At 42.9% G+C, this 144,179-nt stretch overlaps 1 protein-coding gene, 1 long non-coding RNA gene and 3 pseudogenes across 2 annotated transcripts; all 5 read left to right on the top strand.

Annotated features, from left to right (window-relative positions):
* The first annotated feature begins 24,243 nt into the window (after window positions 1-24,243).
* LOC123946492 lies at window positions 24,244-44,148 on the top strand. Its single transcript, XM_046011859.1, is given in 5 exon segments — window positions 24,244-24,339; window positions 25,135-25,275; window positions 42,664-43,381; window positions 43,384-43,600; window positions 43,602-44,148. Coding segments are annotated over 5 exon segments (1,719 nt in total).
* Window positions 44,149-48,149: 4,001 nt separating this feature from the next.
* Window positions 48,150-73,225, top strand: LOC123946491 (annotated as a pseudogene).
* A 2,454-nt stretch (window positions 73,226-75,679) lies between these two features.
* LOC123947638 lies at window positions 75,680-96,702 on the top strand (annotated as a pseudogene).
* Window positions 96,703-109,928: 13,226 nt separating this feature from the next.
* Window positions 109,929-123,278, top strand: LOC123946490 (annotated as a pseudogene).
* A 109-nt stretch (window positions 123,279-123,387) lies between these two features.
* LOC123945786 lies at window positions 123,388-126,701 on the top strand. Its single transcript, XR_006819500.1, has 2 exons — window positions 123,388-123,579; window positions 126,609-126,701. It is a non-coding gene; the product is annotated as an uncharacterized LOC123945786 (long non-coding RNA).
* Window positions 126,702-144,179: the final 17,478 nt, after the last annotated feature.

Genomic DNA, 144,179 nt, shown 5'->3' with positions numbered 1-144,179 from the left:
TCTAAAACGAGGAATTTGGTTGGTGGGGGCCATTAAAACTACAGGTGTAGGTAGTCTCATCTCACTGTCTTTCCCATTGGTCAGGGAAGTCACTAACTTTCAGGGCCTGTGTGGGTAAATGCCTTGACCTTTAAATAATCTGGGTTGGCCTGAATCTAATTTACATTTGCAGTGCCCACTTTCCACCAGGCGAGGGCGGTAAGGACTCACAGATTCACCCATGCGAGGTCCAGGAGCCCTTTTCCTCAGAAGCAGAAAGATGGAGAATCCCTTTCCTTTACTTACCAAAGGCCAGATACTTCACTTTAATGAACTATGATAAACATAAGCGCCTCTCCTGAAGACCCCTGGCAATCCAGTCAACGAGTTCAGGATCAGGTTCCAGCTCTGGGATGATCAATTTGTGGGCGATGAGGTGAAGCACTAATGAGGGAAGGCCCAGGACATTTCTGTCAACCTAAACAAATCTGAGAGTCTGGGTGGGGAGGAATCATGGAAAAAGGAGAGAGAACCCAAAGATGAAGGCCAAAGGGCTAGTCTTGCTCTGGGGTTGACGATTGTCCACCCTGCCTCAGAGCAAATAGGCAGCAGCTAAGAAACTCTCTTCTGAGTCCTGGCCTGCTTTTCTCTGTGAGTATGGCAGTTTCACCACATTCCATAAAGACATGCCTTAAGAAACTCTAACATGTTTAGGGGCATCCAGGTGGCTCAATGTGTGAACTGGCTGGCTCTTGACTTCAGCTCAGGTGGTGGTCTTAGGGTCTTGAGATTGAGCCTGGCCTCTGGCTCAGCACTCAGCATGGAGTCTGCCAGTTCCTTTACCTCTGCTCCTCCCCCTGCTTTCTCTCTCTCTCAAATGAATAAATAAATATATAAAATCTTTTAAAAAAAGAAATAACATGTTTATAAAGTAAGACATTCTGGAAGTTACTCTTTAAGACGAAGAAATAATGAGAAAAATGAGGGAGAGCAAAGAAACAGTGACATGCCGTGTCAGTCATCTGCAGAGACTGGGTGGGAAAGATATTGCAGAAAGAATTTCTAGTTCTTATAGCTTTTAGGGACAACAGTATGGAAGGTCCCCAAAAAGTTAACAATAGATCTATCATATGATCCAGGAATCCCACTGGATTCCAGTTCCAAAGGAACTGAAATTAGATTTCAAAGAGATATCTGCACTCCTATGTTCATTGCAACACTTTTCACAAGAGCCAAGATATGGCAACAACCTCAGTGTCTGTCATCAAGTGAAAGGATAAAGAAAATACGGTAGGCACACACAATGGAATGTGATCCAACCCTAATTAAGGAAGAGACCCTGCAGTTTGTGACTACAAATGACATTGTGACAACATGGATTTAGCTTGAGGGCACAATGCTAAGCAAAATAAGCCAATCACAGGATTAGTACTACCTGCTACCACTTATAGGAGGACTTTAAGAGCCAAACTCCTAGAAGCAGAGAAAATGGTGGTTACTAGAGGTGAAGGGAGGGGAGAATGGAGAGGGGATGGTTTTAGGCTACCAAGTTTCAGGTATGCTAGGTACATAGTTCTGGAGATGTACAATACAGTATAGTGTCCCTAGCTCGCAATGTTTCTTTATCTACTGAAATTTGCTAGGGGGGTAGATCTTATGGTTGTGTCCTTACCACATACACACAAAATAATGAGGGCAAGAGTGTGGGAGGGAGCTTTGAGAGGTGATGGATGTGTATGACCTTGATGATGGTGGCCGGAATCCTGGTTACTTGTCCCTGAAGTATTTAAACTGTTGGAAAAAGAAGAAAAAGAGACAGAGAAAGAAAGAAAGAAGAGAAAAGAAAAAGAGGGACAAGAGAAAAAATGAGAGAAAGAAGGAAGAAGGGGTAGGGAAAGGAGGGAAGATGGAGGAAAGGTGGAAAGCAGCAAGAGAGGGGGAGAAAGAGAAAGGAAGGGAGGGAGAAAGGAAGGGAAGAAGGAAGGAGTTTCTGGCCGGCTTGCTTGGTGGAACGGGTACCTCCTCACGCTAGGATCATGAATTCCAACACCAAGTTGGGTTATAGAGATTATTCAAATAAACGTAGAAAAAAAAGAAAGAAAGAAAAAGAACTTGTAGTTTTTTTTATTCCCCCGTTTTTAAAAGATTTTATTTATTTGAGAGACAGAGGTCACAAGTAGGCAGAGAGACAGGCAGAGAGAGAGAGAGGAAGCAGGCTCCCTGCACAGCAGAGAGCCTGATGCAGGGCTCTATCCCAGGACCCTGGGATCATGACCAAGCCAAAGGCAGAGGCTTTAACCCACTGAGCCACCCAGGCACCCCTAGAACTTGTAATTCTCAAGGAAATTTAAAATAATACTAGACTATGTGGATCAGACTCATTTCACAAAGTCATTTATTTCATGTACCTTTTTTCCTTTTTCAATGAAAGCCAATGTGTTTCTAATATTTCACACTGGATTCCCAACAAATTAAAAGACTTTTTTTTTTTTGAACAGCACCTTACAGGTTTCTAATATTTCACACTGGATTCCCAGTACATTAAACGCATTTTCTGAACAGCACATTACTTATAGGGCTGAACATCTGAATTGCTACTTCAGCAGCAGAGAGACAGACACGTGGGGTAAACTAGACCGAAGAGTTTGGAAATGTGGGTCATGTTTTGGCTCGTTTCTCATTGGGCGGCCTTAACCCTGTTGCTAAACCCTCCAAAATCAGTTTCCCTTCTTTGTGCGGCAGGATCTCTGTGATCGCGGAGGAGCTGGACACGCGGGCACGAAGTCTGCTCTGGACGGTGGCCCAGTGCGTGGACCGTGGTCGCCCCATGCGACCCCCTGCAAGGCGGAATCCCCGGAGTTCCGAGCGCTGAGCTGGGCCCCTTTGGCTGGTCACCCAGCCTGCCGGTCCCAGTGAAGACTGAGGCCAGGCTGACTTGTCTCCTCGCGGGAGCCATGAACCAGTCCCACGCAGGCACCCGCCTTTGCATGGTGCTGGGATAGGCCGGCCTTGGCTATCCGTTGGGCTACGCGGGTCTCGGGCTACAAGTGTGGTGGCCTCCAGGGCTCATGGCACAGCCGCCCAGCGACTCTTCCACCTTCCTCCAGGCCCGTGTTGGGTATTGCTGTCAGCACTTCTGGGCGCCCGGGGTCCGGGAGGCAGGGGAGCCTGTTCTAGAGTGTTCGCAACTCGGGTAGCCCCAAGTTCCCAGCGGGGGACCCGCCGTGCCCACTGTGCTGCCCCGTGACAATGCTGGCCTCAGGGGCTGATGTGGCGCTGCCCCAGGCTTCTTGGCCTACCTAGGGCCTGTTTCCCTGCCTTGCCCAGGGAGAATGGAAGTTCTTCCTGAGGGCTTGCTCTCAGCTAGTGTGGCGTTTTCTGCACTTGGCCGTCATGATCCGACCGTCCAGAGCCCGAGGCACGCGAAGCACAGTCACAGCTGCTTGGTTTGTAAACAGGAGCGGGGGGCTGCCTGGAGCGCCCTGGGCGGGCGGGCCTGCAGGAGGACACTCTGGCAGCAGCACACTCTGGCGGGGGTTGGGAAGGAGGCGAGGGCTGACACCCTCTGGTCTTCCTTGAGGAGAGCTGTGCGTGCTGCTCCGCTGGGTGTTCGTGAACCCCACAGAAATGGATACAATCTCTCCCGGTTGGTCTCGGAGTTACTCTCGGAGGCGATGTGTGCGCCATCCGTGTCTGATCCCGGAAAATGTCACTAGGGGACACGGATGTCAGATGCTTTATGAATTGTTTATTCTGCTCCGATTAAGTGTTCTCTTTCAGGGGGTACTTTGGGGGCGAGGAGGACACTGCGTGGGATTTCCCCGTAAGTGATGGGATTAGTCTCTATGTTGCTGTGTGCAGGATCCTGACGTCCTTCCTAAAAATGATTCTACGAATGTCTCTTGTTACTTTTATTTCACTTTTACTACCAGCCACGATGTAGCAGAACCACTGGCAACCTGGAATCTGTCGCGGATCAAGGTGATTATGTAATCTCATTTGACCAGTGGAAACGCAGAAACCCAGGCCAGGAGACATTAAAACTTTGGACCAAATACATTTAATTAACGGAACCAGTGGTTGACAAAGTGTGTTCCTAGGACCCACAACAATAACATCCCCCAGAAACTGGTTAGACATGCGGATTCCCAGGCTCATGTGGACTCCACATACCCCGGAGTGGGGCCCCGCAATCTGTTCTCACTTGTTTCTGATACATGCCCACCGTTGAGAACCACCAACGTATGGGGACTGGGGGTATCTGGAACTAGAATGAAGATTTTCAGGTCCAGTCTGGGACTACTATGAAAATTCTGGGGTGCCTGGGTTGCTCAGTCCCAGAGACCTCTCTTGATTCTGGCTCAGCTATTGATCTCAGGGTTGTGACTGCAAGCCGGGCTTTGGGCTCCATGCTGGGCAGTGAGCCTACTTAAAAAATAATAATAATTAAAAAAATATTCGGATCCTGCTGGTGCTTCTCTAATAGTATTATGTTAGAGCTTCTTTGTCATCTGTGTTTCCTAGAAGAGCACTATCCTATCAACCTTCTGCCATGGTGGAGATGTTCTGCACCAGCACTATCCAGATCCATTGCTATGAGCCCCATGTGGCCATTGAGGACTTGAAATATGCCTAGGGCCATTTTCCTTTTCATTCTCCTTTTTTTTTTTTTTTTGGTAGATTTCATTTAATTATTTGGGAGAGATCACAAGTAGGCTGGGAGGCAGGCAGAGAGATAGGAGGAGTCAGGCTCCCTGCTGAGTAGAGAACCCAATGCAGGTCTTGATCCCAGGACCCCAGGATCATGACCTGAGCCAAAGGCAGGGGCTTTAACCCACTGAGCCACCCAGGTGCTCCTTCATTCTCTTCAATTTAAAGAGACAGATGAGGCCAGGGACTCTGGTATTGGACAACTCTGCTGAAACAGTTAGTGAACGTGCGTATGGTTGGGGCTTAAAAACAATCCTGGGGTCACCTGGGTGGCTCAGTGGGTTAAAGCTTCTGTCTTAGGCTCAGGTCATGATCCCAGGGTCCTGGGATTGAGCCCCACATCGGGCTCTCTGCTCAGCAAGCAGCCTGCTTTCCTCTCTCTCTGCCTGCCTCTCTGCCTACTTGTACTCTCTTTCTGTAGAATAAACATCTAAAATAAATAAATATATATAAAAAAATCCTGGAAATCATGTGGCCTTCTCTTCCCAGCCTTACCTGGTTCTAAAGAGATGTGGGTTCTGGCACAAACCAGTGGTCTTAATGCATAAAACACAATGAATTTTTTAAATGCAGAGATGCATCGAGAAGAAACCAAATATGGCCTATATTTCCATCTCTCACGGACCATTATCAGTCAACGTTTTAGTGTGTTTCTTTTCTGTGCATTTACATAATTACAGCCATCCTGTAGAGATAGCTTTTTGCACCCATTTTTTCATGTTTACTAATATTATGTAGTTAGGACGTGAAGCATTTCCACATCATTAAACAAACTCTCCGAGGAAAGCAGTCACCACTACCAGAACCCACAATGGTAAGGAGAAGAATTGTGGACTGAAATATTTCCTACTGACCACCACATCTTAGTAGTAGCTGACAAAGGTCATTAACTCTTTGCCTAGGAAAATAGGATTATACTGTCCCCAGTTACATAAAGACATGACAAAAACATGAAAAAATGAATTATGACATTCTTACGCTCTCTCCTAAGCTAAAGAAACAATGAAAACAAATGAGAAGAAGCTAAGTAAATTTTCTGTCATTCTCTGGATAGAAAACTAGAAAGAATTTCTAGCTCTTTAAGATAGTTAAAATTATACTAAACTATGTGGATCATATTTTCATAGAGCCTAGCCACTATTTAATAGACTTTTTTTTTTTTTTAAAGAGTAACAAGCCTAATGGTTTCTTGTATTTCAGAATGGATTCCCACTAAATTCAATTTCTCTTTGGAAGATCACATTTCTTCTTACTGTTAGATTTGAACCTTACAATTTTTATTTGTTCGGCAGTTTAGTGGAAGGAATAGTATGTGGAAGAAACTGGTGAAAGCTATGAAGTAAAGAGTATGGGTCCAGTCTGGCCTGAGGCATTTTCTGCTGGATGATCGTGGATCCAGTTACTGAGCCCTGTGAGTCTCATTCTCCTGCTCTGGGCAGCAGGAAAGGTGATGAAGGTCTTGGGACTTCCCAGCCCCTGCTCTGGGCTCTGTGAAATGAGATGATGTAAGCAACCATGCATACCTGTCCGCAGCTATGTTTGTAACCCAGTCTTCCCTGATGAGAGCTAATTCAGGGCAGACTGTTATTTTCTAGAAAAGGTTGACTCGTAAATTTCATTTTATTTACCTTAATTCACTGCCTAGGTAGCCCACTCCTCTTCAGGGGCTGTTTCTCCTAACAGTTTCAATCCTCCACAATTCCAGTAAGTAGATCGAATTGTCATTCTTAACCATACAATGTGTATAAAGCATTTCCTAGTGGCAATTAAGATATAAAATACAACATCTTATGTTGTCTGATGAAAATTCATTACACAGGGGCACCTGGGTGGCTACTGGGTTAAGCATCCAACTCTTGATTTTGGCTTAGGTCATGAATCTCATGGGCTGTGGGATCCATCATGGGTCAGGCTCTGTGCTCAAGCAGGAAATCTGCTTCACCCTCTCCTTCTGCTCCTGCCCCTGCCCCTGCCCTCTCTCTCTCTCCCTATCTTTAGAGAGAATAAATAAGTTCTTACCAAAAATTCATTACACAAATCATGTGTTGCCAGGAAAAATTCTAATTAGAAGTAGGAAAAAATTTGAAGACGACTTTAATTTTATATGTATTTTAAAGTTCAGAAAGAGGAATAATATCAGAGGTGTATAATCTGATTTCGTTCAAATTCAGACATGTTATACCTCATTCAAGTTAGCCTATGGCTTGTGGTTCTATTGCTATATTAGCTAGTGTCTTTGGTTTATCTTAAATTACCTTTGTGAGGGAAGACATCAATCTCCATGGAGTATTCTCATAGAGCCACATTTCCAATCGAGAAGAATGGACTGGGTGATCTGAGTTTTTGCATATTCTATGTACTTACTTGGATTTTGTCCCTTTGATTTCTTCTGAGAGCATATGATCTAGACAATTTAAAGTATAAAATCTATTGAATTTGTCTCCTATCCGAACAACCATACATAGTCATTATCCAACAAATTTGAAAGAGAAGAAAAGGAATTAAGAAAAATCATTCACAATTCCATTACATAAAAGTAATCACTTAAAAATATGGTTTTAAAATTTATTTGCATTTTTTCAAGTACTTTTTTTTCCATTTTATTTATTTTTTCAGCGTAACAGTATTCATTGTTTTCGCACAACACCCAGTGCTCCATGCAAAACGTGCCCTCCCTATTACCCACCACCTGTTCCCCCAACCTCCCACCCCTGACCCTTCAAAACCCTCAGGTTGTTTTTCAGAGTCCATAGTCTCTTATGGTTCGCCTCCCCTTCCAAATTTTTTTTTTAATAAACATATAATGTATTTTTATCCCCAGGGGTACAGGTCTGTGAATCACCGGGTTTACACACTTCACAGCACTCATAATAGCACATACCCTCCCCAATGTCCATAGCCCCCTCCCCCTCTCCCAATGCCACCTCCCCCCAGGACCCCCAGTTTGTTTTGTGAGATTAAGAGTCATTTATGCTTTGTCTCCCTCCCAATCCCACCTTGTTTCATTTATTCTTCTCCTATTCCCCTAACCCCCCATGTTGCTTCTCCATGTCCTCATATCAGGGAGATCATATGATAGTTGTCTTTCTCCGATTGACTTATTTCACTAAGCATGATACGCTCTAGTTCCATCCACGTCATTGGAAATGGCAAGATTTCATTTCTTTTGATGGCTGCATAGTATTCCATTGTGTATATATACCACATCTTCTTTATCCATTCATCTGTTGATGGACATCTAGGTTCTTTCCATAGTTTGACTATTGTAGACATTGCTGCTATAAACATTCGGGTACACGTGCCCCTTCATCACTACTTCTGTATCTTTAGGGTAAATACCCAGTAGTGCAATTGCTGGGTCATAGGGTAGTTCTATTTTCAACATTTTGAGGAACCTCCATGCTGTTTTCCAGAGTGGTTGCACCAGCTTGCATTCCCACCAACAGTGGAGGAGGGTTCCCCTTTCGCCAGCATCTGTCATTTCCTGACTTGTTAATTTTAGCCATTCTGACTGGTGTGAGGTGATATCTCATTGTGGTTTTGATCTGTATTTCCCTGATGCCGAGTGACATGGAGCACTTTTTCATGTGTCTGTTGGCCATCTGGATGTCTTCTTTGCAGAAATGTCTGTTCATGTCCTCTGCCCATTTCTTGATTGGATTGTTTGTTCTTTGGGTGTTGAGTTTGCTAAGCTCCTTATAGATTTTGGATACTAGCCCTTTATCTGATATGTCATTTGCAAATATCTTCTCCCATTCTGTCAGTTGTCTTTTGGTTTTGTTAACTGTTTCCTTGGCTGTGCAAAAGCTTTTGATCTTGATGAAATCCCAAGAGTTCATTTTTGCCCTTGCTTCCCTTGCCTTTGCCGTTGTTCCTAGGAAGATGTTGCTACGGCTGAGGTTGAAGAGGTTGCTGCCTGCATTCTCCTCAAGGATTTTGATGGATTCCTTTCTCACATTGAGGTCCTTCATCCATTTGGAGTCTATTTTCGTGTGTGGTGTAAGGAAGTGGTCCAATTTCATTTTTCTGCATGTGGCTGTCCAATTTTCCCAGCACCATTTATTGAAGAGGCTGTCTTTTTTCCATTGGACATTCTTTCCTGCTTTGTCAAAGATTAGTTGACCATAGAGTTGAGGGTCGATTTCTGGGCTCTCTATTCTTTTTTTTTTTTTAATTTAAAGATTTTATTTATATATTTGACAGATAGATATTTCAAGCAGGCAGAGAGGCAGGCAGAGAGAGAGAGGAGGAAGCAGGCTCCCCACAGAGCAGATGGGCTCTCTATTCTGTTCCACTGATCTATGTGTCTGTTTTTGTGCCAGTACCATGCTGTCTTGATGACAGCTTGTAATAGAGCTTGAAGTCCGGAATTGTGATGCCACCAACTTTGGCTTTCTTTTTCAATATTCCTTTCGCTATTCGAGGTCTTTTCTGGTTCCATATAAATTTTAGGATTATTTGTTCCATTTCTTTGAGAAAAAATGGATGGTATTTTGATAGGGATTGCATTAAATGTGTAGATTGCTTTAGGTAGCATAGACATTTTCACAATATTTATTCTTCCAATCCAGGAGCATGGAACATTTTTCCATTTTTTTGTGTCTTCCTCAATTTCTTTAATGAGTACTTTATAATTTTCTGTGTATAGATTCTTAGCCTCTTTGGTTAGGTTTATTCCTAGGTTTCTTATAGTTTTGGGTACAATTGTAAATGGGATTGACTCCTGAATTTCTCTTTCTTCTGTCTTGTTGTTGGTGTACAGAAATGCAACTGATTTCTGTGCATTGATTTTATATCCTGACACTTTATTGAATTCCTGTACATGTTCTAGCAGTTTTGGAGTGGAGTCTTTTGGGTTTTCCACATATAGTATCCTATCATCTGTGAAGAGTGATAGTTTGACTTCTTCTTTACCAATTTGGATGCCTTTAATTTCTTTTTATTGTCTGATTGCTGAGGCTAGGACTTCTAGTACTATGTTGAATAGCAGTGGTGATAATGGACATCCCTGCCGAGTTCCTGACCTTAGCGGAAAAGCTTTCAGTTTTTCTCCATTGAGAATGATATTTGCGGTGGGTTTTTCCTAGATGGCTTTGATAATATTGAGGTATGTGTCCTCTATCCCTAAACCTTGAAGAGTTTTGATCAGGAAGGGATGCTGTACTTTTGTCAAATGCTTTTTCAGCATCTATTGAGAGTATCATATGGTTCTTGTTCTTTCTTTTATTAATGTGTTGTATCACATTGATTGATTTGCAGATGTTGAACAAACCCTGCAGCCCTGGAATAAATCCCACTTGATCGTGGTGAATAATCCTTTTAATGTACTGTTGAATCCTATTGGCTAGTATTTTGGCGAGAATTTTTGCGTCTGTGTTCATCAAGCATATTGGTCTGTAGTTCTCTTTTTTGGTGGGATCCTTGCTTAGTTTTAGGATCAAGGTGATGCTGGCCTCATAAAATGAGTTTGGAAGTTTTCCTTCCATTTCTATTTTTTGGAACATTTTCAGGAGAATAGGAATTAGTTCTTCTTTAAATGTTTGGTAGAATTCCCCTGGGAGCCCGTCTGGCCCTGGGGTTTTGTTTGTTTGGAGATTTTGATGACTATTTCAATCTCCTTACTGGTTATGGGCCTGTTCAGGTTTTCTATTTCTTCCTGGTTCAGTTGTGGTAGTTTATATGTGTCTAGGAATGTATCCATTTCTTCCAGATTGTCAAATTTGTTGGTGTAGAGTTGCTCATAGTATGTTCTTATAATTGTCTGTATTTCTTTGGTGTTAGTTGTGATCTCTCCTCTTTCATTCATGATTTTATTTATTTGGGTCCTTTCTCTTTTCTTTTTGATGAGTCTGGCCAGGGGTTTATCAATCTTATTGATTCTTTCAAAGAACCAGCTCCTAGTTTCATTGATTTTTCTATTGTTTTTTTTTTTTTTGGTTTCTATTTCATTGATTTCTGCTCTGATCTTTATGATTTCTCTTCTCCTGCTGGGTTTAGGGTTTCTTTCTTGTTCTTTCTCCAGCTCCTTTACGTGTAGGGTTAGGTTGTGTACTTGAGACCTTTCTTGTTTCTTGAGAAAGGCTTGTACCGCTTTATATTTTCCTCTCAGGACTGCCTTTGCTGTGTCCCACAGATTTTGAACTGTTGTGTTTTCATTATCATTTATTTCCATGAATTTTTTCAATTCTTCTGTAATTTCCTGGTTGACCCATTCATTCTTTTTTTTTTATTTTTATTTGTTTATTTACAGCATAACAGTGTTCATTGTTTTGGCATCACACCCAGTGCTCCATGCAGTACGTGCCCTCCTCATTACCCACCACCTGGTCCCTCAACCTCAAAACCCCCCCGCCCCCCCGCCGCCCCTTCATAATCCTCTAGTTGTTTTTCAGAGTCCATAGTCTCTCATGGTTCATCTCCCCTTCCAGTTTCCCTCAACTCCCTCTCCTCTCCATCTCCCCATGTCCTCCATGTTATTTGTTATGCTCCACAAATAAGTGAGACCATATGATACTTGACTCTCTCTGCTTGACTTATTTCGCTCAGCATAATTTCTTCAGTCCTGTCCATGTTGCTACAAAAGTTGGGTATTCGTCCTTTCTGATGGAGGCATAATACTCCATTGTGTATATGGACCATATCTTCCTTATCCATTCATCCGTTGAAGGGCATCTTGGTTCTTTCCACATTTTGGCGACCGTAGCCATTGCTGCAATAAACATTGGGGTACAAATGGCCCTTCTTTTCACTACATCTGTATCTTTGGGGTAAATACCCAGCAGTGCAATTGCAGGGTCACAGGGAAGCTCTATTTTTAATTTCTTCAGGAATCTCCACACTGTTCTCCAAAGTGGCTGCACTAACTTGCATTCCCACCAACAGTGTAAGAGGGTTCCTCTTTCTCCACATCCTCTCCAACACACGTTGTTTCCTGTCTTGCTAATTTTGGCCATTCTAACTGGTGTCAGGTGGTATCTCAATGTGGTTTTCATTTGAATCTCCCTGATGGCTAGTGATGATGAACATTTTTTCATGTGTCTGATAGCCATTTGTATGTCTTCGTTGGAGAAGTGTCTGTTCATATCTTCTGCCCATTTTTTGATATGATTTTCTGTTTTGTGTGTGTTGAGTTTGAGAAGTTCTTTATAGATCCTGGATATCAACCTTTTGTCTGTACTGTCATTTGCAAATATCTTCTCCCATTCCGTGGGTTGCCTCTTTGTTTTGTTGACTGTTTCCTTTGCTGTGCAGAAGCTTTTGACCTTGATGAAGTCCCAAAAGTTCATTTTTGCTTTTGTTTCCTTGGCCTTTGGAGACATATCTTGAAAAAAGTTGCTGTGGCTGATATCGAAGAGGTTACTGCCTATGTTCTCCTCTAGGATTCTGATAGATTCCTGTCTCACGTTGAGGTCTTTTATCCATTTCGAGTTTATCTTTGTGTACGGTGTAAGAGAATGGTCGAGTTTCATTCTTCTACATATCGCTGTCCAGTTTTCCCAGCACCATTTATTGAAGAGACTGTCTTTTTTCCATTGAATATTTTTTCCTGTTTTGTCGAAGATTATTTGACCATAGAATTGAGGGTCCATATCTGGGCTCTCCACTCTGTTCCAATGGTCTATGTGTCTGTTTTTATGCCAGTACCACGCTGTCTTGGTGATCACAGCTTTGTAGTAAAGCTTGAAATCGGGTAACGTAATGCCGCCAGTTTTGTTTTTGTTTTTCAACATTTCCTTAGCAATTCGGGGTCTCTTCTGGCTCCATACAAATTTTTGGATTATTTGCTCCAGCTCTTTGAAAAATATCGGTGGAATTCATTCTTTAGAAGGATGCTGTTTAGTCTCCATGTATTTGGGTTCTTTCCAGCTTTCCTCTTGTGATTGAGTTCTAGCTTCAGAGCATTGTGGTCTGAAAATATGCAGGGAATGATCCTAATCTTTTGATAACGGTTGAGACCTGATTTGTGACCCAGGATGTGATCTATTCTGGAGAAGGTTCCATGTGCACTAGAGAAGAATGTGTATTCTGTTGTTTTGGGATGAAATGTTCTGAATATATCTGTGATGTCCATCTGGTGCAGTGTGTCATTTAAGGCCTTTATTTCCTTGTTGATCTTTTGCTTGGATAATCTGTCCATTTCAGTGAGGGGAGTGTTTAAGTCCCCTACTATTATTGTATTATTATTGATGTGTTTCTTTGATTTTGTTATTAATTGGTTGATATAGTTGGCTGCTCCCACATTAGGGCCATAGATATTTAAAATTGTTAGATCTTCTTGTTGGACAGACCCTTGGAGTAGGATATAGTGTCCTTCCTCATCTCTTATGATAGTCTTTGGCTTAAAATCTAATTGATCTGATTTAAGGATTGCCACCCCAGCTTTCTTCTGATGCCCATTAGCATGGTAAATTGTTTTCCACCCCCTCACTTTAAATCTGGAGGTGTCTTTGCGTCTAAAATGAGTTTCTTGTAGGCAACATACTGATGGGTTTTGTTTTTTTATCCATTCTGTTACCCTGTGTCTTTTGATTGGGGCATTTAGCCCATTAACATTCAGGGTAACTATTGAGAGATATGAATTTAGTGCCATTATTAGTCTGTAAGGTGACTGTTACTGTATATTGTCTTTGTACCTTTCTGATCCACTACTTTTAGGCTCTCTCTTTGCTTAGAGGACCCCTTTCAATATTTCCTGTAGAGCTGGTTTGGTTTAAATGTTTAAATGTTTCTACCAAACATTTAAAGAAGAACTAATTCCTGTTCTCCTGAAACTGTTCCAAAAAACAGAAATGGAAGGAAAACTTCCAAACCCATTTTATGAGGTGAGCATCACCTTCATCCTAAAACTAAACAAGGATCCCACCAAAAAAGAGAACTACAGACCAATATCCTTGATGAACACAGATGCAAAAATTCTCACCAAAATACTAGCCAATAGGATTCAACAGTACATTAAAAGGATTATACAGCATGACCAAGTGGGATTTATTCTAGGGCTGCAGGGTTGGTTCAACATCTGCAAATCAATCAATGTGATACAACACATTAATAAAAGAAAGAACAAGAACCATATGATACTCTCAATAGATGCTGAAAAAGCATTTGACAAAGTACAGCATTCTTTCTTGATCAAAACTCTTCAAAGTGTAGGGATAGAGAGCACATACCTCAATATTATCAAAGCCATCTAGGAAAAACCCACCGCAAATATCATTATCAATGGAGAAAAACTGAAAGCTTTTCCGTTAAGGTCAGGAACACGGCAGGGATGTGCATTATCACCACTGCTATTCAACACAGTACTAGAAGTCTTAGCCTCAGCAATCAGACAACAAAAAGAAAGTAAAGGCATCCAAATTGGCAAAGAAGAAGTCAAGCTATCACTCTTCGCAGATGATATGATAGTATATGTGGAAAACCCAAAGGACTCCACCCCAAAACTGCTAGAACTTGTACAGGAATTCAGTAATGTGTCAGGATATAAAATCAATGCACAGAAATCAGTTGCATTTCTGTACACCAACAACAAGACAGAAGAAAGAGAAATTCAGGAGTCAATCCCATTTACAATTGTACCCAAAACTATAAGATAACTAGGAATAAACCTAACCAAAGAGGCTAAGAATCTATATGCAGAAAATTATAAAGTACTCATGAAAGAAATTGAGGAAGACACAAAGAAATGGAAAAAAGTTCCACGCTCCTGGATTGGAAGAATAACTATTGTGAAAATGTCTATGCTACCTAAAGCAATCTACACATTTAATACAAACCCTATCAAAATACCATCCATTTTTTTCAAAGAAATGGAACAAATAATCCTAAAATTTATATGGAAATAGAAAAGACCTCGAATACCCCAAGGAATATTGAAAAACAAAGCCAAAGTTGGTGGCATCACAATTCCGGACTTCAAGCTCTATTACAAAGCTGTCATCATGAAGATAGCATGGTACTGGCACAGAAACAGACACATAGATCAATGGAACAGAATAGAGAGCCCAGAAATAGACCCTCCACTCTATGGTCAACTAATCTTCGACAAAGCAGGAAAGAATGTCCAATGGAAAAAAGACAGCCTCTTCAATAAATGGTGCTGGGAAAATTGGACAACCACATGCAGAGAAATCCAATTGGACCATTTCCTTACACCACACATGAAAATAGACTCCAAATGGATGAAGGACCTCAATGTGAGAAAGGAATCCATCAAAATCCTTGAGGAGAACACAGGCAGCAACTTTTTCGACCTCAGCTGCAGCAACATCTTCCTAGGAACATCGGCAATGGCAAGGGAAGCAAGGGCAAAAATGAACTCTTGGGATTTCATCAAGATCAAAACTTTTGCACAGCAAAGGAAACAGGTAACAAAACCAAAAACAACTGACATAATGGGAGAAGATATTTGTAAATGACATATCAGATAAAGGGCCAGTATCCAAAATCTATAAGGAGCTTAGCAAACTCAACACCCAAAGAACAAACAATCCAATCAAGAAATGGGCAGAGGACATGAACAGACATTTCTGCAAAGAAGACATCCAGATGGCCAACAGATACATGAAAAAGTGCTCCACGTCACTCGGCATCAGGGAAATACAAATCAAAGCCACAATGAGATATCACCTCACACCAGTCAGAATGGCTAAAATTAAGAAGTCAGGAAATGAGAGATGCTGGCGAGGATGCGGAGAAAGGGGAACCCTCCTCCACTGTTGGTGGGAATGCAAGCTGGTGCAACCACTCTGGAAAACAGCATGGAGGTTCCTCAAAATGTTGAGCCAGCAATTGCACTACTGGGTATTTACCCTAAAGATACAAACGTAGTGGTCCGAAGGGGCACTTGTACCCGAATGTTTATAGCAGCAATGTCTACAATAGCCAAACTATGGAAAGAACCTAGATGTGCATCAACAGATGAATGGATAAAGAAGAGTGGTATATATACACAATGGAATACTATGCAGCCATCAAAAGAAATGAAATCTTGCCATTTGCGACGACGTGGATGGAACTATAGGATATCAGGCTTAGTGAAATAAGTCAATCGGAGAAAGACAACTATCATATGATCTCCCTGATATGAGGACGTGGAGATGCAACATGGGGGGTTAGGGGGATAGGAAAAGAATAAATGAAACAAGATGGGATTGGGAGAGAGACAAAGCATAAATGACTCTTAATCTCACAAAACAAACTGGGGGTTGCTGGGAGGAGGTGGGGTTGGGAGAGGGGGAGGGGGTTATGGACATTGGGGAGGGTATGTGCTATCGTGAGTGCTGTGAAGTGTGTAAACCTGGCGATTCACAGACCTGTACCCCTGGGGATAAAAATACATTATATGTTTATTAAAAAAAAAGAAAGAAATGATGAATACCCAACTTTTGTAGCAACATGGATGGGACTGGAAGTGATTATGCTGAGTGAAATAAGTCAAGCAGAGAGAGTCAAGTATCATATGGTTTCACTTATTTGTGGAGCATAAAAAATGACATGGAGGAAAGTGGGAGATGGAGAGGAGAAGGAAGTTGAGGGAAATTTGAAGGGGAGGCGAACCATAAGAGACTATGGACTCTGAAAAACAACCTGAGGGTTTTGAAGGGGCGGGGGTGGGAGGTTGGGGGAACAAGGTGGTGGGTAGTAGGGAGGGCACGTATTGCATGGAGCACTGGGTGTTGTGCAAAAACAATGAATACTGTTTTGCTGAAAATAAATAAATTAATTAAAATTTTTAAAAAAGTTAAAGTCCTCTTACTCATGTCATTATGCTCCCTGCCCCTTTTACAAACAAGTATCGCAGGGAGCTAAAAACCTCTTGTATTTCTCAGTCAGATTTAAACTGTACCTGGGGAAAAAAAGATACTGAACCCTGAAGAGACTAATACAGTACAACATGGAACATACTGGAAATCAAACGCCGAGTGAAATAGCTGACTTTCTAAAAGAAGTCTCACTGTTCGGTTGCTGGAGATAATGGAATGGGTTTTTTCCAGTATTAACCCTGTCACTCTACACAGGCAATTTCCTGCCATTACGCCGGTGCGGACTGCTACTACATTGATGTGAAAGGCACTAGTCAAGAAGTCATTGAGAGGGATATTTCAGAGATGGCAAAAGCATTATATGGAATTCCAGATGACACCAGGCTGCAGGTATGTTTTCTGAGATGATAGGTTAAGACTTTTTGGTCTTCTTGTCTTCAGATGCTTAACAACTCTCATACCTGTTGTAATTTAGAAAGATAATGTGCTTTGTTTAGGGTGCCTTGCAGAAGCATTACTGAGACCCAATAAGAATGACAGTGAATTTCATCTTGCACGCACTTTCCCAGCTGGGGCATCTGAGCACCCCATGCTTTTTTATGTCTTTGGCCACCCTGCGGTATGCAGACTGTTCTGTTCCAGGATGGACAGGTGGAAACAGAAAAAAGATCTGGAGGAGAGCAAGTGAAGGACAAAGGCTACCTTCTGAACGCACAGAAGGAAAGTTACAGTCTTGGGCTCTCACCCATAGGCCTCCTTTATTTGTATAGAGCAGAGTATTTACATATCTACAAATCCAAGGAGACTCCCAGAAAGCCATTCCTAAGCAGGTTTTGTTTGGGTCAGTTGGCATCTGGAGTTTCACGGAGCAGACTTCAGAAGCCTCTGATGCTTATCAATGGGGATAGAGGCATAATTTCATACCCCTTTCTACTTAATATACATCACTTGTAAATTCTGTGTAACTAGAACATTCAATGCTGATGATGATGGTCACCAGACAACAGTAGTCAAAAGAAAAATAAGCATTTGACTTCGTAAATGAGTCCATTTTAGCTGCTGAACCAAGAACCTGGTCCTATGATTTAATTTGCATTAGTCATAAATGCATGCATTTCCTATGGGGGAGACCCCCAAGGAGATTGAGTGTCATGATAACTTCAGAGCCTTCCAGTACTCTGAAGAGTACCATACACCAGCACTAAGCTACTGTGCCATGAGGAGTCATCTTCTGAAACTCCTTCCCAGCTTAAGAATCTGACTTCTCCATTGCCCCTTCTCTCTTTAGCATCTATGACTCTATCCCATATCTGCAAAGGCTCTCATTTCACACTGTAGTTGGTAGACCATCTTGTCCTTCTCCCTTGGTCCAGTGCTTAAAATGCATCATATTTTGTCAAGTGAGGCTTCCGTGCAACACTATGAATTTTAAAGCAGGAAAAAAATGCATATATTATGTTTGTGGTTTGTCAGGTTGTGGTAAGTGATTGCCTTCTGTATTTATTTAATTTATTTGAGAGAGAGAGAGAGAGAGAGAGAGGGAACAAGAGGGCGAGCAGGAAGGGCGGCAGGCAAAGGGAGAGGGAGAAGCAGACTCCCTGCTGAGTGGGGAATGTAATGAGTGGCTGGATCCCAGAACCCTGAGATCATGACATGAGCCAAAAAACGATGTTTAATGGACTGAGCCACTCTACTGCCCCGCCTGTATTTATTTGAAAATGTCAGTCTTGCAGATATAGTTTCTCAGCTTTACTTAGAATAATACTAATTTCTGCTACATAGTTCTTTGTGAGTAATGAGAGCTCTTCATATCTCTCGTCTTACTTTCTTCACCAAATCCCAGCACATCAGTCATTCTCACTTTTTTTTAATGTTCAACCATAATAGAAATTTATTGTTTGCTCAAAGTCCTAAAAAAGTATTTTTTAAACATATATCACTTTATTTTATTTCTTTTCAGCATAACAGTGTTCATTGTTTTTGCACCACACCCAGTACTCCATGCAACATGTGCCCTCACTAATACCCACCACCTTGTTCCCCCAACCTCCCACACCCCCATCCCCTTCTAGACCCTCAGGTTGTTTTTCAGAGTCCATAGTCTCTCATGGTTCACCTCCCCTTCCAATTTCCCTCAACTCCCATCTCCTCTCCATCTCCCCATGTCTTCCGTGTTCTTTGTTATGCTCCACAAATAAGTGAAACCATAGGATACTTGACTCTCTCGGTTTGACTTATTTCACTAAGCATAATCTCTTCCAGTCCCGTCCATGTTGCTACAAAAGTTGGTTATTCATCTTTTCTGATGGAGGCATAATACACCATCATGTATATGGACCACCTCTTCCTTAGGCATTCGTCTGTCGAAGGGCATCTTGATTCTTTCCACAGTTTGGTGACCATGGCCATTGCTGATATAAACATTGGGGTACAGATGGCCCTTCTTTTCACTCCATCTGTATCTTTGGGGTAAATACCCATTAGTGCAATTGCAGGGTCATAGGGAAGCTCTATTTTGAATTTCTTGAGGAATCTCCACACTGTTCTCCAAAGCGGCTGCATCAACTTGCATTCCCACCAACAGTGTAAGGGGGTTCCCTTTTCTCCACATCCTCTCCAACACATGTTGTTTCCTGTCTTGCTAATTTTGGCCATTCTAGGTGGTGTGAGGTGGTATCTCAATGTGGTTTTAATTTGAATCTCCCTGACGGCTAGTGATGATGAACATTTTTTCATGTGTCTGATAGCCATTTGTATGTCTTCATTGGAGAAGTGTCTGTTCATATCTTCTGCCCATTTTTTGATATGATTATCTGTTTTGTGTGTGTTGAGTTTGAGGAGTTCTTTATAGATCCAGGATATCAACCTTTTGTCTGTACCTTCACTTGCAAATATCTTCAACCATTCCGTGGGATTTTGTTGACTGTTTCCTTTGCTATGCAGAAGCTTTTGATCTTGATGAAGTCCCAAAAGTTTATTTTCACTTTTGTTTCCTTTGCTTTTGGAGACATAACTTGGAAGTAGTTGCTGTGGTTGATATCGAAGAGGTTACTGCCTATATTCTCCTCTAGGATTCTGATGGATTCCACTCTCACATTTTTTTTAAAAGATCTCTTTATTTATTTGAGAGAGAGAGAGAGAGAGTGCACCCAAGTGGGGACAGAAAGGAAGGAAAGAGAGGGAATCTCCAGCAGACTCCTCACGGAGGGAGGAGCCCAAGACAGGCCTCATACCCAGCACCCTGAGATCATGACCTGAGTCGGACACTTAACTGACTGAGCCACCCAGGAACCCCTCACTCCGTGCTCTTAGGGAGAACGTGAAAAGTCCAAGAGGCTGGCCTGAGTGATGTAAGTGACAGAGCTACATTTTGGAGTCAGGTCCAATTCCAAAACCGTTTTTTCCACCTTCTCTAGCTATTGGCTCAAAAATAAACAAGAAAAAAAAAAAAGGTCTGAATTGTTTTATTAAGAACAAAGGGAGGGGCGCCTGGGTGGCTCGGTGGTTTAAGCTGCTGCCTTCGGCTCAGGTCATGATCTCAGGGTCCTGGGATCGAATCCCACATCAGGCTCTCTGCTCAGCAGGGAGCCTGCTTCCCTCTCACTCTCTCTGTCTGCCTCTCTGCCTGCTTATGATCGCTCTCTGTCAAATAAATGAATAAAATCTTAAAAAAAAGAACAAAGGGGGAAAAAAAAAACAAATCAAGCCATAACTCATGCCATCATTTGCACTTAGGAGCAGATCACTGTAAACGGGGCAGTGTCTAAAGGAATGCAGGACAAGGGGCAGTGTGGACTGTTGTGACCAATCACTGTGCTCAGCCGGTTAGAGACACCTGTGGGCAACAGCAGCGCCAAATAACACAGGCTGACTTTCTGGGGACTTGCTCTCTTAGTTTGGTCAACACTGTTCTAGATGTGGGCAAGTACATTATTTGGAGTCTTAGGATATCGTTGATTTACCCGTTGATAGGACTACTTACTGTGCAGAGTTTTTCCATTTAACTGTTGGTAGATGCTAGAAATCTAATTTGCCATGTGCTGAACAGATCCCTGTGTTCCATCAACTGACTGTGCTTGGTTTTATTTCCAGGATGTGCTTAGATTTAGAGTGCGGCTGGTGAAAGGAAAGAGGATCAGCCTATGAGGTAACCGTCAGCTGAGCTCTTTGAGAGAAAACCAGAACAAATCAAGGTGCCTGGGGAAAATGTTTTCTTAACAAGCTATCCTAATCTTTTCTATCGTTGTTCTCCAAATCATGACACAAGGATGAGGTACTTGCTGGTATGTGGCTAGTTCTGCGTGCAGAGCTGTTCCTTCCATGGAGGAAGATATGTAACAGTGGCTGATTACTGTTTTCCGGAAACCTAAGGGTTGCAGCTAATAAATGTGTTTCATGTCTAATTTAAGTGTGTTCCATCAGTTTCTTTCATTCGGTTAGCTCTTTGCCCAAGCAGAAAGGTATCCTTTGAAACTCAGGGTACATGGACTCTTGCATCCCTCTTCTGGAAAACGCACCACCCCCTGACTTCATGGCATGAGAGACTTCTCAGATCTAGAACACCATCTAACACGGGCACGTGTAATGAAGGGTATTGTGGAGTCGAAATAAGGGGGATGCTTGTGCTCTGACACAGGATTCCTTGCATGACTTCTCCAACCCAGACAGCCTCCTTAAAAAAAAAAAAAAAAAAAAGACTGGATCTTTCCAAGTTGTTTTTCTCTGTTCCTGAAGAAGGAAGTCTAAGGTGGCTTCATCTGATATTTTTTATTGGGTAAGGCAGCTGAAAACCCTCAGCATTTATAAACGAAACCTAAACTCTTTCGAACTACAGGGACAATTTTAGATCGTTTAGCATTCTAATGGGCATGAACTGGGAGAATTTATTTTATTTTGAAGATTTTATTTATTTATTCATTTATTTTTGAGAGAGACCTACACACAGACACACACACACACAGAGGCTTGAGCAGTGGGGAGGGGTGGAGGCAGAGGCAGACAGCCTGATTTGCAGGGAGCCCCACAAGGGGCTCAATCCCAGGACACTGTCATCAAAACCTGAGCCTAAGGCACAGGCTTCATCCACTGAGCCACCTTGGGGCCTCATGGAGGGGGGTTTTATTTTATTCAGTGCCAGATTTGTACACAAGTTGGGGCAGCAAAGAGACATAGTCTTGATTTTTAAAAATAACAATTTGCTAAGAAATAACAAGAGTCCCTTTCTTGTTAATGTGCTAAGGACAGGTTTTCCTGAATCGAATTTCACTGTTTTTGTCCGTTTCTTTGTGAGGGCAGCCTGTTTAAGCTCAGGTCCAGCTGGAAACTGAAGAAGGCCAGACTATCCCTGACAGGGCTTAAGGAAATGTATTACGGAATAATTGGACATAAAATGTATGTGAGGAAAGCCTGTGTAAACAGCATGTATGGAGCCCTGTTCCACCAAAAACCCCTTAAAACTAGTTTCAAATGTAAAATAAATTAGAAAAAATAAACTTCAATAGGAAAACCAGATAGCACAATTTGTTACTTCCCTCATGCATTTTTGAGCGCATGTCAATGAGTCAATCAGGAAACAATTCATCGCCCATTTTATCTGTGTCCCTCTTGTGCATTCATTCATATCACAAACACCCAACCATCCGTTCTGTGTAATAGGACTAGATGTGGCACAAAGACAGCACCGGGATGAGTTAGGATGGATCGTTTTGGCTGTGTGGACCCACCTGGAAATGGTGGGAGCGAAGGTCAGCAGCAAAATAAAGAGCTGGAAGGGGACTATCAGGTCATCTCGGCAGAATGAGGAACAGCTGGTTTCACAGTGGGTGTAAAGGCGATTTACCCTGGCGGAATGTTTTATTTGCCTGGAGAGGAACCTCAAAGGACTATAGGAGGTACTCAAAGTGCACACTGAAGCGAAAAGAAAGGATCCCCTTCTACCAAAGCAAATAGGAAAGATCCTCTTCTATTTGTGAACACACAAATTAATGGAATGAAACTTTGTGCTCATGGATGAGAAGACTTAATATTGTTAAAATGTCCACACTGCCCAAAGGAATCTACTGATTCAGTGCAATACTTGCCAAAATTCCATTGGCATATTTCACAGAGTAGAAGAAATAATTCTAAAATTTGCATGAAATCAGAAAAGATCCCCAAACTACCAGAGGAATCTTAAGAATAAAAAGGAAAGGTATCACCCTCCCTGATTTCAAACTACATCACAAAGCTATAGTCAAAGTATATGTTACTGGTACTAACATGAACACAGATGAATGGAACAGACTGAGAGTCTAGAAAAGACCCACACATATATGAACAATGCATGTATGATGACAAAGGAACCAAGAACATAGAATGGAAAAAAGAGAGTTTCTTCAACAACTGGTATAGGGAAAACTGGAGAGCCGCATGCAAAAGAATGAAACTGGAACACTGTCTTACACCACACACAAAAAGTAACTCAAAATGAATCAAGACTTGAATGTAAGTCCTGAAACCATAAAATTCCTAGGAGAAAACCAAGGCAATAAACCCCTCGACATGTGCTTTAGTCACATCTTTGTGGGTATGACTCCAAAGGCAAGGACAAGAAAAGCAAAAATAAACAAATGGTTCTCCATCAAACCAAAAAGCTCTGCCCAGCAAAGAAAACCATCATCGAAATGAAAAGGCAACCTACCAAATGGGAGGCGACATTTACAAACCGTATATCTGATGATGGGTTAATATCCAGAATACATAAGGCACTCATACAACTCAACTACAAAAAGACAAACAACCTGATTTAAAAATGTGTAGGAAACCCAACAGACATTTCTCCAAAGGAGACAGGTGGCCAAAGGCACTTGAAAAGATGCTTGACATCACTAAGACATCTCCCTGTTCACATATATACATATATACATATGTATATAGATATCTATGTGTGTGTAAGGTCCAGATGTACAGCTCTGGAATTCGACATCCGTATACACTACAGTGTGATCACCATTACACGTCTAGTTACCAAGCATCTTGGTAACAAGATGCCTCCCTCATACCATTTGCCCCCTTCTCCTCTGGTAACCACTAATGTATTCTCTGTATCTTTGAGATTAATTTCGTTGGTTTGGGTTTCATGGGTTTTTATTTTGTTTTATTTATTTTTTTTAGATTTCAGGTTATTAATATAGTATTTGTGAAATATAGTATTATGAAATATAGTATCTGTCTTTTTCCAACGTATTTTACTTAACGTAATACTCACACATTCCACCCATGTTGTAGCAAAGGGTAAGATTTCATTCTTTTCTGTGGCTGTGTAATATTCCACGAAGCATCTGCCTTCAGCTTAGGTCATGATCTCAGGATCCTGGGATCAAGTCCCCACCTCATACTCCATGCTCAGTGGAAAGTCTGCTTCTCCCTCTCTCTCTGCCCCTCCTCCAGCTTGTGCTCTCTCTCTCTCAAATCAATAAAAAAAATCTTAACAACAACAAAAAAAGAACAAGAAGAAACTGTGAACAACCTAGAATCTGGACACTCAGAAATACAACCATTCTCTTGGTTATTTTAGGGATTTCTGCCCTTGCTTGGGAGCTGGTGATCCCTTTCTGTGAAGGATCTGGCTCTTTACTATTAAGAGCCAGATAGTAAATATTTTCTGCTTCACAAGCTATACTCTCTGTGTCGCCTGGACTCAGCTCTGCTTGTACAGCAGGAGGGCAGTCAAGGACAACAGCTAAGTAAAGAGGTGTGGCTAGGATCCAATAAAACTCTATTCACAGAAACAGGACATCTGCCAGATGTGACCATGGTGTTCTTCTTTGCCTACCCCGCACTGGATGAGTCTGTGTATTTTGGAAAGCAAACAATTGTCATGGCCCTTGACAAAAAGCTCTACCTGGCAGTGAGGGAACAATGCTTCAGAGCACTTCCCTGTGTCTTTGAGATGAACAGGAAGGTGTTGGGAGCCTGGCCCTGCCCCATGCAAGGCACAGCTTGCTTCCTTATGTGATGCACAACTGTTTGTTTTTTCTTCCCTGATGTGGCCAATTGTTAATGTAGATTAACTTTAGGGACACCCTGTGTAGAATTATCCCAAGTTCTCTGGTGTAACATATAGCCCAGAAGGAGGATGCTCTGAGATGGGGTGGGTGATACAGTACTCCAGGACACTGCTTACATATGCACATTGGTATCCACCAGAAATCTTGGTGCAAACAACAGAAGCTGACCCTTAGCGTGGGAAACAGAAACCAGACCGTGTTAGCAGGCTCTCTAGGACTTAGGGAAATGCTATGTGGCCAGGTGTGTCATGGACAGGAGCAAGGCACAGTGGCTACGGTGATGGATGTCCTCCCCCACCATCCACCTCCCTGTCCTTGGGGCCCCTGCTTTGGAGGCAAAGCCCTGGGGATAGAGTCTGAGCCACATGCCTGGCTGCCACAGAGGTAGAATCAGAACATGGGCCTTCCTGGTTCTGTTTGCCATCTGCCTTAAGACCACACTATATGGTGGGGTGGGATTGCCTCAAAGCAAGATCAGGTATCAAAAAGAAAGAAGATGGACAAAATGTTTTCATCTGCTACAACAGCCACACATCTGGATTTCATAGTCTGCCTGCCAGGGAAGAGTAAAACCCACTGTGAACTTGATGAAGGGAAGGGCTGTGTCTCTACTGGCTCTCTCGGGCCTGTCCTAGGTCCCTGTCTCAGTCCTCAAGCGATACAGGCTGATCGCTGATCATCTGGGAAGCACACCATGGCCCCTGGGAGCTCTGGCCTGCTGCAGCATTCTTAGGGCTGCGGTGATGAATCAGTATGGAGTCACTACCAATACTGCAGTAGGTCACACCCCCGATTTTTTTTCCTTTGAGAGGGAAAGAAAGCATAGGGAAGAGAGGGAGAAGGAGAGAGACTCAAGCAGGTTCCATGCCCAGTGCAGAGCCCAATGCTGGCTGGATCTCACAACTCTGAGACTGAGATCTGAGCTGAAATCAACAGTCAGACGCTCAACTGACTCCACCATTCGGGTGCCCCATAACCTCAATTTTAAAATAACTTTATAAAATAAAATAGAATGAGGGGCACCTGCGTGGCTCAGTGGATTAATGCCTCTGCCTTTGGCTCAGGTCATGATCCCAGGGTTCTGGGATTGAGCCCCACATCAGGCTCTCTGCTCAGCAGAGAGCCTGCTTTCCCTGCTTCTCTCTCTGCCTGCTTGTGATCTCTGTCTGTCAAATGAAAACAATCTGTAAAATAAAACAGAATGAAAAAGAAAAACAGAGAAGAAATCAGAGAGCACCACTAAGGTAAGGAAAGCAATGTTTTCTGTTTTATTTTCTTTTAAAGATTTTATTTATTTGTCAAAGAGAGAGGCGCAGAGAGAGCACAAGCAGGGGAGCAGCAGGCAGAGGGAGAAGCAGGCTCCCAGCTGAGCAGGGACCGGATGCGGACTTGATCCCTCGACCCTAGCATAATGACCTGAAAGAAAGTTGGAGGATAACCTACTAAGCCACTCAAGCGTCCCTTTACAGATGCTCTTTACTCACAATTCCAACGAAAACCATTGGCTGTGGTTTATTTTCCTTGGTGAAGCTTGGAGAATATGCAATGGGAAATGTCTCTCTTAGTCACAATTCCTTAAACATCAGGGCTGCAGGCAGAAGTGGATATCCAACTCTTGTTAAAGATTTTATTTATTTACTTGACAGAGAGTGCACAAGCAGAGGGAACATCAGGCAGAGGGAGGAGGGAGAAGCAGGCTCTCCACTGAGCAGAGAGTCCCGCGCCGGGGTCTTGATACCAGGACCCTGGGATCATGACCTGAGCCAAAGGCAGACACTTAGCCCACTGAGCCCTCCAGGCACGTACAGATGTCCCAACACTTAAGTGGGGAATGCTGCCCCAGGAGACCAGAAAGAGGGACAGGGACACCAGGCAGGAAAGGGCAGGGAGTGCATGGCAAATGGCCAGTGTGTCACCACAAACAGCCTGCTCCTTTATCCTAGGGCATTTACACAGAGGCTTCCTGGAGTCACTACTGTGGGAGGAAGAGTGAGGAGGCAGTTTAGCAATTGAAATGCTGAGTCTTCCCCTTCTATCAGAGTACGGACGCCCTGTGCTCTTGGGTTGTGTTTCTGGCCCTCCAAGCACTGCTAAGGAAGTTAACTGCTGAGGTTCCTCTGAGGCCAGTCTGTACCATGTATGGGGTGCCTTGGCAGTTGATTATGTTTGAATAATTTCAACTTCTCCTTTAACTAAAAGCAGCAGCAGCTAACACCTGTATTATGCCTTACTATGCACCAAGCACTGTTGTAAGCCCTGAACTTGTATTGATGCTTAAAACTATATACATGTATTTATTAATATGTATACATATCATATATATATATAAGAGAAAACAGAAGGAGGGGCTGAGGAAGGAGAGAGAGAATCTTAAACAAGCTCCATGCTCAGTGCACAGCCTGATGCAGGGCTTGATTTCGTGACCTTGAAATCATAACTTGACCCAAAGTCAAGATTTGGGCACTGAACTAATTGAGCCACCTATGTTTCCCATATTGATGCTTTTAATTCCTGACACAACTCTACAGTTGAAACACAATCATTGTCCCTATTTTACAAAGGAGACAACTCAGCACAGAAAGGTTAAGGAACATGCCTAAGGTCACATAGCTAGCAAGTGGTGGGGCCAGGATTGGAACCCCAACAATTGGGCTGCAGAGTTCTTGCCACTTGGTCATTGGAATAATGCATTCAATGATCATTTATACAATTTCAGTGAATGATTTTACTCCATATAATGTTGAGAACCTCAAATTTTTCCAAAATTTCAGCTATTCTACAATTCAACTTGTATTTCTTGAAATGCAACAGTGGCAAACAGTAAGAGTAATCTTTAATATAGATATTGATCATGTTTATGGTAGTCAGCAATGTAAAGGGATTCTATTGAATGCACAGAAACCGTGTCAAGCAATCCATTGATAAATAGTGGGGAATGAAGAGTTTATAGAATCAGAATACATAAGACATAACAGATAAGGTCTTAAGGATCATGTAGTCCAATCTCCTGATTTCATTCATTCATTCAGTTATCCACACTCTGTGTGCAGGCATACACTGCACGTGAATCACATAAAGATGATTAGGACATGCTTTCTGACTTCAAGGAACTCACCTCTGGGCTATGAGAGTCCTCAGCTCAAAGGGTGGTGGGGGGGGTGTCTCTGGGCTCATACATGTGTCTGCAATGTACTGATTGTTAACTAAGAAAGGAGAATTAAAAACCCCTAATGGTACTTTACTGTTATATATAAACCGTTCTATAGAAACATCTATAATAATTTAATTTCTATAAAGAGAATGTGTTCATATATTCCAGTAGTTAAAAATGTAATTTTTAAAGTTCATGCAAATGGACTCTTGGTGGTAAAACCACAATGTGTTTTATTTCACTAGGCTAATAAGCAAGGGGGTTGAGGAAATTTTTTTTGTTTTGTTTTATTTTGTTTTGTCCTACAAAAATTAGCAGATACCAATACAGAAGCAAGTCATTAAGTCTGAATCTGGTTGAGTTGGGCAAGTTCAAACCTTGGTTGCAGAACCAGTAAGAGCACAGGGGAACCTTTATGATGAGGATCCTGGGTCACTCCATGACATGGAGAGAGTTGGACCGCAGGCCCCCTGGCCAGGGACATAGTGCTTCAGGCAATCCAAGTCTCCCCTTCTCCAGCAACTGCTTCAAGCTCTCTCCCCCAAACTAGCTTCTCCTGGGTCCCAGCTGATGCTAGAAATGGGCTTTCAACACAGTGCTGAGTTGTTGTCTCTCCAGTCCAACAGAGTAGCCAGAGAGTAAAAACCTCTGTTTAAATTTCAGATTCCTTGCCATCCCTATCAAAATACCAACAGCATTTTTTTTCTTTTTTTTTTCATTTTATTTATTTTTTTAGCGTAACAGTATTCATTCTTTTTGCACTACACCCAGTGCTCCATGCAAAACGTGCCCTCCCCATTACCCACCACCTGTTCCCCCAACCTCCCACCCCTGACCCTTCAAAACCCTCAGGTTGTTTTTCAGAGTCCATAGTCTCTTTTTTGTGTGTGTGTGTGTACTTTTTTTTTCCATTTTATTTATTTTTTCAGCGTAACAGTATTCATTCTTTTTGCACAAAACCCAGTGCTCCATGCAAAACGTGCCCTCCCCATTACCCACCACCTGTTCCCCCAACCTCCCACCCCTGACCCTTCAAAACCCTCAGGTTGCCCCAACCTCCCACCCCTGACCCTTCAAATCCCTCAGGTTGTTTTTCAGAGTCCATAGTCTCTTATGGTTCACCTCGCCTCCCCAATGTCCATAGCCCACTCCCCCTCTCCCAATCCCACCTCCCCCCAGCAACCCCCAGTTTGTTTTGTGAGATTAAGAGTCATTTATGGTTTGTCTCCCTCCCAATCCCATCTTGTTTCATTTATTCTTCTCCTATCCCCCTATCCCCCCATGTTGCTTCTCCACGTCCTCATATCAGGGAGATCATATGATAGTTGTCTTTCTCTGATTGACTTATTTCACTAAGCATGATACGCTCTAGTTCCATCCACGTCGTCGCAAATGGCAAGATTTCATTTCTTTTGATGGCTGCATAGTGTTCCATTGTGTATGGAGAGGATGTGGAGAAAGGGGAACCCTCCTCCACTGTTGGTGGGAATGCAAGCTGGTGCAACCACTCTGGAAAACAGCATGGAGGTTCCTCAAAATGTTGAAAATAGAACTACCCTATGACCCAGCAATTGCACTACTGGGTATTTACCCTAAAGATACAAACATAGTGATCCGAAGGGGCACGTGTACCCGAATGTTTATACCAACAGCATTTTTGACCAAACTTAAACCATCCTAAAATTTATATGGAATCACAAAAGACCACAAGTAGCCCAAACAATTTTGAAAAAGAAAAACAAAACTGGACGTATCACAATTCCAGGCTTTACATTGTATGACAAAGCTGTAGTCAAAACAGTATAGTACTGCACAAAAAAAGACACACAGATCAATGGAACAGAATAAAGACCCCAGAAATCACCCCACAATTACATGGTCAATTAATCTTGGATAAGGCACGAACAAATATCCAATGGGAAAAGTCTCTTCAACAAATGGTGCTGTGAAAACTGAGCAGCTATACGCAAAAGAATGAAACTGGACCACTTTCTTACATCATTTATAAAAGTAAATTTGAAATGGATTAAAGACCTAAATGTGAGACAGGAACCCATTAAAATTCTCGCAGAGTGCACAGGCAGTAACTTCTCTGAAATCAGCCATAGCAACATTTTTCTACACACGTCTCCTGAGGCGAGGGAAATAAAAGCAAAAATAAAGTATTGTGACTACATCAAAATAAAAAGCTCCTGCATTGCAAAGGAAACACAACAAAACTAAAAGGCAACATATGGTATGGGAGAAGGTATTTGCAAGTGACATATCCGACTAAGGTTTAGTATCCTAAATCTATGAAGAACTTCTGCAAGTCGATAGCCCCAAAACAAATGATCCAATTAAAAAAATGGGGAGAAGAAATGAACAGACAACTCTCCAAGGACATACAGATGGCCAATAAGACGAATGAAAAGACACTCGACAGGGTGCCTTGCTGGCTCAATGGGTTAAAGCCTCTGCTTTTGGCTCAGGTCATCATCCCAGGGTCCTGGGATCCAGCCCCACATGGGGTTCTCTGCTCAGCAGGGAGCCTGTTTCTCCCCGCCCCGCCCCCATGCCTGCCTCTCTGCCTACTTGTGATCTCTGTCTGTCAAATAAATGAAAATAAAATCTTTTTTTAATTTTTTATTTCTTATTTTTTATAAATCTTGTTTAAAAAAAGATGCTCGACATCACTATTCATCAGGGATATGCAAAGCAAAACGGAAATGAGACATTACCTCACACCTTTCAGAATGGCTAACATAAAAAAACGCATGGAAAAACAAGTATTGGTGAGAATGAAAACTGGTACAGCCACTCTGGAAAACAGTATGGAAGTTTCTCAAAACGTTGAAAATAGAACTACCCTAAGATCCAGCAAACACACGACTGGGGCATTTACCCCCCAAATACAGAAACACGAATTCAAAAGGGTTATGTGCACCCCTGCTTATAGCAGCATTATTTACAGCAGCCAAATGACGGAAAGAGCCCAAGTGTCCATCAATTGATCAAGGGATAAAGAAGAGGCGAATGTATACACAATGGAATATTAACCAACTATAAAAAAGAATGAAATCTTGCCATTTGCAATGACATGGATGGAGCTAGGGAGTATAATGCTAAGAAAGTCAGTCCATCAGGGAAAAACAAATATGATAGGATCTCACTCAAATGTGGAATTTAAGAAATGAAACTAACGCTGAAAGGAAAAAAAAGAGAGACGAACCAAGACACAGATTCTTAGCTATAGAAAACAAACTGCTGCTTACTGCGGGGTGGGGTGGGGGTGGGTAAAATAGGTGAAGGGCTTAAGTAATGCACTTGTGATCATCACGAGTGACGTACAGATAGCTGAATCACTGTATTGTGCACCTGAAACTCCAGATTCGTAGGAAAGAAGCTCACTGGCTCATTTTAGATCAGGTGCCCTGCCCTGATCCAATGATTTCTCAGCATGATCAGCATCTCCCTTAAATAATGTTAGCAGTAGATAGTCGTCCAAATCAAGCATGTCAGGGTGTGGGGGATGAAGGTTGAGGAACAGGAGATATGGGTTAGGTGAAGCAAAGGCAGGGAGAAAAGCTGACCAGATGATGTAGCTGTGGCTAGGACAGTCTGTACACTAGGAAACACATCTCTATTAAAAATGCACTGATCCAGGTGTACCTGGCTGGCTCAATCGGAAGAGCATTCAACTCTTGATCTTGGGGTTGGGATTTTGAGCCCTACATTGGGTTTAGAGGCTACTAAAAGCAAACGAACTAACTAACGGAATTTTTTAAAAAAGGAAAGAAAGAAAGAAACTTGCATTAAAAACTAATGCGGGGTGCCTGGGAGTCTCAGTGGGTTAAGCCTCTGTCTTTGGCCCAGGTCATGATCTCAGGGTCTGGGGATCGAGCTACGCACTGGACTCTCTGCTCAGCGGGAAGGTTGTTTCCCCCCACTCTCTGCCTGTCTCTCTGCCTACTTGTGATCTCTCAAGTAAATAAAATCTTAAAAAAATAAATCTTAAAAAATAATGCACTGGAAGTGCCTATTGTCTCAGTCAGATGTTTCTGCCTTCGGCTAAGGTCATGATCCTGGTGTCTTGGGATCGAGTCCCACGACACACTCCCTGGTCAGCGGGTAGCCTGCATCTCCCTCTGCCTCTGCCCCTCCCTCCACTCATGCTTGCATTTGTGTTCTCTCTCTCATGTTCAAATCAATAAATAAAATCTTAAAAAAAAAGGCATTGATCTGATCTAGCAGCTCCATTTTTCAGTGGATATCTAAAGGAACTGAAAACAAAGTCTCCAAGTGATGTCTGTATTCCTGTGTTCACAGCAGCATTACTTAGAGTAGCCAAAAGGCAGAAGCAACTGTATATCAAGAGGTGAGTGGATAAACCAATGGGTACACACACAGTGGAATATTATTCAGCCTTAAAAAGGGAGGAAATTCTGACTCATGCGACCACATCGATGCACCAAGAGGACGTTATGCCAAAGAAAAAAACGCCATTCACAAGCAAAAACAGTGCATGAGTCCATCTCTATGAGGTAGCTAGAGCAGTCACGCTCATAGAGACAGCAGAATGGCCAGGGGCTGGAGGCAGGGAGGATGGGGAGTTAGTGTTTCATAGGGACAGAGTTTCAGTTTGGGAAAATGGAGAGAGGCCTACGTGAATGGGGTGATAGGTGTAGAAAGGGCTAAGTCTAACGGTTGAGGCGTTCATAGTAACCTTTCCTTAATGGTAATGTAATGGTAACTCCTCCGTTATGTGCATTTTACCAAAATCTTAAAAAACAAAATAAAAAAATTTTAATACAGAAAAAAGAAAACACTCAAATGTCCTAAGATACTAGAAAGGAGTATACACTCTGCCACTTCCTGACGGTGCACGGGAGAAGAATGAGGCACAAACAAGTCAGCCACAAAGAAAGGGAGCAGGGGACAGCAGTAGAAAAGACTTGTCCTGAACAACTCCTCAGTCCCTCTTTTATTAGGTAGAAACAGTAACCCACAGAAGAGCCGAAGAAGGCCAAACATTAGCCTTGTAGATAAACAAGAAGGAAGGCAAAATATGTCTGGTCAAGCAGTAGAAAGTTTATAGTTGAACAAGCACATTCAAAGGACTTATCTAAGTAGCCACAGGTGCTCTCCGGGGGAGAAAGGGGAGATAACGGGAAAATGAAGCTTCCCCCGCTGCTCAGCTTCAAGGCCCTATATCATCGTCTCCCCCAAAGGCCTGTTGCCAGTATGTGTTTTTCTTCTTTTTTTAAAAGAAAGATGTTATTTATTTAGTTGACAGAGATCACAAGCAGGCAGAGGCAGGCAGAGAGAGAGAGAAAGAGAGAGGAGGAAGCAGCCCCCCACTGAGCAGAGAGCCCAATATTGGACTCGATCCCAGTACTCTGGGATAATGCCCTGAGTGGAAGGCAGAGGCTTTAACCCACTGCACCACCCAGGTGCCCCAGTATGTGTTTTTCTTAAGACTATATCTAATCATACTTGTTAACGAGTAAAATTTCCCATGGGTTCTATTTTAAGTAATACGTTGTTCTGAGGGACCGTTGCAACACCCCACCCTAATCTGATGGCAAAGGCTTCTCCCCACTTGCAAAGATTTTGAAAGGGGCCACGTAGGAATTCGGCCCACAGCTGGGTGCTCCTGCCTTCAGGGCCATGTGGTGCCAGTCAGTCCTGAGAAGAGGCAGAACAGTCCGTTCTGCACACAGTTCAGCACAGACTCCGGGTGCTTTGTGATTCAGTCCCGCAGGGGTGGCTCACCCTCTGAAGAAACACTTTTCTCCTCACCAGGTGCCATGGAGTCTCTCCTCATGGTCTAAAACCTGCGTTTCCTGGCAATGTCCCAGACCAGCGACAGCACCAAAGAAGCCAAAGCAAAACCAGAACAGTCCTCAGCTTTCCTTGGAGATTCCCTTAGGAATCCTCCTCAGACAGGCCAGAGGTGATACCCCAGCTGTATTATTTGCTCGCTGTGCCTGTCCCTCCACAGCTTAGACCTCAGTTCCTTCATTTACAAGACGGAACTTCATGGGGGTAGTTAGGGAATGAAATAAGAGCGTTGGCTACATTTTTTCCTGTTCTTATTGTTTGTTGAGACATCTACTCAGACTTCACTTTAGCAAAGAAGATCTTAAAAAATGAGGTCCAAGGGCTCCTGGGTGGCACAGTGGGTTAAGCCTCTGCCTTCAGCTCAGGTCATGGTGTCGGGGTCCTGGGATCCAGCCCTGAGTCAGGCTCTCAGCCCAGCAGGGAGCCTGCTTCCTCCCCTCTGTCTGCATTGCTGCCTACTTGTGATCTGTCTGTCAAATAAATAAATAAAATCTAAAACACACACACACACACACAAATCAAATATATCTAAAGAATTTCTCAAGTATTAATATGAGACTGTTAACCAGGACATTAGAAAGTTATCAATAAAGGGGCACCCTGGTGGCTCTGTTGGTTGGGCATCTGACTCTTGGTTTCCATTTAGGTTGTGACCTCAGGGTCATGGGTTCAAGTCCCACATTGGGCTCAGAACTTAGCGGGAAGTCTATTTGGATTCTCTCCTTCTCCCCCTCCCCTACTCCCCTGCACAGGTGCATGAGAGTCTCTCTCTAAGAAATGAAGATATCTTTAAAAATTTTAAAATTAAATTAAATAGCCATCATCTACCTCAGAGAGTCAAATCAGTCTAGTAAATCCCCTTCCAGTAAGTTTGTGGGGTGCTTAAAATCCAGATGACATTTCTTTCTGTTTCCCAACTTTTTATTTTGAGCAAGTTTAAGCAAGAACTAACACAATAGTAGAACAGATACCTCTAGAAATGTTAAGTTGCTGATATCCTACCACACCTGCGTATGTAGAACATATGCACACAGACACGCACACATATGGACATAGACGTAAACATTCCTTTGTTGTTTTGGTAGGGTCACTGTCATAAGTAAACTGCAGACATAGTGACACTGTCAAGTGGCGGGTGGGGACATTCCCAGACGATCAGATGATATCAGGTGATCAGAGTGCCATGAATCCAGCCACAGCATTACCATGGCAGATTCTATAGTATGCGAGAACTTCCGGCTATAAAATCACGGAGGTAAGGAGCGCCTGGGGGGGTCAGTGGGTTAAAGCCTCTGCCTTCGGCTCAGGTCATGATCCCAGGGTCCTAGGATCAAGCGCCCTGTCAGGCTCTCTGCTTGATGGCGCGCCTACTTCCTCCTCTCTCTCTGCCTGCTTCTCTGCCTACTTTGATCTCTGTCGGTCAAATAAATAAATAAAATCTTTAAAAAAAATCACTGAGGTGAGCTAAACTAAGAGAAATACCAAATGAGAGGTGCAGCTTTCAAGAAATTGGCATAGGAACCCCTGGTTGGCTCATTCGGTTGGGCATCTAAGAGTTCAGCTCAGCTCCTGATCTCAGGGTCCTGAGATGGAGCCCTGAGTCTTGTCTGTGCTCAGCAGGAGGTCTGCTTTTCTCCTCCCTCTCTCTCTTCCCCTCCCCCACTCGTGTTATCTGTCTTTCTAAAATAATCTTTTTTAAAAATTGGCATATAATTATGTATATATATAGGCACATATATAATTAGTTTTACATAATATATACATATATATAGTTGTGCAAAGTGTTTCTTCTCAGTTACTATATCCTAGACATAACTTCCTATCATTTTCTATCACAATTCCCAATCATAGATCACAGCAATATTCACTTTCATGTTAACACTAATGTAGTGTGTTTTTTTTTATGATTTTATTCATTTACTTATTTGACAGACAGATCTCACAGGTAGTCAGAGAGGCAGGCAGAGAGAGAGGAAGGAAAGCAGGCTCCAGGCTGAGCAGAGAGTCCGATGCGGGGCTCAATCCCAGGACCCTGAGATTGTGACCTGAGCTGAAGGCAGAGGCTTTAACCCACTCAGCCACCCCGATGCCCCTATGGTTTTCCGTTGTATGGCTACAGGATACTCAGTTGTTGAAATATAGTTAAATACTGAAGATATTCCCAAATGTCTCCAGTCCATTCACCTTAAGTTTTTTTCAGTACTAATCCTTGGAATGTTGAAAACCTCAATATTGTACATCCATACCCTAGCTAGTAAGATTTGAGGATTTTTTTTTGAAGTTTATGTAATTAATCTCTACACCCCACGTGGGCTTGAACTCATGAGCCTGAGACAAAGAGTCACATGCTCCTTAGACTGAGCCAGGCAGGTGCCCCAAGATCTGAGGATTTTAAAAGTAGCTATTTAGGATTCCTGGGTGTCTCAGGCAGTTAAGCATCTACCTTCAGCTCAGGGCTTGATCCCAGTGTCTTGGGATCCAGTCCCTCATCAGGCTCCTTGTTCCAACTATACATGAATGGAGAAAAATACACGGGATTTTAACAAAAGTTTTCTCCCGGAGAGCAGGATCATGAGTGAATATTAGTTTAGAAAAATTCTTTCTCTAGTTTCCATTTTTCTACAATGCATATGTTCTACATTTGATCACAAAACATCAGACCTTAAATATATATATATATGTATATACACACATATATACATTTAAATATATATTTTAAAGTTTTATTTGTTCATTTGAGAGTGAGTGAGAGAAAATACAAGCGGGTGGAGGGGAAGAGGCAGAGGGAGAAGCCAACTCCCCACTGGGACCCCAGGATCCCGACCTGAGCCCAAGGCAGATGCTTAACTGACTGAGCCACCCAGATGCCCCCGAACATGTGTACATTCATGAAAATTATAAATGCTGTGCTGGAATATACACAAGGGGCCATGGAAGGCTGAATGTTCCAGCGGGACTGACAGGTCTCTTCATTCTTGGGCAATTTGTCATCAGGACCATTTACCCTGCTTCCCCCAGCAGAGTCTTCTGGTGCCTGTCTCCCTCTCCTCTGCCGCACACATGCCCGTGGAAGAAGTTCCACCTACAGCATGCCTGCCCTTGCCAGAGTCTTACTGTCTTTCTCCCCAGCTAGGGCGTGAATGCTCTGCTCACAGGAAGGGTGGCTGTCCACTCTTTTCATCTTCTTTGCAGACAGCCCTGCACAAGTGAGGTGCTCAAGGAGTGTGCGAAGACCACAATCTTTATGGGACAGATTCTAAAAGTGTAATTCGAGTCCAAAGGAATGGAAATGAGTGGAGTGTTTGCTTGGGTAAGTGTGTGTGTTTCTTCCTTTCCTCCAAGTTTTTTGCTTCTTTCCTCCCTCTCTGTTTCATCACAAAATACGAGAGACCAGCAGTGCTCAGCAGAAAGGGAGTGGGGATGGTCAGATGTCCTTACCTGGAGAGATTTTTCCCTTGGGATTGAGGGCTCACCCAAATAATCCAGGATGATTTCATCTTGAGATCCTTAATCATATCCACAAAGACACTTTTTCCAAACAAGGTCACTTTCACCCTTTTTGGGGGTTAGGACATAAACATACTTTTTAATTTTTTGTGTGGGTGAGCATGACTGTTGAGGGGAGAAGTTCGGGAATTCTGTTTTGAGATGTCTGTTAGACGATGTGGAAGCAGGGTCTGGAATCCTCTGGAGAGTTCAGGCCAAAGATATAACTTTGGGGATCATCAGGTTACAGAAGGAAATTAAAGTCACAAGAAGGAGATTACTGGGAAAGTGGTGTGTATACAAAAGAATTGTCAAAGGAGCCTGGGCGTGAGGGAGACCCAGTGAAGGAGGCTGAGAAGGAACAGGGAGGGAAGTTGCATGTGTGTTTTGCTGGGTCCTGTGATGCTTGGGGACTAATAAGCTCCAAAATGAGAATCCACCTTTGGGTGCACCGCAGGGTAATCGCTGGTCCACTTTGACTAGCACTTTAGGCAGAATGGAAGATGGACAGGCTTCCAAAGAAAAGGAGAGGACAAAAACTGGCGATAGGGAATGTACACAATTTTTTCAAGCTTTGCTGCAGAAAGAATGGAGAAATGTGTGAGTAAGAGATGGAGGAAATGGTATCTTGAAGGCAGGGAGCCTCGAAGAGATGGGAAGCTGACAGCAAGCTTCTATGCTAATGGTGGAAGAGGGGATCCAACAGGGTGCAAAAGAAAAGGAGAATCGCTTGCACAAGGTTCTGGAATAGTCAAGACTGGAGATAGGTGTCACTGCCCAAGGGGAGGGCTGGCCTTCGCTGGGAGCGCTGAACTGCCCCAAAGCTGAGACAGTCCAGGATGGGGAGAGCTGCAGGTAATGGCCAAGATGCTGGCTTCTGTTTGATGCATGAATGAATCTGACCAACTTTAAACCTTGGTCCTGAATTACTGGAATACGATCATCTCTTCTTCTCAGGGAAGAATGGCATATTGGAATCTGGGATTGATTGCAATTTCTCCTTCATATAATGAAAGAGTTTGGGGGCACCTGGCTGGCTCAGTTGGTGGGGCATGAAATGCTTGGTCTCAGGATGTGAGCTTTGGCCTGAGCTGGGTACAGAGATTACTTAAAAATAAAATCTTTAAAAAATGGTCATAAGTGTGCACAACTCTTAAACAACTTAATTCAAGTTTCTTTGGTTTTGCTAATTTTTTTAACTGCTCAAATAATCTATTCTTTAAAAATCATTTTCTTTAACTTCTTACACATGTGGGGAGAATTACTCCTCATATGGTTTTGAAAGCCGTTGTGTTTCAATATTTGTCTTCAAGGATACTTTCGGTGCTTGGGGAAACGTAGCACATTGTTTGAAGAGGATGGGAAAAGGTGATTTTGAAGTGATCTTCAAAATTCCAACTTTAATAATATTAAATACCCAATGCTGAAAGAGAAAGAAATGATCATTCTTGTGATAATGTTGGTTTTATTAGTGTTTCCATTTCAAATGTTCTCAGATATTTTTATCTTAATAGCACAATGATTAAAGATGTGAACTTAAGGAATTTCCACATAATCCAAATCACTGTTTTTAAAACTGGGAACATTCATCAAATTACCTACAGAGAAATTATTGTTTTAATTCTCCATGGGATCTTCAATGAGACATTTTAAACCCATCATCCTTGGGATCTTCAAGGAGACATTTTAAACCCATCATCCTTTAATTTAAAAGAGGCAGACAACAATTGGAAGCATTCGATTTCCTTCATCTCTCTTAAAAACCATCCACTTAAACCAGCTCACAGTAGAGCTGCAGGGATATTCACACATTTGTAAAACGAAGTATTTAGTGGTGGGGGGACATTAAAACTACAGGTGTAGGTAGTCTCATCTCACTGTCTTTCCCATTGGTCAGGGAAGTCAATAACTTTCAGGGCCTGTGTGGCTAAATGCCTTGACCTTTAAATAATCTGGGTTGGCCTGAATTTAATTTACATTTGCAGTGCCCACTTTCCACCAGGCGAGGGCGGTAAGGACTCACAGATTCACCCATGCCAGGTCCAGGAGCCCTTTTTCTCAGAAGCAAAAAGATGGAGAATCCCTTTCCTTTACCTGCCAAAGGCAAGATACTTCACTTTAAACTATGATAAACATAAGCGCCTCTCCTGAAGACCCCTGGCAATAGCGCCTCTCCTGAAGACCCCTGGCAATCTAGCCAACGAGTTCAGGATCATGTTCCACCCTGGGATGATCAATTTGTGGGCGATGAGGTGAAGCACTAATGAGGGAAGGCCCAGGACATTTCTGTCAACCTAAACAAATCTGAGAGTCTGGGTGGGGAGGAATCATGGAAAAAGGAGAGAGAACCCAAAGATGAAGGCCAAAGGGCTAGTCTTGCTCTGGGGTTGACGATTGTCCACCCTGCCTCAGAGCAAATAGGCAGCAGCTAAGAAACTCTCTTCTGAGTCCTGGCCTGCTTTTCTCCGTGAGTATGGCAGTTTCACCACATTCCATAAAGACATGCCTTAAGAAACTCTAACATGTTTAGGGACATCCAGGTGGCTCAATGCGTGAACTGGCTGGCTCTTGACTTCATCTCAGGTGGTGTTCTTAGGGTCTTGAGATCGAGCCTGGCCTCTGGCTCAGCACTCAGCACTGAGTCTGCCAGTTCCTCTCCCTCTGCTCTTCCCCCTGCTTTCTCTCTCTCTCAAATGAATAAATAAATATACAAAATCTTAAAAAAGAAGAAAAAACATGTTTATAAGGTGAGACATTCTGGAAGTTACTCTTTAAGATGAAGAAATAATGAGAAAAATGAGGGAGAGCAAAGAAACAGTGGCATGCCGTGTCAGTCATCTGCAGAGACTGGGTGGGAAAGATATTGCAGAAAGAATTTCTAGTTCTTACAGCCATTATGGTCAACAATATGGAAGGTCCTCAAAAAGTTAAAAATAGATCTATCATATGATCCAGGAATCCCACTGGATTCCAGTTCCAAAGGAACAGAAGTTAGATTTCAAAGAGATATCTGCACTCCTATGTTCATTGCAACACTTTTCACAAGAGCCAAGATATGGCAACAACCTCAGCGTCTGTCATCAAGTGAAAGGATAAAGAAAATACGGTAGGCACACACAATGGAATGTTATCCAACCCTAATTAGGGAAGAGACCCTGCAGTTTGTGACAACAAATGACATTGTGACAACATGGATTTAGCTTGAGGGCACAATGCTAAGCAAAATAAGCCAATCACAGGATTAGTACTACCTGCTACCACTTACAGGAGGAATTTAAGAGCCAAACTCCTAGAAGCAGAGAAAAAGGTGGTTACTAGAGGTGAAGGGAGGGGAGAATAGAGAGGGGGTGGTTTAAGGCTACCAAGTTTCAGGTATGCTAGGTACATAGTTCTGGAGATCTACAATACAATATAGTGTCTGTAGCTCGCAATGCTGCATTATATACTGAAAATCTGCTAATGGAGTAGATCTTATGGTTGTGTCCTTACCACATACACACAAAATAATGAGGGCAAGAGTGTGGGAGGGAACTTTGAGAGGTGATGGATGTGTATGACCTTGATGATGGTGGCCGGAATCCTGGTTACTTGTCCTTGAAGTATTTAAACTGTTGGAAAAAGAAGAAAAAGAGACAGAGAAAGAAAGAAGAGAAAAGAAAAAGAGGGACAAGAGAACAAATGAGAGAAAGAAGGAAGAAGGGGTAGGGAAAGGAGGGAAGATGGAGGAAAGAAAGGAAAGCAGCGAGGGAGGGGGAGAAAGAGAAAGGAATGGAGGGAGAAAGGAAGGGAAGAAGGAAGGATTTTCTGGCTGGCTTGTTTGGTGGAAGGGGTACCTCCTCACGCTGGGATCATGAATTCCAACACCAAGTTGTGTGTAGAGATTATTCAAATAAACTTAGAAAAAAAGAAAGAAAGAAAAAAGAACTTGTAGTTCTTTTTTATTCCCCCGTTTTTAAAAGATTTTATTTATTTGAGAGACAGAGGTCACAAGTAGGCAGAGAGGCAGGCAGAGAGAGAGGAAGCAGGCTCCCTGCAGAGCAGAGAGCCTGATGCAGGGCTCTATCCCAGGACCCTGGGATCACGACCAAGCCAAAGGCTTAGACTTTAACCCACTGAGCCACCCAGTAGTCCCTAGAACTTGTAATTCTTAAGGAAATTTAAAATAATACTAGACTATGTGGATCAGACGCGTTTCACAAAGTCATTTATTTCATGTACCTTTTTTCCTTTTTTAATGAAAGCCAATGTGTTTCTAATATTTCACACTGGATTCCCAACAAATTAAACGCCTTTTTTGAACAGCACCTTACAGGTTTCTAATATTTCACACTGGATTCCCAATACATTAAACGCATTTTCTGAACAGCACATTACTTATAGGGCTGAACATCTGAATTGCTACTTCAGCAGCAGAGAGACACGTGTGGTAAACTAGACTGAAGAGTTTGGAAATGTGGGTCATGTTTTGGCTTGTTTCTCATTGGGTGACCTTAACCCTGTTGCTAAACCCTCCAAAATCAGTTTCCCTGCTTTGGCTGGCAGGATCTCTGATACTGAAAGACCCCCTTCCTCCTTGCTGAGGGCTTTTTCCAGAGTGCTGAAACAAGGCCGCCATGCCAGAACAAACAGCTATGTCTTTGTCTTGAACCCAACGCCTGACTATGCTTAATTTAAATAGACCAATCAGGTTCCTGTAACTAAGCATCTGCTTCTGTAAGTCTGCTTCCCGCTCCCCCGCTATACCCCCCCTTCCCGCCTTCGTCTTCGCGCGCGTGGGTCCTCCAAAGCCAATCCGCTAACGCCAAGTATGCCTTTTTCAAATGTTCAAACTGTCAGCCAATCAGCTCCGCCCCACCCAAAACTTGTTTGTACCTGTCTATAAAAACCCTGCACCACCCCAGCCTGGTGTGCTCAGCTAGCAGGAGCTGCTGACCACCCGCAGGCGCCCACGTTGCAATAAAGATCCTCTTGCTATTTGCATCCTGTGGCAGTGTTGAATTCTTGGGTACGGGATCCGCGGGTCTTTCATTTGGAGGTCCCACCGAGATCATCGGACTCCTGCCCAAGGATCCAACCAACTCCCACCAGGAGGTAAGCTGGCCAGCATTTAAGCCTTAATAACTGTGTTCTCATTTTCTGTCTCGTGCTCGTGTTCTCGTCTCACGTTTGTTCTGCCTATACGCCTGTATAGGACTGTACTACTACGCGTAGTAGATCTGTATTCTGGGCAGCTTGAGAAGGAGTTGACGAACTCGGACTTCTCCCCTGCCACCCTGGGGGACGCCCCAGGGATCAGAGGGGCCCGTTTTTTCGGGGCCCCACACGTATCCGAGGGATACGTCCGTCTGTGGGCCACAGAGGAAACTCATATTTCCTCACGGCCGTCTGAATCTGTACTTTCGGTTTTGCACCGAAATCGCGCAGCGTTTCTTTTTGCCGGCTCGTTAAGTGTCTTGTGTGCGTTAAGTGTCTGTGTGTTTTGTGTGTCTTTCTCGTTGCCCTTTGGGTTTCCCTTGATTCCAAAATTGGACAGACACTTATGAGTCTCACTTTAGGACATTGGAGAGACGTCCAAATCCGAGCCAATTACCTGTCGGTGGAAGTCAGAAGAAGGAAATGGCAGACCCTTTGTACTTCAGAATGGCCTACCTTTAACGTTGGGTGGCCCAAAGATGGAATCTTTAACATCCATGTTATTTTGCAGGTCAAAGAACGAGTCTTCGACCAGGGACCCCAAGGCCATCCGGACCAAGTACCCTATGTTGTAGTGTGGGAAAGCCTGGTTGATGATCCTCCTCCTTGGGTCTCTCCCTTCGTTCACCCAAAGCCCAAACCCCTTCCATACACCACTTCTCCCCTAGGACCCTCCACTCCCCCCGTCCCTCACCCCATCCCAGATCCCACCGACCCTCCCAAACCTTCTTCTTCCTCTAACCTATATCCTATAGTCAGCGATCCCTCTTCTCCACGGCGTCCTAAACCACAGAAGATCCTTCCAACAGAGGACTCCCCCTTAATAGACCTTCTATCTGAAGAACCTCCCCCTTATCCTCCTCCCCCTCCTGCGCAGGCACTAAATTCCACAAGGGAGCCAGAGCACCCACTTGAAGAACGCGACCCCTTGCCATCCCCAATGGTGGGAAGACTTAGGGGTCGCAGGGAGCCAACACAAGAAGGAACTTCCAAACTCTTTACCCTGCGCCAAGGAGGAGGGCCAGGCAATCAACTCCAATATTGGCCCTTTTCGGCCTCCTACCTATATAATTGGAAGTCCCATAACCCTTCCTTTTCACAGGACCCCGTAGCCCTAACCGCCTTAATTGAATCCATTCTAATCACACACCAACCCACCTGGGATGATTGTCAACAACTCTTGCAGACTCTCCTCACCACTGAGGAGAGACAAAAGGTTTTCCTGGAGGCCAGAAAAACGTTTTAGGAGAAGGCGGAAGGCCCACACAACTCCCTAATGTGATAGATGCCGCCTTCCCTTTGACTCGTCCCGTCTGGGATTTCAACACAGCTGAAGGTAGGACCCACCTAAATCTTTACCGCCAGTTACTCATAGCAGGTCTCCATAATGCGGGGCACCGCCCCACCAATTTGGCTCAGGTAAAACAGGTCACTCAGGGGTCAGAGGAATCCAACCGCTTTCCTAGAAAGGCTTAAGGAGGCTTATCGCAGGTATACGCCCTTTGACCCAGATAGCAATGAGCAGAGAGGAAACGTTTCCATGGCATTTATTTGGCAGTCAGCACCAGATATAAGGAATAAACTACAGCGTTTAGAGAATCTACAAGATTTCTCTTTGCAAGATTTATTAAAGGAGGCAGAAAAGATTTTTAATAAAAGAGAGACTCAGGAAGAAGAGGAGGAACGACTTAGGAAGTTGCAGGAAGAGAAAGAGGAGAAACTAAAGAAGGAAGCTGAAGAAAGGGAAGAGAAACGAGAACGTAAACGAAGTAAGGAACTTAGCAAAATCTTGGCCGCCGTAGTGCAAGGCAGCCAAGGACCAGAGGCAGGAAAGGCAGACAGGGAGGGAGACATAAGGAGGCCCCGAGTAGACTGAAACCAATGTGCCTACTGTAAAGAAAGGGGACATTGGGCCAAAGAATGCCCAAAGAAATTCCGACACCCTAAGGAAAATGCTAAGCAAGTCACAAGACTTATGGCTTTAGACGAAGACTAGGGCCGTCAGGGTCAGGAGCCCCCCCTGAACCCCGGGTAACCCTAACCGTTGGGGGGCAACCAGTCACCTTCTTAATAGATACAGAGGCTCAACACTCCGTTTTAACCAAGAGCCCTGGACCATTAAGTGACCGGATGGCATGGGTTCAAGGAGCAACAGGAGGAAAACAATATAAATGGACTACGGAGAGAAAAGTACATCTGGCTTCAGGTAAAGTTTCTCACTCATTCCTTCATGTGCCTGACTGCCCCTACCCACTCCTGGGGAGAGATTTATTAACCAAGCTCAAGGCTCAAATCCATTTTGAGCCACAGGGGGCCACTGTGACCGGCCCCAACGGGACTCCTTTACACATCCTTACCCTACAGTTAGAAGAAGAATATAGACTACATGAAAAGCCTCCCCAACCTCAGAGAAACATAGAATCCTGGCTCGCGTCTTACCCGAATGCCTGGGCGGAAACAGGGGGAATGGGACTAGCTATCCAGCAGCCCCCCATACACATACTATTAAAGACGACAGCCGTTCCTGTTAATGTTAAGCAATATCCTATGTCCAATGAGGCCTACCAAGGCATCAAACCGCACATAAGGCGGTTACTAGACCAGGGCATTTTGGCCCCATGCCGGTCCTCCTGGAACACTCCTCTGTTACCTGTCAAGAAACCTGGCACCAATGATTACCGGCCGGTCCAAGACCTAAGAGAGGTCAATAAGAGGGTAGAAGACATCCACCCTACGGTGCCCAACCCTTACAACTTACTTAGTACCCTGCCTCCAACCCACTTCTGGTATACAGTCCTAGATCTCAAAGATGCTTTCTTCTGTTTGAGACTAAGTCCTCAGAGTCAGCCCCTCTTCGCCTTTGAATGGAGGGATCCAGACTTGGGAATATCAGGTCAGTTAACCTGGACACGGCTACCACAAGGGTTTAAGAATAGCCCAACGCTGTTCGACGAAGCCCTTCACCAGGACCTGGCCGACTTCCGGGTAAGACATCCCTCTCTGATCCTGCTCCAATATGTCGATGACATTCTATTAGCGGCTACCAATGAAGAGGACTGCCGAACAGGTACTGGGAACCTCCTATTAACCCTAGGCCAACTGGGATATAGGGCATCCGCAAAGAAGGCCCAGATCTGCCAGACTAAAGTCACTTACCTGGGTTATGAGCTATATAATGGCCAACGATGGCTAACAGCCGGGAGAAGAGAGACTATCTCTGGCATTCCCGCACCTCAAAACCACAGGCAATTGCGGGAATTCTTAGGGACCGCAGGCTTCTGTAGACTATGGATTCCGGGGTTTGCGGAGATAGCGGCTCCTCTGTACCCCTTAACAAAACAAGATACTCCTTTTGTTTGGACTGAGCAACAACAGCAGGCATTTGACCATATCAAACAAGCACTCCTTACATCTCCGGCGTTAAGACATAACAAATGTTATGTTATGTTAAGACATAACAAAACCCTTCGACCTCTTTGTTGATGAAAAACAAGGATTTGCTAAGGGGGTCCTAACTCAAAGGCTCGGGCCTTGGAGACGCCCTATTGCCTACCTGTCCAAAAAGTTAGACCCCGTGGCGGCAGGCTGGCCACCATGTCTAAAAATGATAGCAGCAATCACGGTCCTCATCAAGGACGCAACCAAACTAACTTTGGGACAGCCCCTAACCATCCTGGCTCCACATACAGTGGAGTCTTTAATCCGTCAACCACCAGACCGCTGGCTGTCTAATGCCCGCCTGACTCATTATCAGTCCCTCCTCCTGGACTCAGACAGGATCCAGTTCGGACCTATAGTGACTCTTAACCCCGCAACCTTATTGCCCACTCCTAGGGAGGCACCATTGCATGACTGTCACCAGATCCTTGCTGAAACACATGGGACACGGCCCGACCTAACTGACCAGCCCATGAAGGATGCAGACCTGACCTGGTATACTGATGGCAGTAGCTACCTGCAGGATGGAAAACGACGAGCAGGAGCGGCCATCACGACTGACTCTCAAATTGTATGGGCAAGCGCGCTACCAGAAGGCACCTCGGCGCAGCGGGCAGAATTGATCACCTTAACCCAGGCCCTCCAACTGGCAGAAGGCCCATCTGCAAGCCTTGCAGCTGGTGCAACAAGAGGTCTGGAAACCCCTGGCAGCCGCCTACGAGGAAAAACTTAACACCTCATTGCGGCCTCATCCCTACAAAATCGGAGACATCGTTTGGGTCCGCAGACATCGAGCCACAAACCTTGAACCCCGTTGGAAAGGACCCCACACGGTACTCCTGACAATGCCCACGGCGCTAAAAGTTGACGGGATTGCAGCCTGGATCCACGCCTCCCATGTGAAAGCGGCACACCTGGAAGAACAAAGAGGACACCCTCAGAACTCGGAATGGACCGTCCAGTGCTCCCCAAACCCACTAAAGATAAGACTCATTCGCCGTTGATCTTACTCTTTTGCTTATTCTCTTTCCTTTCCCCTATAAATGGCACCAGCCCACATCTCCCCAAGCAATTAACCTGGCAGGTTCTCTCTCAAACAGGGGAAGTTATCTGGTCCAGTATGGCCCAACACACCCCTAATACATGGTGGCCTACCCTGTATCCAGATCTCTGTAAACTAGCTATGGGATCTTGGGACATAGGTCAACACGATGATCCCCATAAGCCACCAACATCCCCTACAAGCAAGGGAATGTCGCCCCCTAACCGGGGTTGCGGAGATGGACCATGACGTTACAAACTTAGTGTATTCCCCTTTTATGTCTGCCCCGCGCCAAAGAATAGTAATGCCAGAGGACGGGCCTATAAATGTGGAGGCCCTAGTGACTTCTACTGTGCGGCCTGGGGATGCGAAACTACAGGTGATGTCTATTGGAAACCCACCTCAAATTGGGATTTTATCACTGTAATAGCTAATTATTCTCATCAGCTGGGAACATTTTGGGAAAGGGAAAATGATGGAAAACATTGTAAAAATGCATGGTGTCACGCCCTTAAGATTACCTTCACAGAGTCTGGAAAGAAAGCAGTCCACTGGACAAAAGGATATAGCTGGGGCCTTAGACTCTATAAAGAACATTATGATGAGGGACTCATATTTACTATAAAACTCACAATAAAATCCCCCTCTGCAGCCATAGGACCTAATCCAGTCCTGCCAGATCAGAGAGCCCCTACTGATTTTATCAATTGGCCCTTACATCCTAAATAAGCTTGTTCAGTTCATCAAAGACCGCTTGTCAGTAATCCAGACAATGGTACTGACACAGCAATATCAACTCCTCAAACAAGCCGAATCCCAAACTGACATAGTATAAGAACAGGACAAATGGATATAAGATTCTATCCATGATAAAGGAAAAGGGGGGAATGAAAGACCCCCTTCCTCCTTGCTGAGGGCTTTTTCCAGAGTGCTGAAACAAGGCCGCCACACCAGAACAAACAGCTATGTCTTTGTCTTGAACCCAACGCCTGACTATGCTTAATTTAAATAGACCAATCAGGTTCCTGTAACTAAGCATCTGCTTCTGTAAGTCTGCTTCCCGCTCCCCCGCTCTACCCCCCCCTTCCCGCCTTCGTCTTCGCGCGGGCGGGTCCTCCAAAGCCAATCCGCTAACGCCAAGTATGCCTTTTTCAAATGTTCAAACTGTCAGCCAATCAGCTCCGCCCCACCCAAAACTTGTTTGTACCTGTCTATAAAAACCCTGCACCACCCCAGCCTGGTGTGCTCAGCTAGCAGGAGCTGCTGACCACCCGCAGGCGCTCGCGTTGCAATAAAGATCCTCTTGCTATTTGCATCCTGTGGCAGTGTTGAATTCTTGGGTACGGGATCCACGGGTCTTTCAATATCAGGGAGGAGCTGGACGGGCGGTCACGAAGTCCGCTCTGGACGGTGGCCCAGTGCTTGGACCTTGGAGGCCCCTTTCATCCCCATACAAGGCAGAACCCCCAGAGTTCCGAGCGCTGGGCCAGGCCCCTTAGGTTCGATGCCCTGCCCTCCATTCCGAGTGAAGACTGAGGCCAGGCTGACTCCTATCCTCGTGGGAGCCATGAACCAGTCCCACATAGGCGCCCGCCTTCGCATGGTGCTAGGACACCTGGGCCGGCGCTTGGCCTGTGTCGGGGTATCCTTTGGGCTGGGTGGGTCTTGGGCTGCAAGTGTGGTGGCTTCCAGGGTTCATGCACAGCCGCCAGAGGACTCTTCCCCCTTCGTTGGCGCCGGGGTCCTGTATTGGTGTCAGCAGTTCCGGGCGCCAGGGGGCGGGAGGCAGGGGAGCCTGGGCTAGAGGGTTCCCAGGGCGGGGAGCCCCAAGTTCCCAGCAGGGGACCCGGCCTGCCCCCGGGGGCAGGCCGGCCTCAGGGACTGACGTGGCGCTGCCCCAGGCTTGCCGGCCCTCCTAGGGCCTGTTTCCCTGCCTTGCCCAGGGAGAGTGGAAGTTTTTCCTGAGGGCCTGCTCTCAGCTAGTGTGGCATTTTCTGCACTTGGCCGCGCATGATCTGACCGCCCAGAGCCCGAGGAACGCGAAGCACAGTCACATCCGCTAGGTTTGTAAACCTGAGCGCTGGGCTGCCTGGAGCGCTGCGGGCAGACGGGGGTGGGGGTGGGGGGACACTCAGGCAGCAGCGCACTCCCGCGGGGGTTGGGAGGAGGCGCGGGCAGGCATCCTCTGGCTGTTCCTTGAGGAGAGCTGTGCGTGCTGCTCCGCCAGGGTGTCCCTGAACCCCCCAGGAGTGGATAGATCTCTCCCCGTTGGTCTCGGAGTTACTCTGGGAGGCGATGTGTGTGCCATCCGTGTCGGATCCCGGAAAATGTCACTAGGGGACACGGATGTCAGATGATTTATGAATTGTTTCTCCTTCTCCGATTAAGTGTTCTCATTCAAGGGGTACTTTGGGGACGAGGAGGACACTGCATGGGATTTCCCCGTAAGTGATGGGATTAGGCTCTATGATGCTGTGTGCAGGATCCTGACGTCCTTCCTAAAAATGATTCTACGAATGTCTCTTGTTACTTTTATTTCACGTTTACTACCAGCCATGATGTAGCAGAACCACTGTCAACCTGGAATCTGTCCCAGATCAAGGTGAATATGTAATCTCATTTGACCAGTGGAAACACAGAAACCCAGGCCAGGAGACATTAAAACTTTGGACCAAAGACATTTAATTAACGAAACCAGTGATTGACAAAGTGTGCTCCTAGGAGCAGCAACAATAACATCCCCTGGAAACTGGTTAGACATGCAGATTCCCAGGCTCATATGGACTCTACATACCCCGGAGTGGGGCCCAGCAATCTGTTCTCACTTGTTTCTGATACATGCCCACCCTTGAGAACCACCAACGCATGGGGACTGTGGGTATCTGGAACGAGAATGAAGATTTCCAGGTCCAGTCTGGGACTACTATGAAAATTCTGGGGTGCCTGGGTGGCTCAGTCCCAGAGACCTCTCTTGATTCTGGCTCAGCTATTGATCTCAGAGTTGTGACTTCAAGCCTGGCATTGGACTCCATGCTGGGCAGTGAGCCTACTTAAAAAATAATAATAATTAAAAAAAAATTCAGATCCTGCTGGTGCTTCTCTATTAGTGTTGAGGTTAGAGCTTCTTTTTCATCTGTGTTTCCTAGAAGAGCACTATCCTATCAACCTTCTGCCATGGTGGAGATGTTCTACACCAGCACTATCCAGATCCATTGCTGCGAGCCCCATGTGGCCATTGAGCACTTGAAATATGGGTTGGGGCATTTTCCTTTTCATTCTTTTTTTTTTTTTTTTAGATTTCATTTAATTATTTGGGAGAGATCACAAGTATGCCGGGAGGCAGGCAGAGAGAGAGGAGGATTCAGGCTCCCTGCTGAGTAGAGAACCCAATGCAGGTCTTGATCCCAGGACCCCAGGATCATGACCTGAGCCAAAGCAGAGGCTTTAACCCACTGAGCCACCCAGGCGCTCCTTCATTCTCTTCAATTTAAAGAGACAGATGAGGCCAGGGACCCTGGTATTGGACAATCTGCTGAAACAGTCAGTGAACGTCCAGATGGTTGGGGCTTAAAAACAATCCTGGGGGCACCTGGGTGGCTCAGTGGGTTAAAGCCTCTGTCTTCGGCTCAGGTCATGATCCCAGGGTCCTGGGATCGAGCCCCACATCGGGCTCTCTGCTCAGCAAGCAGCCTGCTTTCTTCTCTCTCTGCCTGCCCTCTGCCTACTTGTGCTCTCTCTCTGTGGAATAAACATCTAAATAAATAAATAAATAAATAAAAATCCTGGAAATCATATGGCCTTCTCTTCCCAGCCTTACCTGGTTCTAAAGAGATGTGGGTTCTGGCATAAACCAGTGGTCTTAATGCATAAAACACAATGCATTTTTTAAATGCAGAGATGCATTGAGAAGAAAACAAATATGACCTGTAATTCAAACTCTCACGGACCATTATCAGTCAATGTTTTGGTGTGTTTCTTTTCTGTGCATTTACATAGTTAGAGCCATCCTGTAGAGATAATTTTTGCCCCCATTTTTTCATGTTTACTAATATTATGTAGTTAGGACGTGAAGCATTTCCACATCATTAAACAAACTCTCTGAGGAAAGCAGTCACCACCACCAGAACACACAATGGTAAGGAGAAGAATTGTGGACTGAAATATTGCCTTCTGACCACCACATCTTGCTAGTAGCTGACAAAGGTCATTAACTCTTTGCCGAGGAAAACAGGATTATACTGTCCCCAGTTACATAAAGACATGACAAAAACATGAAAAAAATGAGTTATGACATTCTTATGCTCACTCCTAAGCTAAAGAAACAATGAAAACAATTGAGAAGAAGCTAAGTAAATTTTCTGTCATTCTCTGGATAGAAAACTAGAAAGAATTCCTAGCTCTTTAAGATAGTTAAAATTATACTAAACTATGTGGATCATAGTTTTCATAGAGCCTAGCCACTATTTAATAGACTTTTTTTTTTTTTTTAAGAGTAACAAGCCTAATGGTTTCTTGTATTTCAGAATAGATTCCCACTAAATTCAATTTCTCTTTGGAAGATCACATTTCTTCTTACTGTTAGATTTGAACCTTACAATTTTTATTTGTTTGGCAGTTTAGTGGAAGGAATAGTATGTGGAAGAAACTGGTGAAAGCTATGAAGTAAAGAGTATGGGTCCAGTCTGGCCTGAGGCATTTTCTGCTGGATGATCTTGGACCCAGTTACTGAGCCATGTGAGTCTCATTCTCCTGCTCTGGGCAGCAGGAAAGGTGATGAAGGTCTTGGGACTTCCAGCCCCTGCTCTGGGCTCTGTGAAATGAGATGATGTAAGCAACTGTGCGTACCTGTCCGCAGCTGTGTGTGTAACCCAGTCTTCCCTGATGAGAGCTAATTCAGGGAAGACTGTTGTTTCTAGAAAAGGTTGACTCATAAATTTCATTTTATTTGCCTTAATTCACTACCTAGGTATCCCACTCCTCTTCAGGGGCTGTTTCTCCTAACAGTTTCCATCCTCCACAATTCCAGTAAGTAGATCGAATTGTCATTCTTAACCATACAATGTGTATAAAGCATTTCCTAGTGGTAATTAAGATATGAAATACAACATCTTATGTTGTGTGATGAAAATTCATTATGCAGGGGCACCTGGGTGGCCACTGGGTTAAGCATCCAACTCTTGATTTTGGCTTAGGTCATGAATCTCATGGGCTGTGGGATCCATTATGGGTCAGGCTCTGTGCTCAGCATGAAATCTGCTTCACCCTCTCCTTCTGCTCCTGCCCCTTAACCTGCCCTCTATCTCTCTCCCTATCTCTACAGAGAATAAATAAATTCTTACCAAAAATTCATTACACAAATCATGTGTTGCCAGGACAAATTCTAATTAGAAGTAGCAAAAAATGGGGCGCCTGGGTGGCTCGGTGGTTTAAGTCGCTGCCTTAGGCTCAGGTCATGATCTCAGGGTACGGGATGGACCTGCTCGGCAGGGAGCCTGCTTCCCTCTCACTCTCTCTGCCTGCCTCTTTGCCTACTTATGACCCCTCTCTCTGTCAAATAAATAAATAAAATCTTAAAAAAAAGAAGTTGCAAAAATTTGAAGATGAGTTTAACTCTATATGTATTTTAAAGTTCAGAAAGAGGAATAATATCAGAGGTGTATAATCTGATTTTGTTCAAATTCAGACATGTTATACCTCATTCAAGTTAGCCTATGGCTTGTGGTCCTATTGCTATCTTAGCTAGTGACTTTGGTTTATCTTAAATTACCTTTGTGAGGAAAGACATCAATCTCCATGGAGTATTCTCATAGAGCCACATTTCCAATTGAGAAGAATGGACTGGGTGATCTGAGTTTGTGCATATACTATGTACTTACTTGGATTGTGTCTCTTTGATTTCTTCTGAGGGCATATGATCTAGACAATTTAAAGTATAAAATCTATTGAATTTGTCTCCTACCTGAACTACCATACATAGTCATTAGCCAACAAATTTGAAAGAGAAGAAAAGGAATTAAAAAAATCATTCACAATTCCATTACATAAAAGTAATCACTTAAAAATGTGGTTTTTAAATTTATTTGCATTTTTTTCAAGTACCCTTTTTAAGATCTTATTTATTTATTTGAGAGAGAGAGAGAGACCGCGTGCCTGTGAGAGATCTGGAACAGGGGGGAGGGGCAGAGGGAAAAGCAGATTCCCTGCTGATCAAGGAGTCCGATGTGAGATCCCATGAACCTGGGATAATGACGTAACCCAAGGCAGATGCTCGACCCACTGAGCTACCCAGGTACCCTGTGTCTTGGTTTTACACAAATCTAGGTATATTTTAGTATAATAAGTACTATACATGCTATTATATGTGCTCCATTTTCTTAAAAGACTCATTTATTTAAGAGAGAAAGTGCACACATTGCAAGTTGGGGGAGAGGCTGAGGGAGAGAATCTCAAGCAGTCTCCCCGCTGAGCCCACAGACCATCTGGGGGCTCGATCTCAGACCTATGAGGTTATGACCTGAGCTGAAATAACCATCCCATGCTTAACTGAGTGAGCCACCCAGGGGCCCCAACCTCTTCATTTCTAAGGCCCGAGTCATATCCCATTGAGTGGATACAATTAATGATTCTTCTATTTTTTGGTAACAGTACTAGTTAACATTTTAGTTTTAAACTTTTTAAAAAATGTTCAGATTAGGGGCATGGCTGGCTCAATGGGAATAGTATGTGACTCTTGATCTCTGGTTTGTGAGTTCGAGCCCCACATTGGGAATAGAGAGTACTTAAAAAAAAAAAAATAGATAAACCCTCACCCCTAGACTTGTTTAAAGAAAAAAGTTCACACTATTTGCTGAGAGTAAATAAAAAATAGAAATGCTGGGTGGAAGAGTATGAACATTTCTCAGGCTCTTGATACATGTTGTTGGGTTATGATTTTTCAGTTACACTTATTTGTAATTCCTTTTTCTCCTTTAGGTATACTCGGGATAATAATGTTCTAAGCCTAGAACAGAGAAAATTTTATGAAGAAAATGGGTTTCTTGTCATTAAGAATTTGGTGTCTGATGCTGATATTGAACGCTTTCGGTACAGTAACCCTTGTTTGTTTTACAAAAAAATGCTGTGTCTACAGTGGGAATGTGAGTAAGATTAGCGTGTGTGTTCAGATATTTTTCGGTGATTGGTTCATTGGGAAGCAGTTAGGAACATGAGCTCTGGAGCCAGACTGGCTGCTTTAATGTTAGCCAGACTTCTTCTGTTGTGTGTCCTGGAGCAACGTACTTTTTATACTTCTGTTTTCATACCTGTAAAATGGGGATGATAAACGTATTTATGCCCTAGTGTTGTTGTGAGGACTGGATGAGGTGAAGAACACACAGATGCCTTTGAACCCCGGGCCTTGGCCCATGGTAAGTGTGAGAGAAGTTATTTGCCATTATTACTCAGGTACACCACATCACAGATGGTCCCTTACTGTTCTGCTAGGCTAAGGAATAGGTGAGTCCCCGCAGTGAGCTCCGGCCTCACAGTGAGGAGACTAGGGCTGCTGCGCTGGTCATTTTCTCGTCTCCATCCTCAGAACTACTCAGCCTGACCTGGAGGTCAGTCTGGTGTAGAGACACCACCCTCCTCAATCTCTGAGACTCTTTGCCCAGAACTGGCCAGACAGGTGCCTGGAGCCTGCAGTAATGACATCATCTGCCAATTTAATTCTCTAGGAACGAGTTTGAAAGGATCTGCAAAGGGGAGGTGAAACCAGAGGGAATGATGATAATGAGAGATGTAACCATTGCCAAATTAGAATTTACTCCAACTGAAAAGACGGTTTCAAAGATCCAAGATTTCCAAGAAAATAAGGAACTCTTCAGATACTGCACTCTCCCTGAGGTTGGAGAACTTTCCTGCGTTTTCTTTTTAAGTGAATAATGCACCTGCATGCTTGCCTCTGGAATTGCTTACAGTTTATCTGGCCCCTCTGTTTTGTGGCTGGTGAGCCGTCAGTCTCAAATGGAAGTGGACATTTGGCAGTGCCTGGACCCGTGTTGGGTTGGCGCACAGTGGGGACCATGTGCTTCTCTCGGGGTAGAGGTGGGCATGGTGGGTGGGTGACCTGCTCATGGAGCCCAGGGATTCTATAGTGTGCAGAATAGTCCCCTCCCCCAAATGATGACTTATCCAGCTCCAAATACAGTAGTGGGCAGATGGAGAAGCCTCCTCTGGAGTCTGGTCCTTATTCTTGTTTGCGAAGGGTAGGAATTCTGCCTTAGAGACAGAGCCTCTCTCACTGTGGCTATGGGCAAATCAACAGCAGGGACATTGCAGATCCTATTCACTGGACATTCATTTTTTGTTTCTTTTTGTCTTTTGAACTGGTCCGTAGGGGTTAAGGTTTGTGTTCAGATTTTAACTCATTTTTTAAAAAATCAATATTCTTTAAGAGTAGTTCAATTTACAAAGACATCCAACTGTCCAGAAGGGCATGAGATGAAAAGGAAAGTCTCACACTCTAGCCCCACTCACCACAGAGCTTTCTGGTGTATTCAACTAGAAGTCTTTCGTGGCTATGCAGGTGCATGTGTCTACCCCAACCTTTTGCGTCACGTGAGACCATACTTGTCCACTTTACAAGTGTAGTTTCTACACTTATAGTAGATCTTACACACCTTTCTATATTACATATACATTAATCTATATCATACTTATACACTATTATATAACATCGTGTTGCATCAATGTATCACAGTTTATGAACAACTTATTTAGAATGGTTTTAAAGGACACATTGCATATAGTACATGCTAGAAATTATATCCCCAAGTGGTATTAGAGAATTTGCCCATGGGGGGCACCTGGCTGACTCCATTGGTAGAGCATGCTACCTTTTTTTTCTTTAAGATTTATGTGTTTATTTTAGAGAGAGAGAGGGTGGGGGGAGGGGGAGGGTCAGAGGGAGAGGGAGAGAGAAAGTCTCAAGCAGACTCCCTGCTGAGCACAAACCTGACATAGGGATGGATCTCTGGACCTGAAATCATGGCCTGAGCTGAAACCAAGACTCAGTTGCTTAGCCGACTGAGCCACCCAAGTGGCCCAAGCATGTGGCTCTTGATCTCTGGGTTGTGAGTTTGAACCCCAGGCTGGTTATGGAGGTTACTTACAACTTAAAAAAAAATTTTTTTTAGGGGCCCCTGGGTGGCTCAGAAGGTTAGGCCTCTGCCTTCACTTCAGGTCATGATCTCAGGGTCCTGGGATGGAGCCCCGCATTGAGCTCTCTGCTCAGCAGGGAGCCTGCTTCCTCTTTCTCCCTGCCTCCCTCTCTGCCTGCTTGTGATCGCTGTCTGTCAAATAAATAAATAAATAAATTTAAAAACAAAATTTTTTTAAATGGGACACGTGGGTGGCTTGGTTGGTTAAGCATCTGCATTGGGCTCAGGTCAGGATCCCTGGGTCCTGGGATGGAGTCCTACATCAGGCTCCTTGATCAGCACAGAGCCTGCTTCTCCCTCTACCTATTGTTTTCTTTCATCCTCTCTCTAACAAATAAATAAAATCTTAAAAATAAAACACATTTAAAATAATTTAAAAAAAAGAAAGAAAATTTGCCAGAAAAAAGACTGTGTACAGGTAAGCCAACTATGATGTCCAGCCCATTGGGCTGGGGACAGGATTGGATATGACTTCCCAAACTCTAGTCCTGCTCTGGAAATGGAAGTTGTGTGCATCCATCAAGGAGGAAAATCTTGAAGTTGGAGGCAGCACAGGGTAGATTAAGCACGACTGGGACATCCAGGTTTCCCACCCCTCTAAAATCTGAACCATGCACTTGCTGGTTCATGCAATGATTTTTAGGCAGTAGGTCATGCTTTTAGTAGTTAGGTATATATTTTCATGTGTATTGGAAAAAGTGACCAGCACATCCAACCTATGACCTCAGGAATATTATTAATCAGGATAAGACGTAAGTTATTTTGGAAAAATTATTGACTAACTCTACTGGGCACCTCTGTAAAGTAGGATAGAAATGGTAAAATGGCTCAAGAGTGTCACTGAGGTTGAGAAAATACTGGTCAGAGGCACCTGGCTGGCTTAGCTGTGGGACCATGAGACCCTTGATCTCAAGGTCCTGAGTTTGAGCCCCATGGTGGGATTAGGGATTTAAAAAAGAAAGAAAGAAAATACTGCCAAAGAAAACTGCAAAAGTTAACATGCTTTATAAACAAATAAATAGGAGACCTGCCTTCTAGGATTTTGGTTTCATTTCAAGCATTTCCTGCTCAAGTTGCCAATATTCCTTCTACAGAGGATCAAACAATGAGAAAGCAGTAGAATATGCTTCATTTTTGGAGTCAGATAGAATTGGAGATTCAATACCATCTATTTCATTGAATTGGCTAGGATTCCAAAGAGGCTTGGAAAAGCCTGTTTATTTCAGACATCAAGCCTGCAGACTTGCTGTTACAACTTTTTCCTGCTTTCAAGCTTTGTTTGCAATGTTGTGAAATACTAAGTGGTTTTATATATATTATAAATATATATATTTATATATATATAATATATATTATACATATATTATAATTATATATTATAAATATATAAATATATATATAATATATACGTATGTGATTATATATATATAATATATATATATATTATATATATATTTGTTTGGAGGGGAGGGGCAGAGGGAGAGAATCTCAGGTCGACTCCCCACTGAACAAAGGGCCCAGTGCAGGGCTTGATCCTGTGACTGTTCGACCATAACCTGAGCAGAAATCAAGTGTTGGAAGCTTCACTGACTGAGCGACCCAGGCACTCCTACCAGGTGTTGAATGAAGGCATCTTGGCTCTTGTACAGATAATTGTACTTTGTGCCACTTTTGTGCATTGGATTTCTCATCAAACATTTTTTCTTCTTTTCCCTTAGATTCTGAAATATGTGGAGTGCATCACTGGACCTGATATTGTGGCCCTGCATACAATGCTGATAAACAAACCTCCAGATTCTGGTAAGGGCTCTTATTTGTTACAAAAAAGCCCCCCCACCACCACAAAAAAAAAAAGAGGAAATGAGAGAGTTTAAGGTGTTCTAACTCTAGCTGTGTGTGTAACAGCTCAATTTGGATAACTAAATATATATGTCCTTTTATTTGTCTCGAAATAGCATACATCATAACAATAGTGAGGAAGAATAGCGATTTCAGATGTTAAATGGAGGGTTATTGTTGGATTTCTGGACAACTGACTGGCTTGCTGCTCAAAAATTTGGTTTTATAAACATGACTGCTCATATACCCTAGGCTCCTATTATTATAATTATCATCCTGAAGCTTTGTTAAGTATTCTCACCAATGATGGTGTGAATTCTGTTTTCCTGACTGAAGATATTATTATTATCAAAATTAAAGCTTTCTTATAAATCACATACATCACTTGACTTAAAATGTCTCGTGCTTGCTAAAATGTATCTCCTAAGATTTCACTCCCAGAGAAAATGATTTGGAAGCTAAAACCCAGATATGTGCACTAAAAAAATTTTTTTTTATTGGCTACATGCCAGTGTGGAGCCCAACACGGGACTTGAACTCATAACCTAGAGATCAAGACCTGAGCTGAAATCAAGAGATGCTTAACTGACTGAGCTACCCAGGCACCCCCAAGAATAAGCAATTTTAAAGCCAACAGCTCTTGGTCCATGCTGAGAAATTCTAATCTACTAGCAGTAATAAATCGGTCCTTCAGAATTCTTTATTGTTTTCCACTTTTTCTGGAGAAAAAGAGGCCAGGAGAGCTTTATGTGACTAGGCCATAGTGTAGCACCACGAAATCTCCCTACCCTGGATGTCTTGCTTAGAGAGGTTGGGGTTGGGCATAGGGGAACAGTACCAAGTTCAGAGTGCAAAACAGGGAACCACGTAAATGTGGTTCTATGATCTCTGATTCTACATAGTGACTGTCCGCCAAGTGCTCTTAGTTCCGGGAAGAATTTCTTGGAAGCCTTTTATTAATTTAGTTACTTGATAGTGTTTGGGTCAGCCACTTAGAGGGCTAATGGGGAACTTCAAATTTGGTGATTCTCTTCAGTTGACCAAACTTTTCTGGGAACATACTGGTTTTCCACCTACCTGAGTTACAAAGGAATAAAGCACAATAGAGATTGTAACATGTTATGAGTTGTCAGAGAATGGTGTGAATCCCTGGCTGTGAGAGACCCAGAAAAAAAGTGTAGGATCTGGAGTCACCCTGTCGATTTGATATTCCAGTTTGGTGCTTATCTCTCCAGGCTGATTGTCTGTAGTATGGTTTCACGTTTTTGAGTTTTGGAGGGATAGTCACTGATCTGGTTATCAGGCAGAGGAGATGAATTCTGAGGTTCAAGAGTGGTTTAACAGCAGGTTCTGTTTCAGGCAAGAAGACATCCCGCCACCCCTTGCATCAGGATCTGCACTATTTCCCCGTCAGGCCCAGCAATAACATAGTTGGTGTTTGGACAGCCATGGAGCAAATCAACCAGAACAATGGATGCCTGTGTGTGCTCCCGGGCAGTCACAAAGGCGACCTGAAGCCACATGCTTATCCCAAGTGGGAGGTATAAATCCCTTCCTTCCTTCCTTCATTCCTTATCTTTTTCTTTCCTTCCTTCCTTTCTTCCGTCCTCCCTTCCTTCCTCCCTCCTTTTCTTTTTTTAGGATTTTATTTATTTATTTATTTGAGTCAAACACAGAGAGAGACAGGGATAAAGGGAGACAGCTCATGATATTTGGTCGTGATACTTGTGAGAGGTGGCGTGGGCGGAGAGAGGCAGACGGGGAGAAACACGGACATGGAGACTCTGGTGAGCACTAACTCAACATGCTGCTTGATTTTGTGACCCTGAGATCATAACCTGATCCCCAAATCCAGAGTCTGATATCTGACTCCCTGAGCCAACGAGGTGCCCCTAGAAGATAAATCTTTACCAGAATATTTATTGATTTGTTTTGATTTTTATTTATTTATTTTTAAAGATTTTATTTATTTATTTATTTATTTTACAGAAAGAGAGAGGTAACAAGTAGGCAGAGAGGCAAGCAGAGAGAGAGAGAGGGAAGCAGGCTCCCCACTGAGCAGAGAGTCTAATGCAGGGCTTGATCCCAGGACCCTGAGATCATGACCTGAGCCGAAGGCAGAGGCTTAAGCCACTGAGCCACCCAGGTGCCCTTTTGTTTTAATTTTAGATTGGATTCAATACAGAACTTTAAAAATGAGATGGCATTTCCTTTCTTAGCAAAACATTGTTTTAGGTTTTGCAACCAGGATCAGGGAAAATTCAAAGATGTCAGGTAGAATAATCATTTTTCTTTCAACAAGTTTTGGAAAGCTGACCAGTGTGGGGATCTCACACACTAAGATCCTAAAATCATCACGCCTCATTGCAGAGGTCAGACATAAACACCCACAACACCAGATGCATGTATCAGCTGCCAAGTAATTCTTACCCACTGATTGCTAGATGTCAGGATAAAGATGACGGAGGGAATATCTCCTCCCCTGTAGAGAGACCAGCGAAGGCTCTGGGGAAGGATGAGTAGTATGTTGCATGGTTTATTGATTGAATTATTGAATGCATTTGAACCCATGAATGGTGAGATCAAATCGGCTCTTCTAGAATGATAATCTTGAGATCTAGAGCAGGAGGTACTGGAAGTGAGGTGTCCAGAGGCAGAGAAACCAGAGAGGAGATGATGAGTGTTTTAGGCCTCAGACAATAAAGTCTGAAACCCCCAGAAGAGCACGTGTTGTTCAGGTGGGAAGAATGCATCTGGGTTTTTTGTTAGGAAGTAAAGAATATGGCTTTCAGGACTTCTGTATCAATTAGTTAGAATTCGTACTCTGAGGAATGGTGCCAACTGAAATTCTTTGAGTCTGGATTCTGATACAAAATCGGAAATTGTGAGATTCATAAACTGTTGAGGTTTATGGAAAAACTGAGTTGAGGTTTAGGGAAAGTTTGTTGCAGGCAACAGAAGTGGGCTGTGGCTGACTTAAGCCAAAGAGAGTGTCTTGGAGGGGCGCAGGCACATGCTGAGTCCATGGAAAGGCTGGCTGACTCTGGTAAGCAGTAAAGTGGGAGTGTGACAATGGGAAGTCCAGATGGGGCACCTGGTGGGGGCAGTTGAACCTGGACCATGACCAATGCCTTTGATCGATCCTCTGTTCAGATACAAAGTGATGACAGTGGGACGTCAGATTGACTTAGCAGAGGTTACATATCCACCTAGCCAGGAGAGAAGTACAATGGATGAAGTCCCAACTCAGTCGAGCAGGAAAGAATCCTTCCCCCAGAAGAATGTGGGACAGTCTTATGAAGGGGACTGGGATACTGTGGTCCCCACATAACCATTATTTAAAGCAATAACTAACATTGGAAGTAGTTCTAAAAAAGCACAGTGTTGTAATGTACTATTATTTCTTTACTCTGGTTGTGACATGAGTGCTTTATGAGGTGAGGAAACTTGAACATTTTCTCTCTTCTGGCTTGAGAAAACAGTTTGCTTCCCAGAGGTACTCCTGAATAATAGAAGAATGATTTCGGCAAAGTTATGGGGGAGAAGAATATCATGTTGGGAAAGTGTGATTATAGATTCATGCTGGAAAGGGGATCTCCCATGTTAACTGCAAAATGCAAAGTTGGTCTAGATCTTTGTTTATGATTCAGTAATGATGGATAAGTAGAAATTTGAGATTCTTCATTTGGTCCCCCAAATCCATGATTTTTACAACCAGATGTCTGAGAAGTTTTTGTATATATATATTTTTTAAGATTTTATTTATTTATTTGACAGACAGAGATCACAAGCAGGCAGAGAGGCATTAGAGGGAGAGGGAGAAGCAGGCTCGCTGCTGAGCAGAGAGCCAAACCTGAGGTTTGAACCCAGGATCCCGGGATCATGACCTGAGAGGAAGGCAGAGGGTTTAACCCACTAAGCCACCCAGGTGCCCCAATGGTTTGTATATTTACAGTTGCTTTTAAGAATCTTTTTATTAAAAAAATAATAATTTTTTATTTTGGGGCACCTGGGTAGCTCAGTGGGTTAAGCCTCTGTCTTCGGCTAATGTCAAGATCTCAGGGTCCTGGGATCAAGCCCCACATTGGGCTCTCTGCTCAGTAGGAAGCTTGCTCCCCTACCACCCACACCTACATCTCTGCCTACTTGTGATCTCTCTCTCTTTCAAATAAAAAAAATAAAATCTTTTTTAAAAAAAAGAGTCTTTTTATATCTTTCCCTTGGCAGAACTTAGGAAACCTTTGCTTTTCCTAATGAGTCATTGATAAAATTCTTAATCATTGGGTTCCTCAAATATAGTTTTGGTTCTCTTATGTGATCTAGGGAGGAGTTAACATGATGTTCTACGGGATTCAGGACTATGATGAAAACTGCCCCCGAGTGCATCTTGTGATGGAGAAGGGAGACACTGTTTTCTTTCATCCTTTGCTCATTTGGATCTGGTTGGAACAGAACACAAGGATACCGGAAGGTATGCATTCACATCACTATAGTTTCCAATGATGAATACATTAGAACGAAAAATGTCAAGATATGTGAAACTTCATGAGATTTGTGACATTGAACGAAACTGGCGTTTAGTCTGGTTTATTAACCAGGAAATCTATTTGCTACCTCATGCTTTTTTGCTCATATCAGTAAGAAGCCAGGTGAGCTCAGGATCCTCATCCTGCTGATAATGAATTATGAACATTCATAGAATTGCTTCAGAAGAAGAACATACTTGGGAGCCCATAGCCTGTGCTTTTGGAGGCAGAAACAAAGGCTGACATATAAAAATCATAAAATTTGGAATGTATATAGCTCATAGTAACCACTAAGAGGAAGGTTTATAATAGCTTTATTTGGAAAACCATGATCAATTCTAAGCAAACGTTTTAAATTGATTGCCCAGACGTCAAATTTCACAGGCAGCCATATTTTTCATCCCTGAGTCCCAGAAGTTGTTTTTAGCTTCAGAATGTTTTAAACACCTAATGATTTAAAACTGACAAAATTTCTCATAGTCCCAGACTTCTCGCTTCTCAAAAATTCAACAGATCTGACAGTACTGGGGACTTACATTTCCCCATATAACATGGCTCTCCATACTACATATTGGGGAGTGTTGGGGGGCTGAATGAAACCTTCCTGTTTTTACACCAACTACCACTGTCTCCCTGAGGTCAAGGGTTAGTTTCCAGTTTTCATCTTCTATTTATTCATATTTCCATCAGGATGATGGGCCATGATGAAGATGAGGAAGGAAGACACTCATCTGGATCAAAATTAAATGAGGGTGGGGAACGGTGCCAAAAAGCAAAAGAAAAAAAAAATAACCACCTCTCAGCATTCAAGTTCAATGAAATATAAGGGCAGTATTTAGAAAATCAAAACTAATTGTAAAAATATCCATGATGTGAGGTGGTATCTCCGAATCCTCCAGAAGATCGCCAGTTAGAATGGCAAAAATCGACAAGGCAAGAAACAACAAATGTTGGAGAAGTTGTAGAGAAAGGGGAACACTCGTACACTGTTAGTGGGAATGCAGATGAGTGCAACCACTTAGGAAAACAGTGTGGAGTTTCCTCAAAAAATTAAAAATAGAGCTGCCCTATGACTCAGCAATTACACTACTAGGTATTTACCCCAAAGATACAGATGTAGTGAAAAGAAGGGCCATATGCACCCCAATGTTCATAGCAGTAATGTCCACAATTGACAAAATGTGGAAAGGGCCAAGATGGCCTCCAACAGACGAATGGATAAAGAAGATATGGTCCACATACACAATGGAATATTACTCCACCATCAGAAAGGATTTGCATCAACATGGATGGGACTGGAAGAGATTATGCTGAGTGAAATAAGTCAAACAGAGAAAGTCAATTATCATACGGTTTCACTTATTTATGGAACATAAGGAATAGCATGGAGACATTAGGAGAAGGAAGGGGAAAATGAAGGGAGAGACATCAGAGAGAGAGATGAACCATGAGAGTTTAGGGACTCCTGGAAACAAACTGAGGGTTTTAGAAGGGCAGAGGGTGGGGTGGGTGGACGGGTGTGCCTTTTGATGGGTATTAAGGAGGGCACAGACTGCCTTGAGCACTGCGTGTTATACGCAAACAATGAATCATGGAACATTACATCAAAAACTAATGATATACTCGATGGTGACCAACATAACAATAAAAAAAAAGAAAAGAAAGAAATATGCATGATGGGCACAATGCCAGCATTTTAAAGAAAGACTAGAATGGACTCTCTACCAACATGGCCCTCAGAAGTGTGCAAGCAGGAGGTATAGCCACAGTGACATAAATAATTTGAGTTTTCCTGAGTTTCACTAATTTGGGCCTTTTTAAAAAAAGATGTTATTTATTTATGACAAAGAGAGATAGTGAGAGAGGGAACACAAACAAGGGGAGAGATGGAGAGGGAGAAGCGGCTCCCCACCTAGCAGGGAGCCTGGTAAAGGGCTCACTCCCAGGACACTGGGATCACGACCCGAGCTGAGGGCAGACACTTAACCAACTGAGCCACCCAGGTGCCCCTTATTTGGGCCCTTTATCATGTATCCTTAGCTCCAAAATTCAACTTGGAATGAAAAATGGAAATTTATGTTTATGTGTGTGTATAAAAAACAGAAGCCGAGGCAGAATTATCCACAGAGACCTGGCAGGCCAGAAAGAGCTGGCATGATATATTCAGAGCACTCAACGAGAAAAACATGCAGCCAAGAATACTCTATCCAGCTAGGCTATCATTGAAAATAGAAGGAGAGATCAAAAGCTTCCAGGACAAACAAAAACTGAAAGAATTTGCAAACACCAAACCAGCTCTCCAGGAAATATTGAAAGGGGTCCTCTAAGCAAAGAGAGAGCCTAAAAGGAGTAGATCAGAAAGGTACAGAGACAATACAGTCACCTTACAGGCTAATAATGGCACTAAATTCATATCTCTCAATAGTTACCCTGAATGTTAATGGGCTAAATGCCCCAATCAAAAGACACAGGGTATCAGAATGGATAAAAAAACAAGACCCATCAGTATGTTGCCTACAAGAAACTCATTTTAGACGCGAAGACACCTCCAGATTTAAAGTGAGGGGGTGAAAACAATTTACCATGCTAATGGGCATCAGAAGAAAGCTGGGGTGGCAATCCTTCTATCAGATCAATTAGATTTTAAGCCAAAGACTATAATAAGAGATGAGGAAGGACACTATATCCTACTCAAAGGGTCTGTCCAACAAGAAGAACTAACAATTTTAAATATCTATGCCCCTAACGTGGGAGCAGCCAACTATATCAACCAATTAATAACAAAATCAAAGAAACACATCAATAATAATACAATAATAGTAGGGGACTTTAACACTCCCCTCACTGAAATGGACAGATCATCCAAGCCAAAGATCAACAAGGAAATAAAGGCCTTAAATGACACACTGGACCAGATGGACATCACAGATATATTCAGAACATTTCATCCCAAAGCAACAGAATACACATTCTTCTCTAGTGCACATGGAACCTTCTCCAGAATAGATCACATCCTGGGTCACAAATCATGTCTCAACCGGTATCAAAAGATTAGGATCATTCCCTGCATATTTTCAGACCACAATGCTCTGAAGCTAGAACTCAATCACAAGAGGAAAGCTGGAAAGAACCTAAATACATGGAGACTAAACAGCATCCTTCTAAAGAATGAATGGGTTAACCAGGAAATTAAAGAAGAATTGAAAAAATTCATGGAAACAAATGATAATGAAAACACAACAGTTCAAAATCTGTGGGACACAGCAAAGGCAGTCCTGAGAGGAAAATATATAGCAGTACAAGCCTTTCTCAAGAAACAAGAAAGGTCTCAAGTACACAACCTAACCCTACACGTAAAGGAGCTGGAGAAAGAACAAGAAAGAAACCCTAAACCCAGCAGGAGAAGAGAAATCATAAAGATCAGAGCAGAAATCAATGAAATAGAAACCAAAAAAAAAAAAAAACAAGAGAAAAAATCAATGAAACTAGGAGTGGTTCTTTGAAAGAATCAATAAGATTGATAAACCCCTGGCCAGACTCAACAAAAAGAAAAGAGAAAGGACCCAAATCAATAAAATCATGAATGAAAGAGGAGAGATCACAACTAACACCAAAGAAATACAGACAATTATAAGAACATACTATGAGCAACTCTACGCCAACAAATTGGACAATCTGGAAGAAATGGATGCATTCCTAGAGACATATAAACTACCACAACTGAACCAGGAAGAAATAGAAAACCTGAACAGGCCCATAACCAGTAAGGAGATTGAAACAGTCATCAAAAATCTCCAAACAAACAAAAGCCCAGGGCCAGACGGCTTCCCCGGGGAATTCTACCAAACATTTAAAGAAGAACTAATTCCTATTCTCTTGAAACTGTTCCAAAAAATAGAAACGGAAGGAAAACTTCCAAACTCATTTTATAAGGCCAGCATCACCTTGATCCCAAAACCAGACAAGGATCCCACCAAAAAAGAGAACTACAGACCAATATCCTTGATGAACACAGATGCAAAAATTCTCGCCAAAATACTAGCCAATAGGATTCAACAGTACATTAAAAGGATTATTCACCACGATCAAGTGGGATTTATTCCAGGGCTGCAGGGTTGGTTCAACATCCGCAAATCAATCAATGTGATAGAACACATTAATAAAAGAAAGAACAAGAACCATATGATACTCTCAATAGATGCTTAGAAAGCATTTGACAAAGTACAGCATCCCTTCCTGATCAAAACTCTTCAAAGTGTGGGGATAGAGGGTACATACCTCAATATTATCAAAGCCATCTATGAAAAACCCACCGCAAATATCATTATCAATGGAGAAAAACTGAAAGCTTTTCCGTTAAGGTCAGGAACACGGCAGGGATGTCCATTATCACCACTGCTATTCAACATAGTACTAGAAGTCCTAGCCTCAGCAATCAGACAACAAAAAGAAATTAAAGGCATCCAAATTGGTAAAGAAGAAGTCAAACTATCACTCTTCGCAGATGATATGATACTATATGGAAAACCCAAAAGACCCACTCCAAAGCTGCTAGAACTTGTACAGGAATTCAGTAAAGTGTCAGGATATAAAATCAATGCACAGAAATCAGTTGCATTTCTGTACACCAACAACAAGACTGAAGAAAGAGAAATTAAGGAGTCAATCCCATTTACAATTGTACCCAAAACTATAAGATACCTAGGAATAAACCTAACCAAAGAGACTAAGAATCTATACACAGAAAATTATAAAGTACTCATGAAAGAAATTGAGGAAGACACAAAAAAATGGAAAAATGTTCAATGCTCCTGGATTGAAAGAATAAATATTGTGAAAATGTCTATGCTACCTAAAGCAATCTACACATTAAATGCAATCCCTATCAAAATACCATCCATTTTTTTCAAAGAAATGGAACAAATAATCCTAAAATTTATATAGAACCAGAAAAGACCTCGAATAGCCAAAGGAATATTGAAAAAGAAAGCCAAAGTTGGTGGCATCACCATTCCGGACTTCAAGCTCTATTACAAAGCTGTCATCATCAAGACAGCATGGTACCATTGGGGAGGGTAAATACTATCGTGAGTGCTGTGAAGTGTGTAAACCTGGCCATTCACAGACCTGTACCCCTGGGGATAAAAATACATTATATGTTTGTTAAAAAAAAATTTGGAAGGGGAGGCGAACCATAAGAGACTATGGACTCTGAAAAACAACCTGAGGGTTTGGAAGGGTCAGGGGTGGGAGGTTGGGGGAACAGGTGGTGGGTAATGGGGAGGGCACGTTTTGCATGGAGCACTGGGTGTTGTTCAAGGAGAATGAATACTGTTACGCTGAAAAAATAAATAAAATGGAAAGACAGCATGGTACTGGCACAAAAACAGACACATAGATCAGTGGAACAGAATAGAGAGCCCAAAAATCGACCCTCAACTCTATGGTCAACTAATCTTCGACAAAGCAGGAAAGAATGTCCAATGGAAAAAAGACAGCCTCTTCAATAAATGGTGCTGGGAAAATTGGACAGCCACACGCAGAAAAATGAAATTGGACCACTTCCTTACACCACACATGAAAATAGACTCCAAATGGATGAAGGACCTCAATGTGAGAAAGGAATCCATCAAAATCCTTGAGGAGAATGGAGACAGCAACCTCTTTGACCTCAGCCATAGCAACATCTTCCTAGGAACAACAGCAAAGGCAAGGGAAGCAAGGGCAAAAATGAACTATTGGGATTTCATCAAGATCAAAAGCTTCTGCACAGCAAAGGAAACAGTTAACAAAACCAAAAGACAACTGACAGAATGAGAGAAGATATTTGCAAACGACATATCAGATAAAGGGCTAGTATCCAAAATCTATAAGGAACTTAGCAAACTCAACACCCAAAGAACAAACAATCCAATCAAGAAATGGGCAGAGGACATGAACAGACATTTCTGCAAAGAAGACATCCAGATGGCCAACAGACACATGAAAAAGTGCTCCACGTCACTCGGCATCAGGGAAATACAAATCAAAACCACAATGAGATATCACCTCACACCAGTCAGAATGGCTAAAATTAACAAGTCAGGAAATGACAGATGCTGGCGAGGATGTGGAGAAAGGGGAACCCTCCTCCACTGTGGGTGGGAATGCAAGCTGGTGCAACCACTCTGGAAAACAGCATGGAGGTTCCTCAAAATGTTGAAAATAGAACTACCCTATGACCCAGCAATTGCACTCCTGGGTATTTACCCTAAAGATACAGAAGTAGTGGTCCGAAGGGGCACGTGTACCCGAATGTTTATAGCAGCAATGTCTACAATAGCCAAACTATGGAAAGAACCTAGATGTGCATCAACAGATGAATGGATAAAGAAGAGGTGGTATATATACACAATGGAATACTATGCAGCCATCAAAAGAAATGAAATCATGCCATTTGCGACGACGTGGATGGAACTAGAGCGTATCATGCTTAGTGAAATAAGTCAATCGGAGAAAGACAACTATCATATGATCTCCCTGATATGAGGACATGGAGAAGCAACATGGGGGGTTAGGGGGATAGGAGAAGAATAAATGAAACAAGATGGGATTGGGAGGGAGACAAACCATAAATGACTCTTAATCTCACAAAACAAACTGGGGGTTGCTGGGGGGAGGTGGGATTGGGAGAGGGGGAGGGGGCTATGGACATTGGGGAGGGTAAGTGCTATCATGAGTGCTGTGAAGTGTGTAAACCTGGCCATTCACAGACCTGTACCCCTGGGGATAAAAATACATTATATGTTTATTAAAAAAAAAAAAATTTGGAAGGGGAGGCGAACCATAAGAGACTATGGATTCTGAAAAACAACCTGAGGGTTTTGAAGGGTCAGGGGTGGGAGGTTGGGGGAAGAGGTGGTGGGTAATGGGGAGGGCACGTTTTGCATGGAGCACTGGGTGTTGTGCAAAAACAATGAATACTGTTACGCTGAAAAAATAAATAAAATGGAAAAAAAAATTTCATGCATTTAAATGTGAAATCCAAAAAAAAAAAAAGTCCTGATTTTGTGCTCCATTGCTCCGCCGCTTGCCGAGAGCCGGCCCCTCCCCCCATGGTCTATCTTCCCGTCGTTTTAGATTCACTTCTCCACAAGTCCTACCTTTCAGAAAGTGGTTGATTTTCTGTTTCTAGAATTGCTGTTCTTCTTCTCTTCGGTCTCCCATTGGATTTGTAGGTGTTTTCAATGTTTAGATAAGCTATCGAGCTGATCTCCTGCTACCAGATGTAGTTTCAGCCTGCTACTTCCCCGCCATCTTGACTCCTCCAATACAAAGGATTTTAACACAAGTTTTCTCCCAGAGAGCAGGATCATTAGTGAATTTTAGTTTTGAAAAATTTTCTCTAGTTTCCATTTTTCTACAATGCATATGTACTACATTTGATCACAAAAACATCAGACCTTAAATATATATATTTTTTAAATATATATTTTAAAGTTTTATTTATTCATTTGTGAGTTAGAGAAAATATAAGCGGGTGGAGGGGAAGAGGCAGAGGGAGAAGCTGACTCCCCACTGGGACCCCAGGATCAGGACCTGAGCTGAAGGCAGATGCTTAACTGACTGAGCCACCCAGACGCCCCCGAACATGTGTTCATATATGAAAATTATAAATGCAGAACTGGAATATACACAAGGGGCTATAGAAGGCTGAATGTTCCAGCAGGACTGACAGGTCTCTTCATTCTTGGGCAATTTGGCATCAGGACCGTTAACCCTGCTTCCCCCAGCAGAGTCTCCTGGTGCCTGTCTCCCTCTCCTCTGGCCACACACACGCCCTGGGGAGAAGTTCCGCCTGCAGCATGCCTGCCCTTGCCAGAGTCTTACTGTCTTTCTCCCCAGGTAGGGCGAGAGCGCTCTGCTTAGAGGAAGGGTGGCTGTCCACTCTTTTCCTCTTCTTTCCAGACAGCCCTGCACAAGTGAGGAGCTCAAGGAGTGTGCGAAGGTTTGTGGGTTGATATTTCTTCACTTCATGCTAGGGAATTACCCCAGGCCTCTTGACATTTCTCAACCGGAACAATTCTGTAAGTGGTAATTTTATCCTTTCATCTTCTGCTGGATTGATACGTATGTATCTTTGAGGTTCAAGTTCATGCTGAAAGATCACAAATCTGGGCAGCGCACACCCTGTCAGTCCGTCAGACTAGTTTTAATTATGGCTGATACTGGAAACAGGCTTGGAGAAAATACACTTGCGTGTCTTTGTGTGGAAATGATTTATAGAAAGCTTGTCTTATAGCTACAACACTTAGCTAAATTATACTTGTGCTCCTAGAATTAGATTTATCCTGTTTTTCTTAATTTTTTTTTCATGTGAGAATACCATGATCTTTATGGGACAGATTCTAAAATTGTAATTCGGGTCCAAAGGAATGGAAATGAGTGGAGGGTTTGCTTGGGTACGTGTGTGTGTGTGTGTGTGTGTGTGTGTGTTTCTTCCTTACCTCCAGTTTTTTTGCTTCTTTCCTCCCTCTCTGTTTCATCACAAAATACGAGAGATCAGCGGTGCTCAGCAGAAAGGGAGTGGGGATGGTCAGATGTCGTCACCTGGAGAGATTTTTTGCTTGGGTTTGAGGGCTCACCCAAATAATCCAGGATGATCTCATCTTGAGATCCTAAATCATACCCACAAAGACACTTTTTCCAAACAAGATCACTTTCACCCTTTTGGGGGGTTAGGACATAAACATACTTTTTTTGTGGGGGTGAGCATGACTGTTGAGGGGAGAAGTTCGGGAATTCTGTTTTGAGATGTCTGTTAGACGATGTGGAAGCAGGGTCTGGAATCCTCTGGAGAGTTCAGGCCAAAGATATAACTTTGAGGATCATCAGGTTACAGAAGGAATTTAAAGTCACAAGATAGAGATTACTGGGAAAGCGGTTTGTATAGAAAAGAATTGTCAAAGGAGCCTGGGCGTGAGGATACCCAGTGAAGGAGGCTGAGAAGGAACAGGGAGGGAAGTTGGGTGCGTGTTTTGCTGAGTTCTGTGATGCTTGGGGTCTAATAGCTCCAAAATGAGAATCGACCTTTGGGAGCACCACATGGTAATCGCTGGTCCACTTTGACCGGCACTTTGGGCAGAATGGAAGATGGACGGGCTTCCAAAGAAAAGGAGAGGACAAAAACTGGCGACAAGGAATGTACACAATTTTTTCAAGCTTTGCTGCAGAAAGAATGCAGAAATGTATGAGTGAGAGATGGAGGAAATGTCATCTTGAAGGCAGGGAGCCTCGAAGAGATGGAAAGCTGACAGCAGGCTTCTATGCTAATGGTGGAAGAGGGGATCCAACAAGGTGGAAAAGAAAAGGAGAATCGCTTGCACAAGGTTCTGGAATAGTCAAGACAGGAGATAGGTGTCACTGCCCAAGGGGAGGGCTGGACTTCGCTGGGAGCGCTGAACTGCCCCAAAGCTGAGACAGTCCAGGATGGGGAGAGCTGCAGGTAATGGCCAAGATTCTGGCTTCTGTTTGATGCATGAATGAATCTGACCAACTTTAAACCTTGGTCCTGAATTACTGGGATACGATCATCTCTTCTTCTCAGGGAAGAATATCATATTGGAATCTGGGATTGATTGCAATTTCTCTTTCATATAATGAAAGAGTTTGTGGGCACCTGGCTGGATCAGTTGGTGGGGCGTGAAATGCTTGGTCTGAGGATCTGAGCTTTGGCCTGAACTGGGTACAGAGATTACTTAAAAATAAAATCTTTAAAAAATGGTCATAAGTGTGCACAACTCTTAAACAATTTAATTCAAGTTTCTTTGGTTTTGCTAATTTTTTTAACTGCTCAAATAGTCTATTCTTTAAAAATCATCTTTAACTTCTTACACATCTGGGGAGAAGTATTCCTCAGATGGTTTTGAAAACCGTTGTGTTTCAATATTTGTCTTCAAGGATACCTTCGGTGCTTGGGGAAACGTAGCACGTTGCTTGAAGAGGATGGGAAAAGGTGATTTTGAAGTGATCTTCAAAATTCCAACTTTAATAAGAATAAATACCAAATGCTGAAGGAGAAAGAAATGATCATTCTTGTGATAATGTTGGTTTCATTAGTGTTTCCATTTCAAATGTTCTCAGATATTTTTATCTTAATAGCACAATGATTAAAGATGTGAACTTAAGGAATTTCCACATAATCCAAATCACTGTTTTTAAAACTGGGTACATTCATCAAATTACCTACGGAGAAATTATTGTTCTAATTCCCCCATGGGATCTTCAATGAGACATTTTAAACCCATCATCCTTTAATTTAAAAGAGGCTGACAACAATTGAAAGCATTCGATTTCCTTCATCTCTTAAAAACCATCCACTTAAACCAGCTCACAACAGAGTGGTAAGGGATATACGCACTTGTAAAACGAGGAATTTGGTGGGGGCGGGCATTAAAACTACAGGTGTAGGGGGGCACCTGGATGGCTCAGTGGGCTAAAGCCTCTGCCTTCAGCTCAGGTCATGATCCCAGGGTTCTGGGATCGAGCCCCGCATCGGGCTCTCTGCTTCACGGGGAGCCTGCTTCCTCCTCTCTCTCTGCCTGCCTCTCTGCCTAGTTGTGATTTCTCTCTGTCAAATAAATAAAATATTTAAAAAAAAAAACTACAGGTATAGGTAGTCTCATCTCACTGTCTTTCCCATTGGTCAGGGAAGTCAATAACTTTCAGGGCCTGTGTGGGTAAATGCCTTGACCTTTAAATAATCTGGGTTGGCCTGAATTTAATTTACATTTGCAGTGCCCACTTTCTACCAGGGGAGGGCGGTAAGGACTCACAGATTCACCCATGCCAGGTCCAGGAGCTCTTTTTCTCAGAAACAGAAAGATAGAGAATCCCTTTCCTTTACCTACCAAAGGCCAGATACTTCACTTTAAACTATGATAAACATAAGCGCCTCTTCTGAAGACCCCTGGCAATCCAGTCAACGAGTTCAGGATCATGTTCCAGCCCTGGGATGATCAATTTGTGGGCGATGAGGTGAAGCACTAATGAGGGAAGGCCCAGGACATTTCTGTCAACCTAAACAAATCTGAGAATCTGGGTGGGGAGGAATCATGGAAAAAGGAGAGAGAACCCAAAGATGAAGGCCAAAGGGCTAGCCTTGCTCTGGGTGTTGACGATTGTCCACCCTGCCTCAGAGCAAATAGGTAGCAACTAAGAAACTCTCTTCTGGGTCCTGGCCTGCTTTCCTCCATGAGTATGGCAGTTTCACCACATTCCATAAAGACATGCCTTAAGAAACTCTAACATATTTAGGGGCATCCAGGTGTATCAATGCGTGAACTGGCTGGCTCTTGATTTCAGCTCAGGTGGTGTTCTTAGGGTCTGGAGATGGAGCCTGGCCTCTGACTCAGCACTCAGCACAGAGTCTGCCAGTTCCTCTCCCTCTGCTCCTCCCCCTGAGTTCTCTCTCTCCCAAATGAATAAATACATATATAAAATCTTAAAAAAAAAGAAATAACATGTTTACAAATTGAGACATTCTGGAAGTTACTCTTTAAGACGAAGAAATAATGAGAAAAATGAGGGAGAGCAAAGAAACAGTGACATGCCGTGTCAGTCATCTGCAGAGACTGGATGGGAATGATATTGCAGAAAGAATTTCTAGTTCTTATAGCCATTATGGTCAACAATATGGAAGGTCCTCAAAAAGTTAAAAATAGATCTGTCATATGATCCAGGAATCCCACTGAATTCCAGTTCCAAAGGAACTGAAATTAGATTTCAAAGAGGTATCTGCACTCCTATGTTCATTGCAACACTTTTCACAAGAGCCAAGATATGGCAACAACCTCAGCGTCTGTCATCAAGTGAAAGGATAAAGAAAATACGGTAGGCACACACAATGGAATGTGATCCAACCCTAATTAGGGAAGAGACCCTGCAGTTTGTGACAACAAATGACATTGTGACAACATGGATTTAGCTTGAGGGCACAATGCTAAGCAAAATAAGCCAATCACAGGATTAGTACTACCTGCTACCACTTACAGGAGGAATTTAAGAGCCAAACTCCTAGAAGCAGAGAAAATGGTGGTTACTAGAGGTGAAGGGAGGGGAGAATAGAGAGGGGGTGGTGTAAGGCTACCAAGTTTCAGGTATGCTAGGTACATAGTTCTGGAGATCTATAATACAATATAGTGTCTGTAGCTCGCAATGCTGCATTATCTACTGAAAATTTGCTAAGGGAGTAGATCTTATGGTTGTGTCCTTACCACATACACACAAAATAATGAGGGCAAGAGTGTGGGAGGGAACTTTGAGAGGTGATGGATGTGTATGACCTTGATGATGGTGGCCAGAATCCTGGTTACTTGTCCCTGAAGTATTTAAACTGTTGGAAAAAGAAGAAAAAGAGACAGAGAAAGAAAGAAAGAAAGAAAGAAGAGAAAATAAAAAGAGGGAAAAGAGAAAAAATGAGAGAAAGAAGGAAGAAGGGGTAGGGAAGGAGGGAGGATGGAGGAAAGGAAGGAAAGCAGCAAGGGAGGGGGAGAAAGAGAAAGGAAGGGAGGGAAAAAGGAAGGGAAGAAGGAAGGAGTTTCTGGCTGGTTTGGTTGTTGGAACGGGTACCTCCTCACGCTGGGGTCATGAATTCCAACACCAAGTTGGGTGTAGAGATTATTCAAATAAACTTAAAAAAAAAAAGAAAGAAAGAAAGAAAAAGAACTTGTAGTTCTTTTTTATTCCCCCATTTTTAAAAGATTTTATTTATTTGAGAGACAGAGGTCACAAGTAGGCAGAGAGGCAGGCAGAGAGAGAGGAAGCAGGCTCCCTGCAGAGCAGAGAGCCTGATACAGAGCTCTATCCCAGGACCCTGGGATCATGACCAAGCCAAAGGCAGAGGCTTTAACCCACTGAGCCACTCAGGCGTCCCTAGAACTTGTAATTCTTAAGGAAATAAATAATACTAGACTATGTGGATCAGACGCGTTTCACAAAGTCATTTATTTCATGTACCTTTTTTCCTTTTTCAATGAAAGCCAATGTGTTTCTAATATTTCACGCTGGATTCCCAACAAATTGAACGCCTTTTTTGAACAGCACCTTACAGGTTTCTAATATTTCACACTGGATTTCCAATACATTAAACGAATTTTCTGAATAGCACATTACTTATAGGGCTGAACATCTGAATTGCTACTTCAGCAGCAGAGAGACAGACAGGTGGGGTAAACTAGACTGAAGAGTTTGGAAATGTGGGTCATGTTTTGGCTCGTTTCTCATTGGGCGACCTTAACCCTGTTGCTAAACCCTCCAAAATCAGTTTCCCTGCTTTGTGCGGCAGGATCTCTGATATCGGGGAGGAGCTGGACGCGGGGATATGAAGTCCGCTCTGGATGGTGGCCCAGTGCTTGGACCTTGGAAGCCCCTTGCATCCCCATACAAGGCGAAATCCCCAGAGTTCCGAGCGCTGGGCCAGGCCCCTTAGATTTATGCCCCGCCCTCCATTCTGAGTGAAGACTGAGGCCGGGCTGACTCGTATCCTCGCGGGAGACATGAACCAGTCCCACGCAGGCACCGCATTTGGATGGTGCTGGGACACCTGGGCCGCCGCTTGGCCGGAGTCGAGGTATCCTTTGGGCTGGGCGGGTCTCGGGCTGCAAGTATGGTGGCTTCCAGGGCTCATGCACAGCCGCCAGAGGACTCTTCCCCCTTCCTCGGCGCCCGCGTCCGGTATTGGTGTCAGCAGTTCCGGGCGCCAGGGGGCGGGGAGGCAGGGGAGCCTGGGCTAGAGGGTTCCCAGCGCGGGGAGCCCCAAGTTTCCAGCGGGGGACCCGGCGTGCCCGCGACCCGGCGTGCCCGCGGAGCTGCCGCGTGACAATGCCGGCCTCAAGGACTGATGTGGCGCTGCCCCAGGCTTCCCGGCCCTCCTAGGGCCTGTTTCCCTGCCTTGCCCAGGGAGAGTGGAAGTTCTTCCTGAGGGCCTGCTCTCAGCTAGTGTGGCGTTTTCTGCACTTGGCCGCGCATGATCTGACCGCTCAGAGCCCGAGGCACGCGAAGCACAGTCACAGCCGCTCGGTTTGTAAACCGGAGCGCTGGGCTGCCTGGAGCGCCGCGGGCGGGGGTGGGGTGGTGGGGTGGTGGCGGGAGGACACTCGCAGCAGCGCGCTCCAGCGGGGGTTGGGAGGAGGCGCAGGCAGGCACCCTCTGCCTCTTCCTTGAGGAGAGCTGTGGGTGCTACTCCGCCAGGGTGTCCGTGAACCCCGCATGAGTGGATACGATCTCTCCCGGTTGGTCTCGGAGTTACTCCTGGAGGCGATGTGTGCGCCATCCGTGCCGGATCCTGGAAAATGTCACTAGAGGACACGGACGTCAGATGCTTTATGAATTGTTTCTCCTTCTCCGATTAAGTGTTCTCTTTCAAGGGGTACTTTGGGGGCGAGGAGGACACTGCGTGGGATTTCCCCTAAGTGATGGGAAAAGGCTCTATGTTGCTGTGTGCAGGATCCTGACGTCCTTCCTAAAAATGATTCTACGAATGTCTCTTGTTAATTTTATTTCACTTTTACTACCAGCCACGATGTAGCAGAACCACTGTCAACCTGGAATCTTTCGCGGATCAAGGTGATTATGTAATCTCATTTGACCAGTGGAAACGCAGAAACCCAGGCCAGGAGACATTAAAACTTTTGACCAAAGACATTTAATTAACGAAATCAGTGGTTGACAAAGTGTGTTCCTAGGACCAGCAACAATAACATCCCCCGGAAACTGGTTAGACATGCGGATTCCCAGGCGCATGTGGACTCCACATACCCCGGAGTGGGGCCCAGCAATCTGTTCTCACTTGTTTCTGATACATGCCCACCGTTGACAGCCACCAACGTATGGGGACTGGGGGTATCTGGAACGAGAATGAAGATTTCCAGGTCCAGTCTGGGACTACTATGAAAATTCTGGGGTGCCTGGGTGGCTCAGTCTCAGAGACCTCTCTTGATTCTGGCTCAGCTATTGATCTCAGGGTTGTGACTTCAAGCCTGGCATTGGGCTCCATGCTGGGCAGTGAGCCTACTTAAAAAATAATAATAATTAAAAAATATTCAGATCCTGCTGGTGCTTCTCTACAGTGTTGAGGTTAGAGCTTCTTTTTCATCTGTGTTTCCTAGAAGAGCACTCTCCTATCAACCTTCTGCCATGGTGGAGATGTTCTACACCAGCACTATCCAGATCCATTGCTGCGAGCCCCATGTGGCCATTGAGCACTTGAAATATGGCTAGGGGCATTTTCCTTTTCATTCTCCTTTTTTTTTTTTTTGGTAGATTTCATTTAATTATTTGGGAGAGATCACAAGTATGCTGGGAGGCAGGCAGAGAGAGAGGAGGATTCAGGCTCCCTGCTGAGTAGAGAACCCAATGCAGGTCTTGATCCCAGGACCCCAGGATCATCACCTGAGCCAAAGGCAGAGGCTTTAACACACTGAGCCATGAAGCGCCATGAAGCGCCAATGAAGGCGCTCCTTCATTCTCTTAAATTTAAAGAGACAGATGAGGACAGGGTCCCTGGTATTGGACAACTCTGCTGAAACAGTCAGTGAACGTGCGGATGGTTGGGGCTTAAAAACAATCCTGGGGGTGCCTGGGTGGCTCAGTGGGTTAAAGCCTCTGTCTTTGGCTCAGGTCATGATCCCAGAGTCCTGGGATCGAGCCCCACATCGGGCTCTCTGCTCAGCAAGCAGCCTGCTTTCCTCTCTCTCTGCCTGCCTCTCTGCCTACTTGTGCTCTCTCTCTGTAGAACAAACATCTAAAAAAAATAAATAAATAAAAAACAATCCTGGAAATCATGTGGCCTCATCCCAGCCTTACCTGGTTCTAAAGAGATGTGGGTTCTGGCATAAGGCAGTGGTCTTAATGCATAAAACACAAGGCATTTTTTAAATGCAGAGATGTATCGAGAAGAAAACAAATATGACCTATAATTCCAACTCTCACGGACCATTATCAGTCAACGTTTTGGTGTGTTTCTTTTCTGTGCATTTACATAATTACAGACATCCTGTAGAGATAGCTTTTTGCACCCATTGTTTCATGTTACTAATGTTATGTAGTTAGGACGTGAAACATTTCCACATCATTAAACAAACTCTCCGAGGAAAGCAGACACCACCACCAGAACACACAATGGTAAGGAGAAGAATTGTGGACTGAAATATTGCCTTCTGACCACCACATCTTGCTAGTAGCTGACAAAGGTCATTAACTCTTTGCCTAGGAAAACAGGATTATACTGTCCCCAGTTACATAAAGACATGACAAAAACATGAAAAAAATGAGTTATGACATTCTTACACTCACTCCTAAGAAAAAGAAACAATGAAAACAATTGAGAAGAAGCTAAGTAAATTTTCTGTCGTTCTCTGGACAGAAAACTAGAAAGAATTTCTAGCTCTTTAAGATATTTAAAATTATACTAAACTATGTGGATCATACTTTTCATAGAGCCTAGCCACTATTTAATAGACTTTTTTTTTTTTTTAAGAGTAACAAGCCTAATGGTTTCTTGTATTTCTGAATGGATTCCCACTAAATTCAATTTCTCTTTGGAAGAGCACATTTCTTCTTACTGTTAGATATGAACCTTACAATTTTTATTTGTTCGGCAGTTTAGTGGAAGGAATAGTATGTGGAAGAAACTGGTGAAAGCTATGAAGTAAAGAGTATGGGTCGAGTCTGGCCTGAGGCATTTTCTGCTGGATGATTGTGGACCCAGTTACTGAACCGTGTGAGTCTCATTCTCCTGCTCTGGGCAGCAGGAAAGGTGATGAAGGTCTTGGGACTTCCAGCCCCTGCTCTAGGCTCTGTGAAATGAGATGATGTAAACAACCGTGTGTACCTGTCCGCAGTTATGTGTGTAACCCAGTCTTCCCTGATGAGAGCTAATTCAGGGCAGACTGTTGTTTCTAGAAAAGGTTGACTCATAAATTTCATTTTATTTGCCTTAATTCACTGCCTAGGTAGCCCACTCCACTTCAGGGGCTGTTTCTCCTAACATTTTCCATCCTCCACAATTCCAGTAAGTAGATCTATTGTCATTCTTAACCAAACAATGAGTATAAAGCATTTCCTAGTGGTAATTAAGATATAAAATACAACATCTTATGTTGTCTGATGAAAATTCATTACGCAGGGGCACCTGGGTGGCCACTGGGTTAATCATCCAACTCTTGATTTTGGCTTAGGTCATGAATCTCATGGGCTGTGGGATCCATCATGGATCAGGCTCTGTGCTCAGCATGAAATCTGCTTCACCCTCTCCTTCTGCCCCTGCCCCTGCCCTCTCTCTCTCTCCCTGTCTCTACAGAGAATAAATAAATTCTTACCAAAAATTCATTACACAAATCATGTGTTGCCAGGACAAATTCTAACTAGAAGTAGGAAAAAATTTGAACACGACTTAAATTTTATATGTATTTTAAAGTTCAGAAAGAGGAATAATACCAGAGGTGTATAATCTGATTTCGTTCAAATTCAGATATGTTACACCTCATTCAAGGTAGCCAATGGCTTGTGGTCCTATTGCTATCTTAGCTAGTGTCTTTGGTTTATCTTAAATTACCTTTGTGAGGGAAGACATTGATCTCCATGGAGTATTCTCATAGAGCCACATTTCCAATCAAGAAGAATGGCCTGGGTGATCTGAGTTTGTGCATATGCTATGTACTTACTTGGATTTTGTCCCTTTGATTTCTTCTGCGAGCATATGATCTAGACAATTTAAAGGATAAAATCTATTGAATTTGTCTCCTACCCAAACAGCCATACATTGTCATTATCAAATAAATTAGAAAGAGAAGAAAAGGAATTAAAAAATTCATTCACAATTCCATTACATAAAAGTAATCACTTAAAAAATGTTGTTTTTTAATTTATTTGCATTTTTTTCATGTACACTTTTTAAGATCTTATTTATTTATTTGAGACAGAGACAGAGAGAGACCGGGTGCCCCTGAGAGATCTGGAACAGGGGGGAGGGGCAGAGGGAAAAGCAGATTCCCTGCTGAGCAAGGAATCCGATGTGGGATCCCATGAACCTGGGATCATGACCTAACCCAAGGCAGATGCTCGACCCACTGAGATATCCAGGTACCCTGTGTCTTGGTTTTACACAAATCTAGGTGTATTTTATTATAATAAGTACTATACATGCTATTATATGTGCTTCATTTTCTTAAAAGATTCATTTATTTAAGAGAGAAAGTGCACACATTGCACGTTGGGGGAGAGGCTGAGGGAGAGAATCTCAAGCAGTCTCCCTGCTGAGCCCACAGACCATTTGGGGGCTCGATCTCAGACCTATGAGGTCATGACGTGAGCTGAAATAACCAGCCCATGCTTAACTGACTGAGTCACCCAGGGGCCCCAACCTCTTCATTTCTAAGGCCTGAGTCCTATCCCATTGAGTGGATATAATTAATGATTCTTCTACTTTTTGGTAACAGTAGTAGTTAACATTTTAGTTTTAAACTTTTTAAGAAATGTTCAGATTAGGGACCTGGCTGGCTCAGTGTGAAGAGCATGTGACTCTTGACCTCTGGTTTGTGAGTTGGAGCCCCACATTGGGTATAGAGATTACTTAAAAAAAAAGAGATAAACCCTCACCCCTAGACATGTTTAAAGAAAAAAGTTCAGACTATTTGCTGAGAGTAAATAAAAAATAGAAATGCTGGGTGGAAGAGTATGAACATTTCTCAGGCTCTTGATACATGTTTTTGGGTTATGATTTTTCAGTTACACTTATTTGTAATTCCTTTTTCTCCTTTAGGTATACTCGGGATAATAATGTTCTAAGCCTAGAACAGAGAAAATTTTATGAAGAAAATGGGTTTCTTGTCATTAAGAATTTGGTGTCTGATGCTGATATTGAACGCTTTTGGTACAGTAACCCTTGGTTGTTTTACAAAAAAATGTTGTGTTTGCAGTGGGAATATGAGTAAGATTAGCGTGTGTGTTCAGATATTTTTCAGTGACTGGTTCATTGGGAAGCAGTTACGAATATGAGCTCTGGAGCCAGATTGGCTGGCTTTAATGTTAGCCAGACTTCTTCTGTTGTGTGTCCTGGAGCAACGTACTTTCTACACTTCTGTTTTCATACCTGTAAAATGGGGATGATAATCATATTTATGCCCTAGTGTTGTTGTGAGGACTGGATAAGGTGAAGTACACACAGATGCCTTTGAACGGGGCTTGGCCCATGGTAAGCGTGAGAGAAGTTATTTGCCATTATTACTCAGGTACACCACATCACAGACGGTTCCTCACTGTTCTGCTAGGCTACGGAATAGGTGAGTCCCTGCAGTGAGCTCCGGCCTCACAGTGAGGAGACAGGGGCTGCTGCGCTGGTCATTTTCTCCTCTCCACCCTCAGAACTACTCAGCCTGACCTGGAGTTCAGTCTGGTGCAGAGACACCACCCTCCTCAATCTCTGAGACTCTTTGCCCAGAACTGGCCAGACAGGTGCCTGGAGCCTGCGGTAATGACATCATCTGCCAATTTAATTCTCTAGGAACGAGTTTCAAAGGATCTGCAAAGGGGAGGTGAAACCAGAGGGAATGATGATAATGAGAGATGTAACCATTGCAAAGTCAGAATTTACTCCAACTGAAAAGACGGTTTCAAAGATCCAGGATTTCCAAGAAGATAAGGAACTCTTCAGATACTGCACTCTCCCTGAGGTTCGAGAACATTCCTGCATTTTCTTTTTAAGTGAATAACACACCTGCATGCTTGCCTCTGGAATTGCTTACACTTTATCTGGCCCCACTGTTTTGTGGTTGGTGAGCCGTGGTTCTCAAATGGAGGTGGACATTTGGCAGTGCCTGGAGCCTGTGGGTTGGCACTCGGTGAGGACCGTGTGCTTCTCTCGGGGTAGAGGTGGGCATGGTGGATGGGTGAGCTGCTCATGGAGCCCAGGGATCCTATAGTGTGCAGAATAGTCCCCTCCCCCAAATGATGACTTATCCAGCTCCAAATACAGTAGTGGGCAGATGGAGAACCCTCCTCTGGTGTCTGGTCCTTATTCCTGGTTGCAAAGGGCAGGAATTCTGCCTTAGAGACAGATCCTCTCTCACTGTGGCTATGGGCAAATCAACAGGAGGGACATTGCAGATCCTATTCACTGGACATTCATTTTTTTTTTTTTGTTGCTTTTTGTCTTATGAACTGGTCCGTAGGGGTTAAGGTTTGTGTTCAGATTTTAACTCATTTTTTTAAAAAATCAATATTCTTTAAGAGTAGTTCAATTTAGAAAGACATCCACATAGTCCAGAAGGGCATGAGATGCAAAGGAAAGTCTCCCACTCCAGCCCCACTCACCGCTGAGATTTCTTGTGTATTCAACTAGAAGTCTTTCGTGGCTATGCAGGTGCATGTGTCTACCCCCACCTTTCACGTCACGTGGGAACATACTTGTTATCCACTTTACAAGTGTAGTTTCTACACTGATAGTACATCTTACACATCTTTCTATATCACGTATACATTAATCTATATCATACTTATAAACTATTATATAACATCGTGTTGCATCAATGTATCACAGTTAATGAACAATTTATTTAGAATGGTTAAAGGACACATTGCATATAGTACATGCTAGAAATTATATCCCCAAGTGGTATTAGAGAATTTGCCCATGGGGGCACCTGGCTGGCTCCATTGGTAGAGCATGCTACCTTTTTTTTCTTTAAGATTTATGTGTTTATTTTAGAGAGAGAGAGGGTGGGGGAGGGGGAGAGTCAGAGGGTGAGGGAGAGAGAAAATCTCAAGCAGACTCCGTGCTGAGCACAAACCTGACATAGGGATGGATCTCTGGACCTGAAATCATGGCCCGAGCTGAAACCAAGACTCAGGTGTTTAGCCGACTGAGCCACCCAAGTGGCCCAAACATGTGGCTCTTGATCTCTGGGTTGTGAGTTTGAACCCCAGGCTGGTTGTGGAGGTTACTTATAACTTAAAAAAAAAAAAAATTTTTTTAGGGGCGCCTGGGTGGCTCAGTGGGTTAGGCCTCTGCCTTCAACTCAGGTCATGATCTCAGGATCCTGGGATGGAGCCCCGCATTGAGCACTCTGCTCAGCAGGGAGCCTGCTTCCTCTCTCTCTCTGCCTGCCTCACTGCCTGCTTGTGATCGCTGTCTGTCAAATAAATAAATAAATTTAAAAACAAATTTTTTTTTTAAATGGGACCCCTGGGTGGCTTAGTTGGTTAAGCATCTGCATTGGGCTCAGGTCAGGATCCCTGGGTCCTGGGATGAAGTCCTACATCAGGCCCCTTGATCAGTACGGAGCCCGCTTCTCCCTCTACCTACTGTTTTCTCTCTTGCTCTCTCTGACAAATAAATAAAATCTTAAAAATAAAACACATTTAAAATAATTTTAAAAAAGAAAGAAAATTTGCCTCAGAAAAAAGACTGTGTACAGGTAAGCCAACTATGATGTCCAGCCCCTTGGGCTGGGGACAGGAGGGGATATGACTTCCCAACCTCTAGTCCTGCTCTGGAAATGGACGTTGTGTGCATCCATCAAGGAGGAAAATCTTGAAGTTAGAGGCAGCACAGGGTAGATTAAGCACGACAGGGACATCCAGGTTTCCCACCCCTCTAAAATCTGAACCATGCACCTGCTGGTTCATGCAATGATTTTTAGGCAGTAGGTCATGCTTTTAGTAGTTAGGCATTTATTTTCATGTGTATTGGAAAAAATAACCATCACATCCAACCTATGACCTCAGGAATATTATTAATCAGGATAAGACGTAAGTTATTTTGGAAAAGTTATTGACTAACTCTACTGGGCACCTCTGTAAAGTAGGATAGAAATGGTAAAATGGCTCATGAGTGTCACTGAGGTTGACAAAATACTGGTCAGAGGCACCTGGCTGGATTAGTTGTGGGACCATGAGACCCTTGATCTCAAGGTCCTGAGTTTGAGCCCCATGGTGGGATTAGGGATTTAAAAAAGAAAGAAGGAAAATACTGCCAAAGAAAGCTGCAAAAGTTAACATGCTTTATAAACAAATAAATAGGAGGCCTGACTTCTAGGATTTTGGTTTCATTTCAAGCATTTCCTGCTCAAGTTGCCAATATTCCTTCTACAGAGGATCAAACAATGAGAAAGCAGTAGAATATGCTTCATTTTTGGAGTCAGATAGAATTGGAGATTCAATACCATCTTTTTCATTGAATTGGTTAGGGTTCTACTGGCTTGGAAAAGCCTGTTTATTTCAGTGTTGCAGACTTGCTGTTACAACTTTTTCCTGCTTTCAAGCTTTGTTTGCAATGTTGTGAAATACTAAGTGGTTTTTAAATATATATATATATATATATATATATATATATATATATATATTTGTTTGTTTATTTGGAGGGGAGGGGCAGAGGAAGAGAATCTCAAGTCGACTCCACACTGAAGAAAGGGCCCACTGCAGGGATTGATCCTGTGACTGTGCGACCATGACCTGAGCAGATCAAGAGTTGGAAGCTTCACTGACTGAGCAACACAGTTGCTCCTACCAGATGTTGAATGAAGGCATCTTGGCTCTTCTACAGATAATTGTACTTTGTGCCACTTTTGTGCATTGGATTTCTCATCAAACTTTTTTTCTTCTTTTCCCTTAGATTCTGAAATATGTGGAGTGCTTCACTGGACCTGATATTGTGGCCCTGCATACAATGCTGATAAACAAACCTCCAGATTCTGGTAAGGGCTCTTATTTGTTATGAAGAAGCCCCCCCACCACAATTAAAAAAAAAGAGGAAATGAGAGAGTTTAAGGTGTTCTAACTCTAGCTATGTGTGTAACAGCTAAATTTGGATAACTAAATATATATGTCCTTTTATTTGTCTCAAAATAGCATACATCATAACAATAGTGAGGTAGAATTGCGATTTCAGATGTTAACTGTTGGGTTATTGTTGGATTTCTGGACAACTGACTAGCTTGCTTCTCAAAAGTTTGGTTTTATAAACATGACTGCTCATATATCCTAGGTTTCTATTACTATAATTATCATCCCTAAGCTTTGTTAAGTATTCTCACTAATGATGGTGTGAATTCTGTTTTCCTGATTCAAGATATTATTATTATCAAAATTAAAGCTTTCTTATAAATCACATACATCACTTGACTTAAAATGTCTTGTGCTTGCTAAAATGTAGCTCCTAAGATTTCACTCCCAGAGAAACTGATTTGAAGCTAAAACCCAGATATGTGCACTTAAAAAAAAATATTTTAAATAGGCTACATGCCCAGCGTGGATCCCAACACGGGACTTGAACTCATAACCTCGAGATCAAGACCTGAGCTGAAATCAAGAGATGCTTAACTGACTGAGCTACCCAGGCACCCTCAAGAATCTGCAATTCTAAAGCCAACAGCTCTTGGTCCATGCTGAGAAATTCTACTCTAGTAGCAGTAATAAATTGGTCCTTCAGAATTCTTTATGTTTTCCACTTTTTCTGGAGAGAAAGAGGCCAGGAGAGCTTTATGTGACTAGGCTATAGTGTAGCACCACAAAATCTCCCTACCCTGGATGTCTTGCTTAGAGAGGTTGGGGTTGGGCATAGGGGAACAGTACCAAGTTCAGAGTGCAAACAGGGAACCACGTAAATGTGGTTCTATGATCTCTGATTCTACATAGTGACTGTCCGCCAAGTGCTCTTAGTTCCGGGAAGAATTTCTTGGAAGCCTTTTATTAATTTAGTTACTTGATAGTGTTTGGGTCAGCCACTTAGAGGGCTAATGGGGAACTTCAAATTTGGTGATTCTCTTCAGTTGACCAAACTTTTCTGGGAACATACTGGTTGTCCACCAACCAGAGTTACAAAGGAATAAAGAACAATAGAGATAGTAACATGTTATGAGTTGCCAGAAAATGGTGTGAATCCCTGGCTGTCAGAGACCCAGAAGAAAAGTGTAGGATCTGGAGTCACCCTGTCGATTTGATATTCCAGTTTGGTGCTTATCTCTCCAGGCTGATTGTCTGTAGTGTGGTTTCACGTCTTTGAGTTTTGGAGGGATAGTCACTGATCTGGTTTTCAGGCAGAGGAGATGAATTCTGAGGTTCAAGAGTGGTTTAACAGCAGGTTCTGTTTCAGGCAAGAAGACATCCCGCCACCCCTTGCATCAGGATCTGCACTATTTCCCCGTCAGGCCCAGCAATAACATAGTTGCTGTTTGGACAGCCATGGAGCACATCGACCGGAACAATGGATGCCTGTGTGTGCTCCCGGGCAGTCACAAAGGCGACCTGAAGCCACATGCTTATCCCAAGTGGGAGGTATAAATCCCTTCCTTCCTTCCTTCCTTTGTTCCTTATCTTTTTCTTTCCTTCTTTCCTTTCTTCCTTCCTCCCTTCCTTCTTCCCTCCTTTTCTTTTTTAGGATTTTATTTATTTATTTATTTGAGTCAAATACAGAGAGAGACAGGGATAAAGGGAGACAGCTCATGATATTTGGTCGTGATACTCGTGAGAGGTGGCGTGGGCCGAGAGAGGCAGATGGGGAGAAACATGGACATGGAGACTGGTGAGCACTAACTCAACATGCAACTTGATTTTGTGACCCTGAGATCATAACCTGATCCCCAAATCCAGAGACTGATATCTGACTCCCTGAGCCAACGAGGTGCCACTAGAAGATAAATCTTTACCAGAATATTTATTGATTTGTTTTGATTTTTATTTATTTAGTTTTAAAGATTTAATTTATTTATTTGACAGAAAGAGAGAGGTAACAAGTAGGCAGAGAGGCAAGCAGAGAGAGAGAGAGAAGCAGGCTCCCCACTGAGCAGAGACCCTAATGCGGGGCTTGATCCCAGGACCCTGAGATCATGACCTGAGCCGAAGGCAGAGGCTTAAACCACTGAGCCACCCAGGTGCCCTTTTGTTTTAATTTTAGATCAGATTCCATACGGAACTTTAACAATGAGATGGCATTTCCTTTCTTAGCAAAACATTGTTTTGGGTTTTGCAACCAGGATCAGGGAAAATTCAAAGATGTCAGGTAGAATAATCATTTTTCTTTCAACAAGTTTTGGAAAGCTGACCAGTGTGGGGATCTCTGGTAGGCGCTGTTTAGGACCTAAAATCATCAAGCCTCATTGCAGAGGTCAGACAAAAACACCCACGACACCAGATGCCTGTATCAGCTGCCAAGTAATTCTTACCCACTGATTGCTAGATGTCAGGATAAAGTCGACGGAGAAATCATCTCCTCCTTGCTAGAGAGAACAGCAAAGGCTCTGGGGAAGGATGAGTAGTATCTTGCATGGTTTATTGATTGAATTATTGAATGCTTTTGAACCCATGAATGGTGAGATCAAATAGGCTCTTCAAGAATGATAATCTTGAGATCTAGAGCAGGAGGTACTGGAAGTGAGGTGTCCAGAGGCAGAGTACGACGATGAGTGTTGTAGGCCTCAGACAATAAAGTCTGAAAAGCCCAGAAGAACACATGTTGTTCAGGTGGGAAGAATGCATGTGGGTTTTTTGTAGGAAGCAAAGAATATGGCTTTCAGTACTTCTGTCTCAATTAGTTAGAATTCTTACTCTGAGGAATAGTGCCAACTGAAATTCTTTGAGTCTGGATTCTGATACAAAATCTGAAATTGTGAGATTCATAAACTGTTGAGGTTTATGGAAAAACTGAGTTGAGTTTTAGGGAATGTTTGTTGCAGGTAACAGAAGTGGGCTGTGGCTGACTTAAGCCAAAGAGAGTGTCTTGGAGGGGCACAGGCACATGCTGAGTCTATGGAAAGGCTGGCTGACTCTGGTAAGCAGGAAAGTGGGAGTGTGACAGTGGGAAGTCAGGATGGGGCACCTGGTGGGGGCTGTTGAACCTTGACCATGACCAATGCCTTTGATCGATCCTCTGTTCAGATACAAAGTGATGACAGTGGGAGGTCAGATTGCCTTAGCAGAGGTTACATATCCACCTCGCCAGGAGAGAAGTACACTGAATGAAAGTCCCAACACAGTCCAGCAGGAAAGAATCCTTCCCCCAGAAGAATGTGGGACAGTCTTATGAAGGGGACTAGGATACTGTGGTCCCCCCGTAACCATTACTTAAAGCAATAACTAACATTGGAAGTAGTTCTAATAAAGCACAGTGTTGTAATGTACTATTCTTTCTTTACTCTGGTTGTGACATGAGTGCTCTCTGAGCTGAGGAAACTTGAACATTTTCTCCCTTCTGGCTTGAGAAAAGAGTTTGCTTCCCAGAGGTACTCCTGAATAATAGAAGAATGATTTCGGCAAAGTTATGGGGGAGAAGAATATCATGTTGGGAAAGTGTGATTACAGATTCATGCTGGAAAGGGGATCTCCCATATTAACTGCAAAATACAAAGTTGGTCTAGATCTTCATTTATGATTCAGTAATGACGGATAAGTAGAAATTTGAAATTCTTCATTTGGTCCCCCAAATCCATGATTTTTACAACCAGATGTCTGAGAAGTTTTTTTATATATATTTTTTTAAGATTTTATTTCTTTATTTGACAGAGAGAGATCACATCAGGCAAAGAGGCATGCATAGGGAGAGGGAGAAGCAGGCTCCCTGCTGAGGGGAGAGACGAACCTGGAGTTCGATCCCAGGATCCCGGGATCATGACCTGAGTGGAAGGCAGAGGGTTTAACACACTGAGCCACCCAGGTGCCCCAAGGGTTTGCATATTTACAGTTGCTTTTAAGAATCATTTTATTTAAAAAAAAAAGAATTTTTTATTTCAGGGCGCCTGGGTATCTCAGTGGGTTAAGCTTCTGCCTTCAGCTTAGGTCATGATCTCAGAGTCCTGGGATCAAGCCCCACATTGGGCTCTCTGCTCAGTAGGAAGCTTGCTCCCCCACCACCCACACCTACCTCTATACCTACTTGTGATCTCTCTCTCTTTCTCATAAATAAATAAAATCTTTTTTTAAAAAAAAAGAATCTTTTTATGTCTTTCTCTTGGCAGAACTTAGGAACCCTTTGCTTTTCCTAATCAGTCATTAATAAAATTCTTAATCGTTGGGTTCCTCAAATATGGTTTTGGTTCTTTTATGTGATCTAGGGAGGAGTTAACATAATGTTCTACGGGATTCAGGACTATGATGAAAACTGCCCCTGAGTGCATCTTGTGATGGAGAAGGGAGACACTGTTTTCTTTCATCCTTTGCTCATCCATGGATCTGGCTGGAACAGAACTCAAGGATACCAGAAGGTAGGCTTTCTCATCACTGTAGTTTCCAACGATGAATACATTAGAACCAAAAATGTCAAGATATGTGAAACTTCATGAGATTTGTGACATTGAATGAAACTGGTGTTTAGTCTGGTTTATTTACTAGGAAATCTATTTGCTACCTCATGCTTTTTTGCTCATATCAGTAAGAAGCCAGGTGAGCTCAGGATCCTCATCCTGCTGATAATGAATTATGAACATTCATAGAATTGCTTCAGAAGAAGAACATACTTGGGAGCCCATAGCCTGTGCTTTTGGAGGCAGAAACAAAGGCTGATATATAAAAATCATAAAATTTGGAATGTATATACCTCATAGTAACCACTAAGAGGAAGGTTTATAATAGCTTTGTTGTTTGGAAAACCATGATCAATTCTAAGCAAACGTTTTGAATTGACTGCCCAGACGTCAGATTTCAAAGGCAGCCATATTTTTCATCCCTGAGTCCCAGAAGTCGTTTTTAGCTTCAGAATGTTTTAAACACCTAATGATTTAAAACTGACAAAATTTCTCATAGTCCCAGATTTCTCGCTTCTCAAAAATTCAACAGATCTGACAGTATTGTGGACTTATATTTCCCCATATAACATGGCTCTCCATACTAAATATTTGGGAGTGTTGGGGTGCTGAGTGAAACCTTCCAGGTTTTCACACCAACTACCACTGTCTCCCTGAGGTCAAGGGTTAGTTTCCAGTTTTCATCCTCTATTTATTCATATTTCCATCAGTTTTAGAGGGCCATGATGAAGATGAGGCAGGAAGACACTCTTCTGGATCAAAATTTAATGAGGGTGGGGGAACGGTGCAAAAAAAAAAAAAAAAAAAAAAGAAAAGAAACCAACCCCTCAGCATTCAAGTTCAATGAAATATTAGGGCAGTATTTAGAAAATCAAAACTAATTGAAAAAATATCCATGATGTGAGGTGGTATCTCCAAATCCTCCAGAGATTGCCAGTTAGAATGGCAAAAATCGACAAGGCAAGAAACAACAAATGTTGGAGGAGTTGTAGAGAAAGGGGAACACTGGTACACTGTTGGTGGGAATGCAGATGAGTGCAACCACGTAGGAAAACAGTGTGGAGTTTCCTCAAAAAATTAAAAATAGAGCTACCCTATGACTCAGCAATTGCACTACTAGGTATTTACCCCAAAGATACAGTTGTAGTGAAAAGAAGGGCCACATGCACCCCAATGTTCATAGCAGTAATGTCCACAATTGCCAAAATGTGGAACAGGCCAAGATGGTCTCCAACAGAAGAATGGATAAAGAAGATGTGGTTCACATACACAATGGAATATTACTCAACCATCAGAAAGGATTTGCATCAACATGGATGGGAATGGAAGAGATTATGCTGAGTGAAATAAGTTCAAACAGAGAAAGTCAATTATCATACGGTTTCACTTATTTATGGAACATAAGGAATAGCATGGAGACATTAGGAGAAGGAAGGGGATAATGAAGGGAGAGACATCAGAGAGAGAGATAAACCATGAGAGTTTAGGGACTCCTGGAAACAAACTGAGGGTTTTAGAAGGGCAGAGGGTGGGGAGGGTGGACGGGTGAGCCTGGTGATGGGGATTAAGAAGGGCACAGATTGCCTGGAGCACTGGGTGTTATACGCAAACAAGGAATCATGGAACACTACATCAAAAACTAATGATGTACTCGATGGTGACCAACATAACAATAAAAAAAAAGGAAAATATATATGCATGATGGGCACAATGCCAGCATTTTAAAGAAAGACTAGAATGGACTCTCTACCAACATGGCCCTCGGAAGTGTGCAAGCAGGAGGTATAGCCACAGTGACATAAATAATTTGAGTGTTCCAGAGTTTCACGGCCTTTTTTTTTTTTTTAAGATTTTGTTTATTTATTTGACAGACAGAAATTACAAGTAGGCAGAGAGGCAGACAGAGAGAGAGAGGAGGAAACAGGCTCCTTGCTGAGCAGAGAGCCTGATGCGGGGCTCGATCCCAGGACCCTGGGATCATGACCCGAGCCGAAGGCAGAGGCTTTAACCCACTGAGCCACCCAGGCGCCCTTTTCACGGCCTTTTTAAAAAAAGTTGTTATTTATTTATGACAGAGAGAGATAGCGAGGGTGGGAACACAAACAAGGGGAGCTGGAGAGGGAGAAGCAGGCTCCCCACTGAGCAGGGAGCCGATAAGGGGCTCAACGCCAGGACCTTGGGATCACGATCCGAGCTGAAGGCAGACACTTAACCAACTGAGCCACCCAGGTGCCCCTAGCTTGGGCCCTTTATCGTGTATCCTTAGCCCTAAAATTCAACTTGGAATGAAAAATGGAAATTCATGTTTATGTGTGTGTATAAAAAACAGAAGCTGAGACAATAATCTGAGCATTTACATGTGTCAGAAAGTTATAACACGTGCTACATGATCAGGATCATAAACTGAGATAGGATAGCTACATATTAAAAGATCCCATGTTAAAAAGCTGAGTATGAAATGATTACTGTATGAAAATGAAAGTTATATAACATGAAGCACCCCAAGTACTATGAATGCTAATACCCCCACGTTTCAAATTTTTCAATAGTTTTTCAACCAGTTAAATGTTTGGGAAACTATGAACCCTTAAAAAAAATACAAAATCACTTGCATATGGCTGTGCCCTTTTCCTCTTTGGCCTCAGGTGTCACTCCTCCTTGGTATGGTGTGGGGGCTTCTGTGGGAAATGGAGTTTGTGACTCCACTGCATAGAAATTCAATGTTCTGGGCAAAGCAGGCTGTCCCTTCAGTAGACAGGCACCTCAGGAGAACTAACCTGAAACTAGGAAAGTGTGTTTTAAGTTTAGATTAGCTTGTAACTTTTTCAAGAATGGGGAGAACCAAGTAACCTCCATCTTACCTTCAGACAGAAACAGGATGGGGATCGTATGTGATGCTATTGGACTCAAAGTGTCCGTTTTATTTCAAAGGGGGTAGTGTGTATATTATTGTCCTTTGCAAGTTATTTTTGTGGGTGGTGGTTTTCATGATCCGTAGCCATTGAAAGGACAACCCACCACAAACTCAACTGAGTAACTAACTTCCCTGACTAAGAAAATGGTGAAGAACCCTGGAACACATGCCTGTTTAGGACTTGAGGACATCCACACACTAGAAATATCACATGTAAAAAGTTAAAGTCCTCTTACTCATGTCATTATGTTCCCCGCCCCTTTTACAAACAAGTATCGTAGGGAGCTAAAAACCTCTTATATTTCTCAGTCAGATTTAAACTGTACCTGGGGGAAAAAAGATACTGAACCCTGAAGAGACTAATACAGGACAGCATGGAACATTCTAGAAATCAAACACTGAGTGAAAGAGCTGACTTTTTAAAAGAAGTCTTCTGGTTTGGTTGCTGGTGTTAATGGAATGGGTTTTTTCCAGTATTAACCCTGTCACTCGGCACAGGCAATTTCCTGCCATTACGCCGGTGCAGACTGCCACTACATTGATGTGAAAGGCACCAGTCAAGAAGTCATTGAGAGAGATATTCAGAGATGGCAAAAAAAATATATGGAATTCGAGATGACACCAGGCTGCAGGTATGTTTTTCTGAGATGATAGGTTAAGACTTTTTGGTCCTCTTGTCTTCAGATGCTTAACAACTCTCATACCTGTTGTAATTTAGAAGGATAATGTGCTTTGTTTAGGGCGCCTTGCAGAAGCATTGCTGAGACCCAATAAGAATGATGGTGAATTTCATTGCACGCGCTTCCCCAGCTGGGGCATCTGAGCACCCCATGCTTTTTTATGTCTTTGGCCACCCTGTGGTATGCGGGCTGTTCTGTTCCAGGATGGACAGGTGGAAACAGAAAACAGATCTGGAGGAGAGCAAGTGAAGGACAAAGGCTACCTTCTGAACGCACAGAAGGAAAGTTAGAGTCTTGGGCTCTCACCCATAGGCCTCCTTTATTCGTAGAGGGCAGAGTATTTACATATCTACAAATCCAAGGAGACTCCCAGAAAGCCATTCCCAAGCAGATTTCATTTCGGTCAGTTGGCATGTGGAGTTTCATGGAGCAGACCTCAGAAGCCTCTGAGGCTTATCAATGGGGATAGAGGCATTATTTCATACCCCTTTCTACTTAATACACATCACTTGTAAATTCTTTGTAACTAGAACATTCAAAGCTGATGATGATGGTCACCAGACAAACTGTAGTCAAAGCAAAAATAAGCATTTGACTTTGTAAATGAGTCCATTTTAGCTGCTGAACCAAGAAGCTGATCCTATGATTTATTTTGCATTAAACATAAATGCATGCATTTCCTATGGGGAGACCCCCAAGGAGATTGAGTGTCATGATAACTTCAGAGCCTTCCAGTACTCTGAAGAGTTCCATACACCAGCACTAAGCTACTGTGCCATGAGGAGTCATCTTCTGAAACTCCTTCCCAGCTTAAGAATCTGACTTCTCCCTTGCCCCTTCTCCCTTTAGCATCTATGACTCTGTCCCATATCTGCAAAGGCTCTCATTTCACACTGTAGATGGTAGACCATCTTGTCCTTCTCCCTTGGTCCAGTGCTTAAAATGCATCATATTTTGTCAAGTGGGGCTTCCGTACAACACTCTGAATTTTAAAGCAGGAAAAAAATGCATATATTATGTTTGTGGTTTGTCAGGTTGTGGTAAGTGATTGCCTTCTGTATTTATTTCATTTATTTGAGAGAGAGAGCGAGAGGGCGAGCAGGAAGGGCGGCAGGCAAAGGGAGAGGGAGAAGCAGACTCCCTGCTGAGTGGGGAACATAATGAGGGGCTGGATCCCAGAACCTTGAGATCATGACCTGAGCCAAAGAACGATGCTTAATGGACTGAGCCACCCTAGTGCCCCGCCTGTATTTATTTGAAAATGTTAGTCTTGCAGATACAGTTCCTCAGCTTTACTTAGAATAATGATATTAATTTCTGCTACATAGTTCTTTGTGAGTAATGAGAGCTCTTTCATATCTCTAGTCTTACTTCACCAAATCCCAGCGCATCAGTCATTCTCACTTTTTTAAAAATTTTCAACCATAATAGAAATTTATTGTTTGCTCAAAGTCCTAAAAAGTATTTTTTAAACATATATCACGTTATTTTTTTTTCTTTTCAGCATAACAGTGTTCATTGTTTTTGCACCACACCCAGTCCTCCATGCAAAATGTGCCCTCACTAATACCCACCACCTTGTTCCCCCAACCTCCCACCCGCTGCCCGTTCTAGACCCTCAGGTTGTTTTTCAGAGTCCATAGTCTCCCATGGTTCACCTCCCCTTCCAATTTCCCTCAACTCCCTTCTCCTCTCTATCTCCCCATGTCCTCTGTGTTCTTTGTTATCCTCCACAAATAAGTGAAACCATATGATACTTGACTCTCTTGGCTTCACTTATTTCGCTCAGCATAATCTCTTCCAGTCCCGTCCATGTTGCTACAAAAGTTGGGTATTCACCTTTTCTGATCGAGGCATAATATTCCATCGTGTATATGGACCACATCTTCCCTATGCATTCGTCTGTCAAAGGGCATATTGGTTCTTTCCACAGTTTGGCGACCGTGGCCATTGCTGCTATAAACATTGGGGTACAGATGGCCCTTCTTTTCACTCCATCTGTATCTTTGGGGTAAATACCCAGTAGTGCAATTGCAGAGTCATAGGGAAGCTCTATTTTTCATTTCTTGAGGAATCTCCACACTGTTCTCCAAAGCGGCTGCACAAACTTGCATTCCCACCAACAATGTAAGGGGGTTCCCCTTTCTCCACATCCTCTCCAACACGTGTTGTTTCCTATCTTGCTAATTTTGGCCATTCTAACTGGTGTCAGGTGGTATCTCAATGTGGTTTTAATTTGAGTTTCCCTGATGGCTAGTGATGATGAACATTTTTTCATGTGTCTGATAGCCATTTGTATGTCTTCATTGGAAAAGTGTCTGTTCATATCTGCTGCCCATTTTTTGATATGATTATCTGTTTTGTGTGTGTTGAGTTTGAGGAGTTCTTTATAGATCCAGGATATCAACCTTTTGTCTGTACTTTCACTTGCAAATATCTTCAACCATTCCGTGGGATTTTGTTGACTGTTTCCTTTGCTGTGCAGAAGGTTTTGATCTTGATGAAGTCCCAAAAGTTTATTTTCACTTTTGTTTCCTTTGCTTTTGGAGACATATCTTGGAAGTAGTTGCTGTGGCTGATATCGAAGAGGTTACTGCCTTTGTTCTCCTCTAGGATTCTGATGGATTCCCTTCTCACTTTTTTTTTAAAAGATCTCTTTATTTGTTTGATAGGGAGAGAGAGTACACACAAGCGGGGGCAGAAACGAAGGAAAGGGAAGGAATCTCCAGCAGACTCCTCACCGAGCGAGGAGCCTGAAACAGGGCTCAAACCCAGCACCCTGAGATCATGACCTGAGTCGGACACTTAACTGACTGAGCCACCCAGGAACCCCTCACTCCACGCTCTTAGGGAGAATTTGAAAAATCCAAGAGGCTGGCCTGAGTGATGTGAGTGAAAAAGCTACATTTTGGAGTCAGGTCCAATTCCAAAACCGTTTTATCCACCTTCTCTAGCTATTGGCTCAAAAATAAACAAGAAAAAAAAAAAGTCTGAATTGTTTTATTAAGAACATAGGGAAAAAAACCCAAATCAAGCCATAACTCATGCCATCATTTGCACTTAGGAGCAGATCACTGTAAATGGGGCAGTGTCTAAAGGAACGCTGGACAAGGGGCAGTGGGGACTGTTGTGACCAAACACTGTGCTCAGCCGGTTGAAGACACCTGTGGGCAACAGCAGTGCCAAATAACACAGGCTGACCTTCTGGGAACTTGCTCTCTTAGTTTGGTCAACACTATTCTAGATGTGGGCAAGTACATTATTTGGAGTCTTAGAATATGGTTGATTTACCCGTTGAGAGGACTACTGTGCAGAGTTTTTCCATTTAACTGTTGGCAGATGCTTGAAATCTACTTTGCCTCGTGCTGAACAGATCCCTGTGTTCCCTCAACTGATTGTGCTCGGTTTTATTTCCAGGATGTGCTTAGATTTAGAGTGCGGCTGGTGAAAGGAAAGAGGATCAACCTATGAGGTAGCCATCCCCTGAGCTCTTTGAGAGAAAACCAGAACAAATCAACGTGCCTGGGGAAAATGTTTTCTTAACAAGCTATCCTAATCTTTTCTATCGTTGTTCTCCAAATCATGACACGAAGATGAGGTACTTGCTGGTATGTGGTTAGTTCTGCGTGCAGAGCTGTTGCTTCCCTGGAGGAAGATATGTAATAGTGGCTGATTACTGTTTTCAGGAAACCTGAGGGTTGCAACTAATAAATGTGTTTCATGTCTAATTTAAGTGTGTTCCATCAGTTTCTTTCATTCCGTTAGCTCTTTGCCCAAGCAGAAAGATATCCTTTGAAACTCAGGGTCCGTGGACTCTTGCATCCCTCTTCTGGAAAACCTACCACCCCCTGACTTCATGGCATGAGAGACTTCTCAGATCTAGAACACCATCTAACACAGGCACATGTAATGAAGGGCATTGTGGAGTAGAAATAAGGGGGATGCTTTTGCTCTGACACAGGATTCCTTGCATGACTTCTCCAACCCAGGCAGCCCCCCCCCCCAAAAAAAAAGACTGGATCTTTCCAAGTTGTTTTTCTCTGTTCCTGAAGAAGGAAGTCTAAGGTGGCTTCATCTGGTATTTTTTATTGGGTAAGGCAGCTGAAAGCCCTCAGCATTTATGAATGAAACCTAAACTCTTTCAAACTAAAGGGGAAATTTTAGATCGTTTAGGATTCTAATGGGCATGAACTGGTAGAATTTATTTTATTTTGAAGATTTTATTTATTTATTTATTTATTTATTTCTTGAGAGAGACCTACACACACACACACAGAGGCTTGAGCAGTGGGGAGGGGCGGAGGCAGAGGCAGACAGCCTGATGAGCAGGGAGCCCCATAAGGGGTTCAATTCCAGAACACTGTGATCAAGACCTGAGCCTAAGGCACAGGCTTCATCCACTGAGCCACCTTGCGGCCTCATGGAGGGGGTTTTATTTTATTCAGTGCCAGATTTATACACAAGTTGGGGCAGCAAAGAGATATAGTCTTCATTTTTAAAAATAACAATTTGCTAAGAAATAACAAGAGTCCCTTTCTTGTTAATGTGCTAAGCACAGGTTTTCCTGAATCGAGTTTCACTGTTTTTGTCCGTTTCTTTGTGAGGGCAGCCTGTTTAAGCTCAGGTCCAACTGGAAACGGAAGAAGGCAAGACTATCCCTGACAAGGCTTAAGGAAATGGATTACGGAGTAATTGGACAAAAAATGTACATGAGGAAAGCCTGTGTAAACAGCAAATATGGAGCTCTGTTCCACCAAAAAGCCTTTAAAACTAATTTCAAATGTAAAATAAATTAGCAAAAATAAACTTCAATAGGAAAACAAGATAGCACAATTTGTTACTTCCCTCATGCATTTTTGAGTGCATGCCAATGAGTCAATCAGGAAAAAATTCATCACCCATTTTATCTGTGTCCCTCTTGTGCATTCATTCATTTCACAAACACCCAACCATCTGTTCTGTGTAATAGGACTAGATGTGGCACAAAGACGGCACCAGGATGAGTTAGGATGGATCGTTTTGTCTGTGTGGACCCACCTGGAAAAGGTGGAAGCGAAGGTCAGCAGCAAAATGAAGAGCTGGAAGGGGACTATCAGTTCATCTCAGCAGAATGAGTAACAGCTGGTTTCACAGTGGGTGGAAAGGGGATTTACCCTGGCGGAGTGTTTTATTTGCCTGGAGAGGAACCTCAAAGGAGTATAGGAGGTACTCAAAGTGCACACCAAAGCGATCCCCTTCTACCAAAGGATCCCCTTCTACCAAAGGATCCCCTTCTACCAAAGCAAATAGGAAGGATCCTCTTCTATTTGTGAACACACAAATAAATGGAATGAAACTTTGTGCTCATGGATGAGAAGAATTAATATTGTTAAAATGTCCACACTACCCAAAGAAATCTACTGATTCAGTGCAATACTTACCAAAATTCCATTGGCATATTTCACAGAGTAGAAGAAATAATTCTAAAATTTGTATGGAATCAGAAAAGATCCCCAAACTACCAGAGCAATCTTACGAATAAAAAGGAAAGGTATCACCCTCCCTGATTTCAAACTACATCACAAAGCTATACTCAAAGTATATGTTACTGGTACTAACATGAACACAGATGAATGGAACAGATTGAGAGTCTAGAAAAGACCCACACATATAAACAATGCATCTATGATGATAAAGGAACCAAGAACATAGTATGGGAAAAAGATAGTTTCTTCAATAACTGGTGTTGGGAAAACTGGAGAGCCGCATGCAAAAGAATGAAACTGGAGGAGTCAAGATGGCGGGGAAGGAGGAGGAGGCGCTGTTTTAAGCTGTACCCTAAAGTGAGCTGATTAGCTCTCTCTCTCTCTCTTTTTTTTTCCTTTTTTCTTTTCCTTTTTTTTTCTTTCTTCTTCTTTATTTCTTTTTCTTTTCTTTTTTCTCTCATTTGGGTGGGGAACCCTGATTGCACAGAAGCGTTCCAGGGTGAACCTTGACTGCACCACAATCGATAAATCCAGCTGCATCTGTTCAGTCATCTCTTACCAAAATGACTAGGAGGAGGAATACCCAACAGAAGAAAAATACAGAGGACGGACCTTCTGCAACAGAGCTAATGGCGGTCGACATAGACAATATGTCGGAAAAGGAATTCAGACTAACAATTATCCAGGCAATAGCTAGGTTGGAGAAAGCCATGGATGACCAAACAGAATTGATTAGGGCAGAACTGAAAGCCACCAGGGATGATGGTCACAATGTTAGGGCAGAACTGAAAGCCACCAGGGATGATGTTCAAAATGCTCTCCATGAGTTCCAATCTAATCTAAATTCTCTAAAAGCTAGGGTAACTGAGACAGAAGATAGAATTAGTGATCTGGAGGACAAACAGATAGAGAGAAAGGATCAGGAGGAAGCCTGGAACAAGCAGCTCAGAAGCCACGAAAACAGAATCAGGGAAATAAATGATGCCATGAAACGTTCCAATGTCAGAATTATTGGAATCCCTGAAGGGGAGGAAAAAGAAAGAAGTCTAGAAGATATAGTGGAAGAAGTTGTCTATGAAAATTTTCCCAATCTCACGAATGGAAACAACGTTCATGTACTAGAGGCAGAGAGATTTCCCCTCAAGATTTTAGATTCTCGAAAGTCCTCATGACACCTTATAGTTAAAATGAGGAATTATGTTTCAAGACAGACCCTCATAAAAGCAGCTAGGACAAAGAAGCTACTTACATACAGAGCAAAGCCCATTAGAATAATGTCAGACCTTTTCACAGAGACCTGGCAAGCCAGGAAGGGCTGGCAAAATATATTCAGAGTACTAAATGAGAAGAACATGCAACCAAGAATACTCTATCCAGCAAGACTGACATTTAAAATGGATGGAGAGATAAAGAGTTTCCAAGACCGGCAAGGTTTAAAAGACTATGAAACCACCAAGCTGACACTGCAGGAAATATTAAGGGGGGTCCTATAAAAGAGAAAAAATCCTAAGATTATCATTGAACAGAAATATAGAAACAATATACAGACAGAAAGACTTCAAAGGTAACACGATGTCAATAAAAACCTATCTCTCAATAATCACTCTCAATGTGAATGGCCTAAATGCGCCCATAAAATGACACAGGGTCGCAGATTGGATAAAACGACAGGACCCACCCATATGGGTCCATACAAGAGGCCCATTTTGAACCTAAGGATACACCCAGACTGAAAGTGAAGGGATAGAGAAGCATCTTTCATGACAATGGGCCTCAAAAGAAGGCCAGGGTAGCGATTCTCATATCAGATAAATTAGATTTTAAACTAAAGACTGTAGTCAGAGATACAGAAGGACACTACATAATTCTTAAAGGGACTATCCACCAAGATGATCTAACAATTGTAAATATCTATGCCCTCAATATGGGAGCACCCAATTACATAAGAAAACTATTAATCAAGATAAAGAGTCATATTGATATGAATACAATAAAAGTAGGAGACCTTAATACACCTCTCTCAGAAATAGACAGATCATCGAAGCAGAAAATTAATAAAGAAATAAGAGCATTGAATGAAACATTGGACCAGATGGACCTCATAGACATATATAGAACATTCCACCCTAAAACAACAGAATACTCATTCTTCTCAAGTGCACATGGAACCTTCTCCAGAATAGACCACATACTGGGTCACAAAGCAGGACTCAACCGATACCAAAAGACTGACATTATTCCCTGCATATTCTCAGATCACAATGCTTTGAAACTGGAACTCAATCACAAGGAAAAGTTCAGAAGGAACTCAAACACCTGGAAGCTAAAGACCACCTTGCTTAAGAATGCTTGGATCAACCAGGAGATCAAAGATGAATTTAAACAATTCATGGAAACCAATGAGAATGAAGACACTTCGGTCCAAAACCTATGGGATACAGCAAAGGCGGTTCTAAGGGGGAAATACATAGCCATCCAAGCCTCCCTCAAAAACACTGAAAAATCCAGAATACACCAGCTGTCTCTACACCCTAAAGAACTGGAGAATCAACAACAAATCAAACCAACTCCACATGCAAGAAGGGAAATAATCAAGATTAGAGCAGAGATCAATGAGGTAGAAACGAGAGATACAGTAGAACATATCAATGAAAGTAGAAGCTGGTTTTTTGAAAGAATCAATAAGATCGATAAACCATTGGCCACACTAATCCAAAAGAAAAGAGAGAAAGCCCAAATTAATAAAATTATGAATGAAAAGGGAGAGATCACAACTAACACCAAGGAAATAGAAACAATCATCAGAAATTATTACCAACAGTTCTATGCCAATAAGCTCAGCAACCTAGATAAAATGGATGCATTCCTGGAAAACTACAAACTCCCAAAATTGAACCAAGAAGAAATTGACAATCTGAATAGACCGATATCTAGTCATGAGATTGAAGCAGTGATCAAAAACCTCCCAAAAAACAAGAGCCCAGGACCTGGCAGATTCCCGGGGGAATTCTACCAAACTTTCAAAGAAGAAATAACACCAATTCTCCTGAAGCTGTTCCAAAAAATTGAAGCAGAAGGAAAACTTCCAGACTCTTTTTATGAAGCCAGCATCACCCTGATCCCCAAACCAGGCAAAGACCCTACCAAAAAGGAGAATTTCAGACCAATATCACTGATGAATATGGATGCAAAGATTCTCAACAGGATCCTAGCAAACATGATCCCGCAGCACATTCAAAAGATTATCCACCATGAACAGGTGGGATTCATCCCTGGGTTGCAAGGATGGTTCAACATTCGCAAATCAATCAATGTGATAGAACAAATCAAAAAGAGAAGAGAGAAGAACCACATGGTCCTCTCAATTGATGCAGAAAAAGCATTTGATAAAATCCAGCATCCGTTCCTGATGAAAACGCTTCAAAGTATAGGGATAGAGGTAACATTCCTGAACTTCATAAAATCTATCTATGAAAGACCCACAGCAAATATCATCCTCAATGGGAAAAAGCTTGCACCCTTCCCTTTGAGATCAGGAACACGACAAGGATGCCCACTCTCACCACTCTTGTTCAACATAGTATTAGAAGCCCTAGCAACAGCAATCAGACAACAAAGAGAAATCAAAGGTATCCAAATTGGCAAGGAAGAAGTCAAACTCTCTCTCTTTGCAGATGACATGATTCTTTATATGGAAAACCCCAAAGACTCCACCCCCAAACTACTAGAACTCATACAGCAATTCAGGAACGTGGCAGGATACAAAGTCAATGTACAGAAATCAGTGGCTTTCTTATACACTAACAATGAAAATACAGAAAGGGAAATTAGAGAATCGATTCCATTTACTATAGCACCAAGAACCATAAGATACCTGGGAATAAACCTAACCAAAGAGGTAAAGGACCTGTACTCGAGGAACTACAGAACACTCATGAAAGAAACTGAAGAAGACACAAAAAGATGAAGACTGTTCCATGCTCTTGGATTGGAAGAATAAACATTGTTAAAATGTCTATACTGCCTAGAGCAATCTATACTTTTAATGCCATTCTGATCAAAATTCCACCGGTATTTTTCAAAGGGCTGGAGCAAATAATCCTAAAATTTGTATGGAAAAAATATTCAATGGAAAAAAGACAGTGTCTTCAATAAATGGTGCTGGAAAAACTGGACAGCGATATGTAGAAGAATGAAACTTGACCATTCTCTTACACCGTACACAAAGATAAACTCGAAATGGATTAAAGACCTCAATGTGAGACAGGAATCTATCAGAATCCTAGAGGAGAACATAGGCAGTAACCTCTTCGATATCAGCCACAGCAACTTCTTTCAAGGTATGTCTCCAAAGGCCAAGGAAACAAAAGCAAAAATGAACTTTTAGGACTTCATCAAGATCAAAAGTTTCTGCACAGCAAAGGAAACAGTCAACAAAACAAAAAGGCAACCCACGGAATGGGAGAAGATATTTGCAAATGACAGTACAGACAAAAGGTTGATATCCAGGATCTATAAAGAACTCCTCAATCTTAACACACAAAAAACAGATAATCATATCCAAAAATGGGCAGAAGATATGAACAGACACTTCTCCAATGAAGACATACAAATTGCTATCAGACACATGAAAAAATGTTCATCATCACTAGCCATCAGGGAGATTCAAATTAAAACTACATTGAGATACCACCTGACACCAGTTAGAATGGCCAAAATTAGCAAGACAGGAAACAACATGTGTTGGAGAGGATGAGGAGAAAGGGGAACCCTCTTACACTGTTGGTGGGAATGCAGGTTAGTGCAGCCACTTTGGAGAACAGTGTGGAGACTCCTGAAGAAATTAAGAATAGAGCTTCCCTATGACCCTGCAATTGCACTACTGGGTATTTACCCCATAGATACAGATGGAGTGAAAAGAAGGGCCATCTGTACCCCAATGTTTATTGCAGCAATGGCTACGGTCGCCAAACTGTGGAAAGAACCAAGATTCCCTTCAACGGATGAATGGTTAAGGAAGATGTGGTCCATATACACAATGGAGTATTATGCCTCCATCAGAAAGGATGAATACCCAACTTTTGTAGCAACATGGATGGGACTGGAAGAAATTATGCTGAGTAAAATAAGTCAAGCAGAGAGAGTCAAGTATCATATGGTCTCACTTATCTGTGGAGCATAACAAATAACATGGAGGACATGGGGAGATGGAGAGGAGAGGGAGTTGAGGGAAACTGGAAAGGGAGATGAACCATGAGAGATGATGGACTCTGAAAAACAACCAGAGGGTTTTGAATGGGCGGGTTGGGGGGGTGGGAGGTTGAGGAACCAGGTGGTGGGTAATAGGGAGGGCACATACTTCATGGAGCACTGGGTGTGGTGCAAAAACAAAGAACACTGTTACTCTGAAAATAAACAAATAAAAAAAAAGAAGAAATAACATGGTTATAAGGTGAGACATTCTGGAAGTTACTCTTTAAGACCAAGAAATAATGAGAAAAATGAGGGAGAACAAAGAAACAGTGACATACCATGTCAGCCACCTGCAGAGACTTGATGGGAAAGATATTGCAGAAAGAATTTCTAGTTCTTATAGCCATTATGGACAACAGTATGGAAGGTCCTCAAAAAATTAAAAATATATCTATCATATGACCCAGGAATCCCACTGAATTCTGTTCCAAAGGAATTGAAATTAGATTTCAAAGAGATATCTGCACTCCTATGTTCATTGCAACACTTTTCAAAAGAGCCAAGATATGGCAACAACCTCAGTGTCTGTCATCAAGTGAAAGGATATGAAAATATGGTAGGCACACGCAATGGAATGTGATCCAACCCTAATTAGGGAAGAGATCCTGCAGTTTGTGACAACAAATGACATTGTGACAACATGGGTTTAGCTTGAGGGCACAATACTAAGCAAAATAAACCAATCACAGGATTAATATTGCTACCCCTTATAGGAGGAATTTAAGAGCCAAACTCCTAGAAGCAGAGAAAATGGTGGTTACTAGGGGTGAAGGGAGGGGAGAATGGAGAGGGGATGGTTTAAGGCTACCAAGTTTCAGGTATGCTAGGTACATAGTTCTGGAGATCTACAATACAGTATAGTGTCCCTAGCTCGCAATGCTGCATTATCTACTGAAAATTTGCTAACGGAGTAGATCTTATGGTTGTGTTCTTACCACATACACACAAAATAATGAGGGCAAGAGTGTGGGAGGGAACTTTGAGAGGTGATGGATGTGTATGACCTTGATGATGGTGGCCGGAATCCTGGTTACTTGTCCCTGAAGTATTTAAACTGTTGGAAAAAGAAGAAAAAGAGACAGAGAAAGAAAGAAAGAAAGAAAGAAAGAAAGAAAGAAAGAAAGAAAGAAAGAAAGAAGAAAAGAAAAAAAGGAAGAAGAGAAAAAATGAGAGAAAGAAGGAAGAAGGGGTAGGGAAAGGAGGGAAGATGGAGGAAAGGAAGGAAAGCAGCGAGGGAGGGGGTGAAAGAAAAAGGGAGGGAAAAAGGAAGGGAAGAAGGAAGGAGCTTCTGGCTGGCTTGGTTGGTGGAACGGGTACCTCCTCACGCTGGGATCATGAATTCCAACACCAAGTTGGGTGTAGAGATTATTCAAATAATCTTAGAAAAAAAGAAAGAAAGAAAAAGAACTTGTAGTTCTTTTTTATTCCCCCGTTTTTAAAAAGATTTTATTTATTTGAGAGACAGAGGTCACAAGTAGGCAAAGAGAGAGAGGAAGCAGGCTCCCTGCAGAGCAGAGCCATTGCTGCAATAAACATTGGGGTACAGATGGCCCTTCTTTTCACTCCATCTGTATCTATGGGGTAAATACCCAGTAGTGCAATTGCAGGGCTCTATCCCAGGACCTGGGGATCACGACCAAGCCAAAGGCAGAGGCTTTAACCCACTGAGCCACCCAGTAGTCCCTAGAACTTGTAATTCTTAAGGAAATTTAAAATAATACTAGACTATGTGGATCAGACGCATTTCACAAAGTCATTTATTTCATGTACCTTTTTTCCTTTTTCAATGAAAGCCAATGTGTTTCTAATATTTCACACTGCATTCCCAACAAATTAAAAGCATTTTTTGAACAGCACGTTACAGGTTTCTAATATTTCACACTGGATTCCCAATACATTAAACGCATTTTCTGAACAGCACATTACTTATAGTGCTGAACATCTGAATTGCTACTTCAGCAACAGAGAGACAGACACGTGGGGTAAACTAGACTGAAGAGTTTGGAAATGTGGGTCATGTTTTGGCTCATTTCTCATTGGGCGACCTTAACCCTGTTGCTAAACCCTCCAAAACCAGTTTCCCTGCTTTGTGCGGCAGGATCTCTGTGATCGCGGAGGAGCTGGACGAGGGGATATGAAGTCCGCTCTGGACGGTGGCCCAGTGCTTGGACTGTGGAGGTCCCGTGCGTCCCAGTACAAGGTGGATTCCCCAGAGTTCCGAGCGCTGGGCCAGGCCCCTTAGGCTCCTCGCCCAGCCCGCAGGTCCCAGTGAAGACTGAGGCCGGGCTGACTCATCTCCCGAGAGCCATGAACCAGTCCCACGCAGGCACCCTCCTTCGCATGGTGCTGGGACACCTCGGTCGGCGATCGGCCAGCGTCTGCATATCCTTTGGGCTGCGCGGGTGTCCGGCTGCAAGTGTGGTGGCCTCCAGGGCTCATGGCACAGCCGCCAGAGGACTCTTCCCCCTTCCTCTGCGCCCGCGTCCGGTATTGGTGTCAGCTGTTCCGGGCGCCCGAGGGCGGGGAGGCAGGGGAGCCTGGGCTAGAGGGTTCCCAGCGCGGGGAGCCCCAAGTTCCCAGCGGGGCACACGGCGTGCCCGCGGGGCTGCCGCGTGACAATGCCAGCCTCAGGGGCTAATGTGGCGCTTCCCCAGGCTTCCCGGCCCTCCTAGGGCCTGTTTCCCTGCCTTGCCCAGGGAGAATGGAAATTCTTCCTGAGGGCCTGCTCCCAGCCTGTCAGGCGTTTTCTGCACTTGGCCACGCATTATCTGACCGCCCAGAGCCCGAGCACGGGAAGCACAGTCACAGCCGCTCCTAAACAGGAGCGCAGGGCTGCCTGGAGCGCCCCGGGTGGGCCGGCGGGCGGGAGGACCCTAAGGCAGCAGCATACTGAGGCGGGGCTTGGGAAGGAGGCGCGGCCAGCACCCTCTGGCTCTTCCTTGAGGAGAGCTGTGCGTGCTGCTCCGCCAGGGTGTCCATGAACCCCGCAGGAGTGGATAGATCTCTCCCGGTTGGCCTTTCGGTGTTACTCTGGGAGGCGATGTGTGCGCCATCCGTGTCGGATCCCGGAAAATGTCACTAGGGGACAGGGACGTCAGATGCTTTATGAATTGTTTCTCCTGCTCCAATTCAGTGTTCTCTTTCAGGGGGTACTTTGGGGGCGAGGAGGACACTGAGTGGGATTTCCCCGTAAGTGATGGGATTAGGCTCTATGTTGCTGTGTGCAGGATCCTGACGTCCTTCCTAAAAATGATTCTTCGAATGTCTCTTGTTACTTTTATTTCACTTTTACTACCAGCCACGATGTAGCAGAACCACTGTCAACCTGGAATCTGTCGCGGATCAAGGTGATTATGTAATCTCATTTGACCAGTGGAAACGCAGAAACCCAGGCCAGGAGACATTAAAACTTCGGACCAAAGACATTTAATTAATGGAACCAGTGGTTGACAAAGTGTGTTCCCAGGACCCGCAACAATAACATCCCCTAGAAACTGGTTAGACATGCGGATTCCCAGGCTCCTGTGGACTCCACATACCCCGGAGTGGGGCCCAGCAATCTGCTCTCAATTGTTTCTGATACATGCCCACCGGCGAGAACCACCAACGTATGGGGACTGGGGGTATCTGGAACGAGAATGAAGATTTCCAGGTCCAGTCTGGGACTACTATGAAAATTCTGGGGTGCCTGGGTGGCTCAGTCTCAGAGACCTCTCTTGATTCTGGCTCAGCTCTTGATCGATCTCAGGGTTGTGACTTCAAGCCTGACATTGGGCTCCATGCTGGGCAGTGAGCCTACTTAAAAAATAATAATAATTAAAAAAATATTTGGATCCTGCTGGTACTTGTCTAATAGTGTTGAGGTTAGAGCTTCTTTTTCATCTGTGTTTCCTAGAAGAGCACTGTCCTATCAACCTTTTGCCATGGTGGAGATGTTCTACACCAGCACTATCCAGATCCATTGCTATGAGCCCCATGTGACCGTTGAACACTTGAAATATGGCTAGGGGCATTTTCCTTTTCATTCTCCTTTTTTTTTTTTTTTTTTTTGTAGATTTCATTTAATTATTTGGGAGAGATCACAAGTAGGCAGGGAGGCAGGCAGAGAGAGAGGACGATTCAGGCTCCTTGCTGAATAGAGAACCCAATGCAGGTGTTCATCCCAGGACCCCAGGATCATGACCTGAGCCAAAGGCAGAGGCTTTAACCCACTGAGCCGCCTAGGTGCTCCTTCATTCTCTTCAATTTAAAGAGACAGATGAGGCCAGGGACTCTGGTATTGGACAACTCTGCTGAAACAGTCAGTGAGCGTGTGTGTGGTTGGGGCTTAAAAACAATCCTGAAAATGATGTGGCCTTCTCTTCCCAGCCTTACGTGGTTCTAAAGAGATGTGAGTTCCGGCATAAACCAGTGGTCTTAATGCATAAAACACAATGCATTTTTTAAATGCAGAGATGCATCGAGAAGAAAACAAATATGACCTGTAATTCCAACTCTCATGGACCATTATCAGTCAATGTTCTGGTGTGTTTCTTTTCTGTGCATTTACATAATTACAGCCATCCTGTAGAGATAGCTTTTTGCACCCATTGTTTCATGTTACTAATATTATGTAGTTAGGACGTGAAACATTTCCACATCATTAAACAAACTCTCTGAGGAAAGCAGTCAACACCACCAGAACGCACAATGGTAAGGAGAAGAATTGTGGACTGAAATATTGCCTTCTGACCACCACATCTTGCTAGTAGCTGACAAAGGTCATTAACTCTTTGCCTAGGAAAACAGGATTATACTGTCCCCAGTTACATAAAGACATGACAAAAACATGAAAAAAATGAGTTATGACATTCTTACACTCACTCCTAAGCTAAAGAAACAATGAAAACAATTGAGAAGAAGCTAAGTAAATTTTCTGTCATTCTCTAGATAGAAAACTAGAAAGAATTTCTAGCTCTTTAAGATATTTAAAATTATACTAAACTATGTGGATCATACTTTTCATAGAGCCTAGCCACTATTTAATAGACTTTTTTTTTTTTTAAAGAGTAACAAGACTAATGGTTTCTTGTATTTCAGAATAGATTCCCACTAAATTCAATTTCTCTTTGGAAGAGCACATTTCTTCTTACTGTTAGATTTGAACCTTACAATTTTTATTTGTTAGGCAGTTTAGTGGAAGGAATAGTATGTGGAAGAAACTGGTGAAAGCTATGAAGTAAAGAGTATGGGTTGAGTCTGGCCTGAGGCATTTTCTGCTGGATGATCTTGGACCCAGTTACTGAGCCGTGTGAGTCTCATTCTCCTGCTCTGGGCAGCAGGAAAGGTGATGAAGGTTTGGGACTTCCAGACCCTGCTCTGGGCTCTGTGAAATGAGATGATGTAAACAACCGTGCGTACCTGTCCGCAGTTATGTGTGTAACCCAGTCTTCCCTGATGAGAGCTAATTCAGGGCAGACTGTTGTTTCTAGAAAAGGTTGACTCATAAATTTCATTTTATTTGCCTTAATTCACTGCCTAGGTAGCCCACTCCACTTCAGAGGCTGTTTCTCCTAATAGTTTCCATCCTCCACAATTCCAGTAAGTAGATCGAATTGTCATTCTTAACCATACAATGTGTATAAAGCAATTCCTAGAGGTAATTAAGATATAAAATACAACATCTTATGTTGTCTGATGAAAATTCATTACGCAGGGGCACCTGGGTGGCCACTTGGTTAAGCATCCAACTCTTGATTTTGGCTTAGGTCATGAATCTCATGGGCTGTGGGATCCATCATGGATCAGGCTCTGTGCTCAGCATGAAATCTGCTTCACCCTCTCCTTCTGCCCCTGCCCCTGCCCTCTCTCTCTCTCCCTATCTCTACAGAGAATAAATAAATTCTTACCAAAAATTTATTACACAAATCATGTGTTGCCAGGATAAATTCTAATTAGAAGTAGGAAAAAACTTGAAGATGACTTTAATTTTATATGTATTTTAAAGTTCAGAAAGAGGAATAATACCAGAGGTGTATAATCTGATTTCGTTCAAATTCAGACATGTTATACCTCATTCAAGGTAGCCTATGGCTTGTGGTCCTATTGCTATCTTAGCTAGTGTCTTTGGTTTATCTTAAATTACCTTTGTGAGGGAAGACATCGATCTCCATGGAGTATTCTCATAGAGCCACATTTCCAATCGAGAAGAATGGACTGGGTGATTTGAGTTTATGCATATGCTATGTACTTACTTGGATTTTGTCCCTTTGATTTCTTCTGAAAGCATATGATCTAGACAATTTAAAGGATAAAATCTATTGAATTTGTCTCCTACTAGACAACCATACATAGTCATTAACCAACAAATTAGAAAGAGAAGAAAAGGAATTAAAAAAATCATTCACAATTCCATTACATAAAAGTAATCACTTAAAAAATGTGGTTTTTTAATTTATTTGCATTTTTTTCAAGTACCCTATTTAAGATCTTATTTATTTAATTGAGAGAGAGAGTGAGAGACCACGTGCCCGTGAGAGATCTGGAACAGTGGGGAGGGGCAGAGGGAAAAGCAGATTCCCTGCTGATCAAGGAGTCCGATGTGGGATCCCATGAACCTGGGATCATGACCTAACCCAAGGCAGATGCTCGACCCACTGAGATATCCAGGTACCTTGTGTCTTGGTTTTACACAAATCTAGGTATATTTTATTATAATAAGTACTATACATGCTGTTATATGTGCTTCATTTTCTTAAAAGATTCATTTACTTAAGAGAGAAAGTGCACACATTGCAAGTTGGGGGAGAGGCTGAGGGAGAGAATCTCAAGCAGTCTCCCCGCTGAGCCCACAGACCATTTGGGGGCTCGATCTCAGACCTATGAGGTCATGACATGAGCTGAAATAACCAGCCCATGCTTAACTGACTGAGCCACCCAGGGCCCCCAACCTCTTCATTTCTAAGGCCTGAGTCCTATCCCATTGAGTGGATATAATTAATGATTCTTCTATTTTTTGGTAACAGTAGTAGTTAACATTTTAGTTTTAAACTTTTTAAAAAATGTTCAGATTAGGGACCTGGCTGGCTCAGTGGGAAGAGCATGTGACTCTTGACCTCTGGTTTGTGAGTTCGAGCCCCACATTGGGTATAGAGATTACTTAAAAAAAAAACAGATTAACCCTCACCCCTAAACTTGTTTAAAGAAAAAAGTTCAGACTATTTGCTTAGAGTAAATAAAAAATAGAAATGCTGGGTGGAAGAGTATGAACATTTCTCAGGCTCTTGATACATGTTGTTGGGTTATGATTTTTCAGTTACACTTATTTGTAATTCCTTTTTCTCCTTTAGGTATACTTGGGATAATAATGCTCTAAGCCTAGAACAGAGAAAATTTTATGAAGAAAATGGGTTTCTTGTCATTAAAAATTTGGTGTCTGATGCTGATATTGAACGCTTTCGGTACAGTAACCATTGGTTGTTTTACAAAAAAAATGTTGTGTTTGCAGTGGGAATATGAGTAAGATTAGCGTGTTTGTTCAGATATTTTTCAGTGACTGGTTCATTGGGAAGCAGTTAGGAACATGAGCTCTGCAGCCAGACTGGCTGGCTTTAATGTTAGCCAGACTTCTTCTGTTGTGTGTCCTGGAGCAATGTACTTTCTACTCTTCTGTTTTCATACCTGTAAAATGGGGATGATAATCGTATTTATGCCCTAGTGTTGTTGTGAGGACTGGATAAGGTGAAGTACACACAGATGCCTTTGAACGGGGCTTGGCCCATGGTAAGCGTGAGAGAAGTTATTTGCCATTATTACTCAGGTACACCACATCACAGATGGTTCCCCACTGTTCTGCTAGGCTAAGGTATAGGTGAGTCCCTGCAGTGAGCTCCAGCCTCACAGTGAGGAGACAGGGGCTGCTGTGCTGGTCATTTTCTCCTCTCCATCCTCAGAACTACTCAGCCTGACCTGGAGGTCAGTCTGGTGCAGAGATACCACCCTCCTCAATCTCTGAGACTCTTTGCCCAGAACTGGCCAGACAGGTGCCTGGAGCCTGCAGTAATGACATCATCTGCCAATTTAATTCTCTAGGAACGAGTTTGAAAGGATCTGCAAAGGGGAGTTGAAACCAGAGGGAATGATGATAATGAGAAATGTAACCTTGCAAAGTCAGAATTTACTCCAAGTGAAAAGATGGTTTCAAAGATCCACGATTTCCAAGAACATAAGGAACTCTTCAGATACTGCACTCTCCCTGAGGTTCGAGAACATTCCTGCATTTTCTTTTTAAGTGAATAACGCACCTGCATGCTTGCCTCTGGAATTGCTTACACTTTATCTGGCCCCTCTGTTTTGTGGCTGGTGAGCCGTGGTTCTCAAATGGAGGCAGACATTTGGCAGTGCCTGGAGCCGTGTTGGGTTGGCGCACGGTGGGGACCGTGTGCTTCTCTTGGGGTAGAGGTGGGCATGGTGGGTGGGTGAGCTGCTCATGAAGCCCAGGGATCCTATAGTGTGCAGAATAGTTCCCTCCTCCAAATGATGACTTATCCATCTCCAAATGTCAGTAGTGGGCAGATGGAGAACCCTCCTCTGGAGTCTGGTCTTTATTCTTGGTTGTGAAGGACAGGAATTCTGCCTTAGAGACAGAGCCTCTCTCACTGTGGCTATGGGCAAATCAACAGGAGGGACATTACAGATCCTATTCACTGGACATCCATTTATTGTTTCTTTTGTCCTATGAACTGGTCCGTAGGGGTTAAGGTTTGTGTTCAGATTTTAACTCATTTTTTAAAAAATCAACATTCTTTAAGAGTAGTTCAATTTACAAAGACATCCACATAGTCCAGAAGGGCATGAGATGCAAAGGAAAGTCACCCACTCCAGCCCCACTCAGCGCTGAGATTTCTAGTATATTCAACTAGAAGTCTTTCATGGCTATGCAGGTGCATCTGTCTACTCCCACCTTTCCTGTCACGTGGGAACATACTGGTTGTCCACTTTACAATTGTAGTTTCAACACTTATAGTAGATCTTACACATCTTTCTATATCACGTATACATTAATCTATATCATACTTTTAAACTATTATGTAACATCCCGTTGTATACGTGTATCACAGTTTATGAACAATTTATTTAGAATGGATTTAAAGGACACATTACATATAGTACATGCTAGAAATTATAACCCCAAGTGCTATTAGAGAATTTGCCCATGGGGGCACCTGGCTGGCTCCATTGGTAGAGCATGCTATTTTTTTTTTTCTTTAAGATTTATGTGTTTATTTTAGAGAGAGAGAGGGTGGGGTGAGGGGGAGGGTCAGTGGGAGAGGGAGCGAGAAAATCTCAAGCAGACTCCCTGCTGAGCACAAACCTGACATAGGGATGGATCTCTGGACCCTGAAATCATGGCCTGAGCTGAAACCAAGACTCAGTAGCTTAGCCGACTGAGCCACCCAAGTGGCCCAAGCATGTGGCTCTTGATCTCTGGGTTGTGAGTTTGAACCCCAGGCTGGTTGTGGAGGTTACTTATAACTTAAAAAAAAATTTTTTTTTAATGGTACAGCTGGGGGGCTTAGTTGGTTAAGCATCTGCATTGGGCTCAGGTCAGGATCCCTGGGTCCTGGGATGATGTCCTATATCAGGCTCCTTGATCAGTATGGAGCCCGCTTCTCCCTCTACCTACTGCTTTCTCCCTTGCTCTCTCTGACAAATAAATAAAATCTTAAAAATAAAACACATTTAAAATAATTTTTAAAAAGAAAAAAATTTGCCTCATAAAAAAGACTGTGTACAGGTAAGTCAACTATGATGTCCAGCCCATTGGGCTGGGGACAGGAGGGGATATGACTTCCCAACCTCAAGTCCTGCTCTGGAAATGGAAGTTGTGTGCATCCATCAAGGAGGAAAATCTTGAAGTTAGAGGCAGCACAGGGTAGATTAAGCACGGCTGGGACATTCAGGTTTCCCACCCCTCTAAAATCTGAACCATGCACTTGCTGGTTCATGCAATGATTTTTAGGCAGTAGGTCATGCTTTTAGTAGTTAGGAATTTATTTTCACGTGTATTGGAAAAAATAACCAGCACATCCAACCTATCACGTCAAGAATATTATTAATCAGGATAAGATGTGAGTTATTTTGGAAAAATTCTTGACTAAAACTATTGGGCACCTCTCTAAAGTAGAATAGAAATGGTAAAATGGCTCGTGAGTGTCACTGAGGTTGAGAAAATACTGGTCAGAGGCACCTGGCTGCCTTAGCTGTGGGACCATGAGACCCTTGATCTCAAGGTCCTGAGTTCGAGCCCCATGGTGGGATTAGGGATTTAAAAAAGAAAGAAAGAAAATACTGCCAAAGAAAACTGCAAAAATTAACATGCTTTATAAACAAATAAATAGGAGGCCTGACTTCTAGGATTTTGGTTTCATTTCAAGCATTGCCTGCTCAAGTTGCCAATATTCCTTCTACACAGGATCAAACAATGAGAAAGCAGTAGAATATGCTTCATTTTTGGAGTCAGATAGAATTGGAGATTCAATACAATCTTTTTCATTGAATTGGTTAGGGTTCCACTGGCTTGGAAAAGCCTGTTTAATTCAGAGTGTTGCAGACTTGCTGTTAGAACTTTTTCCTGCTTTCAAGCTTTGTTTGCAATGTTGTGAAATACTAAGTGGTTTTTAAATATATATATACATATATATATATGTGTGTGTGTGTGTGTGTGTGTGTGTGTATGTGTGTGTGTGTGTATACATATATTTGTTTGTTTGGAGGGGAGGGGCAGAGGGAGAGATTCTCAGGTCGACTCCCCACTGAACAAATGGCCCAGTGCAGGGCTTGATCCTGTGACTGTGCGATCATGACCTGAGCAGAAATCAAGAGTTGGAAACTTCACTGACTGAGCGACCCAGGTGCTCCTACCAGGTGTTGAATGAAGGCATCTTGGCTCTTCTACAGATAATTGTACTTTGTGCCACTTTTGTGCATTGGATTTCTCATCAAACTTTTTTTCTTCTTTTCCCTTAGATTCTGAAATATGTGGAGTGCTTCACTGGACCTGATATTGTGGCCCTGCATACAATGCTGATAAACAAACCTGCAGATTCTGGTAAAGGGCTCTTATTTGTTACGAAGAAGCTCCCCCACCACAATAAAAAAAAAAAAAAGAGGAAATGAGAGAGTTTAAGGTGTTCTAATTCTAGCTGTGTGTGTAACAGCTAAATTTGGATAACTAAATATATATGTCCTTTTATTTGTCTCGAAATAGCATACATCATAACAATAGTGAGGTAGAATAGCGATTTCAGATGTTAACTGTAGGGTTATTGTTGGATTTCTGGACAACTGACTGGCTTACTACTCAAATGTTTGGTTTTATAAACATAACTGCTCATATACCATAGGCTCTCATTATTGTAATTATCATCCCTAAGCTTTGTTAACTATTCTCACCAATGATGGTGTGAATTCTGTTTTCCTGATTCAAGATATTATTATTATCAAAATTAAAGCTTTCTTATAAATCACATACATCACTTGACTTTAAATGTCTTGTGCTTGCTAAAATATAGCTCCTAAGATTTCACTCCCAGAGAAACCTAATTGGAAGCTAAAACCCAGATATGTGCACTAAAAAAAAATTTTTTTTTAAGTGATTCCAAGGGTTTTTGTTTTTTTTAATATTTATTTTTATTTGTTTATTTACAGCATAACAGTGTTCATTGTTTTGGCATCACACCCAGTGCTCCATGCAGTACGTGCCCTCCCTATTACCCACCACCTGGTTCCTCAACCTCCCACCCCCCCCAACCCCCTGCCGCCCCTTCATAACCCTCTGGTTGTTTTTCAGAGTCCATAGTCTCTCATGGTTCATCTCCCCTTCCAGTTTCCCTCAACTCCCTCTCCTCTCCATCTCCCCATGTCCTCCATGTTATTTGTTATGCTCCACAAATAAGTGAGACCATATGATACTTGACTCTCTCTGCTTGACTTATTTCGCTCAGCATAATTTCTTCCAGTCCCGTCCATGTTGCTACAAAAGTTGGGTATTCGTCCTTTCTGATGAGGCATAATACTCCATTGTGTATATGGACCACATCTTCCTTATCCATTCATCCGTTGAAGGGCATCTTGGTTCTTTCCACAGTTTGGCGACCGTAGCCATTGCTGCAATAAACATTGGCATACAAATGGCCCTTCTTTTCACTACATCTGTATCTTTGGGGTAAATACCCAGCAGTGCAATTGCAGGGTCATAGGGAAGCTCTATTCTTAATTTCTTCAGGAATCTCCACACTGTTCTCCAAAGTGGCTGCACTAACTTGCATTCCCACCAACAGTGTAAGAGGGTTCCCCTTTCTCCACATCCTCTCCAACACACGTTGTTTCCTGTCTTGCTAATTTTGGCCATTCTAACTGGTGTCAGCTGGTATCTCAATGTGGTTTTAATTTGAATCTCCCTGATGGCTAGTGATGATGAACATTTTTTCATGTGTCTGATGGCCATTTGTATGTCTTCGTTGGAGAAGTGTCTGTTCATATCTTCTGCCCATTTTTGGATATGATTATCTGTTTTTTGTGTGTTGAGTTTGAGAAGTTCTTTATAGATCCTGGATATCAACCTTTTGTCTGTACTGTCATTTGCAAATATCTTCTCCCATTCCGTGGGTTGCCTCTTTGTTTTGTTGACTGTTTCCTTTGCTGTGCAGAAGCTTTTGATCTTGATGAAGTCCCAAAAGTTCATTTTTGCTTTTGTTTCCTTGGCCTTTGGAGACATATCTTGAAAGAAGTTGCTGTGGCTGATATCGAAGAGGTTACTGCCTATGTTCTCCTCTAGGATTCTGATAGATTCCTGTCTCACGTTGAGGTCTTTTATCCATTTCGAGTTTATCTTTGTGTACGGTGTAAGAGAATGATCGAGTTTCATTCTTCTACATATCGCTGTCCAGTTTTCCCAGCACCATTTATTGAAGAGACTGTCTTTTTTCCATTGAATATTTTTTCCTGTTTTGTCGAAGATTATTTGACCATAGAGTTGAGGGTCCATATCTGGGCTCTCCACTCTGTTCCACTAGTCTATGTGTCTGTTTTTATGCCAGTACCACGCTGTCTTGGTGATCACAGCTTTGTAGAAAGCTTGAAATCGGGTAACGTGATGCCGCCAGTTTTGTTTTTGTTTTTCAACATTTCCTTAGCAATTTGGGGTCTCTTCTGGCTCCATACAAATTTTTGGATTATTTGCTCCAGCTCTTTGAAGAATATCGGTGGAATTTTGATCGGAATGGCATTAAAAGTATAGATTGCTCTAGGCAGTATAGACATTTTAACAATGTTTATTCTTCCAATCCAAGAGCATGGAACAGTCTTCCATCTTTTTGTGTCTTCTTCAATTTCTTTCATGAGTGTTCTGTAGTTCCTCGAGTACAGGTCCTTTACTTCTTTGGTTAGGTTTATGCCCAGGTATCTTATGGTTCTTGGTGCTATAGTAAATGGAATCGATTCTCTAATTTCACTTTCTGTATTTTCATTGTTGGTGTATAAGAAAGCCACTGATTTCTGTACATTGACTTTGTATCCTGCCACATTCCTGAATTGCTGTATGAGTTCTAGTAGTTTGGGGGTGGAGTCTTTGGGGTTTTCCATATAAAGAATCATGTCATCTGCAAAGAGAGAGAGTTTGACTTCTTCCTTGCCAATTTGGATACCTTTGATTTCTCTTTGTTGTCTGATTGCCGTTGCTAGAACTTCTAATACTATGTTGAACAAGAGTGGTGAGAGTGGGCATCCTTGTCGTGTTCCTGATCTCAACGGGAAGGCTGCAAGCTTTTTCCCATTGAAGATGATATTTGCTGTGGGTCTTTCATAGATAGATTTTATGAAGTTCAGGAATGTTCCCTCTATCCCTATACTCTGAAGCGTTTTCATCAGGAACGGATGCTGGATTTTGTCAAATGCTTTTTCTGCATCAATTGAGAGGACCATGTGTTTCTTCTCTCTTCTTTTATTGATGTGTTCTATCACACTGATTGATTTGCGAATGTTGAACCAACCTTGCAACCCAGGGATGAATCCCACCTGGTCATGGTGGATAATCTTTTTAATGTGCTGCTGGATCCTGTTTGCTAGGATCTTGTTGAGAATCTTAGCATCCCTACTCATCAGTGATATTGGTCTGAAATTCTCCTTTTTGGTAGGGTCTTTGCCTGGTTTGGGGATCAGGGTAATGCTGGCTTCATAAAAAGAGTCTGGAAGTTTTCCTTCTGCTTCAATTTTTTGGAACAGCTTCAGGAGAATTGGTGTTATTTCTTCTTTGAAAGTTTGGTAGAATTCCCCAGGGAATCCATCAGGTCCTGGGCTCTTGTTTTTTGGGAGGTTTTTGATCACTGCTTCAATCTCATTACTAGATATCGGTCTATTCAGGTTGTCAATTTCTTCCTGGTTCAATTTTGGGAGTTTGTAGCTTTCCAGGAATGCATCCATTTCATCTAGGTTGCTTAGCTTATTGGCATAGAACTGTTGGTAATAATTTCTGATGATTGTTTCTATTTCCTTGGTGTTAGTTGTGATCTCTCCCTTTTCATTCATAATTTTATTAATTTGGGCTTTCTCTCTTTTCTTTTGGATTAGTGTGGCCAATGGTTTATCGATCTTATTGATTCTTTCAAAAAACCAGCTTCTAGTTTCATTGATACGTTCTACTGTATCTCTCGTTTCTACCTCATTGATCTCTGCTCTAATCTTGGTTATTTCCCTTCTTGCATGTGGAGTTGGTTTGATTTGTTGTTGATTCTCCAGTTCTTTAAGGTGTAGAGACAGCTGGTGTATTCTGGATTTTTCAATGTTTTTGAGGGAGGCTTGGATGGCTATGTATTTCCCCCTTAGAACCGCCTTTGCTGTATCCCATAGGTTTTGGACCGAGGTGTCTTCATTCTCATTGGTTTCCATGAATTGTTTAAGTTCGTCTTTGATCTCCTGGTTGATCCAAGCATTCTTAAGCAAGGTGGTCCTAGCTTCCAGGTGTTTGAGTTCCTTCTGAACTTTTCCTTGTGATTGAGTTCCAGTTTCAAAGCATTGTGATCTGAGAATATGCAGGGAATAATGTCAGTCTTTTGGTATCGGTTGAGTCCTGCTTTGTGACCCAGTATGTGGTCTATTCTGGAGAAGGTTCCATGTGCACTTGAGAAGAATGAATATTCTGTTGTTTTAGGGTGGAATGTTCTGTATACGCCGATGAGGTCCATCTGGTCCAATGTTTCATTCAATGCTCTTATTTCTTTATTAATTTTCTGCTTCGATGATCTGTCTATTTCTGAGAGAGGTGTATTAAGATCTCCTACTTTTATTGTATTCATATCAATATGACTCTTTATCTTGATTAATAGTTTTCTTATGTAGTTGGGTGCTCCCATATTGGGGGCATAGATATTCACAATTGTTAGATCGTCTTGGCGGATAGTCCCTTTAAGAATTATGTAGTGTCCTTCTGTATCTCTAACTACAGTCTTTAGTTTAAAATCTAATTTATCTGATATGAGAATCGCTACTCCGGCCTTCTTTTGAGGCCCATTGGCATGAAAGATGCTTCTCCATCCCTTCACTTTCAGTCTGGGTGTATCCTTAGGTTCAAAATGGGTCTCTTGTAGACAACATATGGATGGGTCCTGTCGTTTTATCCAATCTGCAACCCTGTGTCGTTTTATGGGCGCATTTAGGCCATTCACATTGAGAGTGATTATTGAGAGATAGGTTTTTATTGACATCGTGTTGCCTTTGAAGTCTTTCTGTCTATAGATTGTTTCTGTATTTCTGTTCAATGATATTCTTAGGATTTTTCCTCTCTTATAGGACCCCCCTTAATATTTCCTGCAGTGTCGGCTTGGTGGTTGCATAGTCTTTTAAGCCTTGCCGGTCTTGGAAACTCTTTATCTCTCCATCCATTTTAAATGTCAGTCTTGCTGGATAGCGTATTCTTGGTTGCATGTTCTTCTCATTTAGTACTCTGAATATATTTTGCCAGCCCTTCCTGGCTTTCCAGGTCTCTGTGGAAAGGTCTGACGTTATTCTAATGGGCTTTCCTCTGTATGTAAGAAGCTTCTTTGTCCTAGCTGCTTTTAAGAGGGTCTCTCTTGAAACAAAATTCCCCATTCTAACGATAAGGTGCCGTGAGGACTTTTGAGAATCTAAAATCTTGGGAGGAAATCTTTCTGCCTCTAGTACATGAACGTTGTTTCCATTCGTGAGATTGGGAAAATTTTCATAGACAACTTCTTCCACTATATCTTCTAGACTTCTTTCTTTTTCTTCCCCTTCAGGGATTCCAATAATTCTGACGTTGGAACGTTTCATGGCATCATTTATTTCCCTGATTCTGTTTTCGTGGCTTCTGAGCTGCTTGTTCCAGGCTTCCTCCTGATCCTTTCTCTCTATCTGTTTGTCCTCCAGATCACTAATTCTATCTTCTGTCTCAGTTACCCTAGCTTTTAGAGAATTTAGATTGGATTGGAACTCATTGAGAGCATTTTGAACATCATCCCTGGTGGCTTTCAGTTCTGCCCTAACATTGTGAACATCATCCCTGGTGGCTTTCAGTTCTGCCCTAATCAATTCTGTTTGGTCATCCATGGCTTTCTCCAACCTAGCTATTGCCTGGATAATTGTTAGTCTGAATTCCTTTTCTGACATATTGTCTATGTCGATAGCCATTAGCTCTGTTGCAGAAGGTCCATCCTCTGTATTTTTCTTCTGTTGGGTATTCCTCCTCCTAGTCATTTTGGTAAGAGATGACTAAACAGATGCAGATGGACTTATTGATTGTGGTGCAGTCAATGTGCACCCTGGAACGCTTCTGTGCAATCAGGATTCCCCACCCAAATGAGAGAAAAACGAGAAGAAAAAGAAATAGAGAAGAAGAAAGAAAAAAAAAAGGGGAAAGAAAAAAGGAAAAAAAAGAGAGAGAGAGATAGGGAAAAAAGGGAAGATAAAAGAGAAGGCTCAGCCCAAATGGGCCACAAGGTAAGATTTGTGGAGTATACAAACAAAAACAGACAGACAAAAAGAGTGATAAAATATATGACAAGAGAAAAAAAAATGTATATATAAGCAAAAAAAAAAAAAAGGGAAGAACCTCATCAGAAAGAACCCCAAGTATAGGGTTTATATATTATCAGGACAAACACAAATTCACAGAAACACTGACAGAAGGAAAAATTGGGAGAATGGTTATAGATTCTCAGTGTGGGTGAGGAAGGTTATTTTGATTCTTCCTGAAGGTATCTTGATGTTTTTGTTAAGGGACTCAACTTTCCTAAGTTACAGGGGGATTAGAAACTGGTTTGCCTATAGGGGTAGCATTGATTGGGGAAAGGGGATTACCTTACAGTTTAACTCTATATGTATAGTAGAAAATAAAAATTAAAAAAGAATAAACTAGACTAAACTAAGTTAAAATTTAAAAAGAATTAAAAAAATAGAAAAACAAAAGAAAAACACAGGTGTATGTATCAAAAAGTTCAGGTTAGAAGGTTATTAAAGAATTTGATGTACTGGACATCTCGGTGTGATGGTAAATAGGTTAAAAAATTATCTGTATGTATAAAAAAAAAAGAACCAGAATATTGGTAAAGAGTTAAAAATAAAAGTTGTATTTATGAAGTAGTGGTGATTGTTCTCTTGTAGTCTTTTTTTTTTTTTCTTCCTTCCTGGTTGGTTTTCTGGGGGAGGGGCCTGCCACGTGGGTTTTCAGACAATGGTGTTCCCTGAGTTAGGTCCTCCTGCTCCCCTCAAGGGGGTGAGCTCTTTTTTTTTTCAGGAAACTGTTTTTTTCAGCCTTTTGTTCTCTGGGAGTTTTTATGTTCTTTCATCTGCTTTCTCTCTCCTTGACAGTTTTTGATGGTTTTTGGAGGTTTAGAGGAGAGCAAACAGCACCCCGACCTCCCTCTCAGAGAGAAGCCTCAGACTGTTTTGCAAAAGCTGCTGGCAGAGTCGGTTCTGAGTCACTGTCCCTGGGGATGCAGGAGCTCCTCGTTGTACCCAAAACCAGGGCAGCGGTGGCTGTCTAGGCAGCTCCAGACCGCCGGAGAGGTTCGGAGCAGAGATCGCACACTGAGATTTTCCCGCTGTCCCGGGCTAGGAATGTCTGGTTTTAGGGCTGCCAGAGCTCCAGGCTAGCGCCTATAAGCACCTATCCCAAGGGAGGGTGTTGGACGCACGCCTTTCAGGATTGCCATCTGGCCAGGCTCCCAGCCCCTCAAGGGAGCCAGACCCCACTCTTTCTCCGGCGCGCTGGCATTCAGGTGCACTGGCTGCTCAGGGATGGAGACCTGATTTCTCTGCCGCACTCTCTCTGGCTCCGCGCCAGGGGAGGCTGTCCTGGGTCCAGGGACTTAGGTCCCTGACCCTAACTGCCCAGGTTCCCACTATTACCCCCCGCGATCCTTTGCTGTTTGTTTTTTGAGTGCTTTCAACCAGACTCCAAGTTAATGCTGGTCCCCAGATGCAGAGCACTCTCCTGTTGGGGTGTTACTTTCCTATGGGTCACCTCTGGTGGCTCCCTCCCCCTTTTGTTTATCTTCCGATATCAGTCAGATGTTCCCAGTCTGCTTTACCTGCCACTGGCGTCTTCTGCTCCTGTAGAGATCCAGACGTGTATAATTCTGATCTCAGGCTGATTTCATGGGTGGTCGGAGTTCTTTGGTAGGTAATCAGCTCACTTTAGGGTACAAGTTGAAATGGTGCCTCCTCCTACTTCCCCGCCATCTTGACTCCCAAATTTTTTTTTAAATAGGCTACATGCCCAGCATGGAGCCCAACATGGGACTTGAACTCATAACCTAGAGATCAAAACCTGAGCTGAAATCAAGAGATGCTTAACTGACTGAGCTACTCAGGCACCCCCAAGAATCTGCAATTCTAAAGCCAACAGCTCTTGGTCCATGCTGAGAAATTCTACTCTAGTAGCAGTAATAAATTGGTCCTTCAGAATTCTTTATGTTTTCCACTTTTTCTGGAGAAAAAGAGGCCAGGAGAGCTTTATGTGACTAGGCTATAGTATAGCACCACGAAATCTCCCTACCCTGGATGTCTTGCTTAGAGAGGTTGGGGTTGGGCATAGGGGAACAGTACCAAGTTCAGAGTGCAAAACAGGGAACCACGTAAATGTGGTTCTATGATCTCTGATTCTACATAGTGACTGTCCGCCAAGTGCTCTTAGTTCCGGGAAGAATTTCTTGGAAGCCTTTTATTAATTTAATTACCTGATAGTGTTTGGGTCAGCCACTTAGAGGGCTAATGGGGAACTTCAAATTTGGTGATTCTCTTCAGTTGACCAAACTTTTCTGGGATCATACTGGTTGTCCACCAACCAGAGTTACAAAGGAATAAGAACAATAGAGATTGTAACATGTTATGAGTTGCCAGAGAATGGTGTGAATCCCTGGCTGTCAGACCCAGAAAAAAAGTGTAGGATCTGGAGTCACCCTGTCGATTTGATATTCCAGTTTGGTGCTTATCTCTCCAGGCTGATTGTCTGTAGTGTGGTTTCACGTCTTTGAGTTTTGGAGGGATAGTCACTGATCTGGTTTTCAGGCAGAGGAGATGAATTCTGAGGTTCAAGAGTGGTTTAACAGCAGGTTCTGTTTCAGGCAAGAAGACATCCCGCCACCCCTTGCATCAGGATCTGCACTATTTCCCCGTCAGGCCCAGCAATAACATAGTTGCTGTTTGGACAGCCATGGAGCACATCGACCGGAACAATGGATGCCTGTGTGTGCTCCCGGGCAGTCACAAAGACGACCTGAAGCCACATGCTTATCCCAAGTGGGAGGTATAAATCCCTTCCTTCCTTCCTTCCTTCCTTCCTTCCTTCCTTCCTTCCTTTGTTCCTTATCTTTTTCTTTCCTTCCTTCCTCCCTCCTTTTCTTTTTTAGGATTTTATTTATTTATTTATTTGAGTCAAACACAGAGAGAGACGGGGAAAATGGGAGACAGCTCATGATATTTGGTCGTGATACTTGTGAGAGGTGGCGTGGGCAGAGAGAGGCAGAAAGGGAGGAACACGGACATGGAGACTCTGGTGAGCACTAACTCAATATGCAGCTTGATTTTGTGACCCTGAGATCATAACCTGATCCCAAAATCCAGAGTCTGATATCTGACTCCCTGAGCCAACGAGGTGCCACTAGAAGATAAATCTTTACCAGAATATTTATTGATTTGTTTTGATTTTTATTTATTTAGTTTAAAGATTTAATTTATTTATTTGACAGAAAGAGAGAGGTAACAAGTAGGCAGAGAGGCAAGCAGAGAGAGAGAAAAGCAGGTTCCCCACTGAGCAGAGAGCCTAATGCGGGGCTTGATCCCAGGACCCTGAGATCATGACCTGAGCCGAAGGCAGAGGCTTAAACCACTGAGCCATCCAGGTGCCCATTTGTTTTAATTTTAGATCAGATTCCATACGGAACTTTAACAATGAGATGGCATTTCCTTTCTTAGCAAAACATTGTTTTAGGTTTTGCAACCAGGATCAGGGAAAATTCAAAGATATCAGGTAAAATAATCATTTTGCTTTCAACAAGTTTTGGAAAGCTGACCAGTGTGGGGAACACTGGTAGGCACTGTATAGGATCTAAAATCATCAAGCTTCATTGCAGAGGTCAGACATAAACACCCACAATACCAGATGCCTGTATCAGCTGCCAGGTAATTCTTACCCACTGATTGCTAGATGTCAGGATAAAGACGACGGAGGAATCATCTCCCCCCTGCTAGACAGACCAGAGAAGGCTCTGGGGAAGGATGAGTAGTATTCCATTGCCTGCCTGTTGCATGATTTATTGATTGAATTATTGAATGCATTTGAACCCATGAATGGTGAGATCAAATCGGCTCTTCAAGAATGATAATCTTGAGATCTAGAGCAGGAGGTACTGGAAGTGTGGAGTCCAGAGGCAGAGAAACCAGAGAGGAGACGATGAGTGTTGTAGACCTCAGACAATAAACTCTGAAACCCTCAGAAGAGCACGTGTTGTTCAGGTGGGAAGAATACATGTGGGTTTTTCGTAGGAAGTAAAGAATATGGCTTTCAGGACTTCTGTCTCAATTAGTTAGAATTCTTACTCTGAGGAATAGTGCCAACTGAAATTCTTTGAGTCTGGATTCTGATACAAAATCTGAAATTGTGAGATTCATAAACTGTTGAGGTTTATGGAAAAACTGAGTTGAGGTTTAGGGAAAGTTTGTTGCAGGCAACAGAAGTGGGCTGTGGCTGACATAGGCCAAAGAGAGTGTCTTGGAGGGGCCCAGGCACATGCTGAGTCCATGGAAAGTCTGGCTGACTCTGGTAAGCAGGAAAGTGGGAGAGTGACAGTGGGAAGTCAAGATGGGGCACCTGGTGGGGGCAGTTGAACCTTGACCATGACCAATGCCTTTGATCGATCCTCTGTTCAGATACAACGTGATGACAGTGGGAGGTCAGACTGACTTGGCATAGGTTACATATCCACCTAGCCAGGAGAGAAGTACACTGGATGAAAGTCCCAACACAGTCCAGCAGGAAAGAATCCTTCCCCCAGAAGAATATGGACAGTCTTATGAAGGGGACTGGGATACTGTAGTCCCCCCATAACCATTACTTAAAGCAATAACTAATATTGGAAGTAGTTCTAATAAAGCACAGTGTTGTAATGTACTATTCTTTCAACTCTGGTTGTGACATGAGTGCTTTCTGAGCTGAGGAAACTTGAACATTTTCTCTCTTCTGGCTTGAGAAAAAAATTTGCTTCCCAGAGGTACTCCTGAATAATAGAAGAATGATTTCGGCAAAGTTCTGGGGGAGAAGAATATCATGTTGGGAAAGTGTGATTACAGATTCATGCTGGAAAGGGGATCTCTCATGTTAACTGCAAAATGCAGAGTTGGTCTAGATCTTCATTTATGATTCAGTAATGACAGATAAGTAGAAATATGAAATTCTTCATTTGGTCCCCTAAATCCATGATTTTTACAACCAGATGTCTGAGAGGTTTTTGTATATATATTTTTTAAGATTTTATTTATTTATTTGACAGAGAGATCACAAGCAGGCAGAGAGGCATGCAGAGGGAGTGGGAGAAGCAGGCTCCCTGCTGAGCGGAGACCCGAACCTGGAGTTCGACCCAGGATCCCGGGATCGTGACCTGAGCGGAAAGCAGAGGGTTTAACCCAGTGAGCCACCCAGGTGCCCCAAGGGTTTGCATATTTACAGTTGCTTTTAAGAATCTTTTTATTTAAAAAAAAGAAGAATTTTTTATTTCGGGCTGCCTGGGTAGCTCAGTGGGTTAAGCCTCTGCCTTCAGCTTAGGTCATGATCTCAGGTCCTGGGATCAAGCCCCACATTGGGCTCTCTGCTCAGTAGGAAGCTTGCTCCCCCACCATCCACATCTACCTCTCTGCCTACTTGTGATCTCTCTCTCTTTCTCATAAATAAATAAAATCTTTTTTTTTAAATATTTTATGTATTTGACAGAGAGAAATCACAACTAGGCAGAGAGACAGGCAGAGAGACAGGTAGAGAGAGAGGAGGAAGCAGGCTCTCCACGGAGCAGAGATCCCGATGCGGGGCTCGATCCCAGAACTCTGGGATCACGACCCGAGCGGAAGGCAGAGGCTTTAACCCACTGAGCCATCCAGGCGCCCCTAAAATCTTTTTTTAAAAAAAAGAATCTTTTTATGTCTTTCTCTTGGCAGAACTTAGGAACCCTTTGCTTTTCCTAATGAGTCATTGATAAAATTCTTAATCATTGGGTTCCTCAAATATAGTTTTGGTTCTGTTATGTGATCTAGGGAGGAGTTAACACAATGTTCTACAGGATTCAGGACTATGATGAAAACTGCCCCCGAGTGCATCTTGTGATGGAGAAGGGAGACACTGTTTTCTTTCATCCTTTGCTCATCCATGGATCTGGCTGGAACAGAACTCAAGGATACCAGAAGGTATGCTTTCTCATCACTGTAGTTTCCAACGATGAATACATTAGAACCAAAAATGTCAAGATATGTGAACCTTCATGAGATTTGTGACATTGAACGAAACTGGTGTTTAGTCTGGTTTATTTACCAGGAAATCTATTTGCTACCTCATGCTTTTTTGCTCATATCAGTAAGAAGCCAGGTGAGCTCAGGATCCTCATCCTGCTGATTATGAATTATGAACATTCATATAATTGCTTCAGAAGAAGAACATACTTGGGAGCCCAAAGCCTGTGATTTTGGAGGCAGAAACAAAGGCTGACATATAAAAATCATAAAATTTGGAATGTATATAGCTCATAGTAACCACTAAGAGGAAGGTTTATAATAGCTTTGTTGTTTGGAAAACCGTGATCAATTCTAAGCAAACATTTTGAATTGACTGCCCAGACGTCAGATTTCACAGGCAGCCATATTTTTCATCCCTGAGTCCCAAAAGTCGTTTTTATCGTCAGAATGTTTTAAACACCTAATGATTTAAAACTGACAAAATTTCTCATAGTCCCAGATTTCTCGCTTCTCAAAAATTCAACAGATCTGACAGTACTGTGGACTTACATTTCCCCATAGAACATGGCTCTCCAGATTAAATATTGGGGAGTGTTGGGGGGCTGAGTGAAACCTTCCAGTTTTTCACACCAACTACCACTGACTCCCTGAGGTCAAGGGTTAGATTCCAGTTTTCATCTTCTATTTATTCATATTTCCATCAGTTTTACAGGGCCATGATGAAGATGAGGAAGGAAGACACTCTTCTGGATCAAAATTTAATGAGGGTGGGGGAACGGTGCAAAAAAAAAAAAAAAAAAAACAACCCCTCAGCATTCAAGTTCAATGAAATATTAGGGCAGTATTTAGAAAATCAAAACTAATTGAAAAAATATCCATGATGTGAGGTGGTATCTCTGAATCCTCCAGAAGATTGCCAGTTAGAATGGCAAAAATTGACAAGGCAAGAAACAACAAATGTTGGAGGAGTTGTAGAGAAAGGGGAACACTGGTACACTGTTGGTGGGAATGCAGATGAGTGCAACCACGTAGGAAAACAGTGTGGAGTTTCCTCAAAAAATTAAAAATAGAGCTACCCTATGACTCAGCAATTGCACTACTAGGTATTTACCCCAAAGATACAGATGTAGTGAAAAGAAGGGCCACATGCACCCCAATGTTCATAGCAGTAATGTCCACAATTGCCAAAATGTGGAACGGGCCAAGATGGTCTCCAACAGAAGAATGGATAAAGAAGATGTGGTTCACATACACAATGGAATATTACTCAACCATCAGAAAGGATTTGCATCAACATGGATGGGAATGGAAGAGATTATGCTGAGTGAAATAAGTTCAAACAGAGAAAGTCAATTATCATACGGTTTCACTTATTTATGGAACATAAGGAATAGCATGGAGACATTAGGAGAAGGAAGGGGATAATGAAGGGAGAGACATCAGAGAGAGAGATGAACCATGAGAGTTTAGGGACTCCTGGAAACAAACTGAGGGTTTTAGAAGGGCAGAGGGTGGGGAGGGTGGACGGTGAGCCTGGTGATGGGGATTAAGGAGGGCACAGATTGCCTGGAGCACTGGGTGTTATACGCAAACAAGGAATCATGGAACACTACATCAAAAACTAATGACTTCTTTGCAGAAATGTCTGTTCATGTCCTCTGCCCATTTCTTGATTGGATTGTTTGTTCTTTGGGTGTTGAGTTTGCTAAGTTCCTTATAGATTTTGGATACTAGCCCTTTATCTGATATGTCGTTTGCAAATATCTTCTCCCATTCTGTCAGCTGTCTTTTGGTTTTGTTAACTGTTTCCTTTGCTGTGCAAAAGCTTTTGATCTTGATGAAATCCCAATAGTTCATTTTCGCCCTTGCTTCCCTTGCCTTTGTCGTTGTTCCTAGGAAGATGTTGCTGCGGCTGAGGTCGAAGAGGTTGCTGCCTGCGTTCTCCTCAAGGATTTTGATGGATTCCTTTCTCACATTGAGGTCCTTCATCCATTTGGAGTCTATTTTCGTGTGTGGTGTAAGGAAGTGGTCCAATTTCATTTTTCTGCATGTGGCTGTCCAATTTTCCCAGCACCATTTATTGAAGAGGCTGTCTTTTTTCCAGAGGACATGAACAGACATTTCTGCAAAGAAGACATCCAGATGGCCAACAGACACATGAAAAAGTGCTCCACGTCACTCGGCATCAGGGAAATACAAATCAAAACCACAATGATATATCACCTCACACCAGTCAGAATGGCTAAAATTAACAAGTCAGGAAATGACAGATGCTGGAGAGGATGTGGAGAAAGGGGAACCCTCCTCCACTGTTGGTGGGAATGCAAGCTGGTGCAACCACTCTGGAAAACAGCATGGAGGTTCCTCAAAATGTTGAAAATAGAACTACCCTATGACCCAGCAATTGCACTACTGGGTATTTACCCTAAAGATACAAACATAGTGATCCGAAGGGGCACGTGTACCCGAATGTTTATAGCAGCAATGTCTACAATAGCCAGACTATGGAAAGAACCTAGATGTCCATCAACAGATGAATGGATCAAGAAGATGTGGTATATATACACAATGGAATACTATGCAGCCATCAAAAGAAATGAAATCTTGCCATTTGCGACGACGTGGATGGAACTAGAGCATATCATGCTTAGTGAAATAAGTCAATCGGAGAAAGACAACTATCATATGATCTCCCTGATATGAGGACATGGAGAAGCAACATGGGGGGGTAGGGGGATAGGAGAAGAATAAATGAAACAAGATGGGATTGGGAGGGAGACAAACCATAAATGACTCTTAATCTCACAAAACAAACTGGGGGTTGCTGGGGGGAGGTGGGATTGGGAGAGGGGGAGCGGGCTATGGACATTGGGGAGGGGAGGCGAACCATAAGAGACTATGGACTCTGAAAAACAACCTGAGGGTTTTGAAGGGTCAGGGGTGGGAGGTTGGGGGAACAAGTGGTGGGTGATGGGGAGGGCACGTTTTGCATGGAGCACTGGGTGTTGTGCAAAAAGAATGAATACTGTTACGCTGAAAAAATTAATAAAAAGGGAAAAAAAATAAATAAAAAATGAAAAAAAAAAAAACTAATGATGTACTCGATGGTGACCAACATAACAATAAGAAAAAGAAAAATATATATGCATGAAGGGCACAATGCCAGCATTTTAAAGAAAGACTAGAATGGACTCTCTACCAACATGGCCCTCGGAAATGTGCAAGCAGGTGGTATAGCCACAGTGACATAAATAATTTGAGTATTCCTGAGTTTCACAGCCTTTTTAAAAAAAGATGTTATTTATTTATGACAGAGAGAGATAGCGAGGGTGGGAACACAAACAAGGGGAGCTGGAGAGGGAGAAGCAGGCTCCCCACTGAGCAGGGAGCTGATAAGGGGCTCAACCCCAGGACCCTAGGATCATGACCCGAGCTGAGGGCAGACACTTAGCCAAATGAGCCACCCAGGTGCCCCTAATTTGGGCCCTTTATCATGTATCCTTAGCCCCAAAATTCAACTTGGAATAAAAAATGGAAATTTATGTTTATGTGTGTGTATAAAAAACAGAAGCTGAGACAATAATCTGAGAGTTTACATGAGTTAGAAAGTTATAACACGTGCTACATGATCAGGATCAAACTGAGATAGGATAGCTACATATTAAAAGACTCCATGTTAAAAAGTTGTGTATGGAGATCATATGATAGTTGTCTTTCTCCGATTGACTTATTTCACTAAGCATGATGCCCTCTAGTTCCATCCACGTCATCGCAAATGGCAAGATTTCATTTCTTTTGATGGCTGCATAGTATTCCATTCTGTATATCATATGATCTCCCTTATATGAGGATGTGGAGATGCAACATGGGGGGTTAGGGGGATAGGAGAAGAATAAATGAAACAAGATAGGATTGGGAGGGAGACAAACCATAAGTGACTCTTAATCTCACAAAACAAACTGGGGGTTGCTGGGGGAGGTGGGGTTGGGAGAGGGGGAGGGAGTTATGGACATTGGGGAGGGTATGTGCTATCGTGAGTGCTGTGAAGTGTGTAAACCTGGTGATTCACAGACCTGTACCCCTGGGGATAAAAATACATTATATGTTTATTAAAAAAAAAAAAAAAAGGATGAATACCCAACTTTTGTACCAACATAGATGAGACTGGAGGTGATTGTGCTGAGTGAAATAAGTCAAGCAGAGAGAGTCAAGTATCATATGGTTTCACTTATTTGTGGAGCATAACAAATGACATGGAGGACATTGGGAGATGGAGAGGAGAAGGAAGTTGGGGGAAATTGGAAGGGGAGATGAACCATGAGAGACTATGGATTCTGAGAAACAACCTGGGGGTTTTGAAGGGGCAGAGGTGGGAGGTTGGGGGAACCAGGTGGTGGGTAATAGGGAGCGCACGTGTTGCATGGAGCACTGGGTGTTGTGCAAAAACAATGAATACTGTTACGCTGAAAAAATAAATTAATTAATTTTTTAAAAAGTTGAGTATGAAATGATTACTGTATGAAATTGGAAGTTATATAACATGAAACAGCCCAAGTACTATGAATGCTAATACCCCAACGTTGCAAATTTTTCAATAGTTTTTCAACTAGTTAAATGTTTGGGAAACTATGAACCCTTAAAAAAAATACAAAAACACTTGGATATGGGTGTTCCCTTTTCCTCTTTGGCCTCAAGTGTCACTCCTCCTTGGCACGATGTGGGGGCTTCTGTGGGAAATGGAGTTTGTGACTCCACTGCATAGAAATTCAATGTTCTGGGCAAAGCAGGCTGTCCCTTCCGCAGAGAGTCACCTTAAGAGAACTAACCTGAAACTCGGAAAGTGAGTTTTAAGTTTAGATTAGCTTGTAACTTTTTCAAGAATGGGGAGAACCAAGTAACCTCCATCTTACCTTCAGACAGAAACAGGATGGGGATCGTATGTGATGCTATTGGACTCAAAGTGTCCGTTTTATTTCAAAGGGGGTAGTGTGTATGTTATTGTCCTTTGCAAGGTATTTTTGTGGGTAGTTGTTTGTTTGTTTTCATGATCCGTAGCCATTGAAAGGACAACCCACCACAAACTCAACTGAGTAACTAACTTCCCTGACTAAGAAAATGGTGAAGAACCCTGGAACACATGCCTGTTTAGGACTTGAGGACATCCACATACTAGAAAAATCACATGTTAAAAAGTTAAAGTCCGGGGCGCCTGGGTGGCTCAGTGGGTTAAGCCTCTGCCTTCGGCTCAGGTCATGATCCTAAGGTCCTGGGATCGAGCCCCGCATCGGACTCTCTGCTCAGCGGGGAGCCTGCTTCTTCCTCTCTCTCTCTCTGCCTGCCTCTCTGCCTACCTGTGATCTCTGTCTGTCAAATAAATAAAATCTTAAAAAAAAAAAGTTAAAGTCCTCTTACTCATGTCATTACGTTCCCCCCCCCCTTATACAACCCAAGTATCGCAGGGAGCTAAAAGCCTCTTGTATTTCTCAGTCAGATTTAAACTGTACCTGGGGGAAAAAAGATACCGAACCATGAAGAGACTAATACAGGACAGCATGGAACATTCTAGAAATCAAACGCTGAGTGAAATAGCTGATTTTCTAAAAGAAGACTCCCTGTTCAGTTGCTGGTGTTAATGGAATGGGTTTTTTCCAGTATTAACCCTGTCACTCTGCACAGGCAATTTCCTGCCATTACGCCGGTGCAGACTGCCACTACATTGATGTGAAAGGCACCAGTCAAGAAGTCATTGAGAGAGATATTCAGAGATGGCAAAAAAAATATATGGAATTCGAGATGACACCAGGCTGCAGGTATGTTTTTCTGAGATGATAGGTTAAGACTTTTTGGTCCTCTTGTCTTCAGATGCTTAACAACTCTCATACCTGTTGTAATTTAGAAGGATAATGTGCTTTGTTTAGGGCGCCTTGCAGAAGCATTGCTGAGACCCAATAAGAATGATGGTGAATTTCATTGCACGCGCTTCCCCAGCTGGGGCATCTGAGCACCCCATGCTTTTTTATGTCTTTGGCCACCCTGTGGTATGCGGGCTGTTCTGTTCCAGGATGGACAGGTGGAAACAGAAAACAGATCTGGAGGAGAGCAAGTGAAGGACAAAGGCTACCTTCTGAACGCACAGAAGGAAAGTTAGAGTCTTGGGCTCTCACCCATAGGCCTCCTTTATTCGTAGAGGGCAGAGTATTTACATATCTACAAATCCAAGGAGACTCCCAGAAAGCCATTCCCAAGCAGATTTCATTTCGGTCAGTTGGCATGTGGAGTTTCATGGAGCAGACCTCAGAAGCCTCTGAGGCTTATCAATGGGGATAGAGGCATTATTTCATACCCCTTTCTACTTAATACACATCACTTGTAAATTCTTTGTAACTAGAACATTCAAAGCTGATGATGATGGTCACCAGACAAACTGTAGTCAAAGCAAAAATAAGCATTTGACTTTGTAAATGAGTCCATTTTAGCTGCTGAACCAAGAAGCTGATCCTATGATTTATTTTGCATTAAACATAAATGCATGCATTTCCTAAGGGGGAGACCCCCAAGGATATTGAGTGTCATGATAACTTCAGAGCCTTCCAGTACTCTGAAGAGTTCCATACACCAGCACTAAGCTACTGTGCCATGAGGAGTCATCTTCTGAAACTCCTTCCCAGCTTAAGAATCTGACTTCTCCCTTGCCCCTTCTCCCTTTAGCATCTATGACTCTGTCCCATATCTGCAAAGGCTCTCATCTCACACTGTAGATGGTAGACCATCTTGTCCTTCTCCCTTGGTCCAGTGCTTAAAATGCATCATATTTTGTCAAGTGGGGCTTCCGTACAACACTCTGAATTTTAAAGCAGGAAAAAAATGCATATATTATGTTTGTGGTTTGTTCAGGTTGTGGTAAGTGATTGCCTTCTGTATTTATTTCATTTATTTGAGAGAGAGAGAGCGAGAGGGCGAGCAGGAATGGCGGCAGGCAAAGGAAGAGGGAGAAGCAGACTCCCTGCTGAGTGGGGAACATAATGAGGGGCTGGATCCCAGAACCTTGAGATCATGACCTGAGCCAAAGAACGATGCTTAATGGACTGAGCCACCCTAGTGCCCCGCCTGTATTTATTTGAAAATGTTAGTCTTGCAGATATAGTTCCTCAGCTTTACTTAGAATAATGATATTAATTTCTGCTACATAGTTCTTTGTGAGTAATGAGAGCTCTTTCATATCTCTAGTCTTACTTTCTTCACCAAATCCCAGCGCATCAGTCATTCTCACTTTTTTTAAAATTTTCAACCATAATAGAAATTTATTGTTTGCTCAAAGTCCTAAAAAGTATTTTTTAAACATATATCACGTTATTTTTTTTTTCTTTTCAGCATAACAGTGTTCATTGTTTTTGCACCACACCCAGTGCTCCATGCAACATGTGCCCTCACTAATACCCACCACCTTGTTCCCCCAACCTCCCACCCCCCATCCCCTTCTAGACCATCAGGTTGTTTTTCAGAGTCCATAGTCTCTCATGGTTCACCTCCCCTTCCAATTTCCCTCAACTCCCTTCTCCTCTCCATCTCCCCATGACCTCCGTGTTCCTTGTTATCCTCCACAAATAAGTGAAACCATAGGATACTTGACTCTCTCGGCTTGACTTATTTCACTCAGCATAATCTCTGCCAGTCCCGTCCATGTTGCTACAAAAGTTGGGTATTCATCTTTTCTGATCGAGGCATAATACTCCATCATGTATATGGACCACATCTTCCCTATGCATTCGTCTATCGAAGGGCATCTTGGTTCTTTCCACAGTTTGGCGACCGTGGCCATTGCTGCTATAAACATTGGGGTACAGATGGCCCTTCTTTTCACTCCATCTGTATCTTTGGGGTAAATACCCAGTAGTGCAATTGCAGAGTCATAGGGAAGCTCTATTTTTCATTTCTTGAGGAATCTCCACACTGTTCTCCAAAGCGGCTGCACATACTTGCATTCCCACCAACAATGTAAGGGGGTTCCCCTTTCTCCACATCCTCTCCAACACGTGTTGTTTCCTATCTTGCTAATTTTGGCCATTCTAACTGGTGTCAGGTGGTATCTCAATGTGGTTTTAATTTGAGTTTCCCTGATGGCTAGTGATGATGAACATTTTTTCATGTGTCTGATAGCCATTTGTATGTCTTCATTGGAAAAGTGTCTGTTCATATCTGCTGCCCATTTTTTGATATGATTATCTGTTTTGTGTGTGTTGAGTTTGAGGAGTTCTTTATAGATCCAGGATATCAACCTTTTGTCTGTACTTTCACTTGCAAATATCTTCAACCATTCCGTGGGATTTTGTTGACTGTTTCCTTTGCTGTGCAGAAGGTTTTGATCTTGATGAAGTCCCAAAAGTTTATTTTCACTTTTGTTTCCTTTGCTTTTGGAGACATATCTTGGAAGTAGTTGCTGTGGCTGATATCGAAGAGGTTACTGCCTTTGATCTCCTCTAGGATTCTGATGGATTCCATTCTCACTTATTTTTAAAAGATCTCTTAATTTATTTGAGAGAGAGAGAGAGTACACACAAGCGGGGGCAGAAAGGAGGGAAAGGCAGGGAATCTCCAGCAGACTCCTCATGGAGCGAGAAGCCTGAGACAGGGCTCGACCCGGCACCCTGAGATCATAACCTGAGTCGGACATTTAACTGACTGAGCCCCCAGGAACCCCTCACTCTGCACTCTTAGGGAGAAAAGTGAAAAGACCAAGAGGCTGGCCTGAGTGATGTAAGTGACAGAGCTACATTTTGGAGTCAGGTCCAATTCCAAGTCCATTTTTTCTACCTTCTCTAGCTATTGGCTCAAAAATAAACAAGAAACCAAAAGTCTGAATTGTTTTATTAAGAACAAAGAAAAAAAAACCCAAATCAAGCCATAACTCATGCCATCATTTGCACTTAGGAGCAGATCACTGTAAATGGGGCAGTGTCTAAGGGAATGCTGGACAAGGGGCAGTGCGGTCTGTTGTGACCAAACACTGTGCTCAGCCGGTTGAAGACACCTGTGGGCAACAGCAGCGCCAAATAACACAGGCTGACCTTCTGGGAACTTGCTCTCTTAGTTTGGTCAACACTATTCTAGATGTGGGCAAGTACATTATTTGGAGTCTTAGAATATGGTTGATTTACCCATTGATAGGACTACTGTGCAGAGTTTTTCCATTTAACTGTTGGTAGATGCTAGAAATCTACTTTGCCTCGTGCTGAACAGATCCCTGTGTTCCCTCAACAGATTCTGCTTGGTTTTATTTCCAGGATGTGTTTAGATTTAGAGTGCGGCTGGTGAAAGGAAAGAGGATCAACCTATGAGGTAGCCATCCGCTGAGCTCTTTGAGAGTAAACCAGAACAAATCAACGTGCCTGGGGAAAATGTTTTCTTAACAAGCTATCCTAATCTTTTCTATCGTTGTTCTCCAAATCATGACACAAGGATGAGGTACTTGCTGGTATGTGGCTAGTTCTGCGTGCAGAGCTGTTCCTTCCATGGAGGAAGATATGTAACAGTGGCTGATTCCTGTTTTCAGGAAAACTGAGGGTTGCAGCTAATAAATGTGTTTCATGTCTAATTTAAGTGTGTTCCATCAGTTTCTTTCATTCCGTTAGCTCTTTGCCCAAGCAGAAAGGTATCCTTTGAAACTCAGGGTCCGTGGACTCTTGTATCCCTCTTCTGGAAAACCCACCACCCCATGACTTCATGGCATGAGAGACTTCTCAGATCTAGAACACCATCTAACACAGGCACGTGTAATGAAGGGCACTGTGGAGTAGAAATAAGGGGGATGCTTGTGCTCTGACACAGGATTCCTTGCATGACTTCTCCAACCCAGGCAGCCTCCTTAAAAAAAAAAAAAAAAAAAAAAGACTGGATCTTGCCAAGTTGTTTTTCAGGGTTCCTGAAGAAGGAAAACTAAGCATGGGAAACAGAAATCAGACAGTTTTAGCAGGCTCTCTATGACTTAGGGAAATGTTATGTGGCCAGGTGGGCCGTGGACAGGAGCACAGCACAGTGGCTACGGTGATGGATGTCCTCCCACACCATCCACTGCCCTGCCTTGGGGCCCCTGCTTTGGAGTCAAAGCCCTGGGCACAGAGTGTGAGCCACACGCCATGCCTGGCTGCCACAGAGGTAGAAACAGAGCATGGGCCTTCCTGGTTCTGTTTGCCACCTGCCCTAAGACCACACTTCATGGTGGGGTGGGATTGCCTCAAAGCAAGATCAGGTAGCAAAAAGAAAGAAGATGGACAAAATGTTTTCATCTGCTACAACAGCCACACATCTGGATTTCATAGTCTGCCTGCAAGGGAACAGTAAAACCTACTGTGAACTTGATGAAGGGAAGGGCTGTGTCTCTACTGGCTCTCTCAGGCCTGTCCTAGGTGCCTGTCTCAGTTCTGGAGCAATACAGGCTCATCGCTGATCATCTGGGAAGCACCCAATGGCCCCTGGGAGCTCTGGCCTGGTGCAGCATTCTTAGGCTGCGGTGATGAATCAGTATGGAGTCACTGCCAATACTGCAGTAGGTCACACCCCCGGTTTTTTGGTTTTTCTTTCCCTTGAGAGGGAAACAAAGCATAGGGATGGGAGGGAGAAGGAGAGAGACTCAAGCAGGTTCCATGCCCAATGCATAGCCCAATGCTGGCTGGATCTCACAACCCTGAGACTGTGACCTGAGCTGAAATCAACAGTCAGAGGCTCAACTGACTGCACCATTCAGGTGCCCCATAAACTCAATTTTAAAATAAAATTATAAAATCAAATAGATTTTAATTTTTAAAAATTTTTTATTTTAATTTGATTATAAAATCAAATAGAATGAGGTGCGCCTGTGTGGCTCAGTGGGTTAATTCCTCTGCCTTTGGCTCAGGTCATGATCCCAGGGTCCTGGGATTGAGCCCCACATCAGGCTTTCTGCTGAGCAGAGAGCTTGCTTTCCCTGCTTCTCTCTCTGCCTGCTTGTGATCTCTGTCTGTCAAATGAAAACAATCTTTAAAATAAAACAGAATGAAGAAGAAAAAACAGAGAAGAAATCAGAGAGCACCACTTAGGTAAGGAAAGCAATGTTTTCTGTTTTATTTTCTTTTGAAGATTTTATTTATTTGTCAAAGAGAAAGCCGCAGAGAGAGCACAAGCAGGGGAGCAACAGGCAGAGGGAGAAGCAGGCTCCCAGCTGAGCAGGGACCAGATGCAGGACTTGATCCCCCCACCCTAGGATCATGAACTGAGAGAAAGGTGGATGCTTAACCTACTAAGCCACCCAAGCATCCCCTTACAGATGCTCTTTACTCACAATTCCAAAGAAAACCATGGGCTGTGGTTTATTTTCCTTGGTGAAGCTTGTAGGATATGCATTGGGAAATGTCTCTCTTAGTCGCAATTCCTTAAACATCAGGGCTGAAGGCAGAAGTGGATATCCCAACTCTTGTTAAAGATTTTATTTATTTATTTGACAGAGAGTGCACAAGCAGAGGGAACATCAGGCAGAGGCAGGAGGGAGAAGCAGGCTCTCAACTGAGCAGAGAGTCCCGTGCCTGGGACTTGATACCAGGACCCTGGGATCATGACCTGAGCCAAAGGCAGATGCTTAGCCAACTGAGCCCCTCAGGTACGTGCAGATGTCCCAACACTTAAGTGGGGAATTCTGCCCCAGGAGACCAGAAAGAGGGACAGGGACACCAGGCAGGAAAGGGCAGGGAGTGCATGGCAAATGGCCAGTGTGTCACCACAAACAGCCCGCTCCTTTATCCTAGGGCATTTACACAGAGGCTTCCTGGAGTCACTACTGTGGGAGGAAGAGTGAGGAGGCAGTTTAGCAATTGAACTGCTGAGTCTTCCCCTTCTAACAGAGTACGGACACCCTGTGCTTTTGGGTTGTGTTTCTGGCCCTCCAAGCACTGCTAAGGAAGTTAACCTCTGTGGTTCCTCTGTGGCCAGTCGTACCATGTATGGGGTGTCTTGGCAGTTGATTATGTTTGAATAATTTCAATTTCTCCTTTAACTAAAAGCAGCAGCAGCTAACACCTGTCTTATGCCTTACTATGCACCAAGCACTGTTGTAAGCCCTGAACTTGTATTGATGCTTAAAACTATATACATGTATTTATTAATATGTATACATATCATATATATATATAAGAGAAAACAGAAGGAGGGGCTGAGGAAGGAGAGAGAGAATCTTAAACAGACTCCATGCCCAGTGCACAGCCTGATGCAGGGCTTGATTTCATGACCTTGAAATCATAACCTGACCCAAAGTCAAGATTTGGGCACTGAACTTATTGAACCACCTGTTTCCCATATTGATGCTTTTAATTCTTGCAACAACTCTACAGTTGAAACACAATCATTATCCCTATTTTACAAAGGAGACAACTCAGCACAGAAAGGTTAAGTAACATGCCTAAAGTCACATAGCTAGCAAGTGGTGGAGCCAGGATTGGAACCCCAACAACTGGGCTGCAGAGTCCTTGCCACTTGGTCATTGGAATAATACATTAAACGATCATTTATACAATTTCAGTTAATGATTTTACTCCATATAATGTTAAGAACCTCAAACTTTTCCAAAATTTCAGCTATTCTACAATTCAATTTGTATTTCTTGAAATGCAACAGTGGCAAACAGTAAGAGTAATCTTTATATAGATTTTGATCATGTTTATGGTGGTCAGCATTGTACAGGGATCCTATTGAATGCACAGAAATCGTGTCAAGCAATACACTGATAAATAGTGGGGAATGAATAGTTTATAGAATCAGAATACATAAGACATAACAGAGAAGGTCTTAAGGATCATGTAGTCCAATCTCCTGATTTCATTCATTCATTCAGTTATCCACACTCTGTGTGCAGGCATACACTGCACGTGAATCACATAAAGATGATTAGGACATGCTTTCTGACTTCAAGGAACTCACTACTGGGCTATGAGAGCCCTCAGCTCAAAGGATGGTGGTGGAGGATTTGTCTCTGAGCTCATACATGTGTCTGCAATATACTGATTGTTAACTAAGAAAGGAGAACTAAAAACCCCTAATGGTACTTTACTGTTATATATAAACCATTCTATAGAAACATCTGTAGTAATTTAATTTCTATAAAGAGAATGTGTTCATATATTCCAGTAGTTAAAAATTAATTTTTAAAAGTTTATGCAAATGGACTCTTGGTGGTAAAACCACAATATGTTTGATTGCACTAGGCTAATAAGCAATTGTTTTATTTTGTATTGTCCTACAAAAATTAGCAGATATCAATACAGAAGCAAGTCATTAAGTCTGAATCTGTTTGAGTTGGGCAAGTTCAAACGTTGGTTGCAGAACCAGTATGAGCACAGGGGGACCTTTATGATGAGGATCCTGGGTCACTCCATGACATGGAGAGAGTTGGACCTCAGGCCCCCTGGCCAGGGACATTGTGCTTCAGGGAATCCAAGTCTCCCCTTCTCCAGCAGCTGCTTCAACCTCTCTCCCCACAAACTAGCTTCTCCTGGGTCCCAGCTGATGCTAGAAATGGGCTTTCACCACAGTGCTGAGTTGATGTCTCTCCAGTCCAACAGAGTAGTCAGACAGTAAAAACCTCTGTTTAAATTTCAGATTCCTTGCCATCCCTATCATAATACCAACAGCATTTTTCACCAAACTTAAACCATCCTAAAATTTATATGGAATCACAAAAGACCACAAGTAGCCAAAACAATTTTGAAAAAGAAAAACAAAACTGGAGGTATCACAATTCCAGACTGTACATAGTATGACAAAGCTGTAGTCAAAACAGTATAGTACTGCACAAAAAAAGACACACAGATCAATGGAACAGAATAAAGACTCCAGAAATAAGACCACAATTATATGGTCAATTAATCTTGGATAAGGCATGAACAAATATCCAATGGGAAAAAGTCTCTTCAACAAATGGTGCTGTGAAAACTGAGCAGCTATATGCAAAAGAATGAAACTGGACCACTTTCTTACATCATTTATAAAAGTTTAATTTGAAATGGATTAAAGACCTAAATGTGAGACAGGAAACCATTAAAATCCTAGCAGAGTGCACAGGCAGTAACTTCTCTGACATCAGCCATAGCAACATTTTTCTACATATGTCTCCTGAGGTGAGGGAAATAAAAGCAAAAATAAAGTATTGTGACTACATCAAAATAAAAAGCTCCTGCATTGCAAAGGAAACACAACAAAACTAAAAGGCAACATATGGTATGGGAGAAGGTATCTGCAAATGACATATCCGACTAAGGTTTAGTATCCTAAATCTATGAAGAACTTCTGCAACTTAATAGCCCCAAAACAAATGCTCCAACTAAAAAAATGGGGGGAAGAAATAAACAAACAATTCTCCAAGGACATACAGATGGCCAATAAGATGAATGAAAAGACACTCGACAGGGTGCCTGGCTGGCTCAATGGGTTTAAAGCCTCTGCTTTTGCCTCTGGTCATCATCCCAGGGTCCTGGGATCCAGCCCCACATGGGGCTCTCTGCTCAGCAGGGAGCCTGTTTCTCCCCACCCTGCCCTCATGCCTGCCTCTCTGCCTACTTGTGATCTCTGTCTGTGAAATAAATAAAATCTTTTTTAAAAGAAAGGTGCTCCACATCACTTATCATCAGGGATATGCAAATCAAAACGGCAATGAGACATCACCTCACACCTTTCAGAATGGCTAACGTAAAAAAAAATGCATGGAAAAACAAGTACTGGTGAGAATGAAAACTGGTACAGCCACTCTGGAAAACAGTATGGAAGTTTCTCAAAACTTTAAAATTAGAACTACCCTAAGATCCAGCAATCACACTACTGGGGCATTTACCCCCCAAATATAGAAACACAAATTCAAAAGGGTTCTGTTTATAGCAGCATTATTTACAACAGCCAAATGATGGAAAGAGCCCAAGTGTCCATCAATTGATCAAGGGTTAAAGAAGAGGCGATACATATACACAATGGAATATTAACCAACTATAAAAAAGAATGAAATCTTGCCATTTGCAATGACATGGATGGAGCTAGAGAGTATAATGCTAAGAAAATCAGTCCATTGGGGAAAAACAAATACCATAGGATCTCACTCAAATGTGGAATTGGAAGGGGAGGCGAACCATAAGAGACTATGGACTCTGAAAAACAACCTGAGGGTTTTGAAGGGTCGGGGGTGGGAGGTTAGGGGAACAGGTGGTGGGTAATAGGGAAGGCATGTATGCATGGAGCACTGGGTGTTGTGCAAAAACAATGAATACTGTTACACTGAAAAAATAAATAAATTATAACAAGTTTTCCAAAAAAATAAAAATTAAAAAAATAATGCGGGGTGCTTGGGAGTCTCAACATGCTCAAATTTCCTGAGACACTAGAAAGGTGTATACACCCCACCCTAATAATCTGATGGCAAAGGCTTCTCCCCACTTGCAAAGATTTTGAAAGGGGCCACCCATGAAGTCCGACCACAGCTGAGTGCTCCTGCCTTCAGGGCCATGTGGTGCCAGTCAGTCCCGAGCAGAGGCAGGCCAGTCCGTTCTGCACACAGTTCAGCACAGACTCCGGGTGCTTTGTGATTCAGTCCTGCATGGGTGGTTCACCCTCTGAAGAAACATTTTTCTCCTCACCAGGTGCCTTGGAGTCTCTCCTCATGGTCTAAAACCTGCATTTCCTGGCAATGTCCCAGACCATCGACAGCACCAAAGAAGCCAAAACAAAACCAGAACAGTCCTCAGCTTTCCTTGGAGATTCCCTTAGGAATCCTCCTCAGACAGGCCGGAGGTGATATCCCAGCTGTGTTATTTACTTGCAGTGCCTGTCCCTCCACATCTTAGACCTCAGTTTCTTCATTTACAAGATGGAGCTTCATGGGGTATTTAGGGAATGAAATAAGAGCATTGGCTGCATTTTTTCCTCTTATTGTTTGTTGAGACATCTACTAGGACTTCACTTTAGCAAAGATCTTAAAAAATGAGGTCCAGGGGCACCTGGGTGACGCAGTGGGTTAAGCCTCTGCCTTCAGCTCAGGTCATGATTTCACGGTCCTGGGTCGTGCCCCGCATTGGGCTCCCTGCTCAGCAGGGAGCCTGCTTCCCCTCTCTCTCTGCCTGCCTCTCTGCTTACTTGTGATCTCTGTCTGTGTCAAATAAATAAATAAAATCTTTTTTTTTTAATGAGGTCCATATTACCCCTAAAAACAAACAAAACCACCCTCAAATCAGTAATGATCGTGACTAGGATGTTGTTAGAACTGGTCAGGGAAGAGGGATGCCCCAGGCCAGCTTCAGTTAGGGTGACCCATAGGCCTCTATTATGTGTTGGTTCCTCTTTGCTCTGATGGACCAGAAATCTTCCTCAGAACAAAAACTACAAGAGCAAAAACACCTGCATCATCCAGGGCTTAGAAGACCCTCAGATTGTCTCCATTCATTCCTCATTATTTTCTTTAAACACTGGGGTGTGGGATGTGGGAAATTTGGGCAGGGTGTGTGGAAATGCAATAATTAGAGAATTGGACACTAGGACTTACAACATGGCAAAGACAGCTTTAGAAGATCTTGGGCTGACCACACTTTTGAGTGATGTGAAAAATTTACATATGTTTCTGCCACACTTCTGACTCAGCGCTCAGAACTGCACTCCAAACAGTTTCACTGTCTCCCCCAGTGACGTGAACAAACTCCCTTTCACACGCCCATACACAGAAGACTTCCCTCACACAAGCCCTCATTCACCCACTTGTTGACTCTGGTACTGTCCACACAGACACCTTTTCATGCTATTCCAACAGAGAAACCCAGATGCCCACCAGCACAGGCGCCTGTGTTACCTGCACACTTAAGACACATCCTGGCGTTCAGGCCTCCTTCCCTCAGGTTTGCCTGGACGCTGTTGCTGCTTCTTCGGCTTTCTGCCAAGTTCTCCACATAAATCCCCTGCCACAAGTATGTATCTGGTGACCATGCCCTGTTGGGCACTGTCATGACCCCTGGGAGCAACAGAACTGAGGAAGAGGTGGTCTTTGCTCTCAGGGAATTCAGAGTCTACTGGAGAAGGGGGATGTCGGTGGGGGGCAGGCAAGGGGGAACAGTGTAAAAACCTAAATATTTGGGGTGAGGCTGGTCCTAAAACTGAGGTAGGGATAAGGAAAAGGGATGGCGAAGGGAGGGGGGGAAGTGAGGCCACAAGGAAGAGAAAGTGTCTTTAACCTGGAGAGGTCAGGAAAGACAGGTGTTGATGAGAAGGGAGTGCTTGAGAATAAGCTTGGAAAGTTAAAAAGATTTTGCCAGGTGGAGAAGGAGGAGAGGTTGCTCATCAGAGAGGTTGTGAAGAATGGGAGAATCCACAAGGCGTGGCCAGGGTGTGATATGCCAGAGCAAAGAGGGGAAGACAGGG

The sequence above is a fragment of the Meles meles genome, chromosome 7 (assembly GCF_922984935.1).
Source record: "Meles meles chromosome 7, mMelMel3.1 paternal haplotype, whole genome shotgun sequence".
NCBI classification, from domain to species: Eukaryota; Metazoa; Chordata; class Mammalia; order Carnivora; family Mustelidae; genus Meles; species Meles meles.
This window is presented reverse-complemented; position numbering and strand designations above follow the sequence as displayed.